This window comes from Manis pentadactyla, chromosome 2 (genome assembly GCF_030020395.1).
Source record: "Manis pentadactyla isolate mManPen7 chromosome 2, mManPen7.hap1, whole genome shotgun sequence".
In the NCBI taxonomy this organism is placed as follows: Eukaryota; Metazoa; Chordata; class Mammalia; order Pholidota; family Manidae; genus Manis; species Manis pentadactyla.
The window spans coordinates 141618039-141757439 of record NC_080020.1 but is presented as its reverse complement, the minus strand read 5'-3'; the positions used below and the strand labels follow the sequence as shown (position 1 = coordinate 141757439).

At 56.6% G+C, this 139401-nt stretch overlaps 3 protein-coding genes across 8 annotated transcripts in view; 2 read left to right on the top strand and 1 right to left on the bottom strand.

The window, feature by feature from the left end:
• AHRR (aryl hydrocarbon receptor repressor) overlaps window positions 1–49958 on the top strand; it is a 59550-nt gene extending 9592 nt beyond the window's left edge. Inside the window, exons 3-11 of one of the 4 annotated variants that reach the window (XM_036920344.2) lie at window positions 3240–3421; window positions 20998–21101; window positions 36563–36652; window positions 40685–40814; window positions 41295–41431; window positions 44735–44934; window positions 47459–47517; window positions 47738–47879; window positions 48765–49958. In XM_036920344.2, the coding sequence (XP_036776239.2) occupies window positions 3240–3421; window positions 20998–21101; window positions 36563–36652; window positions 40685–40814; window positions 41295–41431; window positions 44735–44934; window positions 47459–47517; window positions 47738–47879; window positions 48765–49776 (2056 nt within the window). In that variant the 3' untranslated portion in view covers window positions 49777–49958. The other 3 variants (XM_057496854.1, XM_057496855.1, XM_057496853.1) reach the window with 3 other exon arrangements.
• Window positions 49959–55060: 5102 nt separating this feature from the next.
• On the top strand, window positions 55061–77496 carry EXOC3 (exocyst complex component 3). 2 transcript variants are annotated; one of them, XM_036920323.2, is made up of 13 exons: window positions 55061–55128; window positions 58042–58238; window positions 59798–60017; window positions 66391–67072; window positions 69005–69122; window positions 69882–70007; window positions 70852–70952; window positions 72532–72642; window positions 72729–72879; window positions 74199–74321; window positions 75931–76092; window positions 76528–76655; window positions 77097–77496. In XM_036920323.2, exons 2-13 carry the CDS (start codon window positions 58095–58097, stop codon window positions 77266–77268), a joined length of 2238 nt encoding a protein of 745 aa, XP_036776218.2. In that variant the 5' UTR covers window positions 55061–55128; window positions 58042–58094; the 3' UTR covers window positions 77269–77496. The 2 variants fall into 2 exon arrangements, with proteins under 2 accessions (XP_036776218.2, XP_057352835.1); XM_057496852.1 differs by lacking the exon at window positions 55061–55128 and adding an exon at window positions 56928–57020.
• Window positions 77497–80167: 2671 nt separating this feature from the next.
• SLC9A3 (solute carrier family 9 member A3) lies at window positions 80168–123118 on the bottom strand. Of its 2 annotated transcripts, XM_036920301.2 has the most exons (17): window positions 122758–123118; window positions 97001–97303; window positions 94163–94323; window positions 92408–92486; window positions 91731–91908; window positions 91055–91275; window positions 90158–90360; window positions 89609–89698; window positions 89411–89481; window positions 88360–88489; window positions 86734–86849; window positions 85930–86059; window positions 85637–85813; window positions 85468–85540; window positions 84782–84895; window positions 84279–84522; window positions 80168–83123 (listed from the first exon to the last, which is right to left on the bottom strand). In XM_036920301.2, exons 1-17 carry the CDS (start codon window positions 122963–122965, stop codon window positions 83120–83122), a joined length of 2502 nt encoding a protein of 833 aa, XP_036776196.1. In that variant the 5' UTR covers window positions 122966–123118; the 3' UTR covers window positions 80168–83119. The 2 variants fall into 2 exon arrangements, with proteins under 2 accessions (XP_036776196.1, XP_036776205.1); XM_036920310.2 differs by lacking the exon at window positions 80168–83123 and having other exon boundaries at window positions 83146–84522.
• Between the last annotated feature and the right edge of the window lie 16283 nt (window positions 123119–139401).

The following is a 139401-nucleotide window of genomic DNA, read 5'->3' as shown; positions in this document are numbered from 1 at the left end:
TGAGTACCTTTTCATGTGCTTATTTACCATCTCATATCTTCTCTGGTGAAGTGCCAGTTTAAATAATTTGCCCATCTCATTTGGGGCTGTTAGTCCTCTTGTTAAATCGCCTACTTCTTTATATTTTCTGGACACAAAATCTTGTTGTGAATATGTTTTTCCAATCTGTGGCTTCCCTTTTCTTTGTCCTAATGGGGTCTTTCAAAAGACACTTTCATCTTTTTGATGAAGATCAGTTTATCAATTTTTTACTTTATGTTTTTTTGGTGTGTGTTCTAAAAGCCTTGGGCTACCCCAAGGTCTCAAGGATTTTCACACTATTTTCCTGTAAAGTTTTGCAGTAAGCTGTAGATTTAGATCCATGTCCATTTTGAGTTACTTTCTGGGTGTTGTGTGAGGTAAGGGCTAATGTTCACTTATCTTCCTGGGTGTCCAGGCCATGTGACTCACTGGAGGCCCTTCCCTCCCTATCGAATCGTCTTTGCATCTTGGTCAGCTGGACCGACCAGAACCATGGGGGTCTGTTCCTAGACTCTCTGTCCCATTGGTCTGCATCTCTGTCTTTTCTCGAATACCAAACTGTCTTGAATCTTGTTGCTTTAGGGAAGGGTTGAAATGAACAGGTAAGTCCTCCAACTTTGTTCTTCTGTAATTGGCTGTTTTAGGTCCCTTGCATCTCCTTGTAAATTTTAGAATCACTTGTCAATTTCTGTAAAAAGTCCTGTTGGAATTTCTGTTGAGATTACATCAAGGCATCAATCAGCTTAGGGGAGGCCTGCCACCTTGACAACACTGGGTCTTCAGTCTCTGAACAGGGGTAGCTTTCCATTCTCCAGGTCTTTTAGATTTTGTCCCAGCAGTATTTTGCAGTTTCAGTCCAGATACCATTAGATTTATTCCAAGTATTTTACACCTTTGTAAATGCTGAACAGTACTCTCCCTGCAGTAAAGGTGCGGGTCCCTGTCCCTGATGAGCAAAACTCCTGCACGTGCCCCTGGGCTCCAAGCCTGAGCCCAGCCAGGATTGCTTCCCTCCACATGGCCCCTCCCCACCCTGGGCAGGTGGTGGGCGGTTCCTGCTCCCCTTCAATGTGGGGAGCAGGGAGGGAGGTGTTGGAAGTGCATCTTGGGACAACCAGTGTCCTCAGGAGGGCTGAATGAATGAGCTGTGCTTCCTAAGCAATTCCGACACTCATTTCTTCAGCTGGTGAGTCCCTCCCCCGGCTCCCTGGGAGTGGTTGGATGAAGAGTCAACTCAACAGTAAAAAGCCAAACGGCCCAATTTAAACACTGGGCACAGGACTTAGACAGACATCTCTCCCAAGGGTATATACAGATGTCAACAAGCTTGTAAAAGATGCTCGACATTATTGGTCATTGAGGAAATACAAATCAAACCACAATGAGACATCGCTTCACACCTCTGAGAATGGCCACTCCGTGAGAAAGAGGAAGAGAAGCATAGGTATTGGTGTGAGGCTCGGACCTGCCTGCACTCTGCTGGGAGTGCAGTCTCCCAGAGTCAGGCATAGGCCTGCATCTTGGCCCAGCTGTCCCACGAGGCACATACCCAGGAGAACTACAAACATATGTTCAAGCAAAAACCAGGGCGTGAATGTTGACCTCACTGCTCCTTGCGATACCCATAAAGTGGAAGCAACCCAGAAGGCCACTGCTGGTGGTGGGGGCACATGCAGTAAAGCCATGCAGTGGAGTATTATTTAGCCTTGAAAAAGAATGGCGTCTGACCCAAGCAGCGCCAGACACAAATCTGGAAAGCATGATGTCGGGCGAAGGACGCCTGGCATGGGGTGCCTCACACTGCATGGTCTCACTGACAGGAGAGGAGGCAAATCCATGGGACAAAAGCGAGGGCTCAGGGGCGGGGAACCAGGCCTTACTGGCAGCAGGGTTTTATCTGGGGGATGGGATGTCTTGGGACATGGCAGAGGAGATAGCTGCGCAACGTATGAATGTGCTAGATGCCATGGAACACTGCACCATAATTAGCTTATGTTATGAATTATTTCTCAGTTAAAAAGAAAACTGAGGTGGTGCTGGGGTGGAGCTGCAGCTCCCTTGAGGCTTCTGTGTCCTGTGTCCCCCACAGCACGAAGGAGGGCGGGGCCCTGAGGCTTTGACAAAAGGGTTCTTTAAGGCAGCTTATGGGAACTGACTGGCAGGCACAATCGAAAATGGGGACTTCTGGAGGAAAGAGGCCCAGACCCCTCAGAGCAGCAGGACTCTGCAGCCCACCAGGCACCATGACCCAGGGTGGTCCCGAGTTCCAGGGCCCCATGTCAGCGCCTATCGGAGGCCCCTGCCCAGCCCCTTGCATCTCTCCTGACTCTGGCTGTCGGTTCAGGCTCAGTGCTTCCCATGATGGCATCTAGGAAGGCCGTAAGCGGACCTTCCTGTGAGGAGGACAGCAGGTCAGATGGGAGGTGACGGGCTGGGAGGGCAGATGGGGAGGTGAGAGGGGGTGAGAGTTCAGGTAGGGAAGTGATGGGCTGGAAGGGTAGATGGGGAGGTGACTGGGGCTGGGAGGGCAGATGGGGAGGTGACTGGGGGTGAGAGGGCAGATGGGAGGTGACTGAGGCTGGGAGGGCAGATGGGGAGGTGACTGGGGCTGGGAGGGCAGATGGGGCGGTGACTGGGGGTGAGAATTCAGATGGGGAGGTGACTGGGGGGCAGGTTGGGCCCCAGGGTCAGCTGTCCCCAGGGAGTGTTGGTCAGGGCCACCCTGAGCAGGGCCACCCTGAGGGAGAGCAGGTCTGAGGTGGGGGACACAGGGCCCAGCCTTGCCCTCCAGGCCTTGGAGATGGGTGCCCTTGGTCTTCCACCATCTTGGCCTCAGCCCCTTCCAGCCCCGCTGTGTGGACAGGGAAGTGAAGCCCAGAGAGCCTCTCCAGCTGATGCAGGGCTGGGAGTCATGGGTCCTGAGAAGGTCGTGTGTCCAGACACCAAGGAGGGCCTGAGGGCTGGGCAAACAGGTGGTCAGGGGCCCTTCACCACGGGGGGAAGTGAGCACAGGAGTCCGGCACCTGCTGGACTCAGCAGGCAGGGCGTCCCCATCTGCCTGGTCATCCGTCCCTGGCGAATGGCTGACTGCCTGCACAGCACCCTGAGGCAGCTCCCTTTGAAGCCGACTGCTCCTCCCAGCGTCGCTGGCAGGGACAGTCTCCACAGTGGGGCTGGGACCCTGGTGGGCCCTGAATCTGACTCCTCCATCCCCACAGGAGGCCCCCTGCTGGGGCCGAGAGGACAAACCCTTCCAAGCGGCACCGGGACCGTCTCAATGCCGAGCTGGACCATCTGGCCAGCCTGCTGCCGTTCCCACCTGATGTCATCTCCAAGCTGGACAAGCTTTCAGTCTTGCGTCTCAGCGTCAGCTACTTCAGGGTGAAGAGCTTCTTCCAAGGTAGGACTCGCATCTTTGCCCACCCAGGTCTCACTTGGTTTCACAAGGTGGGCCCATTTGTGCCTCTTGTCCTGGGTAACCGTTTAGAGGGGATTTGGTGAATGCTGATGAATCACAGCTGCTCAGCGGATGGGGCAGGGGCTGGCCCTCCCTCTGCTTGGCTTCACTGGCTCCAGGGCCTGGGGCTTCCTTTCAGGGCCCAGCAGTCCAGGGAACCAGGTGGACCCACCTCATGGGGCAGCAGACAGGCTGAGCTCCAGAGTCCCTGTCCCGCTGTTGGCCAGTGGAACTGCTGGGTGGCCAACCTATTGCTCTGCCTGTCCTGGGGGCACTGTGAGACCTGCCAGGTGCCAGCCCCCTGCACGTGTGTGCTGATGTGTCAAACCCTCCAAATAGCCCTGCTTCCACACCCAGAGCCCCAGGACAGACCTTAGTCTCCATGTGGCTTGGGTTAAGTCTAAACTTCTTCCAAAATCATGAACTTACTATCTGTCTTTGGGGGCAGGTAAGATAATGTCTGAAGTAGTCGGGTATGGGCAATAGGGAATGGTGGGGACTGTGGCAAACTGCAGAACTCATGGTCTGTGGAAGAGGCAGCCAACTTCACATATCCTCGACAAACCTGAACAGAACACCTGGCTGCTGTGAGGATGGATGGTAGCGAGGCTCTGGGACTGTGTGCCCAGATCTGTCCCTGCTCTCACACCCGTGGGAACAGTTTGCCTGGTGTGGCTATAGCTAGGCCTGGGAATCCTATCCAGGTGGGTCAAGTGTGGCTCGGCCACTGCATGTTGCTGGTTGTCCCTAGCCCCCAAGCAGGGGGTGGGGGGCAGCATTTTTGAGGACTTGGCCAGAGCTGCAGGGTGCTCTGCCTGCTGTGTACTCCAGCAGGGCCCCGGCACCCCTCTGAAGGGCCCCATGGAGCAGGAACCCCAAACCCTCTGGTCACCACTGGCTGTTGAGACCCCACTGTGTGTGTGACAGTTCTGCATGGGAATCTCAGTTTCCTCCCTACCTGTTTGATACCCCAGAATCCTGGAGGTCCACACCTGCTCTAGGATGCAAACCCCCTGTTGGTAGTGAGGGCTGGTCCTGCATCGTGCTCTGCCCCATAGTGGAAAGGCTGGCTGCCCCCAAGGGGAGGTGGAGCACACAGGTGGCATGGGGTGGCTGAGCTGGGTCAGTCCTGGGGCCTGGGGCTCGGGGATGCAGGGTCAGCTGGGGGCTCCTCTGGGCCATCCCTGCTCCCCACACCTCCCCTTGCCACCTGCTGGTGTCTGCCCCCCACAGGCCTGTGGCATCTGAGTTTATGGAGCTTGGTGCTTCCCAGCAAACTACATGCTCTTCCTTTGGGTTAAACAGTGGCTCTGATGCCACCCTTTGGAGGGTGGCAGAAAATGGTGGGAGCTGTGGTGGGAGATTCAGTGGAAGTCACCAAGAGGGTCGTGTGGGCCGTGGGCTTCCTGGAGGAGGCGAGGGGGCCAGGTCAGTCTGCAGGCTGCACTGTGCCATCTGTGGCTCAGATCCCATGCGTTCCTGCATGTTGGGTGGGGCCTCCTTGGTGTTCCTCCCACACGTAGTGCTCTGGGGCCCTTCCTAGGGACAGAGGGCCTCCCCAGCTGCATTGGGTTTCATGAGGTCCTTGGGTGCCAGGGCTTGCCACCCTCCCCAGGCCTGCACTGGGACTCTCACCAGCCCCCTCTGCCCTGGATGCAGCCAGTGAGGTCTCCAGAGGAGCAGTTGCCCATGGGTGCACATCTGTATCCGAACCTCTGTAGGAACCTCTGTCTGCTTGCTGGCCCATTCAGAGCTGTGTCTGAATTCTGTCTGACTCTCCTTCACAGTGTCCACAGTGCCTGGCTCGTGCCCTGTCTCTGCCCAGACCTGCATTTCCTTAGATTTCAGGCTGTTGGTTGCCTGGAGACCTCAGATCTCTGACAGCCTCAGATTTTTACAGTTTGCAAACTGCAACCCTATGTTGTCAGGTGGTGCAGGCCCTGACTGACTTCCCCTACAGCATTTTGAGTTATACTTTTTAAGTTTAAAATCAGCAGACACCCGGCAGAGGGGTCTCTGAGTGGCTGGAGGGCATGTAACCAGTCCAGGTCAGCTGTGGGCTCAGCACTGGCCGCTGGGTCCTCAGGGGCTTCAAGGAGCCCAGAGACTTCACCAGTTTTCTGACTTGGGTGGGGGTGCTGCACAGGCCTCTCCCAGCCCCTCCTGGTGTCCCTTCTGGGAGGAGGGTCTGTCTTGGGTGTGAGCTCACCGCCACTGCTGTTGGTGTAAAGGTCCAGGCTCCTTGTCCTGGCCACCCAGGCCATGATGGGGCCAGGCAGGTAGTTCAAATCAGTCAAATTGTGGTTGAAATTATCATTTGGTTGCTTTTGTGTAAGTATCATGACTGTGCATTACATGCACAATTGAAGATGGCCAGGCATCCACGTGCGGCTCCATGCTAACATGCCGAGTAGATGGTGGAGCCAGAGTCACCAGGCAGCCCCAAGTTGGGGCACACAGATCCTGCTTTGGAGAACTTTGAAGAGGCAGAAGGAATTCTGTCTCATCAGAGAAAAGCTACATGACCTTCAAAACAGACAGAACAGAAGTCATGGGGCCCTGACTGTTGGCCTGAGGGCTTTCAGTACGGTGTACGGGGAGGATGGGGTTATGGTGAGAGTTAGGGTCTGGCTCTGATGTGAGGGCGAGGGCGAGATTGAGGTTCAGGGTTATGGTGAGACATGGGTGACATCAATGGTGATGGTGAGGGGTCAGGTCAAGGGGCCAGGGCTAGGGTTAGGGTGAGGTGTTCAGTAAGGTATACGGGGAGGATGGGGTTACAGTGAGAGTTAGGATCCAAGTTTAATGTGAGGGTGAGGGCAAGATTGAGGGCTAGCCCAGGGAGTTCCAGAACAGAGCAACTGCCATTAGACTGCTCAAGCAGGGGCTGCTGGTTCTCAGACCTCCTTCAGACACCCTCACACCCTGGCTCTGATGCCAAAACTCCCCATGCGTAGGACTCTGTCCGCACAAACATGCCTGGAACCCCTCCTATGCCCAGAGCCCATCCCCATGCCCAAGACCCCATCCCCATGCCCCATCCCTATGCCCAAAACCCCATCCCCATGCCTGAGACCCCATCCCCATGCCTGAGACCCCCATCCCCGTGCCCGAGACCCCATCCCCATGCCCCATCCCCGTGCCTGAGACCCCATCCCCGTGCTCAAGATCCTATCCCTGTGCCCAACACCCCATCCCTGTGCCTGAGACCTCATCCCTGTGCCAAACCCCATCCCCATGCCCGAGACCCCATCCCCATGCCCGAGACCTCATCCTCATGCCCAAGACCCCATCCCTGTGCCCAAGAGACCCCATCCCCGTGTCCAAGACCCCATCCCCATGCCTAAGACTCCATCCTCATGCCTGAGACCCCATCCCCGTGCCCGAGACCCCATCCCCATGCCCAAGACCCCATCCCCATGCCCAAGACACCACTGTGCCCAAGACCCCATCCCCGTGCCGAGACCCCATCCTCATGTCCGAGATCCCATCCCCATGCCCGAGACCCCATCTCATGCCTGAGACCCCATCCATGTGCCTGAGACCCCATCCTCATGCCTGAGACCCCATCCCTGTGCCCGAGACCCCATCCCCATGCCCCATCCCCATGCCCGAGACCCCATCCCCGTGCCTGAGACCCCATGCCATGCCCAGGGCTGTTGGTGGTCACTCAGCTCTGGTGGTGTTGAGGTCAGCTTACTGTGTCACTTGGAGCATTATCAGGTTGTCAGGACCAGTGTTCTCTTCTAGGATGTCATTAGGAATTGACAAGTCATACAAATGTGAGGAAAGTGTAGCGTAAGATGCCAGGACAGGTTGAGGGAGTGGTGCCCTGACCAGCCTTGGGAGGCACCTCTTGCACAGCTGTAGGACTGGGCTAATGCACCCCCTGCACAGTGACTCATCTGGAAGCTCAGGCCAGGTCTGGGGCCTCCCCAAGTGGGAGGTCAGCTCACCCTCCTGCACTGGCACACCCCGTGGCCTGGACCTCCTGGCCAGGGGACTGGGGGATGGGCCACTCCCAGACGGCTGTCCACATGTCCACCTGAGTCCTACTTCTTAACCAGAAGCAAGTGACTTTCCCCTTTTATTGCCAATCCCACACCCTCCCCCGAATGCAGGCGAATGCCCCTTGGGTCTGCCTGAGCCTTGATGGCCAACTCCACGCTTGTGCTATGGGCCGGTCTGTCTCCGCAAAGCACATCTGTGTCACGGGAGGTGGTGATGGGCACGTGTGGAGGATGACATAATGAGCTTGACTCCTCCATCACACTTTTTCTACCAAGGATTCTGAAGCTCGTAAATCCCCCCAAGTGTATATTTTAGAGAAAATTGTAAAAACTTTCCCTGAATTCATTTTCACTGCATAGTTAGAAAAAGTTAAGCTATAAAAACTGTATCTTAGTCTGTGCTTCCTGACTCAGAAATGGGCGAGCTAATTTCATCAAAGCTTCCATAAAAAGTCACCTTTAAGAAGGACATGAACTGGAAAGTTTCAACCTCAAAGGGTAATGATGACCTGAAATTTTACTTGTAATGTTTACATTAGTGTGACTTTCATGAATTCTTAAAAGGGAATGGGTTTATTTTATTTTATTTATTCGGTTTTTGCCTAGAGCAAGGGGTTGGAGCGTAAGCTGTACATCCCTCTGCTTATGGGCAACAGTGGGATTTTCCAGGCTTATAAACTGCACAGGGTTGAACTGCAGGTTGATAAAGGGGAGGGGAGGGGGCAGAGGAGATGCATAAAGGCCCCAAGGTCAGGGAGCAGAGCAGGGCACCTCCAGGATGTGTGGTCAGAGAAGCCCCCATGCCCCCACATAAGCCCCGAGGTCTGTTAGGACCACCTCCCCCTGCAGCATGAGCTCGCTGGGCCAGAGCGGTGGAGAGCCACGCAGGGACAAGGGGCCTTGCAGGTGGACGGCGTTCACTGAGAAGCACGCGATGGAGCATCAACCTGGGCAGATGCAGAGGAGCAGCAAGGTGCAGTCAGCGAACAGAGTGGGCGAGGCAGGAGGAAGCAGCTTCTGCTCTGTGAAAATGTGAGCACTATTCACCCGTGATGAGGCTGCCCTGAGGGCTGTGTCTGGGCCCTGACCCTTGGCACCCTGTCTACCCCACATGGCCGTCCCAGAGCCCTGCCTGGTGGGTCCTGGTTCCCTGCTCGCCTGGGCCAGTCAGGTCTCCCCAGCCCACATGGCTGGGCAGGTCCAGGGGCCACACACAAGTGCGTCCCAGGACCTCCATGTGGTTGGCACATCAGGAACACATGCTCCTCAAGACCCTGGAAGGTCCTGTAGCCAGGGTGGACATGTGGACAGCTTTATGCTAAATGGCACCAATTTTCAGCTCTCTCCTAAGAGCAGTATTTCTCTGCATGAGCCTGCAGTGGACTGAATGTGGATGCACTTGGAGATGAGCCTCTAGCGAGGTGACTGAGGCTAAGTGTGAGGCCATACAGTGGGGCCTGATCCCATAGGGTTAGTATCCCTGTCAGAAGAGACAGCAGAGAAACTCTGCCTGCCCTCCCCTCCCTGCAGGCTGAGGAGAAGCCACGTGAGGACAGGGCAGAGGGGAGCATCTACGAGCCAGGACAGGAGCCTCGCAGGCGGCACCTGACCTCAGACATCCAGCCCCAGGAGTAAACCTGTGTTTGAGCTGCCCATGTGTGGTTTTGTCATTGGCATGGCAGGGGCCCAGAAATCACCCTTCTCTGCTGGTGTGGACGCATTTCCAAAGGGAATGGTGGGTCCCTGAGTTTCTCTTCCAGCTCTTCGCCTTCCCGCAACCCTTCCTCTCCACCACTGACCCGGCAGGGAAGACAACTTCCCCTGGGGGGCATTTCCAGCCAAGACACACAAGTTTTGAGCCATTCGGGATAGAGAGCCCCCCTGCTTCTCACCTCAGGGTCCCAAGAAGCCCACTAGTGGGGGAGGGGCACTCTTGATTATTTTATGCACTGGTTTTATTTTTCCTACCATCTCTTAATTACTTCTAAAGACAGGTCTGGCAGAAGCGGGAGCAGGCTTTGCTCGTTAACACATGCACCTGCTCTCTCTGCCTGGTACCTGTGCCACACAGAACAGCAGAGCCAGGAATCAGGGCCAGCATGACCAGCCACCCACAGATCTTTGTGGACCCCGGTAGCCCCAGGGCTTCTCTGGTCCCTTCCAGGTGATTCCCTGCCCTCTGCTCAGGTGGGTTGCCTGGCAGGCTGAGCCTGCTGCCAGTGTGGTCAGTCTAGTGAAATGGTTAAAACTCCTCTATCCTTCAGGTGTGAGCTCCTCCCCACCCTCACCTGAGGTCAGGCTGGCTGCAGTCCCACCCTTCCCATTTGGAGCAGCAGCAGGGAAAAAGGGTGCAGCTGGGAGAAGCCGGCATCACTTTAGGTGGAGCACACGGCCCTGCAGGGACCCAGGGAGTCTTTGGCCAATGCAGGCCATGCACCCTCTCCCTCCAGGCCCCTCTGCCTCCTCCTCAGCCCCAGGTGTCGAGACCTCCAGCCCCTCCTGCTGAGGACTCTTCCATGCTCCTTCCTGGGAGGATGAATCTTCTTAGGCCAGCATTTAGGCACTGTGGTCCCACTTGCTGCCCAGAAATGTGCACCTTGGACCCGCCAGGTTGGTCCCATCCAGGAACTCCAGATGCAGCCTTTGCCTTTTGGACTTCTCAAGTGTCAAGAGGCACTGGCCCCAGGAGGCACATGGCAGGCCCAAGCAGGGGTCCTTCTGAAGCCCCTGTCACTGGATATGCGGTGAGGAGAGAAAGGCCTTTCCTAGTGCAGGTAGGGATGTGGGACTGAGTACAGCCCCTCCAAGGAAACCTTGCTCCTAGCCTTGAGCATCTCACCTCTGACCCCTCCCTAGTCACCTGGGGTCTCATCGTGGGACTTGGGTATAGTTGGTACCTGTTGTTGTGGCACCTCAGCCAGAATTCAGACTGAAAGAGTCACATATTAACAACCTGTTATAACAGAAGAAAACAGGCCGCCATGATCCCCACCCTCCTCTATGCAGTCTAGTGGGGAAGCTGTGCTGCCACACTCAGCCTTTGCCATCTCCAGCAGCACAGCAGACCAGTGACCGGCAGTCCTCCTGCTGATAACAGCCAAAAGTACAAGATAAGATATCTGTGACCTTCAACAATATTGTTGCAAAAAGAGCTTTATTAAAGAAAATTTCAAAGGATGTGCTTCATGCAGAGGGAAGGGAATTCCAGGTGGGAGGTTTGAGGTGCAAGAAGGAGTGAAGAAGGAGATGACAACGTGGGTAAGTCAGAGCAGACACTGATTGTGTAAAACAGTGATGCTGATATTTTGTGAGAACAACAACAAAAAAGTGAAATAAATTCCTAACCATAATAGCATATAAATTCAGAGAGAGAGATCTAAGTTAAAGAGCTCAATGTTTCTCATATTAATTGCCTTTGGAGGTTGGTTAGCTAATTCATAATAGAATGTCAGGATAACCAGTAAAAAGAGAGAAATGGAGTTTATCTATTAAACTAGTGGAGAGAAAAAAGTAGAATGAGAAAATGCAATCAATCAAAAGAAAAAAGACGAGAAAAAAGAAATGTGAAAGGGTGGAGAAGAAAGTAGAAATTACAAATCTGTCATGAATTATAGTAAACATAAATGGACCAAACATGACAAATAAAAGACAAGGATGATGAGAGTGATCACTATGTCTGTTTACAGAGGCACAGAAAGAGTGGAAGTAAAAAGATTTAAAAATGCCGACTGAAAGAAAGCTGTTGAAGCTCTATTAATGTCAAGAAATTGATATGGGGTAAAAACATTATTGGACATTATGACAGTGTCACTACCTAATGATTAAAAATTCATTTCATCAATCACACAATGTGTGTACTTCCAATAACATAACCTCAAAAATACAAAACAAATACTGACAGAACTATAAGTAAAAATACATATTCATCATTAGAGAGAAAGATTTTAAGTAACTGTATTTAATAGGTAAATTAAAAAATCAGTAAAGATTCTAGAAGATTTGAACAATGCAAAAAAGGGGTTTGAGGGCTGAGCGAATGGACATACATAAAACAATGTCCTCTGAAACTAAAGAATTCACATCTTTTCAGGCCTAAATGGAACTTGTAAGTACATTGAAAATATATTGGTCAATAAAGCAAGTTTCAGTAAATTTCAAAAGACAAAGTGATGAAAAATGCATGGTGAGACCTCAATGCAATTAAGCTGGAAATCAATAAAATGAAGGCTAGAAACCCTCAGATTTGGAAATAAACACACTTGCAAATAACTCATAGATTAAAGAAGAAAACATGGTGATTTTGAAAATATTTACAAACCCAAATGCCCACATGCAATATAATACTTTGAAATAAATAACCTTAAGTGTTTATATATAACAAGAAGGGCTGGAAATCAGTGAGCTAAGCATTCCATTTTTTTATAAAGAAAAGCAAAATAAAAAGTCAAAGAAAGGAAATTATAAAGTAGACTGTTGAAATAGAAAAGACACATACAAAAGATTTCCTTTAAAATTTACAAAGATCTGGTGAGATAAGCAAGGAAAAAGGAATAAATAGTTCTGGGAATGTAAAAGGAACACAATTATAGGTGCAGATATTTAAAAGATGATTTGAGGCTGTGAAGAACAGATTTATGCCAATAAATTTGAAAGCATAAATGAACAAATTCCTAGAAATACAGCTTACTAAAATGACTCAAGAAAAAATGGAAAACCTGAGTAGTCATATGAATGTTAAAGAGGTTAAATCAGTAGTTAAAATCTTCCCACAGGGAAAATTTAAGCCCAGATAGTTTTAAAGCAATTTCCACCAAATAGTAAAGGAAAAATAATTCCACTCTGTACTGAATCCTGTGGTGTCGATTGGAATTGGGACTATTGCTGTAAACTCATGGTTTTCAATACATAAAGATGGGTGCAGATGTAAATATGCATGTATAAGTGTATGTGTGTGTTTTCTGTGTCTGCTATGGCTCTGGGAGCAGTGATACCACAGTGGCAGTGAGCACAACATACATTTAGATCTTGGTTTCTAGATACCACTCACTGTTAAAGGAACAAGGGGTTTTTAGCCTCCTTCAAGAGCTGGAGCAGATTAAGTACAAGATAAGCTTAGAACATCTCACTCCAGCTAGCAAGGCGGTGCTCAGAGAGTGTCCCAAGACAGAGCTATCCTGAAGGGCTCCCACTGGCCAGGTCAGGGACAATTCCAACACTACGATGAATAAGGATAGTAATAGATTATAACCCAGTGAATAAAATAGGACTCTGTAAGTCCACACTGATACAAGTAAATGAATGAATAAATAACAAGAGAAAGCTCCTCCTCACAACAGTATGCTAACTAATACAGACAGGAGAGAATATGCTAGACTGCTGACTTGATGGAGGAGGTGAGACATAAAATCACCAGATGTAATAGTACAACTGTAAGTATATATAATAAAACAACCAGTACAGTGATGACTCAGCAAGAAACTTCAGCAGACGTTGAAGCGGTGGAGGTTGGTGATCGCTGTAGTCCTAAACCATCTCCCAACAAAATGTGAATCAGTCACAAAGTGGAGAGACCCTGTGTGTGCCCTAGATGGTCAATGTGACCCACCAGCGGGACAAGTTGACATGCACCATGCGACAGAATGCACGAGAAGAGCACACCGTCCCTTCTGTGACATTCCTATCGAAGGTGGATAACCTTGGTCTAATCATGAGGAAGCTCCCCACAGCCCAGCTGAGGCCAAGGCCATGAGAGTCGGGGAAAGGCAAGGAGCCCTCAGGACAGGGCCATCAGGGACTGCAGTGCAGCTGGGACCCAGGACCAGAACTGGTAAAAGGATGCTAGTGGAAGTCAGTGAAATTTGAGTGGAGTCTCTGGGCAAAGGGTATTTGGGGAGCTCTGTACCATTCTGATAGCTTTCCTGGCAGCTGGACATTGTCTCAAAATAAAACAGAAACAAGCAAACAGAAGGAGGAACAAAAGAAACTGCAGAATGGAGAAACTGCTGAGGGGTGAATCCTGGCTGGCTCCTGGAGGAACAGGTGGGAAGAACAGGTCCTTGGGAGCAGGCGGCCACGTGGCCTGGAGTCCCAGGGAGCATGTGGGTGGGGGTGTTTGTGAGGTAAGTCCCATTCAGACCTTTCAGAGGCACTTGGCATTTGGGGATGTGCAGTCCTTTTGTAAGTGAAATATAAGCTGGCGCCTCCCATCAGCAGTCGAGGGTCTGAGCAGCGAGATGGGGAGCAGGCGAGTGGCTGCCATGGGGTGCATGGGGCTCGAGGCGGGGTCTTACTGTGCCTCGTGGGGCTGCTCCCCAGATAACCTGCTCACCTGCAGCTTGCCCACGGCCAGGCCCTGGCTGGCCCCTCAGCTCCCACAGGGCTCAGGGCCTTCTCCGTATGTCCCCAGGGCAGGCTGGCGGTACAGAGGCTGGGGAGTTGGGCTGCAAGAGCTGGCTCTTGGTGGGGCGGGTGGTGGGTCCTGCCCGCAGGGTGGGTGCTTGTCACCACACTGTACACCTGCTGTTATTAGCTGAATAAATATTTGGCTTTTTTAAAGCACCAGAACAGTTTGTTTTTGTTCTTTTTTTTCTAAACGTCCCTGGAACCCTTGGTTTGTTGTTGGCGTATCTTTCTTCTAATGTGTTGAAACTTAACCCAAATAGTTGGCTTTTCCAGATGTTTCACACCATGAGGAGAACATGGGTCCACAGTGTGTATAAACAATATTCCTTTCTTTTTCTTCCCAGGAGCTATTTTTTGTTGCATCTTGCGTGGTAGCGTGCAGAGTAAAGGAAGGGGTGCATTTCTCTGCAGGACTTGGAGTCCCCCGGACTCCCGGGACAGGTGCCCTCAGCAGTGGTTAGAGAAACGTGGATGTGGCCTCCCCATCATTGCCGGCTCTAAGGAAATGTGTTTTCCATAGTTTTTTTGAGCCATGTCAGAGTGTGGAATCTCTAAAGCTCATATGGTGTGTTTTGGAAAATGTGGAAATTCTTCCTATGGAAGATCAACAACTTGAGGCGATATATATCTTGGATGTGCCCTTATCCTCAAAGCACCGCGTCTGCATGGAGTGAGCAATTTGGAGCTGCTTCTTCCTGGAGGGAGCATGGGGCTTTGAAGGGCAGTTGTGATCCCCCATCCCCACAAACTTGCATGTTGAGGGCATACACCTACGCCAGCACCCAGCTGCCAGGATCCCCCGACTGGCTTGCTGGCTCCCTCCCCCCCATGTGAACATCACATGCATCTTCTCACCCTCCGTTAAAACACTCTTGCAGCGCTGTGCCGAAAGCCACCTGCACAGAGGCATGTTTCTCCCGCCCTTCCCCAGATTGTCCGTGCTTCGCCCACACGACGTTCCCACCCCTCACATCTTGCAGGCTACCCCCACTCTGCCCACCCTCCAGCCTGCGGGCCCCCTGGTGGGATAGGAGGGTCAAGGGATGACATGCAGCATGTGTGTGATTCAGCAGTCATGTACGGCTCTGGCGGGGCACTGCCTGGGCAGGGCTGGTGTGGCCAGGACACAATGCCCCCTGGGTGGCAGGGGGAGGACCAGCCGAGGAGAGGTCCCCACTGGGTATTTACTGGCCTCAGCCCCGCACTCCCCCTCTGGGGTCTCCAGTCCACAGCCTGGGTGAAATGGGGCTTTCAGGAGAGGGGCCCCCGTGAGCCCCCCTTCAGAGACTGCACTGTGTACCGCCATGGAAGAGCACTGGAGCAGCCCTTCATGCGGGCCGGGCGTGACTAACCCCTGGAACCATGGAGGGACCCCAGTTGAGGCCACTTCTTTTCAAAAGCCCCGGGAAATGCTCATCTGTCTGCCTCCTCCCAGCGGTGAGAGACCCACCCTCACTCCCCAGATGGGGCCAGGATGTCCTCATCCTGGGGACCCCGGGCTGATATGCCTCTGTGGGTGCCCCTCCCAGGGCTCCTGCAGACCCACCAGGGCAGCGCTCTGCTCCCACTCCCCTGTTTTCTAGGAGGGCCAAGGGCTCTCCTGGACCCTCACCTTCCAGGCCCCTTCCCAGACACCCGCCCTGACTGGTGGCCTTGTCCCACAAGTGCCGGACTCCCCAGCTTTGTGTGTGAGCACACACGCGTGTGAGCACAAGGCCCGCTGTGCTCAGGCTGCCTGGGGCCTTCCCAGAGACACTTCCTGCTCTTCAGGCTCAGCCTTTGTTTGGCTGCATTTGCACGTTTCCTGACACTACCTGCATGGACTCCCTCCTTCCTGCAGCTGCGAGGCCTGTGCTCGGCCACAGTCTCCTGCAGGGAGGACCCTTGGGTAGTTGCCAAAGCATCTCCTGCCCCTGCCCCGTGCAGAAACTGGGTTTCTGCTGACGACAGCATCGCAAACCTGCTGGCTGCCTGGAGAGCAAAACGAACAGGCCCTCATCCTGGGTGCAGAGATGACCCTCCGAGAGGCAGCAGGCAGGGTCTCCTCTGCAGGTGCGACCCGTATCCCTCGAGAAGCGCTATATAACACTTCCCTCCAGTACGTGTCTGAAGTTTATCGTTTAGGGAAACCTGAGTTCATCTTCCAGTTCTTGAAAACTGAATGGGAGGATGGTTTGAATGTTTGAAACTGTGAGGTCATAGATAGTCCATTAGTTTAAGGTCAAAACTGCAGAGGGGTTTGTAGACACAGTTGGAACAGGATGGGGGCGTGTGTCTCCCCTGATGCCCCCAGCTCCCCACCCCCTTGGCCTCCCAGTCCACCCTGCTTCCCCAGGCCTCCCTACACCCCTGGCCTTACCTGCCCCCTGGCCCTCCCCAGCTCTCCTCATCCTCCCCAGACCCCCAGCTCCCTTGGAACCCCCTGGCCCCTTGGCCCTGTCCCCTGGCTTTCCCTGGCCACCCACCCCCGGTGTCCCTGAACCCAACCCTAGCCCCCTGGTCCTGCACCCCTGGATACCCCAGCCTCCCTGGCTCCCTGGAACAACCCCCAGCCCCCTGGCCCTGCCACCTGGACCACCTTGTCCCCCCCGGCCCCTCTGCACACCCTGTCATGGTTGGCCCACAGGACCCATCAGTCTCAGGGTGGGGGCAGGGGGTGCGTGGGGAGCCAGGCACCCCCGTCTCTCCAGCCCAACCCAGGCCAGTTTCCTAGCTGCACAAAGCTGATGGCTACCTGCAGCACATGCAGCCCCAAGGATAGGAGCAAGCTCCCTGGCCTCTCATGAGGGCTCAAATCCCACTGTGGGGGCTCTGCCCTCACTACCTCATCACCACATCCCATCGCCTTGGGGGGAGGATCTCCAAGTGTGAATTTAGGGGGCACATTCAGCCCAGAGAACTACCTGGTGGTGAGTGTTGGTAGCAATGAGACTCAGCAGTAAGCTGCCCACTGGGCACCTGCTGCCCTGCCTGCATGAAGCACATCAGGTGCGCAGCCCTGTCGGACCTGTCCTGCCTAGGGGCTGAGGCTCCGGGGCTCCTGCTCTGAGCTGTGCGTTCTCCTCTGCTAAGCCTGACTGAGGGGCTCTGGGCTGAAAGTTAGCTTCCTGGCGAGAAGTGGGCCGAATCAGGAGGGCACGCCCTCTCCTGGGGGTCCCTGCGATGCTCCAAGCTCAGTCCTTTCCCTCCACCCCTGACTGCTGGCATAGCGTGGGGAAAGCAGAGCAGAGCTGTGGTCACACCCACCTCCAGAGGGATGCACAGGCGGGTGGAGACGTTGGCTCTGAATGGCCTGTGGCAGGTCGCCTGTCCTGGCTCCCCTGACCTGTCCACTGAGAAGTAGCCTTCACCTGGACCGGGAGCAAAGTGGCTGCCACCCTCCGGGCACCACAGCGCCATCCAGAGGCAGAGACAGGAACCCTTGGCTCCTTCACTCCCCCCACCTCCCACAGGAGATCCCCATTTCCTCCACACAGGCTGGTTAATTCTCAGCCAGTTGGTGGACAGCTTGGATCTGTGTGGCTGAAGGGGTTCAGGTGACTCAGAGTGGAGGAGGGAGCCGAAAGGACAGAGGGGCCCGGCTCCTGCGGGGCTCAGGCTGAGCTGTGAGTCTGTCCCTCCTCCTGCCCTGGGGCCCCAGCTTGGTCAGCCTCAGGTTCATCCTCCAGGCAAGGACAGCTGTGAACGGAGGCCTTGGAGGTAGTCGCCCACCTCTCACCGGCCCAGGGTCCAGGTGGCCCGAGGTGGGGTGGCTGCCTGCACGGTAGGGCCAATGGACTGTGGGCCCTGGTGGGAGCCCATTACCCATGGCTTGACCCCCTCTCTGAGGACAGGGCAGGGCCAGCAGGTGGGACAGAAGCTCCCAGGGGCACAAGGCGCTTGGATGCAGATGGGCCTCCTGTTCCAGGGCTGGTCTGGCAGGGAGCTACCCTCTCCGCAGGCCTTGGTGCCCTTCCCCGCCTGGGACCTCCCTCCTCTCTGCCTCCTCACCAAGCCTGGCCTGGGGGACATACTGACTTTCTCGTACACTTTCATCAGCTTCCCAAACGGACAGGCCCTCACTGCTCCCTGCTAGTCTTTCTCCCTGACCCAGTACCACTGGCACAGGGGGAGGGGACTGGGAGCCATGCCTTGTCCCTTGTCACAGAGGAGGCCGGGCATGCAGACGTGGTACCCTCCAGAGAGTGCCCAGCAGTGGGGCTGTGCTCCAGAGGCCTCCATCCAGAGCAAGCAGCCCTGCCCACAGCCCAGCCTACCCTTCCATCCCCACTCAGGGGCCCAGGCCCCTCGCAGTCAGAGGCTCAGATGAGACCAGAGTCACAGGGAGAAGAGAGAAGGGCAACTCAGGGGGGATGAAATGACAGACCCAGGGTGATGGGCAGAGCTGGGGACGTAGCTGCTCGGAGGAGTGGGATGGTCAGGGGGAGAGGGCTGCATCTAGGGTGTGGCTGCGTCTCTGATGGGGCTGCGTCTCCGGCAGGGCTGCTCCCCAGGGCCCTGTTGCTGTGTCATTACCTTTGCCCACTGGTAAGGGAATCACAGGGACCCCAAGCCTGTGGGCTCTGGCTGGGGCCTTCCAAACACTTTGGAGTTTGCTGCCCTGTTTCAGCATCCCTAGTGCCCCTGAACTTGGGGACCTGGGAAGTGAGGGGGTAGGCACCATCAGATCAGATGGATTTTCTGGGAAGCGGCCCCTCAGTCCTGCAGGACAGTCTCTGAATCGCATTCAGTCTCTTTCTGTCTTGCCACAGGCCTGGGGGTGGGGCGTACTGGCGGCCCTGCTCGCACGCGAGGACCTGGCCAGGGTCCAGGTGGCTGCCACTGCGGTGCTGACAGCCCCATCGCGTGACAGGAGCCCAGGGAGGCCCCGCTGGGCGTGCCCGCCGGGATGTGGCTGCGGAGGAGGGGAAGTGGGGTGGGGGGCGGGGGCGGGAATGCTGGGGAAGCTGGGGAGGGGGAGAATTCTATTAGGTGGGGGTGCCCCTACTTTCCTCCAGGGGGTGTGGGTGGGTTAGCACAGAGGCCCCTGTGCATCTGGCCACATCAGAGTGTGGGGTGGGATCTGGGTGGGCTCTGGGTGGGAGTCAGAGCCCTGCTTTTTCTGGCCCTAGATGCCCCCCAGCCTCACAGCTGTGGGTGTCAGCATCCCCCCCATGGGGTCTGCAGGGCCGAGCAGGAGGTGACGGGCCTCCCCTTCCCCTCAATTAGAGGGTGTATTGGGGAGGCCTGGGAGCAGGACGCTGGGTGGGCTGGGGCAGCCCCTGCAATGGAACTCTTGCTGTAGGGTGGCCTTGCTGGGATGTGGGCCAGGACCCCGGAGCTCCAAGGTGGTGCCCTGTTCCTGCCCCATTACTGCCCCTGGCCTTCATCTAGCCCCAAGGCTCCTGGGCACTTCCCAGGCTCTGTCGGCGCCCGACCTGGGTGGCCCCCAGTCCTGGGGGGAAATGTGGCTTTCTGGGCGGTTGTAGGTCAGGAGCCCCTGGGTAGGCTGGTGAGCCGGCCTGGCCTGGGAAAGCACCCCCAGGCTGCGGGGACAGTGTGCCCGGCCCCTGCTGGACACTCTCAGCCAGTGTTCCTCCCACTTTGTCTTCTCGGCCACTGAGAACACAGGGTGGGGGTGTGACCCTGTGTCAGAGGCTTCCCTCAACCTTCCTGGGCTTCTGCGTCCAGGTTCCCTTGGGGTCCCGGCCCCTCTTGGCATGGCTTCTGCAAGCCGGGGGGTGAACTGCACAGAACCAAAGCCGGTGTCTCACTGGCTGGGGGGCAGGTGAGGGCATGAGCTCGGTTGCTGGTGAGGTTTTGTGGGGGTGGACCCCACGCCTCTGCTGTGACTGCTTGTTTCTTGGGGTACACCTGCTTTCTGGCTGAGGAAACGGTGTGTTCTTTTTATATTTAGTACAATGAATGGGGGTCCGGTGCTCGTGAGCTGTGGGAGAGGAAGGTGGTGGAGAGCCTTCCCAGGGAGTGGGGATCAAAGCCGGCCTGTGGGTGCTTGGGTCTCCAGCATCTCTGCATCGGGAACCGTGGGTGCAGATGAGGGGGACCAGCATGGCCTCTGCCTATGGAAGGGATTGTAGCCCAGCAGTCATCAGCTGGTGAAGGCAAGGGTCAGGGATCTCCATCAGCAGAGGGGCAGGGTGCCATCTGGCAGGAGGAGGGTTGGACCGAATGTCTCAGCCTGGGTTGTAGCAGGACCTGCTGTCGGGGGCCCGGCCTGCGGCCTGTGTTTCTAGCAGGCTCTGTGGGGAGCAGAGGTGCCCGTCCCACAGCAGCCAACCCTGGGCTGAGCATGGCTCAGTGGGGATGTGAAGGCCTTGGGTGGTTTTCCACAGTCGGGAAGTAACAGACCAGGCTCCCGGAGGGAAAGGCTGCTGGTTTTGAAAGAAAACGTGGGAGATTTAGGGCCTAAACCAGAACCAGAGCGAGTGTCCCTTCTGCGGGAGCCACAGGCCAGGGACTGCAGGTACCCCCGGTCACCCAAGCTTGCCTGTGAATCCTGGAAGTGAGGGGGCTGGGCGCCTCCCACGTGCCCTCCATCCAGCTCCAGGCTGGGCCCACTGTGAGCGGGAGTGTGGATGACGCCGGGGTCTGTCTGACCTGCATGTCTGTAGGTCCTGGCTCTCCGCTCCAAAGTGGAGATGGTCCAACTGGGAGGTAGGGACGGAGGTGCCAGTACACTGCTGTCTGCGGGTGCCCGAATGCCAGGAAAGGGTGGTGTGCTCAGCAGGGTGTGCCCGGCCCCTGGTGGGGGCTGGGGCTGAGAGGAGCTGAGGGCAGGCTCCAGCGGGAGGGGAAAGGCACATGGTGGTCAGAGCCACCGAGCTTGGGTCTGAGAGGAGCTTCGAAGTGGGTGGGGCTCGAGGGCTCCATGGAGGGCAGAGAGCAGTCTGGGGAGCAGGGGGCATCCAGCCTGACCTCCCCATCTCCTGAATGTCACTTGGTGCTCCGAGGGGGGCCCTGCCTCAGCTCCCCCTGTGGCCTGGGGTCTGGGCTGCCCACTCAGCATGGGGGTCACTTCAGTGGCGGAGATGGGCAGCGAGGAGGCAGGCAATGGGGATGCAGGCCTCAGCCTAGGCGCCCACCCACCTGCTTGTTCTTCCCTGACAGCCATGTGGGAGAAGAGCCCTCGGCCACCGGCAGCTGGAGCCCCCTCACCAGGAGACAGTCCCCACAGACGGTCCCCCGTGCTGGAAGGAAGGCTGCTGCTGGAGGTGAGCCTCTTCACCCTCTGATCTCACGGTCTTACCCGGGCACCTGTGCAGACCTGCAGGTCTACAGCAGGCTAGAATTCAGGGCTCTGAGCACTAAGGGGTATAGCTCTGGGACCTCGGCAGCACAAGGCTGGGACTCCACGTGCGGTTAAGGGCCTCAGGAACAGGAGGTTGGGGCTGGAGGCTCTGTGTGCGGTCAGTCCGGTTGGGACAGAGAGAACCAGCCAGTGACGTGTCAGCCCCTGCATTTCAAATCTGAAAATTGTTTTTCGTTTTTTTCCCTGGTTTTACTTGTCAACAGAGAACCTAGTAAAAAATTAGGCAGGTTTTGTTATTTTTGTTTTTTCAAATCAGACAGAAAACTGTGTTGAGCTTCCCTGGGTCTGGCAGGCGTGCCCACTGGCCCACTTAACATTACATGTTGGACACTGTGGGCCTAGTCACTTGAGATGGACCAGCCCCCCCACCCCGCTATTCTGGTTGCTCTGCTTTCCTGACACCCACATGCGCCTGTTACAGGTGGGCTGGGGAAGCTGTGGCCAGTTTCTTAAGCAAGTCAGGATGGCGTGGGGGCTGTTTCATACAGCAAGGGGATCACTGTCTCTGCCAGCAGCTGAGAGGCAACCAGAGACCCTGGCCCTGGTTGGCAGCATCTCAGGAGGGGCTGCAGGAGGCAGGTGGGTGTGGGGCCGAGAGGGAAGCCTAGGGAAGCTGCCAGCCCCTGTTTGCCTCCCCACATTCCATCCTTAGCTGACTTGAGGGCCGAAAGGGCAGGGCACCCGACTGCATGTGCTGGATGGAGCCCAGCTCTGCTCTCCTGCTTCCCAGCTTGGGAGTGACCCCATGTCTGCAGCACCTAGGGGGCAGGTGCAGTGAGGGTAACAAGTGGACAGACTGACAGAGAGACGTGAGATGGACTGGTTTCAGAGGTCAGGGAGCTAGAGCTGCTTGCCACCCGGGATTTGGGGGCTAGCACCACATGTAGCTGGGTGGCTGTGTTCCCACGTGACCCCCATGGTCCCATGTGGCCCCATGTGGACTCTGCGACCCTCCAAGACCCCCCATGCTTCTACCTTGCTGAGGGGGTTGGATGTGCTCTCATGAGGATCAGGGAACCTATAATTCATTTCCTTGTTAAAAAGTTAAAACATGAGGAAGTGCAGCCTGCGTTGGCTGGGTCTGCGCTGGATCTCAGTGAGCTGCACAGCTGGAGGGGTCACTCTCAGCTCTGCGGGCAGCAGAGCAGGGAGGTGATAGCACACCACTTTTGGAAACACTGTGTTTTCAGTAGAGGAAATATTCCCATACTTCATTATTTATCACACTTCTTAAATATTGTTGATGTTTCCTTTAAAATCATTCTTTTCTGTCAGTGCTAGTAAACTTGGAGCTGGAAAATGTACCAGTCTGAATTTTATTCCTGGAAAAAGACTATTGGCTTTGCTCTTTTCTAATAAAAAGATGATGAAGAGATGACACAATCTTAATCATAAACTTTTTAAACGGTCCCAAGCTGTGCAGGAAGCTCGTGCACACAGTGCCCAGCCCTGTGAGAGCTCAGGGGACTGTTCCTCACTTCCTCACCTCTGCTGCCTAGGGCCCCCTACACGGCTTCTCTGCTGGGTCCCCAGGGCTGTCCTGTCCCCACGGAGGTCTTTTCTCGGCATTCCTGGAGCTTGCTTCCAGCCCTGGTTGGACTAGGTCTTCCCTAGAGGCCTTGGGCTGTGGACTGACTGAGGCTGAAGCCCAGGGAAGGACCAGTCCTGGCTCCTGGACTGACCCTCTCCCCCGTGGTCTGGGAGGGTGGGGAGGCCAGCCCTGCCTGGCTACCTGCCAAGTTCCCTCTTCGGTGCCAGCATGAAGGCGTTGGGGGCAGGCATGGGGGACAGAGATGCTATGGAGCCACCCTCCTCAGCAGGGATTTCTGGGGAAGAGGCCATGGTCCGAGGGGCCAGAGTATGTTGCCCATTGCTCGGGTTTCCCTGGCCAGGCTGGAAAGGTGTCCATCCAGCTCCATTTTGGAGAATGAGGTGCAGTTCCTGAATTGGGTTAGGTCACAGGGCGAGGGGTTCCCTCTGCAGCATTTCTAGGGTGGCGATGCTCAAGCTTTGGGATCAGGACTCTTCTGAAGTTCAGAAATAATTGCCAACAGAGAAAAATAGGTGAACAGTAATAAGGAAATCCAGCTTTTATTTCCAATCTTCAATTTCTTGAAAATAAACTGGAAAAAAGGAGAAGTTTAAAGCAGAGCATCATAAATTCATAAATATTTAGAGCTGGCGCAGACTTTAGTGTGTCTGTGATCTAATGTCTGCCATTTGAAAATGCAGAAACCAGGATTTGGAGCCATTAGGGGCTCACCCAGGGCCCCCATTGGGGCTGGGACTGGACCCAGCATTGCTGTGTCTGCCTTCAGTGGCTCTGGGATCCAGTGGCCCTCGGCTCCCCCAGGAAGTCTGCGTGGATGGGCAGCTGCCTCCGGGGAGCAGTCGGGGCAGGCACTGCACAGGGTGGGGAGTATGAGGGACAGAGGCTGCGTGGGCAGAGGCCATGGCCAGCAGGATGGGAAGGTCTGGGTACACACGTGGGCTGTGTGGCTGGTGTGGCCTGCTGGCCACCAAATTGGTTTCCTGCAGCTGCCGTAAGAAATTACTGCAAAATGGGGGTTTGGACAACAGACATACCACAATTCTTGAGACGGGGGGCTCCTTCAGGTGGCTCTAGGGGACAGAGTGCTCCATGCCTGGGCATCTGCTGGCATTCTTCTGTGACTGTGTCTCTGGGTCCAAATTTCCCCCTCACAAGTACACCCCTTGAATTGGATTTCAGGCCTGCTAATCCAGGAGACCTCATCTTAATTTAGTTATATCTGCACACATCCCGTTTCCAAGTAAAGTGACCTTCACAGGCTCCAGGTCAGCACGAATTTGGGGGCCACTATTCATCCCAGTAGCCAGTCCTTTTTACAGAGTCCTCAGGTGAGAGCTCAGTTGGGGGCAGAATCTCACACCTCCCCGTCTCTGAGGCCCACGTGCTGTGCTGGGGCTGTTCCGAGCCATGGGGCGCAGGACCATCGACTGGCACAGCGGACGCTCTTCCTGTCTCTGGCTCACAGCCAGGGGTGCTGAGGCTCAGGGGGGCCCAGTGTCACATCCTGGTAAGGGCAGAGCAGCTGGCAGCCCCCTCTGCCTCTCCCTGTGGAGCCCTCCAAACCAGGGGTCCACAGTGGGGCCTGAGCTGAGGGCTCTGCCCCAGGTGGCCCCATGGAGCTCGGCAGTGTGAAGGCTGGTGTCAGAGGCTGGGCCTTGTTCCACTGTCAGCCAAGACAAGGACTTAGCCCAGAGCCCCCTGCCTGCCCTACAGAGCATTTTTGAGCCCTGGTTTCAATCCTCAAAGCCACTGGGGACAGACTGCACTGAGTGGATCGTGTCAGGCTCTAGGGTGCTGTGCCAGAGGCCTCTGGTTCCCACCAACCAGACGGAAACAGGAAGGTGGCAGGAAGCGCTAGGCCGCTGGGGCCAGGCACCTGGAGGAGGCCAGTCTTCACTGCAAACCCGCATCAGGGGGGATTTTCTTGGGACATTCTACATGGAAGGTAAGACAGAGCCCAGTCGGAACCCAAGGGCGACGGACCCCTCGTCTCTGGCCTCCGTAAGGGAAGGCTGGTGGTGTGCAGACCATGCACAGGCCTCCTGGAGTGCCACGCACAGGGCACGCCCCAGGACCGGGGTGCCGGGCAGGTGACCAGGTCTGGTACGACTCTCAGCTCCTCAAGGAAGAGCATCAAGTGAACTGATGGCAACACAGGCGAGGTCCCAGGGGAGCCCAGGTGTGGGGATGCTCACACCGGGGGCGGCTTGCACAGTATGGGCAGGGGTATTGCCATCAGATCAGCAGAAAGAGTGAATGTTAAATGGAAAAAAGCCATGAATTCAAGCACTGCTAGTGATAGGGTCACAATTTCCCATCAAGTCCCTGAAAACTGAAGAGAATTAGCCTCTGAGGCTGTTGGATGGTGGGGGCCTGGCACCTGACACCAACTCTTCTTGAGGAGAAGGAGAGTGAGGCCAAATGATCACAAGGGAGCACCAAGCACCTCTCTGCCTGGACTCGGGTGACCGTCGAGAATGTGCTGTGAGCCCATAGCTGCCAGGCCCTCCTGCAGCAGAAGCTCATGCGCCCTGCCAGCAGCGTGGTGGAAGGCACACACTGGGCTGAGCCCTACCCTTATTTCGGCCCCAGAGCACCGACAACCTGGGAAAGGCCAAGGTGCCAGCATCAGGGCTGCCCACCAGAACTGCTGTGCCGGGTTGGCACCAGGCCACTGGGCGCTGTGGTTCCTGGTGGCTGTCCTGCTCCCACTCTCACAGGAATCAGGACCCTTCAGGAAAGGGGCTCACGGAGCAAAGCAGGGTCCAGGAGGATACAGGTGTGCAAAGGGCAGGAGCTGCCAAGCATCAAGCTGCCAGGCTCCCCAGACAAGCGGTGGCAGAGCTGCATCCAGGGAGGGTGGGCCACACTGCCAGGACACCCAGGGACTCACATAGGAGTTCAGCAGTTAGACACAGGAGAGCAAAGCATGGATGCCCACAGAAGGTGGGATGCTGGAGTCCAAGGGGCCTTTCTAAGAGTGAATGGAAGGTAGATGGGGAGTTCCGGAGAGCCAGCTTTGGCAGACCCCCTGGGACCTGCCGGGTGCAGCCGACTGGGGAGGAAATGGCCATGGAGGCCTAAGGGGTGAGCTCCCTGCCTGGAGGGTCCCACATGGCGAGCACAGGGGTGGGAAAGACCAGGGCTTTCGTCCTCCGACATCCCACACACAGGACATGAGAGCACCCTAGATGCCCGAGAGAAAAAGAGCAGGCTTCATGGAGGCATCGAGTTGGAAGTCCAGGCTTGGCAGCAGGAGACTGGGCGGCCGAGAGGAGGTGCCAGGTGGGGACTGCACCTCCTCCAAACAGGCAGCAGCGAATGTCCCACTTGGGAGGTGCCCCTTCCTCATACAGCGACCAGGAGGTTCCCCACCAGAGCCAGGGTGATGGTGAAGCAGCAGGCGTGGGACAAGCCCAGGCCCACCAGGAGGGCGCGAGGCTCCTGGAGACATGCGGACAGTGCCAGAGAGGAAGTTCTTCCTTCGGGAGATCTGGGGGAAAGTCAGGACCTGGTAACCAAGTCAGGTGTCCCGGCTGTGCAGGCCCACAAGGGTCACACGCCCACCTGGCTGGGCTGAGAAGAGGCTGTGGGAACCCAGACACTGTGGGCTGTGAGCATTCACAACACCTCAGTGGCCAAGGGAGTGGATGCCAGCAGATGCCAGAAAATGTCTGAATCGGGAAACCAAGAGCAGCTGTCACATAAGCTGCTGGGCGCCAGGGAGCACCAGCCAGGGCCAGAGTGACTGGGCGGTGGGAAGGGGGCCACAGGCCCGGCTGGCCGTGGGCTTCCGGCTCTGCAGTCCTTCCCATTTGACCTCAGGTCTTGGCTGAGCCCCCTGCCTGATAGCTTGTGGCTTGTGGCCGCAGGATGGCTCCTGCCCCCCCTTCTGTTCCTGCCTTTCTGTCTGTGTGTGCCTTGGGTGCCCTAGGGGCCCTCCTCCCCTCCCGTTTGGGGGCTAATTTCTGTCACTGTCTACACTTTGCGCTTAGTCTACTTCCTCCCTTCTCTCTGGCCCTAGCAGATGGGACCCCCTCATGCTGGTTCCAAAGCCACACACGCCGCATTTCCCGTGGGGTTGCCTCTCTGTGTTGGCTCGCTCCCTGATTTCTCAGACTTACCAGGTCGAGGATGCCCAGACTGCCTGGCTGGCACACCCGGCCCCTCTGCTCCATTCTCACCAGCTCACGGACTGTGTCTGGAAGTCTGAATCCTGGGCGACACAGACTTTTGTCTTCCTGCTGCTTTACAGACTCGCCGGTAAAATGTGCCCCACCTCCGGTCCCGCCCCTGTCAGGTCCTGCACTGTGGTGAGCACTCCCCACAAAGTGCCTTCCCTGCGGTCTCGGTGTGACTGCTCCCGCATGCTGGAGAATGTCACACATTCGCATTTCGATAATAAGTTGACCAAATAAAGTATTTCAGGTTCAATGTTTTCTCCCTCGATTTTCAAGCACGTCATCCCCTTGCTTGCAGCTGCTGTCGAGAGGCCAGACATCTGTCTGATGCTCCCTCTGTGGTGATGTGCGGCACCCCAGCGCCTTCTGGGAGCTTTTATGATTTTCCTCTATCTTCAGTTTTACATCTCATGGCACTGCCATGTTCCACCTGCCTGGTACTCTGACTTCCTCCCAGGTTTCTGTCCTCAGTCTGGACGTTCTGTTTCCATCAGCGCATCAAACGCTGCCCCTCTCCAGGTGCTTTCTACCCCGGCTGCTGTGGTCCACTTTCGGACCCAGCATGTCCACGGGCCTCCCTCTGTGCTCCGCCTGGCTCTCGCCAGCCTCCAGGAGGGAGCTCCAGCCCATCCACCAGCCGCGGCTTCCAGCACCCGCTCCTTTGTTGCTTTTTCATGCTCAGCACTTCCACTTGTATCATTCTTGCTCTCCCTTCACTTTGCTGCTGCCTTTTCTTACCCCCCTGAAAGTGTTCACCAAGTCCAGGCCTGTCTCAGTCTGGGCCCCTCGTGGCGTCTCCAGGCTCCTGTGCGCTCTGCCCCCAGCAGGTGTCACACCCCAGTGCCTCTGATGCGCCTGTGCCGGGACAGCAGGGGCAGCCCTGGTCGGTCAAAGGGTCAAGCAGCGGCTGGGCTGGGTGGGTCTTCTCCTTAGTCGGGGGTTCCCCTTGGGAAAGGCCACCTTGGGTAGGAGCCATGGCCTGGGGGTGGCACCAGGAGCAGAGGAGTGGGACCCGGGGTGGCTGCTCAGTGTACAGACTTCTCTCTCCCGCTGGCCCTGCAGCCTGCCCTGCCCTGCTGGCCCACCCGGCAGAGGCTGTCCCCAGGCACCTGGGGGAGGGGCAGCAGAACAGAGCAAGGATCCCTCCCACCCACCTGGCTGCTCCCTGTGCAGCCCCATCTCCACTCCCCCAGCCCCCCTGGACCCCCTGTTAACCCATGGGTGCTGACAGAAGAAGTTCTGTGTCCGCACTAAGTGGAGGCGGAGGCGGAAGCAGCCCGAGGGGCTGCACACTCCGTTGGTTGTGCTCATCGCTGAGCCCCCAGCTGCAGCAGAACCTTCAAGGGATGGGCTTCACCAACCACAGGCCCTGGATGGGTGACCCACACAGGGCGCCATCCGCCCGCTCCGGTTCCACCTGTCCTGGGCCAGTGGGAGCCCTTGGGGCCACATATCACTCAGCAGACCGCCATCAACCCATGGTTTCTGGCAGAGCCGGCACAGTGCCTGGGAAATTCCCTGGAGCCTGTGTGTGTCTCCCTTCGGTGAACTGGAGCTGGGGCCACAGAGGCTCTCACCTGCAGGCCAGCAACTCTTCCAGAGAAAGACCTGGAAGCTCACTGCCCCCTGGCTGCGGCCTCACGTGGAGCTGGGAGGCTCCTCTGATGACCCCCGCTGAGACACTCACTGGGCACACAGCCAGGCTTAGGAGGCCACCGGTCCTCCAGGGAACTCCCGACTGGATCTCGGGGGCTTTCCAGTGCAGAAGGGGGGGCACCAAGGAATCAGCCCAGGAGGGCAGCGCTGACCCTGCAGGGCTGGGAGGGGCCAAGAGGTGGGGGAGACCGGTCCCAGCCTACCGAGGGGACTCAGACTCAGACAGAGGGGTCCTGAGCCCTGGGATTGAGCCTGGCCCCCAGGCTGGGACAAGTGTGGGACTGCCCTCCAGCGGCCTCTGCTGGCCTTGGAGCCCTCTGGTGGGCAATAAGGTGAACAGCAGGCTGTTGGGAGGGGGGCCTCTGACCCTACTTTTGAAGGATGGGGTGGGGGGCCTTGGGCAGGCACCTGGGTGAGGCAGACGCGTTTCTGAGTGTCCTTGGCGGGAAACCCCAGGCTCCCCACTCTCCTGCGCAAGAGCCTGTCTGGGAGCTCCAGCAGGGGCTGTGGTGCACTCGGCCAGGGTCCTCTGGTCTTTCTGCTCAGACAAATCACATTCTGTTGCTGTCGGCTGTAACTTCCAGGCCTCCGGCTCTGAATGCACTTTCCTTTCCACAGACAGGTGGGTGGGCAGCTACAGAGGCTTCAGGGGCTGTGAGAGGACACAGGCGGCCGGCTTGCCCCCAGGACAGCCTCCCCCTGACCCCTTCCCCCTCCCCTGCCTCTTCGCCAGCCTGATGATGCACACAGGACACCCCAGCCTGCCCTGAGGGCCAGCCACCGCCACCGGCTCTTGAAGCTTCTGAGCGTCCACACAAGCCCCTGACTGTCCACTGCTGAGAGCCCGAGGCCTGACCCTCACTGTCCTGGCACCTCCACACCCCATGTCTGTGACACTGGGAGGTCACACACTTGGAAGAGAAGACCTGGGAACCCAGGCAGTGGATTAACAGGGCAGGGGTGGGGCTTGCACAGGAGGCCTGGTCCCCTAGTCCGGCCTTCCCTCCATCTGCATGGTCCTGCCAGTCAGCCAACTGCATCTTTTGAGAACCATTTTCAAGGGCTGTAGCCATTTCGTGGCAGAAATTCAAGGCTGAGTTTACTGTTTGTGGGATCTATAAACAGCCAGTCACTCTGCTCCCTGAGCAGGAACGCCGCCTCGCACGCACACGGGCCCCATGAAGAGGCTCAGCGAGTGATCTGGCTCCAGCAAGGCCGGGCCAGCTGCCCCAGCACCGCCAGTGCCCGCTGGCTCGCGTGACTAGCAGTCTCGGCCTCCTGCTGTTGCTCCATAACCATGGCAACAGCTCCCAGGGGAGTCCACTGCTCCCAACATCCCAGTCTTCCAGGGAGGAGCGGGGAGAGGGGCTGTTTAGGATTGTTCCCTTTCCCTCTTGTTTTTCCTCTGCCATGACCTTGACAGAATGGTCTTTGAAGTACTTACTGGCTATTTTTTTGGCCATGAGGCTGGGAGAAATCAGGATATGCCAAGAGTCTGCTGGAGGAAGTTTCAGCTTGCTTAAGCCTTTTGCCTTTGTGCTCACCCAGAGCTGCAGGTGGCGACAGTGTCTGGTGGGGCAGAACTTCGCCTGCCTCCCTCTTGTCTCCTGGAATGGCAGGTGCACGTTTCGTGACTTTCAGTCATTGAATGGAGATGTGATTTTTTTCCCCTTAAAAAACTACAGTCTTAAGCTTGGGGCCAAATCCTTTTTTCCACTTGGAAAAGTGATCTCATTTTCCATGTACCATGTTAAAAAACACAAAACTCTTGTAAGATTAAAAAGAGACAGGGAGAGAAAATAAACAAGCATTTGAGATGCATATTTGAGAGATGGTCCCACATGTGTAAAAGTATTTGGCCTAATGATCCTGGACCAGTTGTCTATCTGATATTGAATCCATATGACTCGGCAAACAGCATTTTATGGTCTTTTAAAAAATTTCTGCCTTGTGAGTTAAAATTAGGGTTGTTTTTGATTGTGACTAACCTTGTAAAATCTTTTTTAAGAAGGCATTTTACATACTCAAGCCTTGAACCTTTCTTTGGTCTTCGAGCTATTATTAGCAGGGCACCATCAATATGCAGCCACTGCAAACTGGAAAAAGCTGGGTGGCTGGCGGCGCAGCTTGGGTGCTCCCTCGACTCCGGTGGCTCTGGGACAAAGCTGCCCTGCCCACAATGGCCGCACACCTTCAGCTGCCACAGGAGGAGGCTGGGCCCTTGCGGTCACCACTGCCTGGCACCACACCGGGAGCTGGCCTCTGACCGCCCACGGATCACCATAGGTCTCACGTTTTAGTGATTGTCTGCCCGACTTGTTTCTAACCCCTCAGGATCCCAGCACCCACCTCCGGGGCGGGGCTGCAGGGAACCCCCTCCAGGGATGCTGCTGCCAGCTCCTGATCAGGCGTGAGCGCCTGGGGTGCCTGGCCACCCACTGTCACTGAGCCCTGTCACTGTCACCGCATGGGAAGCAGTGGCACCAGGCATGTTCTCTCTGCCATGCCTGAAGCCCACCTGTCTGCCAGCACCAGCCCCAGAGCCTCAGCCACACCCAGACCCTGCCCAGCGTGACTGGGAGGGAGGGGTACAAGCCCTGGCTCAGATCAAACCCGGGGAGCTTCCGGCCGTCCAGGCAAAGCTCTTGGTGGCCAGCTCAGGGAGCTCAAGGCTGGCTGCCTCTGCTTTTGAAAAAGGCCTGCCTCTCTGCAGGCTGCAGCCTGTCCAGAAGTGCTTCTGCATCTTCCATACCAGGCAGGGCAGCGGGAAGAGCCGAGCGCTGGGACCATCACTCTTTCTCAGACACCCTCCTGAAGGCGTGCTTACCGTCTGACCGAACGTGGGCTTGGGGCTGTGGCCGCTGCTCGTGGCAACCAAAGGTGGGCTTATCAGGCCACAGAGACTGGATGGTAGGCTGGGGTGCAGGGGCATTTAGTGGTGCAGAGCTTCAGTTTGGGAGGATGGAAAGTCCTGGAGATGGTGGTGAGGAGGCTGCAAACATGTAAATTTGCTTCATGCTCTGAACTGTGCACCTAACGGTGGTTAAGATAGTGAGTTTTATGTTATCTGTATTTTAACACACCTGAAATAATTTTTTTAGGTTTTAAAAAAACAGTTACAAAAAAAAGTCTTTGTTCGGTCATTATCTGAGGAGCGCAGAGCCCTGGGCCTCAGCATGTTGCAGCCTCACCCCGGTGCTCAGACAGGCTTGTTAGAAGGCATCCAGGCAGGTGGAAGTGGGTGAGGAGTTCTCACACTTCTGGGCGAACCTGGAGGGGCACCAGAGGAGGTGAGAGAGCGTCCAGACTGGGCACCCATGGAGGATGCGACCCACCTGCTCAGGGGAGCCCCCACACCTCCATGTCTGGCAGCCGTTTCCATTCTGTGGCTCTTCGTTAGGGGCAGATTCGGTCCCTTGTTAAGATATATAAACAAATGAAGCCCGCATGTTTCGTGGGTGCCCTGCCCCCATGAAACGCTGCATGTCTGAGAAGAGAGGCAAGTGGGGATTTAGGCACATTTACAAACTCAAATTGCTGAAGAAGAGGAGATCCAGGCAGGTACTGGGTGTTCGGCTTACAGCTCCGAGATCTGAGGGGTGGGACACACGCCCCCGGGGCTGCAGAGGAACTGCAGTGGCAGTGAGGTCTGTCAGGCTCCGGGGGACGTTCTGGTGGATGCACACATTGTGCGGGGGCTGTTTCCTGTTCTTCAGAAGGACCCTGGGGCATGGGCGCAGGGCCAGACCACTGTGAGCAGCAGCCGCAGCTGGGGAGCTGCGTGGGGCTTGCATTTCTGCTCAGAAAACAGCACCATGTTAAGTCCCATTGTGCAGTCCCCATGCTCACATGTTGGAAAAGTTATCTGAAACTTTGAAATAAGGCAGAAGGCTGATGGCACATCCTTTCCAAGCCGTGTGGGAGGAAGGCCACTCAAGGATCGTTCGGGGAACTTAGGTTTTGCCTCTGGTGCTGTAGTCTTACCTGACGCCCGTAAGCCCCCAGCCGCTCACTCGCTCGCCTTGCAGATGGGCCTTAACACAACCCTGATTCCCTCTTGCACAAGGTTTTTGACAAGTGTTTATTCTGTTTCTGTGAATGCTGTGACTTCTTCTTCTGAGTCTTCTTTGCGTGGCCAAGACTGTGGCTTTGCAGCAGAATGTGGCGGGGCCGCTGCACCTATCCCCCTGAGGAGCTTCCCTCCGGAGCACTGCGCTGTGACGCCGCTGGGAAGAGCACCCAACCCCTGACTTGAAGTGGCGCCTCCACAGCTCCCGTGCCCCCGATACCCAACAACAGATAAGCGCACATGCTGGGAACAAAAGTGACGTTCTGCCTTGAAACAAATAAGGCAGAAGATCTACGACAAATTAACTGAGAAAAGAAAGAGTGGGGAGCACAAGAGAGGCTGTGAGCTGCCCAGGAGACAGTTTCGTCCAGGCCCCTGCGACAGAAGCCCCAGCACAGCAGGGGGCAGGCAGGCCAGCTCCTGCAGGTCTTGACGCAGGAGTGCCTGCTCTCCCACTGCCGGGCAAGCCTACCGTCCTGTGCAGGGGCCGAGGGGAGCTGCCTGGCGGCCCCCAAGTGAAAAAGGGTCTTCCAGAGCCCAGCCCTGCCCCGCACCCAGACTGCAGCATTTGTGTGGGGGGTGGCATTACTCTGAAAGTGAGTTCATCCTTGGGGGACTGTGGAAGAATGCGACGGGTATCTGATCCACTTGCTTTTACAGACAAACTTTCAGAAACCTTTGAGGAGCAGAAAACACCTGTTCAGCTAATATCATGAAGCCAGGAACTCCTGTGCTGCGTCAAAGCCTGGCAGAGCCGGCACGAGGGAGAAGTGTGTCCGGACCACCCTAAATAGAGCTGTGGCTAGTTGTCTCCTCCTGTGTCATGAAATAGTGGGCCGCAGTGGCCACGAGAAGTCCTGGGATGGGGCGGCATGCCAGGCCAGGAAATATCTGCCAATGTTCTGACTTAATATACTGAAGGAGGAAAGCTCACCCCGGACAGTTATCCAGCCCCGGTTAGACAGACAGACGACAAAACACTGTAGAAATAAAATCTCAGCAGAGCACTGTGCATTGAAAAGCCCGTCTTTGTCCCAGTGGTTTGAGAGGATCCCCTTTTTCCCCCACAGATCTTAGCATATGATGAAAAGCTCAATGAATTTTGCCGTGTGTGCACTCATGTAACCACCTCCCAGATCAAGATGTCAAACATTCCCACTAATTTTTCCCCTTCGCCTATTTTCCCCACCCACCGCCCTCTCCCCTAGTCAACCACCAGTCTGTTCTCTGTGTTTATGAGTCTATTTCTGGGTTTTTTTGCTTGTTCGTTTGTTTTGTTTTTAGATTCCACATATAAGTGAAATCATATGGTGTTTGGTTTTTTTTGTACCAAATTTCCATTTGTACTTGGACCTGTTTCTGGATTCCTACTCAGGTCCACTGACTTACTTGTCTGTCCATGCCCGGTACCCAAGGATTGTACTAGTGGAAGCCTAACAGTGCATTTGAATACTTGAATAGACACCCCTCCCCCCATTCCCAGCTGCTGCCCATGGCCCTGGAGAGGGAGACAGTAGGCATCCCTTGCCTGGCCTCCTGATCTTACTGGAAACACCTAGGTTTCCCCACTGAGAAAGCTGTTGCCTTAAAATAAGACAGATGGACACACCCACACACATGCACATACACATGTTATCATGTTAAGAAACTGTCCACAATTCCTATTTTCTTGAGCATTTTTATTAGGAACAAGTTTTGAATTTTGTTGAAATCTTTTCACCATCATGTAGATAATCATATAGAGTTAGTTTGCATGTTTTAAAGAATAGAGTTAGTTTTCTCCTTAGATCTGTAAATGTGGTGCATTATATTAATGAACTTCCTGATACCAAGTCAGCCTTGCACTCCCGCAGTAAACCCACTTGCTCACGATGTATTATTTTCCTCATGTGAAATGGGAGTCTGGATGCAAACATTTTATTGAGCATGTCTGATTCATAAAGGACTAGTTTTATTACACTTGCCTTATCAGACTTCAGTGTAACTGTCAGACTTCTGAAACTAATCAGAAAACTTCCTTCAATCTCCCACTCTGGGGAAGTTTATGGGGCATTGATGTCTGATCTTTAAAGATTTGGCAGAATTGTGTTTTAAAACCGTCCAGCTCTGGTGCACTTCAGTGGAGGGGTTCCTCAATGATTCTCTGTTCCCTCTGGGGAAATCGCTCTTTTAAGGTTTCTATTTCTGGTAACTTGTATTTTTCCAGAAGATATATACTTACCTATGTCTTCAAATTTACTTGTATTGGGTTTTTTCTCCTACCTTCATTTAATTAGCCCCCTCTGCATCCCTAGGGAGCCCCTCTCTGATGTTTGTCACAAGCCACTTGTGTGACCTGCTCTTGGATTTTGCATTCATAGATGCACAGTGATATACTTTGGGCCTGATTTCCTTCACTTAACACAATGCTTCTTGAGATTCAGCTTTTGCATGACCAGTAGTGTGTCCCTTTGCTCATGTGTTAGGGCTCCATGTACAATTATTCTGCAATGCGCATTCTCCAGTTGCAGACATTTGGGTTATTTTCAGCTTTTGACTGTTACAAGGCCACTCTCATTCCTGTGTCTTTGTGAACTTGCCCATTTCACGCGGGTAAACACTCAGAGCGGGACTGCCGGTTGTGGGCTGGATGGATGTTGCTCTGCGGATGCCCCTTACTCACACCAGCATTAGTGCTGCCAGTTCTTCCCACTGTAGCCATCCTAGTGTGTGCAAAATGCCATTTTAATGTGGTTTTAATTTGCATTTCCCCAATGTCTAATGATGCTGGACACATTTTCATATCCAGGGCATTCTTATATGTCCTTTTGTAAAGTATCTGTTCAAGCCTTTTGCATGTTTTAAAGAATAGAGTTAGTTGCTCATCTTTTTATTTCATTTTTGGAAAAACTTTTGTCAACAAAGCCCTTATTGAATAATAATCTCATTTTCCCCCATTTTAACTAATTAGTGGCAGGTAAAACTGAATAGCAAGATTTGGTATTATCACATGATAACCAGTATTACTATATTAAATTGTGGATACAGTTAAAAGCAAGGGAATATATTTATTCATTCATTAAAAAAAAAAACCCTGGATACACTACCAACCATTAAATCAATTGGTATGGAAGTAAAATCAACCCCTTTTCCCTTAACATCTGCCCAAAATGTGCCTAGACTGGGCAATAAGAGAAGAGAGGTGAACCAGACTTTTGAGAAAGTCATTATCCTCATCTTAAAAAAGTGGCTCCAGAAAATGAAAGAAGGGAAGAAGTCCATTTCATCTCTGATGATCAGGGGCCTTGACACTGAGATGAGGAGAAAAGCTGTAGGCCGGCTTCTCCTTTGGTGCGGAGACTCACTATTAAGGGAAGTGGGTCTGCTCCATGAACAAGTGAGAGATTCAGGTTAGATAAAGTTTACCCCATACGTGCAAGAACGAGTCACCATATGGACCTGCCAGGGTACCGCACCACGTGAATACAGACATTTTACGTGGTTGTTTCAGTAGATGTAGAAGAAGCACTTGATGGAGTTGCACATCTTTTCATGATAATGACTCTTAGGAAACCCACGACAAGGCGCAGGAGGTTGTGATGGGGACGGGCACATGGGTGGGCAGCAGCTCCTTCCCTGGCCCGCACTCTGGCAGTGTCATGGCGCCATGTGACTTTTTACGCTCCCTAAAACAAACTCCTTGATCCTCAGGAAAAGAGGAGCCCAAGTCTCAAGCTGCTGAACCATGACCCAGTTCCCAAGTCATCTGCCAACCTGGAACCTATTGCAAAATGGTCATAAATGAATTAAAAGTGGGTGTTTGCAGAGGTTATGAACACGGACCACAGAGTTGGAAGAGCTGGTTGAAAACTCAAGCACAAGCAGTGTTTCGTCTGAGCCCCAACCTCATTTTCTGTTTCTTCCAGTCCCTCGATGGCTTTGCACTGGTCGTGAGTGCGGAAGGAATGATATTTTATGCATCAGCCACGATTGTGGACTATTTGGGCTTCCACCAGGTAAGCGGCTGTATGATATGCTGCCCGGTAGGTTCTGCCACCTTGTAAATCTTACTGTCTTGAGGGCTTAGACATCTTAAAATGAAGCTGCTTTGCCTGCCGAGGATTCCCGCATCCCTGCTTTGTCTAGGGCTGTGGGCCATGGCAAGAGGTGACCGTGTCCAGGGCTTCCCAGGTCTCGTGGGCAGAGACTTGTGCTGACAGTGGCATGGTGCCTGTCACTCTCCTTGCCAGCAACATCTGTGGCATAAACCCCAGATATGTGGTGCACTCAGGATATAGTGAGGTCTGGAAATGCCCTTACTGCCACACAGACGATTCAGTCGATGCCTTGCCCAGGCCAGCCCAGTTTGTACAATTCCAGATATTGGGCAGAGACCAGGGGTTGAGACCCCCTCAAACTCTGGGATCTTAGATGGGTAGCTTCTCCAAGAAAACATGCAATAAAAGTCCCACCAAGGCCCAGGAAACACAAAGGAAACTTCTCTGGCCTCTGGATGAAAAAGGAGCCCCTTGTGAGAAATCCAAACCCAGGCATGCCCCCCCTGAGCAGGCCCCGAACACGGAATCAAACTGGCTGTAGGCAAAGTAGGTGGCTGCAGACCAGGAGAGTTCAGTGGGACCCCAGGCCGCCCTGCCAAAGCACCCCATAAAAACATCCTCTTTGAAGAGGGCTCCCACACAGAATCATGGACACACAAGGAAGCCACAGGCTGTGGCAGAGGTGACCCCCTCCACGAAGAGCCTAGGACCACAAGCAGGTGGGTTTGAGAAAGGACAAAACAGAGCTTTGGGAAAAGAAGGGCACATCTGCTAGTGTTCCATCCAGAGGTAAAACTGGAGGCAAAAAAACTTATATATGGTAAGTATATTATATGTAGTGTAAAGTACATAATATACAATACATAATATGAGGAATTAGTGTAAACATAGTTATAAAGAATTATTAACTAGTAACACAGTGAGCAATAAAAGGGTGCAGACACAACTCACGGGGGGCAGCAAAGCACAGCCAGGCATCCCAGCAATGACCACATTTTGGAGTCCACCCTGTCCCAGGCCAGGGCTAGGCCGCAGGAAACTGCCCACTGGGGTGCTGGCGACTCAGGGGAAGATGGCCTGTGTGGCCCTCAGACACCAGCATGTGGTGAGGGATAATGTGCAGAGGGCACTCCATGGGTTGGGCCATCCTGGCAGGTAGGAGGTAGTTCTTCCTCCTCCCGGTGGCCAGCACAGCTGTGAGAGCACATGGTTGTAGACCAGCCTCTGGACTGGCATCCCCACTGCCGGGGTGCTGCCCAGGGGCTTCTCCCCTTGGCCACTCCTATGGGCAAGTGCCTCCACGGTTGTGTGCAGGCACTCTCCTGAATGCGAGCTGTGAGGTCTTGTGATGGGACAAGCCACTGGTCCCTAAGAGCCGCTCCAGGCCCTCCTCCCTCTGTCCTCTGCCTCGGTGCTGGGGCGCCTCTTCATGCAACTTGTTGCCCCATTTGCACGGAAGGGATGGGTGGGCAAGCTGGGACAGGGAGTTCCCTCCGGGAAGCACTCACACCGCACAGGGTGAGGGTGTGGACATGACAGGTTCTGGCCCCCAAGTGGTGGAACCCCCCGACTGCCTCCCCTTGACTGTGCGTGCAGGGTCTGAATCTAGAAAAACACAGTTTGATCTGCCTTTGCAGTGGCAGAATTTCCTTTAGTTCCAGTCACCATCTCCTGAGTTGCCCTCTGGATTCTCCAGACATGCCCAGAGCTGCCTGCCTTTTGTCGTCATTCGGAGATTTTACCACAGGGCTTGGCTTCAGCGATAAATGCAAGTGTCCTGCAAACAGCTTCAATTCCACACATAAACTTGCTGACTGGATCTTTGGTTTTCTTGGAGCTTAGTTATTTTCCACCAAACATTAGAGGTAAAAATAGTTTTGCCTTTTATTATAACGAGATTGTTTCCAAATACCATTCAATCAGGCATTGCCTCTAGTTTATGCAAAATATTTTGAGATAATATTAGAACAGCTTTGTGCTCTTTTGAGCTTCTTGTCCAAAGTGCTCCACAAACCATCAGGAACCAGTTGTTTCCTATCAGAGACTGAGTACATCATTTCAGCCTCGTCACCTTCAGCACACTTTGCAATTAGAAATAAGTTCTAGAGTATATTGCAATGACTGTTGACTTGATTCAGGAAGCCGTCCACTCTTTCAAAGGTCAGTGCTGGGGAAGTGCCCCTGTGACCTGGGGTGGACGGTCCAAGCTGTTGGAACCCACGGGCATGGGCAGCAGATATGTGCAGACTCTGTAGGCAGCAGTGCAGACACCAGGACGGGCAGCCAGAACCAACAGGCTTCTAGCACTGTGAGTGAAGGCTGAGCCGCAGTGAAGGCTGGCCTCAGAAGCAGCGTGTTTGCCTTGCTCCACCCAAGTGACTCCCGTATTGCTGTCTCCCCACCCTATGTGCCCCCACTCATTTCTCCTGACCTCGCTTTGTCGGGGTAAGTCTCCAGGGGCTTAGGACCAGTGGTCAGTGTGCCACACTGACTGTTACAATATGGAACCGTGCTTCCATCTAAAGGCCTTGTGCTGGAACATCCTTATTACTCTCTGCTCCAAGTTCGCTGTCTGACAGGCCGAGCCGCAGACTCACTCCTGGCACATGAACTGCACCTTCCCCTGAATTAGCTGAGGTGTGTGGAGATTCACAGGACATGCAAGGAGCTGCCAGCGGCTCAGTGCCTCCCAGGACCTACACAGCGTGGGGCCACCTACCAACACTCCCGAGAGTTCACTGTCTGCTGTGGGGATCACGATGACCTGGGGCTCGGGGTCAGCACAATTGGTCCTTAATCAGCAGAGGGAGACATGCCCTCTGGCCACAGCAGGAGAGAGACGCAGGTTCCCAGTAACGAGGCCATCAAGCGCTGTGCAGTTTTCCATGTCAAGACATTATTTAAAGAAATTAAAGAAGATACAGGTAAATGGTGGTGGGGGTGTCATCATTGTGAATTGGAGGAATCAATACTATTGTTACAAAGGTGTTGGATAAAGTTACAGAGTTAACGGCATTCCCATGAAAGCTTAAGCGGCTTTTCTGGGCAGAAATCGACATGCTAACTGGAAATGCGGGGCGCTAAGCATATCCAAGCCGGTCTGGAGAGGAGGACAGAATGGGGGTCATCCGGGATCTAGGGTCCCAGAGACGAGGATTCCTATAGAATCAGTAGTGAAAGTGGTGTGAGATCTGTGCAAGCGCAGGCAAACAGACCCATAGGCACACACCACAAGCACACACATCCAAGACCAATAAATACTCAATTTATGTCCAATTGTATCCGCTCATGACAAATCAAAGCCACGGTCAGAACCACCGCACACCCACACCGTGGCTCAAATGGAAAAGGCGGAGACGCAGGCAGCTGCCGGGACGCGCATCGGCCGGGCCTCTGAACACGCCGGCCTCACTGGATATCCGCGCGGTGTTGCCTCCCGAGCCGAGCCTTGCCACCCCGTGGCCCAGCGATCCCGCTCCATGTGTGTGCCACGGAGGTGCCCTCAGCTCATTGGGGAGATGCCAGGGCGCCAGCCGGGGCCTGGCACGGATGGAGCGGCAAACACCGTGCCGCCGTGTGTCACGGCAGGGAGCCGGCAGACAGAGGCGCACACAGCGCTCACGGATGTGTGGAACCGGCCCCGGGGGCCTGGCCGCCCAGGTGGAGACAGGCTCCCGACCCGCAGTGGGCGTCCTGCCTCCTGCGGTGGAGTTAACAGCGGGTTCACGACAGGCGCTGTTCAGCGAGCGCCGCCCCTGGTCACGGGTTGGCTGGGAAGGCGCCCCTGGGAGGGCAGCACACTTGGGATCATGCAGCCCCTGGGGCTCGGGCTGGAGGGCGGGCCTGGGGCGCCCCTTCCGCCTTGAGCCGGTCTCTGCCCGTCAGCCCCACGTTCCCGCCTGGAGCCTCCGACCCCGGACGACGCTGATGACCGTGACCTGCACCGCGTCTTCCTGTGGAAACCCGCTGACCGCCTCTCGCCCCTTGCAGACGGACGTCCTGCACCAGAACATCTACGACTACATCCACGTGGACGACCGCCAGGACTTCCGTCGGCAGCTCCACTGGGCCATGGACCCTCCGCACGCGGCGCTCGGGCGGCCCCTGCGCTCAGAGGCAGGTGGGTCTGCCGCCGCCGGGGAAGGCAGCACGCTCCGCGGAGATGCGCCGGCCCTGATCCCCCTCCGCCTGCACCCTGAACGCGGTGCCCCGCGCCCCCTCCCCAGAGGAACCCGCCGCGGTCCCCGCGCCCGCGAGTCGGCGGCTGCCCCGTGCTCGGCCAGGGTGCCAGGTCCTCGGCGGGAAGCCTTGAGCTGGCGGCTCAGCGCAGCCGGGCCCTCGGGGCAGCCTTCCGGGAAGGCCCTGGGGCCACATTCGGTTTATTAGTGTCCGCCGACCTCGGACCGCAGGGGCGGCGCGGTTCCCTCTCACGCGGGGGGCGGAGCCCCGCCCGGGAAGCCCCAGGCGCCCCACGCGCCACGGCCCCGAGTCCCGCGCGCGGCCGGTGGCGCGGATTCCAGGGCGGAGGGCGGGCGGCGGGGGGGCCTGCGCTCATCTCGGTCTCTCCCGCCCGGCCGCGCGGTGCCGACGCCTCGGGCAGCGGAGGACGCCGCGCTGGGGAGGCTCCTCCGGGCCCAGGAGGGCGGCGCGGGATCGCCCGCCGAGTACTCGGCCTTCCTGACGCGCTGCTTCGTCTGCCGCGTGCGCTGCTTGCTGGACAGCACCTCGGGCTTCCTGGTGAGTGCGGGGGGAGGGGGGGCGCTGGGGAGCTGCTGGGGGCTGCGGAGAGGGCGCTGGGGGGCTGGGGGGTTGCAGAGTGGGGGGTCGGGGGTCTGCAGGGCGGGGGGAAAGCAGGAGGCGCTGAGGGAGCTGCAGGGTGCGAGGGGATGGGGGGAAGCTTCCCGGCAGGTTTCAGATTAGTAGCCGGTCCTATTTGTGTCTAGCTCTTCCACCACCAAAACTCCTTTGAAAAGCTCTCCCAGTGCCTACACCCAGCAGTGAGCTTGGGGCACCGAAGCCCAGAGGCCTCCTGCCTGGTCCTGGCTTCCCCACTTCTCTTGCAAATAGATGCTGGGGTTTCCACTCCCCATGCTTGACCAGCTCCTCCAGGAAAAGATAGATGGAAGAAGGAGATAATCTCCTGGGAGCTGAAAGGCATGCACCTCAGGCCTCCACACAGACCCAGAGCCTCACCTGCTGCCCCCGCCCCAGCCCATCCTGCGACTCTCCCAAGAGCCCCCGGCTAGTCCTTGAGGCAACAGTACAACACCAGGACCTCTGACCCTGGGGCCCCTGGGCCTGTTGCTGCTGGGCAGGCCACCAGGGAGCTTCTCCCACTCCCAGGACCTCTGCACACCGGTCCCCAGCCCCACTGGGGGTCAGTGTCCCCCACCTTGACTTTGGGATCCTGTGGGGGTCATCCTGGAGTTTAGTTTTAGGCCAGAGTTGGCGACTTCCCTCAGGGCTCCCAGAGGGGAGTGGGTGTTAGGTAGATGTCTCCTGATGGCTCTGAAGAGAGGGCCCTTCAAAAGCCCCTACAGACCAGGGTGAGCCCAGGATCGGCCCAGCCACCCCTGCAGGTCTCAGTGTCCTGCTCCTGGAGGGCCCCACCACATTTCGTGGTGCACGAGGGCCTTTCCAGGCCACAGGCCTGAGGGGCTCCATGGCTCCTCCAGCCACCCCAAGCCCCAGCCCACTTTCGGGAGATGCACACCCAGATGGCTCCTAGAGTCGTCCGTGGGTCCTGCTGAGGAGCAAAGCCCCTTAGAACATGTGGCCAGCATCCCCTTGCCAGGTGTGGGCAGAGGGCTGTAGTTTCTACTGCCTTTCCTGTTGGTTAGTTTTGGTTTTGTATGAACTTTTTAAAAATGTAAACGTTGCTTGTACATAGTACAAATCCAGTCACTTCACAAGAGCAGAGAATGAAGACCAGAATGAACACCCTTTGCGGGTCCCCAGCCCCCTTCCCGGAGGTCACCGCTCCGACCCCATGTACCTCCTGAAGGGGCCCCCAGCCTCCTGCTCTCCACTGACCTGTGTGAGGGAGCTGAGCTTGGGGGCCCTCCCCAGGACTCAGGGTCGTCCCCCATTTCTGTGTGTGCTCTGGGCCCTGAGCTTCACCTGCTGACCCCTCTCCAAACCCGGGTCCCCACTGGGGATGCTCGGCCTCCAGAGGACCTGTCACCTGCCTCAGGCCCCCAAAACTGCCGAGCTGCTTTCTTGCAGAGTGGGGGCAGCTTACCGAGTGGCTCCAGGCTGCCCCACAGCCTTTAAGGCAGTAGTCTGGCTTCACCCATCAACAGTGAAGTGGTAGCTTCACGCTCCCTGAATTCATTCCCCTGATCCCAAGGGACAGTGCCGAGGGTCCCTGGTGGCTGACAGTGAGGACCCAAGCCCAGCTCGGCCCCACAGCAGAGGCTCCTCCTGTGTGTCTGTTTCTGCAGGATTTTCACCTGACCTGGACCCTTCCTAAGGAAAGCACATGGGTCCTGGATCTTCTGCTACCACACATACCACTAACTGCTCACCTTTCCTTAGGCAATTATTGACCATAAATAATTTTATTTTGATAACACTTTGATCTACATTTGGTGGAAACTATGATAGTTACTATTTATTGGCTGATAATGTTTTTCATTTTTTTCAATTGGGCAACCAATTCCTAGTAAGTTAGAATCTCTTATTTCCAGAAGAACTAAAATTGGAGGGATCTTACTTCAGTCAAGCAGAGGTTGAAATGTAGGTTGAATTGAAGCTATAAAACAAAGCAGCAAATAAGCAAGTAGTTTGTAAGTGGGTGATTACACGTCACGGTTGAATTCAGCGCTGCAGCCCTGGAAAGGCCCAGGCCCCCCAGCACAGGAGCTGAGTGCAGGCCCCATGTGACCTGCAGGCTCTTTCCAGCCCCACCGTGACTGCAGAGAGCCACCCTTTCCCCGGGTCTGGGCAGCACTGTGTTACTGCCCAGGAGAGCCCATGGGTAGAATATCAGGAATCTGGAGAGCTGGTTGACATTAGGCTGGTAGACTGAGATCAGCTACAATGGAAATAGCAAAGACATTGGCTAACACTACAAACCAGGGCTTTTGTCTGGAGAGCTGGATGTTAACATCCCAGCACAGCAGTACTTTGAATCTTCCACATCAATGAGACTGGCATCAGCGAGTGCTTTACAAGTGTTTGCTCACAAAATAAACCCATATACAAACAGGGAGACAGAGAGGTGAATGGGTGAGTGGTTGGAAGGAGGGATGGATGGAAGGATGGGAGGGTGATGGGTGGTTGGAGGAATGGAAGGTGGGAGGATGGACGGATGGATGGTGGATGATGGATGGGTAGGTGTTGAATGACGGATGAAGGAATGGAAGGATGGAGGATGGGAAGGTGATGGATGGGGAGGTGATGGATGATGGAAGGACAGATGTTGGAAAGACAGGAACAGAGTGGGGCCACATTGTTCTTCCATCAAGGGAAGGAGGACCCTCAAAAGTGTTTGGTAACTAAGTCAATTATAGATTAGCTGTTGCATTATAGTGAGATCTTTTATGTTTTATCACAAACCCCTAGATATTTGTTGTTTTTAACTCACACTATAAAGTCTAGATAAACAAAATCCAATTGTCACTAAGTTTATCATCATGAATAAAGGACTAATAATTTGGAAATGGAGGGTTACAGCTAGAACGGTCCTTGGGGACTTTTGCTCCAGCAAATCCTACTCAGGGATTAACTGGTGGCTCATGGGTCAGCCCAACTCAGTGCACCTTCCCTGCCAGCGTGGGGAGGTCGGCTCACACATCCACACGCCCCAGAATGCATGCACAGGAGCATGCTTGTCAGGGCGTTCAAGAGAATCCAGGAAACCTGAGTCATTCCGAAGGCCCCCGAGATTCTGAGCATGTAGGGACTGCTCGCTCACATCTCCTTAGTGACTGAATAGATGGTTCTCCAAGTTTCCATCCCAAGAATGTGTTCTGAGCCCTTGATGGTGCCCTCATTCATTCTGCAAATAGGTCTTTGTTTCTGTCTCTGAATTGCCAGGCGATGCAGTTTCAAGGAAAACTGAAATTCCTGTTTGGACAGAAAAGGAAAGCTCCCTCAGGGACTGCTCTGCCCCCTCGGCTCTCGCTGTTCTGCACCGCGGCACCTGCCCTCCTTCCCTCCACTGCCGAGACGAAAGTGAAGAGCACATTCTTGAAGCTGAAGCACGGGGCGGACATCTCAGCCCTGACGGATGCAAGGTAAGAGTCAGGGTTGAGACAAGTGCTTTGGAATTGGTATTTTCTGTCTGTTTTCTTCATTTCCAGCAAGCAATAAAATGAGAGCTTTTTTATTTTAAAGCTAGTACAGTGTGTAGGAAACCACTCTTAGAAAAATGATGCACTTTCAAACTAATGTTTGTGACCTGTGACAGGCTGCATGCTGCCTTCATCACCGAGTCCCTGAACCCAGATGCAGCTCAGGAGAGGCACCCAAGCCTGTGTTTGCCATGGGGTGGAAGGTCAGGGCCAGCAGCCTCCTCTACTTCTCTGGGCCACGCCCCCTTCATACACAGTGGTGCCCAAATGCCAGAGGTGATGTCCAGGAGGTAGGGATATGGTACCACTGCCTTTCAGGAACAAAAAAATCAGCCTTTCAGGAGCAAAAAACACATTATATGAATTTTTGTAGGCAGCTCACATCTGTAATTTCTTGGAATGGGTTAGGTGCAGGATGTCAAAAGGTCCCTGCGTACCCAGTCTATTTCTCTGTCCCTTGTGATGGTCCCCACAGTGGGGTCGAGTGGAGCTAGCAGCTGCAGAGGAGCCCCCCCGGCCCTGCCCCAGCTCACCCCTTAAGTGCTGCATCAGCTGAGAGCTGCTGGGCTTGGAATAGCCACTCGAGTTGGGCTGAGTGCTGGGTCGACCAAGCATGGACCCAGCTGCCAGGCCCCTGGCACTGGCCGGGAGAGCCGCTCTGCACTGGCTTCGTGTGGGGCCAGCAATCTGGTGCTGGGACTCCTGGGCTCGCGGCCTGCCCAAGACAGCCTCAGGAAGACCCTGGCCCCACACCCGGCTCCCACTTACACTGAGAGCCGGCAGCTGCCCTTTTAGGAGGTGGGCATGCAGCCCACTCCCAGGAATCCCTGTTCACCCATCCACAACCCTGGGAGGGGGTGAGCCCCACGGCTTCCTTGCAAGCCCCCGGGCTCCTGTATGTCCCCACTGGGGTGTGAGTGTTCACTCCTGGTCAGCACCCAGAATTCATCTTTGGCTTCCTGGGGCAACTGTCTGGCCAGGTGGGAAGCTGAAGTTGCATGGGGAGGGTCATTCTGCTCCCTGTTCCTTGGGGTCACCTCTCATTTTTGCAACTCGGATGTGGTTGGCCTCAGGTCTGCAACTGGAGCCTCTGCCTCCGTGGCAGAAGCTGGTCAGGGTGCATGGATGGAGGGTGGCTGAGCTGCCCCTCTGGGCACCCCGACACGTGCCAGCGTGCTGAAACTGCAGCTTTCAGAGTGTATTAAATATGCATACTTCCTTAATTTTAGAGATACACAATGTCATGAGGGAGGGAAAACAGAATCCACGGAAAACTGTGAAGTGAGTGGCAAAGCAGAACCTTGCGAGTGAGCCAGGTGCAGAGGCCACTGCCAGGCTGCCATGTGCATGGGGCCCAGGGCGGAGGCCTGACACTTGTGTTCTGTGCATTGCTCTGCTTTCATTTACTGTCTCAGAGGTTTCTATTTTTAAGGCTTGCTTATCTTGACTGAAGCGCACAAGGAGCTTTCTCTTTACCACGTGTGTCTCCAGTACTAAAAACAAGAAGGGAAATCCTACCTCCCCACTTCCCTTAGAGGTCAGGGTGCAGGCTGGGCTCCCAAGCCCCCCGGGGCACAACACAGGGAGGTGCAAGCTGCACACGTGCTGTGAGCTCTGTGGGCAGCAGGTGTGGATGGCAGAGCGGGCACCTCCGTGGACCAGATGCCTAGACTGACCTCAGAGGCATGTGAGGATTTGTACATTAAGCTTCACATAAGGCCACTGAGATCAGTCCATATGCTGTACGAACACTTACCTCGGGATTGCAGAGCTGGGGCAGCGCAGAGAAGGGTGATTCCAACCTGTCTTAGGAAAGGCGCTCCCTGGGGTCCTCACAGCTCTGAATTCCCACCTGCCCCGACCTGAATGCCTGCCTAGCTTTCAGCCCCAGCACCACAGCCGCCTCCCTCTGGGCTCAAAAACCCGTCTGGGGTCTGTCCACGTCAGAGCTCTGGTGAGGCCCCGCACTCACGGACTGTCTTCCTGGGCCCTGCGTGGCCTTCCCGCAGGAATGCGCTTGAAATCCTCCCGCTGCTGCAGCCTGTTTCTACTTGGATCAGTGCTTGGGCTCTGAGTCACTCCTGGGAGGTGCAGAAGGCAAAAATGTGAGCTGCCCACCTGCACCATCCCAGCTGAGCAGGACCTGCCTCCTGTCTCTCCTCTGGTCCCTGCTCCGCCCTCTCCTCTCTTCCCCGCCTCCCTCTCCTTTCATCCAGAAAAAGCAAAGGCACTGGGAGTCATCCTGTGTGGACTAGGTCTACTTTCTGGAGCAAATTTGTCAGCCCTTCATTGACTTGAAAAGTGACGTGCATTGAAATTGCCAGCAAGCCTGAGGAAAGACTACACTGGGTCACACTTCAAAGGTGTGAGTGGCCCTGTCTGCCCCCTCAGGCGTGACAGTGGCCCTGCCAGGCTGTGTCTGCCTCAGCACACATGTGACCTCCTGTTTGTTATCTGTTCTTTGCAGAGCAAAAGCCCAAAGTCAGTGTGAGCCAGAATCACACGTGAAGCCCAACCACTCAGCAGGTACTTTAACATTTACCTTCTCAACTCCTAAGTGGGTAAAACTCATGTATCGCTCAGCAGGCTCTCCCTGTCCCTGGTCCCTGGTTCCACACATGTGCTATTCTGGAGGGCCTTGGTGTCTGGGCCCAGAGCCCAGGTCGTCGCCTCCCTGTTTGGGATACCGTGGGTCTGGGTGCTCAGGTCCCCAGTGATGGCTCTACCCTCCCCTAAATCCCCGCAGGAAGAAACAGTGCAGAAAACGGCCTGTCGGTGTTCAGGGCACAGACGGATGGTGACCGCTGGGCCCAGCTTCCTGCCAGAGCCACGTGCCCTTGCCTCAGGGGTGGCCCCGACAGTGTCCTGGACCCCAGGGTGGCCTCAGGGTAAGTGGTGCCCTGCCCAGCTGGGCGCCTCACTAACTCACAGCTGGGCTTGAGGAAGGAAGAGCTGGTGGCTGGCCTGGCAGCCTCAGGCAGGAGAGCCAGGCCTTGCTGCTGCAGAACCATGCAGATCCACACACATGCCCAACACGCTTCTCCCTGGGGAAGCGGTCATTACACTGCTGGGGCCCGGAGGGCAGTAGGGACTTCCGCCGGGACTGCCAGGTTCCACAGTCCCCTGCTCACACCACCCCTCACCACCTCACTGTAGCCAGGACACTGGGTGTCTGCCCAACCTCTCCCTTTACTGAGAAACTGTCTGCACCTCTCCTCCACAGCCCACTTACAGATGCCCCTGCCTGCTGTCCCACCCCAGCTCTACCCAGGGTCTCCTCTTGGAGGACTGGTCTGGCTGCCTGGCCTCAGGGCACCAGCCCCCGTCCCTGCATGTGCCAGCCCTGGTGCCGTGCAGTGCCGGGAGGGCTTTGGTGGCACTGCCAGGGACTGTATCTGTCTGCTCCACTTTCTGAGGGGCCCTTTGCACCAGACCCCCACCCCTTCCAGTGTCTGTAGCAGTGGGTTTGTGTGACCCTGGTCCTGTGGTGTGTACCCCAGCGACATCTGGAGGAGTCAGTGGGCGGCACACACTGCTTCCTGCACCTACCCCGTCCCTGGACCCTCAGAGCCTCACCTGGCCATCCAGGAGACCGTGGGAGGGTCAAGACAGAAGAGAAGGTGCTGGGCTGGCACCACAGGGTGCCAGGGGGTAAAAGCCTTAGTGTACCATGGGCTGGCCCGTGGCAGCCCGGCAGCTTAGTCAGTACCGCTTTAACTTGGTGCCTCTGCAGACCCCTCCGTGCTCTGGTGACAGCCATCTCCCCTCTGCAGGGGCGGGGCAGGAGAGGGCCGCGGGAGGGCGCCCGGAGGCTCCAGCACAGCGAGGTGGCGCAGGGAGGGTCACGCCTATGATCGCCACTTGGAGGCAGCAGGACCAGCTCAGCAGCTGCACTGGATGACTGGGGCGCTAGGGCAGGAGGGTGGCACCAGGCTGAAGCTGGAGCCCAGCATGGGGGGTCCATTCCCTGGGCAAGCAGGCGCCCAGGGCATCGTCCACACTGACAGCTTCACTGCTTCAGGTAGCCCACTTGTCTCTCACCCATCAAACCGTCTCCCCAGTGCCTACACTGGCCGGCTGGGCAGAACCCTGCGGGACGGAGGCCAAGCTCAGGGGCTGCCTCCCGCCAGCTTCCCCCTGCCCCAGAGGAGCCTGGAGAACGGGCTCCCTCCTCCTCGAGGACAGCGGCTTGCGGTGGGGGGCTACTGTACCCAGGACACCAAGTTTGGAGGCGAACTGGTGCCCCCCGGAAGTCTGTGCAGCCCCACTCTGTCGCTTGATGTGCCTATCAAGATGGAGAGTGACTCTGGATCTGATGATGCAGCAGACAGCTACTCTGTGTCCCCAAGCCAGGTGTGGCTGGGGGCCACTGATGTGGTCAAGAGACAGCTGGTTACTTTCCCTACCAGGATGCACCTCAAAACAGAGCTGGGCCACAGACACCAACTCTGTGCCCCGCACCTGGGGCACAGTGTGCTGGGGGCAAACCCCAGACCTGGCTGCAATCTGGCTCTGTTCCACCCCACACGCTGTGCCTGCCTGGAGCACGTGCACTGTGTTCCTGAGCCAGAGCCGCCCCCCAACTTCTGTGCACAGGGCCACCAGCCCCCAACTCTGGGCCGCAACTGCAGAGCCCCTGGGACCCTGCCTGTCATCAAGCGGGAGCCCCTGGACTCACCCCCATGGGCCACTCACAGCCAGGGTAGGGTGTCCGGGACATTCCCCAAAAGTGCCTTGGCGACACTGATGCTGCCTAAAGCTCCCGAGGGCACATTCCTGCTGTAAAGCAGAGCTTCTCCCAGAACTGACTCCTGCCCACGCTGATTTGCCCCTTGGCCAGGGGTGGTGTGGCATCAGAGCTTCTCCTGGTGGCCCCCTCAGAGCTACAGGAGTTCAGTCCTTGGTTGTGTGGGCAGGTATGCAATGTTGAATTCCGCACTTCATAAAACACCACAGAAATTCTTAAATGCAAAGTGCTCTTAGGTCGGTTCGAATATCACCATGTTTCCCTTGGAGGAATCAGAACTTCTCAGAAAGCAGCCACAGTTAGACCTGTTGGCTTGGTGGGCATACACACTCTGAGGCATCTGCAACAGTCCCAGCAGCTGGCAGGCCACTCCCCAGTCCCCCAGGGCTGTGCAGAGCAGCGACCCAGGTGGAAATTCGGGACATAACGTGCTGAGCCACAGTGAGCACGCTCCCACTCATGGACAGCATCTGGGCAGTTCCAGGCACCGTGGCGGCTGCAGGCGCTCCGTGACCCCCCAGAGTGGACACCGACAGGACGATGCCCCTGCCAGCCACCTCTGCGGCTTCCAGTAGGCACCTGAGGATGGTCGGTGCTCATCTGTCTGTCGGCCCATGTCTCCAGGAGCTGACGGAGTCTGGGTTTGCAAGTGTAGAGAAAAGAAATAGCAAGTTGAGTTGCCTGTGGAGGCCGTTCTGCAAACTGTCTAGTTTTTCAAATGAGGATTCCAGTCATCATCCCAGGAAGAATTATTAGGACAAGACAAGTAAAAATTTTTTTAAGGTAGTACATTTTGATCATAGGAAATTTGGATACAAAAGCATAAAGCAGAACATGAAGGTCACCCACAGCCCCAGCCAGAGATGGTCACCTCTCACATGGGATAGACACCAGGGTATAGAAATCCCCACCAAGCAGAAGGTGCAGCAGGAGGGCCTCCAGGTCAGGGTCCCTCCGCAGTTGCCCACCTGTGCTGGGGTGGACAGACACTCCTCCTCAGGGACAGGGGCATCTGTCTTTGAAGTCACCTCCATTGGAAGTGTCCAGAGATGGCAGGAGCCCCTGGGCAATGACTGGCTGCTCCACCATCTGGTACGTTCTGCTCCTCAGCTCGGGTCCCTCCATCATCTGTGGCTTGGGGTGTGTGTCCTCAGCTAATGATGAGGCCAGTTGGAACGTGCCTGTTCACCTCATCACAGCTCAGCACTCGCTGGAAGGACTGGGTCTTCTGGACACAGGACTTAGGCACAGCCCAGGGTGCCCATGCTCCTCGGTTGCCTCTCATGGGAGGGTGTCCCCTTAGGGTATGGCAGTGGCTGAAGGTCTCCTCCCAGTAATGTCAGAGGGTCACCTGCCAGAGCCCAGGGTCGGAGCAGTCAGTCCATGGCTTCCTGGGACCTCCCTCACAGGGCCCACCCAGCAGCTTCTCCATCTCTGCTCAGCCTGCTGGGCCTTGCAGAAGGTGACATCATCAGGACTGTCCTGTCCTCACCACCACTGCCAGTCTCCCCTCCCTTGTTATGAGGCAGCACAACCCCCAACCACCTGCTCCCATGGGCCCCCAGGACTGTGTCCCCTCCCCACCCAGTTCTGTGCCAAGCACAGCACACCTCTGCTTTCTGTGCACCTATGGACTCAACCCCTAAGATGTGAAGTGTATTTCGGAATCCCTGTCCTTCCTGTGCAAACCACACGCCCAGCCCTCATCATGGAAAGCCCCTACACCATTTTTCACATGCAGTAACCCCCAGGGTCAGAGGGGACACTAGGTTCTGTCCTCACTTCATGCACCTGAGAGCCATGCACCTGACCCAGCTGGGAGCATGTATCGTGTAACCGGGAAAACAAGGGATGGAAGAGACGCCCCTCGGTGACATCACTGCATGTGTGCACACTGTAGCAAATCCCCACATGACCAGAGCTACAGGCTGATGCCACATGGGGAGCCTCTCCGAACACATGGCTGTTCCTGCCACAGGGCCCTGGTGTCCAGGCATTCATCCACTCTCCCAGATGGCACAACCAAACTGGCCGCAGACGGCGGGCTTATTGATGTGGAATTCGGCGCCCAGGCATGGGCTCACAGGCTTGTGCACACTTGTGCCCAGGCCCTTCCTCTGTGGGTGGGCGCGACCCCCAGAGTCAGCACCGCTGCTGTCCGACAGCCATGCCCTCCTAAGAAGTGTGGGGACGGTGGTGGGATGTAGGGGGTGCAGAGGGGCCATTTCTGCTTCAAGATGTCATCAGTGCTAATTACAGGCTCATGTTGGCTGGAAGCTTTTGCCTATATAGCTGAACAAGTATTAAAGTCAAATATAATGTGGGAGGGAGATGGATGGAAGGAAGCAGATAAACACATTATATTTTACATTTTTATAGTTTCTACTGGAAAAAAAAGTTTTCAGTATCTAGACTGACTTGTTGAATTTTTAAAAGTGGATACACTATAATGAAACCTTTTATATTGTTTCCTCAGTGCCTTTAAAGAGCTTTCAAATATACTTCTGATACTCTTGTATTATTGATGTAAAATAAATCACGTTTACCATAAAAACATCTGCTTGATTTTCCAAATGAAGTCACTTTATTTCATGTTGTAAGGAGGCACTTCCTGGATAGAGTGCAGCTGCAAACGTAAGAAACCACCTGCCGCTGCTGCCAGAGGTTGCCAAGGAGGCAGACTGACTGCCTGAGGCCCCGCTCATCCTGAGGGCTGAGGCCTCCCAGGTGCCGTCAGGACACCCGGGCCCCACGTGCCTGCAGAAGGCAGACGCCTGGTGTGTGTGTGTGTGTGTGTGTGTGTGTGTGTGTGTGTGTGTGTGTGTGTGTGTGTGTGTGTGTGTGTGTGTGTGTGTGTGTGTGTGTGTGTGTGTGTGTGTGTGTGCCCTCCCATGTGTGTGTGTGTGTGTGCGCGTGAGCCCTCCCGTGTGTGTGTGTGTGTGGGGCAGACGCCTGGTGTGTGTGTGTGTGTGTGTGTGTGTGTGTGTGTGTGTGTGTGTGTGTGTGTGTGTGTGTGTGTGTGTGTGTGTGTGTGTGCCCTCCCATGTGTGTGTGTGTGTGTGCGCGTGAGCCCTCCCGTGTGTGTGTGTGTGTGGGGCAGACGCCTGGTGTGTGTGTGTGTGTGTGTGTGTGTGTGTGTGTGCCCTCCCATGTGTGTGTGTGTGTGCGCGTGAGCCCTCCCGTGTGTGTGTGTGTGTGTGCGCGCGAGCCCTCCCGTGTGTGTGTGTGTGTGTGTGAGCCCTCCCGTGTGTGTGTGTGTGTGCGCGCGAGCCCTCCCGTGTGTGTGTGTGTGAGCCCTCCCGTGTGTGCGCGCGCGAGCCCTCCCGTGTGTGTGTGTGTGTGTGTGTGTGCGCGCGCGCGTGCGAGCCCTCCCAAGTCCAGGGAGTAGTAATTTTGTTTTCTTTGGCCAAAAAGCACCCAGAAATGGAGAAGCCTCAGCACAGTGCATGGACCTGCCCCTGCCTACAGCAGGTCTAACCTTGGCCAGGCCTCCTCTATGTGCCCTGCTGGTCACTACTCCAGTTCCTGTTCTAAGACTCCTGTGTCCTTCCCAGGGGAGGCCAGGCTTCCTGCCCCCCACTCCAGCTGCTCCCTGTCTCTTGTGGCCACCTGCCAGCTTGTGGTCCCCACAGCTTCCCTGTGTCCTCCAAACTCTACACTTGTCTGTGCTGAGACCTTCTGGTGGACTGAACATCCCCACTGCAGTGGGGCTCCAGCACCACTCACCCCGCTCCTGCTGCTGGACAGGAGTGAGTCTGGACTCCTCTACACATGCAGCAGCTGCCCACCCCTGGGCCGGTGCAGGCCTGAGGAAATGGCCAGCATGCTGGTAGTGCTCACAAATTCGCTAGGTGCTGCCTCCAGGCCTGTTTCAGGCTGCAGTGACTATAGCAACCAGGTGGCATTCGGCAGCAGACAGTGTCTCACAGTAGTTCTGGAGGCTGCAAGTCCCCTGTCAGGGAGCCAGCAGGGACCTCTATGGGGTCACCTCCTTATGGACACTGATCCCATTGTCATGGCCTAGTCCTCTCCTAAAGGCCCACCTGACACCACCAGGGTTGGGTTCAACATACGAAGTTTGGGGACACACATCCCAGCACCCACGGGACCTCAGGCCCCCAGCCTCAGTGGTGAAATTGGATGATAGGACCCCGGATTTGGTGTCAGATGAGGGGCCTGGCAGTTGGTTTGCATGTATCTCCAGTCCTTCCTCAGCAGTAGTCGAGCCCCCTGCTGAATACAGGCCCTGTGACAGCACTGGGACTGGGACACAGTAGGGAGGAGGGGTGACACCCCTGGTCCATGGGGTGGGGTGCAGACAAGCATCCAGGGAAGTCCTGCAGGTCAGGGAAGAGACAGGCACAGCACAAGCGGACTGGGGTCCAAGGCTGTGTGGGGAGGTGGCCTGTGGAGCCAAGACCTGGAGCCCTGCTGCAGGTGCAGGAACAGCAGTGTGTGGGGTGGAAGAGAAGGGCTGGGGAGGAGGGGACAGGGTCCCGTAGGCACTGCAGGTCACAGGAGGGTCTGAGGGGACAGAGGGGCCCCCCAGCCTCACCCTTTCTGGCTAATTTGCCAGCCTCTATACTCTGAGGGCAGTGCTCCATCAGTAACAGATTTTCTGTCTGTGGCTTGCTTTTTCATTTAAAGATTTTTCAAAAAATAATGCAAGAGTGAAAAGCTTAGCATGGCAAACTCTTTGTGTCTGATGAATTTAGCATCTCAAAAAAATAACTGACGGTGCTTCTTAAACAGCCCGTTTGGTGTAGTTCTGCCCAGGTTTTCCCCCACCGGCCAAGTCGTATGCAAACCGCTTGCACGCCGATGCACTCTGTTCACATGTTCTGCTTTTGTCATTCTTTCGGGGACTGAGTTCATTTTTGACTCGAGCGTCAGCCGACAGCGCACTAAGGGGCTGCCACGTAACGCGGTGGGCGTTGGTCAGCTAGGTGTGGCGCAGCCCACCTTGCTCGTGTTCGCTTAACATCTGCCACCTGCCAATCACTGGTCTGGGGAGCGCTGGGGCCCCGCGAAGGGAAAAGGCCCCGCCGCATCTGGGTAAGAGGTACACCCAGGTGCGCGCAGCGCGTCCGCAGAGACGCGGGTGAAGGCACAGCGCGAGGTCGGGGAGGCTCCGGAGAGGACACCGGAGTAGGGCAGGCACTTGGTGCCTGCGGGGGGGTCCCTGACGGAAAACTGTGGGAAGGGCGGGAGAAAGTGCGCTGGGGGCGGCAGGACGCCCCGCACCCCAGTAGCCACCGGCCGGAGGGTGCGCAGGCGGGCAGGGAGTGGGCTGGGCATTCCCGCGCGCTAGGCCACGCCCTTCCTGTCTCGCCGCCGGAAGCGGAAGTGCCCTGTCCTCCCATTTCCGGTCGGTCGCAGCGCGGCGGACGGTGAGTGGACTGCGGGCCGGCGGGGGCTCCAGCCCCGACCGCCGAGCGCACCGGGTGGACGGGCGGTGGGGACTTCGAGGTCGCTGCACCGCGAACCCGGTGAACCCACGCACGCGGGGACCGCGGGCGCCACGGGAGCGCTGAGGGGCTTCCCTGGGGTGGGGTTTTCGGCCGGTTGCCTCCGCATCTGGCATTTTTCTGTCCGGTGCGGATTGCTGCGTTGGTGCACATAAAAAAAAAACCGAGAACGGAAGCGCGTGTTTGCAGAATGTGTCCCTGTGAAAGACAAGTGAGAAGGCGTGTTCCAGAGACACAGTTTAACCAGAGCCCTTAGTGAAAATCCTCTATGGATTTGAGTGTTTTCTGAAAGCAGGTGGGAGTGGGAATAAAGAATTTGGGGGAAGGGTGGATCTTTTTTTTTTTTTTGAGAGGGCATCTCTCATATTTATTGATCAAATGGTTGTTAACAATAAAATTCTGTATAGGGGACTCAATGCACAATCATTAATCCACCCCAAGCCTAATTCTCATCAGTCTCCGATCTTCTGAAGCATAACGAACAAGTTCTTACATGGTGAACAAATTCTTACATAGTGAATAAGTTCTTACATGGTGAACAGTACAAGGGCAGTCATCACAGAAACTTTAGGTTTTGATCACGCATTATGAACTATAAACAATCAGGTCAAATATAAATATTCGTTTGATTTTTATACTTGATTTATATGTGAATCCCACATTTCTCCCTTATTATTATTATTATTATTATTTTAAATAAAATGCTGAAGTGGTAGGTAGATGCAAGATAAAGGTAGGAAACATAGTTTAGTGCTGTAAGAGAGCAAATGTAGATGATCAGGTGTGTGCCTACAGGCTAAGTATTAATCCAAGCTAGACAAGGGCAACAAAAACATCCACGGATGCAGAAGATTTCTCTCAAAACGGGGGGGTGAGGTTCTAAGCCTCACCTCTGTTGATCCCCAATTTCTCACCTGATGGCCCCCCTGCGACTGTGCCTGTCTTAGGTTGTTCCTCCCTTGAGGAATCTTACCCGTCTCTGGCTAACCAGTCATCTTCCGGGGCCATACAGGGAAATGTAAAGTTGGTAAGTGAGAGAGAAGCAATATTGTTTGAAAAGGTTAGCTTTTTACTTCTTTGCAGATTTATGCCCTGTGGCTTTTATGCCCAGCATTTGTCTTGAGGTATCTTTACCACTTGAAAGAATTATGATACTCGGTAAATTCGAGATGAGGCACGAATTCTATTTAAGGGTTGTAATTAGGAAGGAAGAAGAAAAGCTATAGAAGTAGCAGACAGAAGAAAACATGGGAAGATTGATTATTTCTTTGACATATCTTCTTGTAGAGTAACTTAAGCATGTATAGGTTTTAAACTACTAATTAAATTGCGCACACACATTAACATAATAGGAATACAGTTACATAACCAAAGCAGACCTACAATTACCAGCCATCTCCAGTGAAACCAAGAAAACCAATTAGGCACCCTAGGCATTTGTGAAAACTTATCTATGATATGATGGATATTATTGTCTAACTGAATTTGAATAGTTTGAGAAAAATCAGACAAATTAAAACAACACATTCCTGGGAACTGTGCACATCCCATATGTTCTTTTAACAGTAGATAGTCTGTAGTCGCAAGATTTTGGAGCGCTGCAACTTGCACTTCTAATTCTTGGTTGAGTTCCAACAGTATAGATCCAGTCAAATTTGTTGTTTTACTGTATGCACAGGCCAGCTTAGATATCTCCTTCTTCATTCCAATGGCAATTCTAGGAGCCGGTGGGATGAATGCAGCTACAACTGCAACAGCGCCAGGATCTTTGTTGAAGTTTTTTGATGATCATCTTCTGGAATGACTCTTCCAGAGTATGTTGATGTTGGAATTTCTTCTTCATATCGTATCTTAGTTCATTTTCTGGGTAGCCAAATTAGGCTTTGATCCTCTGTATAAACACAAACAGACCCTTTGCCCACACTTTGATATGCCCTTTATACCATTGTGAAGAACTTATTGGAGGTCACCACACAGGAACTGCTGCTTTTTTTTTTTTTTTTTTTTTTTAAGAGAAAGGAATATTATCAGAAAAATGTACTTCCATAGCTGATCATCTGACAGAAGGGTGGATCTTTTTTATCTTTGAGAAGTTGCATACAGAAAAAATGAGTAGAGGTGGGAGTGAAACATATGAGGTCAAGGGGACAAAGGCGTGTGAAATGCTCTCATTTGCCAGACAGTCACCAAATACCCCTTTTAGCCCCTCTCCCCCTGGGCTATTGGGAGAGCTAGGGCTGAAGGCAGGTTTGTTTGCTGTCTGAGCACCTGTGCACTGTACCTGTGCTTTCTGCCCTGTCACCTTTATTTGTGGGAGCTGTGAACTAATAGGAAATAGAGTTTTGGATACTGCAGGCACTGGTCTTTTTCAAGGGGCTCAGGACATGTGCTGGGCCTGCAGCTCTGGTGGTGAGGTATGTACTGTCCCTGTGCTGCTGTGTCCTCTTTGAGGCCTCCTGGCACAGCTGCCCCACGGTGGGCCCGGTGGGTGATGTGAGGGCTCAGGAAATGAGAAACTGCCCCTGTTTGGGACAGAAGGGCCTTGGGCTGACACGTGATGTGAGCTTTCTGGGGCCCACAGAGACGCCACCACTGCCCTCCTCCTGCCTGTAGCCTGTAAATGCCCCTGCCCCACACGTTTGCAAAGCTCTCCCATATTTGAGTTCTGAGGGTTTGCATTTTTTACAGAGGGATTTGTAATCCTAGTTCACTGATTAATGACCTCAAATGAACTCCTTTTAGCTCCTTTGTGAGCAACTGACTTTGATGGGGGCGAGTTTTGTCCTTGAGGTTCCTACCTACCTGATGCATCTTCCCTCCCACCTCCTCCCCAAGCACCAGCACACCTCTAGCATGACAGATGCAGAACCCCTGCCTGCTTTCTGACCATGAAGGAGACGGACCGGGAGGCTGTTGCGACAGCAGTCCAGAGGGTTGCTGGGATGCTTCAACGGCCAGACCAGCTGGACAAGGTGGAGCAATATCGCAGAAGAGAGGCCCGGAAAAAGGCCTCTGTGGAGGCCAGGTTGAAGGTACGAGATCAGGGAGGCCAGGACACCTGTTTTCACTCCCAGGCAGGACAGAGCATGTATCTCGAGTTCCAGGTTCCCGCTTACTGTAATTTTACCAAATTAGAAATTAGACTTCGTGATGATCTGTATAGAGGTATAACATGACCTTTATTTAGCACATTCTTTCCAACAATTTATTACCAATCAATGAGATTTACAAAGCAGATTGCAGAATATTGCAAACACTGAAGGAACCACCTTTTTAAGCATTGGGGAGTAGCCTTTTAACTTTACAAACAGCTACTCTTCTTTATTAAAACCTCTTCTGTGGAATGCCACCAGAGAGCATTTCGTTTAGGTTATTCCAGCATGTGCCGGACTGGGTGCCAGGCATTCTGCTGGCCCTGGGTAGGAAGAAAGAGGACACACTTACTACGAGTGTGTGACAGTGAGACAAAAAAAGGAAATAGTTCACTCTTAAGGATTTGAGGATTCAGATTGGCTTTCAGCGTAATTCATTTGAAGAAGGAGGGTTTAGTAAAACACACATCTAGCATAGTTATGTAGTAGTACTAACACCATCAGTAGTTATGAAAAGGTTGCGACCATGGCTTGCTGTGGTTGACAGGCAGCAGTGCAGTCCTGGAGATTTGAGAGGATGCCTTTGGGGAAGTGAACCCTCAGGCTGATGTGACGCTGAGGGCACTTATCACTTGGCGACACTGTTAGCACCCAGGAAATGGCAGACTGGATGAGGCAGGGTGGAGGTCATTCATTTGTGCAGAGAAGCACCCAGAGACCTGATGGGCTAATGCTACATTTTTCATCAGAATTTCAATGTTTTAGAAGCTTGTGGGATTAGCAGTTTCATTAGTGACTTAGAAACCTTGTGTGATCTGCTGCAGTCGTCATTGGTTACTTGTAAATACATCTTAAGGCTCCTGGGTGAAAGGTGCCCCTGGCTTCAGTGGGGCTGCCTGGCCTTGCCCTTCCCTTCCCCATCCACCTCTGCTCCTCTCCATGCCCTCTCCACCTGCCGCACAGCTTGCCAGAGCACATTCCAGTGGGCGTGCAGCGAGTCTGCCTCTCAGAGGGACCAGTTCTGTGCAGTGGGCTTGCCATCCTAGTGCTGTGTCTGGTTCTTCCTGCGTGGCAGGATCCCCCCAAAGCTGATGAGCCAGTCCTGACAGTGTTCTGCACTTTGATAAGGCCTGCAAGGAAGCCAAGGGACGCTGTAAGATGGTACGTGCTGTCTTTCTCAGTACTGCTGAAGCGGCAGCCACGGTGCTGAGGTGTGCCCACAGTGGTGTCTGGTGTCTTCAGGCTGAGAGGCTGGCTGAGGAGTGTTGGGAGGTTTTCACAGCGATGCTTTAAAAAGCATTGTTGATCTGTTTTGAGGCAGCAATGGAATGAAAAGCAAGAGTTGCTTGTAGATAAGCTAACTCCTTGTTGAATTATATTCTCTCCCCTCTGGGTGTTGACTTCTCCCTGATACTGAAATGTCTCTTTCCTGCACGTGAGCCTGGGGCAATCTGCTCTTGGCGTCCCTCGCTCTGCTCACCTGCCAGTGTCGCCCCTAGGCCGCAATCCAGTCGCAGTTGGACGGGGTGCGCACTGGCCTGAGCCAGCTCCATAACGCCCTGAACGACGTCAAGGACATCCGGCGGTCTCTGGGCGATGTCAGCAAAGACTGGAGGCAGAGCATCAACACCATCGAGAGCCTCAAGGACGTGAAGGATGCCGTCGTGCGGCACAGCCAGCTCGCTGCAGCTGTGGAGAACCTCAAGAACATCTTCTCAGGTAGCCAGGTGGATGGCTGGGGATGCGGTGCGCTGCTGAGCTTGTCCACAGGATGCATGTGTCGTGCTCTGTGGGTGGGGCTTCCGCTTGGCATGTTCTGCCGGCTGGCCTCGGTGGGCAGTGGTTAGGATTCCTGCCCACGTAGCTGCTTACCTGGACTGTGGATGGCAGTGATGAGTTGAGCAAGTGAAGGCTGGTAGACCGCCAGCAACTCTTTGTCAGAACCAGGATAGAGCCACTGAAAGAGCTGCATGCAGTCTGGCTGTCAGAGGAGCAGACCAGCTGGGACTCTGCAGGAGGAGAAGACGCCACATGTGTGGAAGGGGTCTGGACTGTGATCTGGCAGAGAAGCCGCTTCCCCATGGGAGGGGTGCCTAAGGAGAGCAGCATTCCCAGGAGGAGGAGAATGGGCGTGGCCTGGGTGGGAGGCTCACCCCGGAGTCTGTTGTGTTCGGAGCAGGGCCTGGTGGTTTGGGGCCTGAGAGCATGGCCGTGGCTCTCCTGGAGCCACATCCCAGCACCTGGCTCCTGGGAGGAAGTGTTGGGGAGCATGCCAGTGCCACCCAGCAGGGCTCCTGTGGTGTGCAGCGTGGCCTCCCCACCTGCTGTGATGGCAGCTCCTCTGCCCCCAAAGCCTGCACCTCTCCTGTCCCCTCGCCTCTGGCGGGGTCACCAACAACCCAGTGTGAGGCCTCGGGACGGTCTGACCCCACCCCTCCCTGTGTGCCGGGTCTGGTCTCGGAGTTCTCTGTCCTTTCCCAGACTTTGCTCGGCCCCTGCACACTGCCTGGTGTGGTTCTTCCACCCACATACACTGTGAGGCCTCAGCTCCATGGCCTTGCTCCTGCCACATGGAGTCGTGGTGACCTATGTGCTGTTCATCTTTGTTCCCCTGGATTCTTGCCACTCACCCCTGCGTCTAATGGCAGCGTTGTAATGTGGCCTGCTGCTCTGCCGTGTCATCTTCCCGGGCCTGACACTCAGGGCCATGACCCAGGTTCCTTCTCACGCCCCTGATGAGTGACACGCACCCCACTACAGGTGCTCGGGAAGCAGCTCCTCTTGGTGATGGGTGGCTGCCTGGAATTGGGGCACAGTCCCCATGCCCAGATATCCTTTCTGACATTCAGCCCCACCTTCTTGTTTATTTTCTCACCTTCTAATTTCCTGTTGATTGGCTGCATTTCCTTCCAGGATGATAAAGCTAATGCTAAATGACCAGAAAGTTGCTGGAAGCATTCATCCACAGAAGTTGAAAATAATTTTCATCCCCTGATGAAAATCAAGGGTACAATATATACGAATTATCTGTAGGAGAAGGATTTCCTGGGGACACAGTGTGCTTATTGGGTCCCTCCAGGCCCTTGTCATTTGTAACTCAGGAGTCCTTTCCCCACCTTTTTTATTTTAAAATACACATACAGTAGAAGTTCCCCTCCTTATCACTTTTAAGTGCGCTGGTCTGGGGTCTGAAGCACTTTGGCACCGCCGTGTAGCCATCACCACTGTCTGTTTGCAGGATTCTTCTCTTGCTGGACAGACTTCATGTCAGTTACATTTCAGTGAGCTGGGAAGAGCCGCAGGAGCTCTGTGCCCACTCGGGGATCCCGCCCCACTGGTCAGGGGTCTGTCAGTGTCCTGTTGGTTGGGTGTTCAGTCTCGGTGTGCCCGGCATCTCCAGGGGCTCGCTGCGTCTAGGTCGTCTCCAGTTTGTTGGCGTGTGATGGTCACAGTGCCTTTAGCGGTCTTTTTATTTCTGTAGAATGGGTAGAAATGTCCCCACTTGCATTTCTGATTTTAGAATTTGAGTCCTCCTCTTTTTTTCTTACTCCGTCTAGCTTAGATTGGTCGGTTACCCATCTTTTGAAGGAGCCACCTTTTGGTTTTGTGGTTTTGTGGTTTTCCCTTGTGATTTCTTACTTGACCCATTAAGAGCATGTTAATTTCCACAATTTTCAGGTTTCCAGTTTTCTTTGTTACTGATTTCTAACTGTCGATTGTGGTCAGAGAGGATATTTTGTATATCTTTCACAATCCATTGAGATTTAATCTGTGGCCTCACCTATGGTCTGTCCTGGAGAATGTCCCGTGGGCCCTGAGAAGAGCGGGTGTGCTGTCTGGGTGGCGTGCCCTCGTGTGCCTCAGACCTGGTGGGGTGGTGGTGTCCAAGTCCTCTGTTTCCCTGCTCGCCGCCTCTGCTTGTTCTGTCCATGCTAGTGGCCTATAGAAGTCTCCAGCTGTTGATTACAGAACCATCTGTATTTCCAGTTCTTGTCAGTTTTTGCTTTGTTTGTTTTGATGGTCTGTCATTGGGTCCACAAATGTTTATGGCTGTATCTTCTTGCTGGACTGAACCTTTTATTAATACACAATTTCTTTTTTGTCTCTTGTAACCGTTTTTGATCTCTAGTCTGTTTTATCTGGTACTAGGGTAGCCAGCCTGCTCTACTATAGTCACTATTTGCATGAGTATCTTTCCCAGCCTGTCACTTTCAGCCTGTCTGTGTCTTTGGATCTCAAGCGAGTCTATTAGACAGTGTAGGGTTGGATCATGTGTTTTAATCCATTCTGTTGATCTGTTTTTGATTGGAGAGTTTAACCCACTTACATTTTAGGTAATTACCTATAAGGAGGGACTTAATTCTGTCATTTTCCCATTTGATTTCTCTGTTCCTTCCAGCTTTTTGTCTCTCATTTCCTGCATTACTGACTTTTGTGTTTGGTTGATGTTCGGTAGTAGAATGAGCTCCCTTTCTCATTTCCTTTTGTGTCTATTCTGTAGCTATTTCCTTTGCTTTCTGTAGAGGTTACATTTAACGTCTTATAGTTAGAACACTCTAATTTGTATTTATACCAGCTTAACTTCAATAACATACAGAAACTCTGCCCTATTCAACTCTGTCTCCACCCCTTATTGATGCCCCAAATCACATACACTGTATGTCCCAAAACATAGACTGTGTTTATGCATTAGTCTCTTAAATGACATAGAAAGCAAACTGTGGAATTATAAGCCAAACTTACAGTAATAGTAGCTCTGTTCTAAGAATAAAAAGCTCTGTTTTTGTCTCTAAAGGTATCAATCTTTTAAAATATGTAGAACAAAAAGTAAAGTTAAAAAGCAAAGTTACAATAATACCTCTCTTTGCAGATGCCTGAGCATTCATCTTTATTTCTCCCGTCAGCTTCCTGTTGCCATCCAGTGTCCTTCCACCTCACCTGCAGGACCCCCTTGAGTGCGTCTTGCAGGGCAGGGCTAGTGGTAACCAACTTCCTTGGCTTCTGTTTATCTGAGAATGGCTTAATTTCTAATTCACTTTCAATTTTAAGGACAGTTTTGCTGGATGCAGCATTTGGGGTGGCAGTTTTCTTCTTTTAGCACTTGGAGTATGCCAGCCCACACCTTTTGTCCTCCAGAGTTCCTGCTGAGAGCTCTGCAGACGCCCCCGCTGAGGACTCCTTGGATGTGGCAGTCGGCTTCTCCCTCGCCACTTTTGGCATTCTCTCTCTTTGCCTTGGCTTTCAGCAGTTGGACTGAAATGTCTTGGTGTGGGTCTTCTTTGAATTTTTCCTGCTTGTAGTTTGTTGATGTTTTGGATGTGTATCTTCATGTGTTTCATTAAATTTATTAAGTTTTTGACCATTAGTCAAGTAATTTCTCTGTCCCTGTTTCTCTTTTCTTCTCCCGGGCCTCCCACGAGGAGCATGCTAGGCGCCTTGGTGGTGCTGCAGGCTCCATTAGTCCTTCTTCTTCCTGCTCCTCATTGATAATTTCCACTGTCCTGTCTTCAGGTTTGCTGATTCTGTCTTATGACTGCTCAAGTCTGCCTTTGAAACCCTGAAGTAAATTTTTCATTTCAATTATTGTAGTTTTTATTTTTAGTTCCAGGATTTTTGGGGGGAGAGGGGTCTTTTAGCTTTTCTATCTCTTCATTAACATTTCCATTCATCTGTCATTTTCGGGACTTTCTCCAAGTCTTCTTTCAGCTCTTTGAGCATCTTTAAGACTTGTTTTAACGTCTTTGCCTAGTAGGTCTGCCAGCCAAGTCTTTAACAGGGTTGGGTCTGTTAATTTTTTTCCTTTGAATCTCCATACTTTCCTATATCTTGGCATGCCTTATGATTTTTGGTTGAACACTGGACACTTGAATCTAATAACATGGTAATTCAGGAAATCAGATTTTTCTATTCCCCAGAGTGTGCTAATTTTTGTTTATTGTTTTTGTTTTTTGGATTGTTATACACTGTTTGTGTGCTGAGGATCAGGCTGAGGTGTAAACTTAATGTCTTCTCAGGTCTTCTCTGAGCCTGTCTGCACCTTATGCTGAGCATGGGAAAGTGGTCACTTCCTTCCTTTTTTTTTTTAGTATCATTAATATACAATTACATGAGCAACATTGTAGTTACTAGATTCCCCCCATTATCAAGTCCCCACCACTTACCCCATTGCAGTCACTGTCTATCAACATAGTAAGATGCTATAGAATCACTACTTGTCTTTTCTTTGCTATACTTCCTTCCCCATGTCCCCCCCCACATTATGTGCGCTAATAGTAATGCCCCCTTTTTTCCCTTATCCCTTCCTTCCCACCCATCCTCCCCAGTCCCTTTCCCTTTGGTAACTGTTAGTCCATTCTTGGGTTCTGTGATTCTGCTGCTGTTTTGTTCCTTCCATTTTTGCTTTGTTCTTATACTCCACAGATGAGTGAAATCATTTGGTACTTGTCTTTCTCTGCCTGGCTTATTTCACTGAGCATAATACCCTCTAGCTCCATCCATGTTGTTGCAAATGGTAGGATTTGTTTTCTTCTTATGTTTGAATAATATTCCATTATGTATATGTACCACATCTTCTTTATCCATTCATCTACTGATGGACACTTAGGTTGTTTCCATTTCTTGGCTATTGTAAATAGTGCTGCGATAAACAGAGGGTGCATATGTCTTTTTCAGACTGGGCTCCTGCATACTTAGGGTAAATTCCTAGGAGTGGAATTCCTGAGTCAAATGGCATTTCTATTTTTAGTTTTTTGAGGAACTTCCATACTGCTTTCCACAATGGTTGAACTAATTTACATTCCCACCAGCAGTGTAGGAGGGTTCCGCTTTCTCCACAACCGTGCCAACATTTGTCTTTTGGATGGTGGCCATCCTAACTGGTGTGAGGTGATAACTCATTGTGGTTTTAATTTGCGTTTCTCTGATGATTAGCAATGTGGAACATCTTCTCATGTGCCTGTTGGCCATCTGAATTTCTTCTTTGGAGAAGTGTTTGTTCAGCTCCTGTGCCCATTTTTTAATTGGATTATTTGCTTTTTATTTGTTGAGGTGCATGAGCTCTTTTTTAATATTTTGAATGTCAACCCCTTATCGGATATGTTGTTTATGAATATATTCTCCCATACTGTAGGACATCTTTTTGTTCTACTGATGGTGTCCTTGGCTGTACAGAAGCTTTTTAGTTTGATATAATCCCACTTGTTCATTTTTGCTTTTGTTTCCCTAGCCTGGGGAGATATGTTCATGAAGAAGTTGTTCATGTTTATATTCAAAAGATTTTTGCCTATGTTTTCTTGTAAGGGTTTTATGGTTTCATGACTTACATTCAGGTCTTTGATCCATTTCGAATTTACTTGTGTGTATGGGGTTAGACAATGATCCAGTTTCATTCTCTTGCATGTAGCTGTCCAGTTTTGCTAACAGCAGCTGTTGAAGAGGCTGTCCTTTCCCCATTGTATGTCTATGGGTCCTTTATCATATATTAATTGACCATATATGCTTGGGTTAATATCTGGGCTCTCTAGTCTGTTCCACTGGTCTGTGGGTCTATTCTTGTGCCAAAAGTGGTCACTTTCTTAAGTCCCCTATATATGAGGTTGTTTTTAAATGTCCTAATTTCTTAACATCTGGCTCACAAAAGGGAGAAAGAGAAAAATTAAGGCCCTTTAAATCACCTGGAAGTCCCTTCAGCTGGAGGGAGAAGGACTTCCAATGAATTGGGGGTCAGCAGCATTGTCACCTGCCTCTGTGTCTGCACCTCTGCAACCATAAGCTGCCATCAGAAACCGGAGTGCAGGCTCCAGGCTTCAGAGGACGGGGTCTTGCTCGTCTCAGCTCCCACAGGTTGTGTGCGAGCTGCTATAGGAACATGGGGCGGGGGTGGGGACTGGGGCTGGGGGCAGGTAGCTGCTATTGAAACCAGCCAGAATTGACCAGAATTCCCCTGGAAGCCACAGCCTTCATTCAGCACCAGTGCCTGGGAGTTTCTGGATAGGCTGTGTGCGGGTAGCTGTCCGGGGCTGGCTCCGGAGGCATCCTGCCTGCCTGCCATCCTCCCAGGATCCTGCACGGCCCTCTGTCTGGTTTTTTACAGTGCCTGAGATCGTGAGGGAGACCGAGGACCTCATAGAGCAGGGGGCGCTTTTGCAGGCACACCGCAAGCTAATGGACCTGGAGTGCTCCCGGGATGGGCTAATGCACGAGCAGTACCGCCTGGACAGTGGGAATGCACGCGACATGGCCCTCATCCATGGCTACTTTGGGAGCACGCAGGGGCTCTCTGATGAGCTGGCCAAGCAACTGTGGGTGGTGCTGCAGAGGTCGCTGGTCACTGTCCGCCGCAACCCCACCTTGCTGGTCTCGGTTGTCAGGATCATCGAAAGGGAAGAAAAAATTGATAGGCGCATACTTGACCGAAAAAAGCAAACTGGCTTTGTTCCTCCGGGGAGGCCCAAGAATTGGAAGGAGAAAATGTTTGCCATCTTGGACAGAACCGTGACCACCAGGATCGAGGGCACGCAGGCGGATACCAGGGAGTCCGACAAGATGTGGCTCGTCCGCCACCTGGAAATCATAAGGAAGTATGTCCTGGATGACCTCATCGTTGCCAAAAACCTCATGGTTCAGTGTTTTCCTCTGCATTACAATATCTTCAGAAGCCTCCTGAGCATGTACCACCAGGCCCTGAGCACACGGATGCAGGAGCTCGCGTCAGAGGACCTGGAAGCAAATGAGATTGTGAGCCTGTTGACGTGGGTCCTGAACACCTACACAAGGTAACCCCAGCTTTACGTCTGCAGAAAGTGCATAAAAACATGCCAACAAGACAGTTTCTAAACAGCTAGAGTGGTTTTGCTCCTGGTGTGTGCTTGACCCCCACAGGTATCGTTCCCTGGCCAACAGAAGTCCCCCTTTGGGTCGTGTGAGGGTCTTCGGCTGTGTGGATGCTCCGTGTTTGGGTGGTGCCCCTGCCCTTGATGGCCAGTGCAGTGACGGGCTTTTCTGTGACACTGAGTGCTTGCTCTGCACTCACATCCTCCATGGGTGACCCCTGGACAAGTGGTCTCACACCCCTGGACAGGGGAGGCCCAGCCCCATGATGCCCCATGACCTGCATCGTCCTGTGGCTGGTGGGAGACGCCAGCTCTCCTCCCAGCTTCTGACGACCCTGGATGTGGGCTCCTCTCACCAGCACCCCAGAAAAATCACTTCTGCCTTGTGTCTTTCCCCTTGAGTTTGGTCCCTTCCTGGAGGGGGTGTGGGCTGCTTTGTGCGTGTGTGAGTCTGAGGTAGAGTTTGAAAGTCGGGGCAGTGGTGGGGTGTTTGAGTTCTCTGAGATCAGCCAGCTCTGAGGACCTCGTGGTCTGTGAGTAGAGGATAGCATTAATACCACACTGGGGTTTTTGTTTGAGCCTATCTTGTCGCTAGTGTGTAGGAATCAATCAGCCCTCTTGTTTTAGCAGTAAGGTCTTGGGATTTTTTTGTGTCTTTGGCCACTACAGTGGTAGAGAATGTGTAAGGACATGGAGAGAAAGGAAGCATCTCCCACCCGCAGATGGTCGTGGCCACCATGGCCGTGTGGGCCAGGCCTGGCCTCAGTGCCTCCTGGCGCTGCCCTCACCCGACCTGTGGTCTGCAGGGCCTTGTCCACTCTCCCCATTTCCCCGTGTGGGCCTCAACTCCCTTGTGTCGTTCACATGAGGAGGGCTTCTGCAGTGGCCCTCTCTCCTTGTGAATGAGGCTCAGGAGTGGCGACTGGGCTCACAGGCCGTCTGGGAGGCAGGACTGGGATCTAGGCACGGGACCTTCACCAGCCCTCCTGCCACCAGGCCGAGGTGCATGTCCATGGGGGGGCAGTCTGTGCCTGCATCTAGTTTCCGGCACACTGTGAGCGTTTCCCCCTTGGGCATTCTGTGGCCTCACCCTGGGCATCCCTGCATGGTGGATGTCCTCATGGGAAAAGGCGAACTGCTTCTGTGATGGAAACATTCTGTGCTGATTACGGCTCTGGGGGTGAGAATAACCTCGTCTTCTAGTATTTGCAGGATCATGTTAAGCGTTTTTCACTCAGGAAGACCTTGGGCTTCTCACAGACACTAGACTAGCGTTAATGTCCCGTGTCATCACTCTAAACATACATGTAGGGAACTGGCAGAAGTCATACGAATTTTTTGAGCATTCAAACCCTGGACTTTTAAGAACCTAACCACATACATAGGCATTAGCTGTATTTTATGAAAACTTTTTCTGAAGCAGTCCACGTCCCTGCCTTTGGCCCAGTAGGCAGCCAGGGACACTTCCTCACTAATGCACCTCCTTACAAGCCTCATGTCGCCCTCCTGCGGGAATTAGCAACATTAACCTCAGCAGTTCATATTTCTGAATTACAGTACTTGCTTATTATTGCACATCTACTGGAGCGTGTGTTCAGCATCTGCTGTCTGCCAGGCACTGGCCTTCCCCAGAACGACAGAGCCCATCCTCACCAGGCTTCTCTCCCAAGTGCAGTCTCCAGCTCCCATCGTGCGGGCACAGCACACTGAGGCTGGGGGGTGTGGTGCCCTCGGTGGCCGCCTGGCACCGCCCAAGGCCCGGCCCACCCCTGGCTTCTGGCTGGGCATCTGTGTGTCAGAAAAAACAGTAACACTTACTGAGGATTCTCTTCTTCCCTCACAGCTAACCTTTCTCACTCCTGGTTTTCACTGTAGTGCAGAGATGATGGGGAACACGGAGCTGGCCCCAGAAGTGGACGTCAGCACCCTGGAGCCTTTGCTTGCTCCAAACGTGGTCTCTGAGCTGCTTGACACGTACATGTACACTCTTACTGTGAGTAGAGCAGCCTGCGGTCCCCAAAGGATGTCTGGTACCATGGCCGCATGGGCTGAGATCAGCAGGCAGGAGGCAGGGGGGCCTTGTCTTGGCGTTGGCTTCCTAAGGATTCACGGGCTCTGGAACTGGGTCCTCAAATGTGTGTTTGCCAGTTAGATCAACGGGGTGGTCCCTCCTCTGGCCCTGGGTCTGGAGACTGCCTGGGACTTTTGTCCCACAGAGGAGTAAGCCTGTCCTCGTTCTAGTGGGTGTGGGAGACCCAGGACGTCCCGCTGACGTGTGGTGGTGCCTGCCAGCCATGAGGCTGAGCCCTGGACTGTTAGGGTGGCAGATAGGGGAGATGCCCATGTAGTCTCCAGAAGATGCGGTCAGGGCCTGCTTCCGGGGGCAGGGTGGGCCCAAGCGTGACAGCACTGTGGCTGAGAGGCAAGGCCCGCACCTAGAAGCAGAAAGGGGCTTTGTGCCCCCCAGGTGATGATGGGATGCCTTGTGCACCGTGCACAGGCCTGGCAGAGGTGGGGGCCTCATGCTCCCCGACTCCTGTCTGGCTCGGCCTCTCCTCCAGCATCAGTCATCTGAGATGTCAGCTGGGTAGAGGCCGGCCTGCTGTGCAGGTGGCCCGTGGATGGCCTGTCTGTTGTCCCCCTGCTGTGGTGCAGGGACTCCGGGTTCTGTGCCTTTCTGGTACTGCAGCTGTACCCCAAGGAGAAAACCCTGTTCTTCCCTTTCTTTCCCTGTGATGCTGGACTTGCCTAGTCAAACATCATCGCCTGGCTGAGGAAAGCGCTAGAAACAGACAGAAGGGACTGGGTAAAGGAGAGCGAGCCTGAGGCCGACCAGGATGGGTACTACCAGACCACGCTCCCCGCCATCGTCTTCCAGGTACTGCCTGTGCTCTTGAGGCCCAGCCCCGGGTTTCGAGTGGAGCCTGTGGGGTTACGCATGGGTCACATGCTTGCTGAAGCCAGAGCCTCGCCTCCCGAGGGCTGCCTGGGCCTCCTGCTCTGGATTCTATCTCGAGCCTGATTGTACATCATTGCCTGTGATGTGTGAGTTGGAGTTTGCTTGTTTGGTGTTTCCTGATATTGTGAATAGCCAGGATTTGTCACCACCCTCAGCCCCCTGGTGTCGTCCGGGCGGTTGTCTTGCTCTCTTTCTCTTCTGGCCCCTGCGCTTTCCTTGAGCAGCACTGCTGATGGTGGAGGCTGAACCCCACCCACATGTTGCTGGGGGACTCTGTCTGCTGGCATTCCTCTCTGGGTGTCACCAACAGGTAGCCACGGCGGTCCCTACCCTTCCCTATAGTTTGGAAACTTTGACATCCTCACAGGCTGCTTGTGACTAGGACCTGGGGTGAGCTGTGCCTGTGGCATTTGCCGTGTCCTCCCAGTTCTTAAGAAATCCACAGCAGAGCCCAGACCAGCCCTTGGGGCCCATGTGACACCAACCACTCCGGCACCCTGGGCCTGTCTCCCTTTCAGCTCAGGGAGTGTGTTCCTGTCCCCCTTAGTGGGGACCAGCCCATTTGCAGGCAGTTAGGAAATGATCCACTTGGTTTTTTACCCAGTGAGAAAGGTGCTTATTTATTTATCTAACTGTTGTTTTTCAAGTGGTTTCATTTTTATCTGAATGTGGACTGTCCTATCAGCAGATGGGGCTTTTATATGAATGGAAATCTGCACTCTTGTGAGTTTATGTCAGAATTCATAAGTTCTCCAATTTCTAGATGTTTGAGCAGAATCTTCAGGTTGCTGCTCAGATCAGTGAAGATTTAAAGACAAAGGTGCTGGTCTTGTGTCTTCAGCAAATGAATTCTTTCCTGAGTAGGTAAGTATTCTCACCACTGTGCTAATTTAGAAAGCATATGTTTCCAAAAACTAAAATCAAGAATAAGTTGATCCTCATATGCTCAATATTAACACAGAATTTAAGCCTGGATATCTGACACCTTCTTTTATTAGAAACACAAGCCTTTTCTTACTACCTTCTTTTGGAGTGGGTGATGCTGTCCCCAGACCTCAGACCCACAGGTTTTGCTGAGTTTCCTAGGCTGGGGAAGACACCATGTGGCTTATGCCTAAAGATTTTCAAACCTACGCAGAAGGAGGAAGAATGGCATAAAAAGCTGTTCACCATCGCCCTTAGGGCTGCCCCCCTACACTGCCCCCTCCGTCCCCTCCCCTCTCCCCACCCCACCCTTTTCCCTGCCTCCCCTCCCCTTTCTCCCCCTCTTCCCCCCACCCTACCTGCACCTCTCTCTCTCCCCTCCCCTCTCCCTCTCCCTCTCCCTCTCTCACTCTCTCATCCAAAGTTCTCTAACCCAAGTGCCAAACAGTGTTGTGTTTCAGCCCCTACATTCTCCACCCATACTGCAGGGCCATCAACCACATAAAATGTGGGTAGGACGGTCATTCCATAGAGTCACCTGACACTGAGCTTGTGCTTGGGTTTTCCCGTGGCCTCAGACACGTCTTTCTGTCCTTACCACTCAGAAGGCACGTCATGTGCTCTTTGGGTTGCTGGGAAGCCCTGGCTGGTGATCTTCCGTCCTGTCCGTCGATGCCCACCCTGGTCCTTGGGCTGCTGCCCATGAGCCACCAGTTGGCTCCGAAGGCTTGTGGGAGCCTCAGTGTGCTTATTGTTGTGCGGGAACCTGCATGGAACCCCCATGACCTGTGTCCTGCTCAGGTGGCTCGGCTTCGAACAGCCAGCCCCTTCCTGAGGGTCTCCCTCGGCCACCCTTTGGGGCTTCAGCCTGGGTCAGTCATTTCTTGAGTCTTTGCACCAGTGTCAGCCATTTGATTATCTGAACTACACTTCGGATAGAAAGGTGGAATAAATGCTTAATTACTTCCCTTTAATCACCAGTTTTCCAATTTGCTTCTTTCTTAAGGTATATTAAAAATATATACAGCACATCGCACTGCTTTTCTTCTCCTGGATATGTCTGAGAATATCCGTGATAAATTCAACAGTTCAATAGTGTTTTGTCTTCTTGGCCTCTAAAGAGTCTAATTTATTTTGTTTGATTTCTTCAGGGAAAGCTTCAGAAAGGGACATATAATGTAACATTTGATAGTGTTTCTAAGATTGTTGTGTTTCTAGATGAATTGTTTCTCAGATATAATACCTTCCCAACTATTCACAAATGTTGCAGAATACTGTATAGTCAGAATACTGAATGGTATCTCAAAGCCTGATATGAAATTAAGTTTTTATAATCAAATTAGAACGATCAGCTTCTTGGCTCTCCTGGTAGTATAGATCATCCAGAACTGTTTTATTTTAAATGCCCCTCCAGTCGCACAGCAGTGATGGGGACCCATGGGGTGTGACATCACTGTTGTGTTGGAGACGCCTCCAGGCTTCCCTCCCGTGACCTGCCTGTGGGGCTGTGTGCTTGCAGGTACAGAGATGAGGTCCAGTCATACAAAGAAGAGCATCTGAGGAACCGTCAGCACCCGCACTACTACGTCCAATACCTGGTCGCCGTCATCAACAACTCCCAGACCTTCAAGTGAGGGGCTGCAGCCACCCCATGCTTGGGAGGAGGACAGGCCTGGGGCGCTCAGCCCCACATTGAGCAGCAGTGTCTCCTTGCAGAGAATCCATAGTCAGCTTAAAAAGGAAGTATTTGAAAAATGAAGCAGAGGAAAGCACATCTCTGAGCCAGCCCAGCGTGGACGGGATCCTAGACGCCATTGCCAAGGAGGGCTGCGGCAGTCTGCTGGAGGAGGTCTTTCTGGACTTGGAGGTGGGTGCTAGTGCTTCCTGCCCCCTTTTCTGGGCTGAGACGTGGTGTTTCTCATCTGCCCTCTTGGTGCCCCACGGTGAGTGTCCTATGGATGGTGCACTTGAGCTAAGTGGCCCCCAGGTTTGTTCCCATCAGGCTGGTACCTCTGCTTTTCTGAGGTATGTGCTTTGTATGGCACAGGCCTGGGCTGGGGTCTTTCTGACACTCAGCCAGTAAATTGGAAAGAGACATAACTCAGTGGGTCCCAAGTTAGAAATAAGTGTTTAGAGAGAGACTTGAGTGTGAGAAGTAGTGAACTCTTGATACTAAAACTAAATCGAGAATGTGTGCATGCATGCACATGTGTCTCATAGATCAGTCTCAATTTTGAAGAAAAATACAAGCAAAGTCATTAACATTGCATCTAGCATCATATCAAAGGCATACACATTGTGAATAGTAAGGTTTGTTTCAGAAATACACGTGACTGCACTGTGGAGATGTAGGCAGAAACCAGAATGTACATAAAGCAAGCTGTGATGTCTCTGCTCCTGGGAGAGAGCTCCAATGGTGGGTGGGGTGACGGTTTAGAAAACAAAAGAAATGTTTGCACTTGGAATCAGCATATGAAAAAGACAATGTGCTAGAAAAGCCAGCGACAGGCAAGACTGACCATTTCACAGAGGGGTTGCAAGTGTCCTGACTGGGAAGCAAATGCTAATCCTGCCGTTCTTCATAGAATTGCAAATTAAAACTGGGTAGATTTGTTGCCTAGAATGGCAGTGGTCAAGAACTGATGCGGGCCTGAGAAGAGTTGTTCCCTGAATTATGTGTAAAACTGGGACTCGGTACAGTTTCTGGAGGCAGTTTGTAAACAAGGTTATCCAGGTTAGGTTTTAGTTTGCATACTTTTTGACTGAGCAGCCCCTCTTCTAGGAATTTAACTTCCAGAAATATACATTCACTGCAGCATTCTTTATAACTATAAAACTTGCCAAGTTTTCAATGTCCATCAGGATTGGGTAAGTTCCAGAGTATCTGCATAATAAACATTTAATAGTCATTAACAGTACAGCATGTGCTTGCAGACACCTGCCCGTGTGAGGTTGCGACCTCACGGGAGGTGTGTGGTGTAAGCATAATCTGTTAATGTGGTTTGCGGATAGCATTGCACTAGTTTAACGTGGTTTGTGGGTAGCATTGCACTAGTTTTCCCAGGAGCAGGTGTGGAAGTAACCGTTGCTCAGGCCTCACGAGTTTGGCTCTGCAACACTTCCCTCCTGGTGCAGTGACTTGGGGACACTGTCCAGGTGATGTTTTCTGTGCTCTACACTTCTCAGCAACATCTCAGTGAGCTGATGACCAAGAAGTGGCTGTCGGGGTCGAGTGCTGTGGACATCATCTGTGTCACCGTGGAGGACTATTTCAACGATTTTGCCAAGATTAAAAAGCCATATAAAAAGGTAGGGATGTGGGGCACAGTGGCGTGTCAGTGTCCAAGTGGAAGTGCACATGTGGCTTGGTCAACGTAGAGCAGGCGGGAGACACCAGGCCTGAAGACAGAGGAGGGCGTGGGCTTCTGCGTGGAGACCGAGGCTGTTTGTCCAGGACCCCTAGGCCCGGAACCCCACACATGGCAGGGACCTCCTCAGCAGCACCAGGGCCCCTCGAGGGCAGGCCGCTGGCCTCTCCACCTGGCAGAGGACCAAAGGGTGCTAGCTGCGTGACGCAGAACCCGTGAGAGCCCAGAGCCCCATGGCAGGTAGGGGAGCAGAGCCATGTGCAGAGCACATGCCGGTCTGATTCTTCTCCAGGTCTTACCAGGGGTGGGGGACCTCTTCCCCCACTATTCTCAGAACGTTGTGTTGTTTTTGCTGCTGTTACCATCAAAAGTGTTACCATTTTAAAGTGAGGCGTTCTACATGTTTGTTTCCGGTTTGTGAAATGTAGTGGTTCTGCTAAGTCGCTCTCAGGTCCAGACGCGTGGTGAAGCCGTCTTTGTTCCCAGGGTTTGCTGTCTCTGAGCGCGGACGTGTTTCCCTGCTGGCCCTACGGCTTCTCCCCGCTCGCCGTGGCTCCCTGCCTCATGGCCAGTGTAACTGCTCTGCTGTTAGAAGTGATGCTTGCCAGGACCCACATGTTCTAAACCCGCCCCTCCCAGCCGCTGGGAGCCGCGCCATGTGGGGCCGCCCTGCTCACTCCGAATTTCTGCTTGCACAGCGTTTGGCTTCACCTTTTTTGTCTGTAAACATCACTGTGCTGATGAGCCTGAGTGTGTCTGTGGAGCCCGCAGGCCAAGTGCTCTGTGCCCGGGGAGATCACTCTCAGTCTCTAAGGCTGGCCCTTTGCTGTGTGCACCTGCTGGACGCCTGTGGGGTACCCCCAACCTTGGCGCAGGGAGTGGAGCCTCCCACAGGTAGATGGGACCCAGCTTCTGTTGGTCTCAGGGCCCAGATGCCGCACACCCCTCACCTGTTTCATGTGCACCTCTGCAGGGTGTCTGGTGCCTGTTTCCCACTGGTGGGGGGGCTCACGCTAGTGGGAGCCTAGGTCTCCCATGTGTCCCCTTTACTGGGAAGAACCCATGTGTGGATTTGGGGTTCCTTGGAAGCACCCCTGGCTCCAGTGCCAGAGCCTAGTTCTGGGCACATCTGCCCTGCAGAGCACACACTCTGCCCTCGGGCACCATGCTGAGGTGCGTGTGGCAGGGATCCCAGAATGGCTTGGAATGGGTGCTGTGCTGCCCCTGTTGTGCATTTGTGTCCCCAGAGCGGCGGCGAGGCTGCAGGCAGGTGCTATTGGTGCTCACCTGCTGGCTTTCCAGATAGGAGCTCCAGCATGCATGCGTGTCAGCACCTGTGGGCGCCACCCACAGGCCGCTGGCCAGCCGCCCGCAGGCGTGCTAACCTTCCCTTTCACTGTTTACTTTGATGGAATGGTGAATGTGGTAGGGTTTTCAAAACAAGGTCAGGCAGACCAGGGCGCCTCTTAAGCTTAGCGCTCACTCTGGGCTCCTGCCGTGGAGCAGTGGGAAGTGCCCGGGTTCACCCAAAGCCCACGTTTGCCCCACAGAAGATGATAGCCGAGGCACACCGGCGGGTGGTGGTGGAGTACCTGCGGGCCGTCATGCAGAAGCGCATCTCCTTCCGGAGCCCGGAGGAGCGCAAGGAGGGTGCGGAGAGGATGGTCCGCGAGGCTGAGCAGCTGCACTTCCTGTTCCGGAAGCTGGCCTCCGTGAGTGCGCTGTCCCGGCAGCTGCCCCCGCTCTCCCCGGGGCTCCGCCGCTGAGAGGCATCAGTGGTGTCAGAACCAAGTAACAGCTGGTTCGTTTTTCTGGAAACAGGACCTGCCCGCAGATGTGTCTGAGCCTGGGGTGGGGCACATGTGTGGAGGGCTGTAGCTTCTAGACTCTGGGGGCGGCACAGCAGCCTTGCTCTGAGATGGCGCTTGAGGCTCACCCTTCCTGAGCGGCTGCTGTGCTGTCCCGAGATGCTGGGCTGCCGAGGCAGTAGGTGCCCCCAGCCTTCCGTCCCCTGCCTCCTTCAAAGGAGCCCAGCCCCCATGGCAGAGCAAGGCTTGTTTGCTGGAAGGGGGAGCCACTCGGGGCGTCAGCCAGGGGTCTTGACGGAGACACCGGTGCCTCTGACGAGCGTGGTCACCGCCCTCCAGGGTTTTGGGGAGGACACAGACGCGCACTGTGACAGCATCATCGCCATCGCAGAGGTGATTAAGCTCACAGACCCCTCCCTGCTCTACCTGGAAGTCTCGACTCTGGTCAGCAAGTACCCAGACATCAGGTAAGACAACGTGTCTTCCCATTCCAGCCGGAATAACAAGAGGGGAGCAGCGAGGTCGTTCGTTGCTAGGGTCCCTGCCATAGGCGTGGGTCTGGTGGGCAGCAGCGGTCCGGGCACCTGGGAGGACCGGCCCTGCAGACAGCAGCCACGGGCAGGGCATCAGGAGCCTGCTGTGCTCCCTGCAGCCTAGGCTTTAGGCCGGCATCTGCCGTGCAAGCCCCTTGTGCCCCTCGGCTGGTTCACCCCAGGTGCTTTTGTGAGCCTGTCCCCTCCTGCCTCCTCTGCCCAGCACCTGCTCTGAGCTGGCTTTGGGGAACCTGTGCATGGGCAGGGAGCATGCTTCTGCCCGCCAGCCTGGGCCTCTGTCATCTGGAGCGTGCTGGGCGTGGGGCAAGCACTGTGGGTGCCCGACGTGCCCCTGACGTGGGACCCCACCCACAGGGATGATCACATTGGCGCCCTGCTGGCCATGCGAGGGGACGCCAGCCGGGACATGAAGCAGACCATCATTGAGACACTGGAGCAGGGCCCGGCGCAGCCCAGCCCCGGCTACGTGCCCATCTTCAAGGAGATCGTGGTCCCCAGCCTGAATGTGGCCAAGCTGCTCAAGTAGGCATGTCGAGGCCGCGCTCCCGCCCACCCTCAGCCCTGCGTGTCCGCTTCCTTGGCACCAAGCGCACGCTGCCTGAGGAACATGCCCTGAGGCCATACATCCCCAGCGGCCTGTGTGGGCGCCTGCGCGGCCTGTCCTCACGCTGCCCTGGGCCGCTCATTCCGCTGCACACCTGTCACGCTCTGCTACTTAATAAAGAGCCTGAACTCCTGCCAGGAAGCAAAAACATGCAGTTGTGCGGGTTTTCTTACTAGTGAATGTCTTGCGCTGCTTTCCAGTTGCCAGACCTGCCCTCGGGGTCACCCTCTGCCTCAGCGTGGAGCCCCTTAGGCACAGGTCCCTGGACTTGCGCCTCAGCTCTCACCTCCTGGGTCACAGCTCGTCCTCCCACCCGGTGCCGGGCAGTCAGCAAGTGGATGAGCCGAGTGCGTCAGGTCTGGTACAGCGAGCGAGGATGCGGCGGTGACGTGCACCTGGGCCACCGCTAACCTGGCTCCGGAGCCCTTTCTGTTGCCACCATCTCTCTGCAGCACCTGCCTCAGCAGTGGCCTCAGGTTGCACCTTAGGGTTTAATTTTACACCCAGTTAACTACCAAAAAACACCCAAAATAAACATCCTGACCCTTCCTCATGCCACATCTCAGTGGACGGCCGGCTCTCGTGTAACCATGTGACACTGGGACAGGAAGTTGAAGGGCTCTGCTGGCAGGTCCCGCCACCCTTGCTTCCGGGCCCTGGGACTGGCTGGCCCCTTCGCCGCGGGCCGCGAGCCTCCCTGGGGACGTGCCGTGCAGTGTGCTCTCTGCCTGCTGCTGCAGGACATCCTGGGTATCATGTCAGGCTGCGGCCACAGGTGTCAGGTCTGTGTGACATGGGTTTTCCTCTCGAGGCATGTTTGAGACAGCAGTTGGTGCTGCACTGTCATTTCACCCTCATGAGACATGAAAAACTGACTAGGGGACTTGCTCTTGGGTCTGAACCTAAATGGAATTTGGGGGTGTAGGAGCCAGACACAGCTCTGGTGTTACCTGCGCAGGACAGGTGTGGTCCTCCTGAAGGGGTGTGGCTGCTCTGCTATTCCCTGTGTGCACGTTCGTTCTGACAGGCCCCAGACGCTGCTCAAGTGCTCAGTGCTTTTATTGATAGTCATTAATTACTTAGTGCCTCTTATAATAAAAAATGTTTATTTTTCCACTGGCTGAGAGAATTTTTACTCCAGGTTACTTCTGGAAAAAATACCAAGGTGAGCATTCAGTGACAGGCCGGGTGTCACGCATCTGCTGGTGTTTGACGTCACATTGCAAACCATGGGGACATGTGACTTTGGAGCAGGACATTGGCCGGGATGGGCTGGGCAGTGGGGGCCACGGCAGAGGGCCATCTCCCAGAGGGTGTGCATGCTGACACCCAGGGGAGGGTCATGTTCAGGCAGGCCGCTTAGTGAGAGACCAGTGCATGGGACCCCAGGGCCCGTCGGCAATGGGCCTAACAGGACAGGGAGCCTGCAGCCCCTCCCAGGAGCAGGTTCATCTGCTTGGGCCACCACAGACTCCCTGAGTCTGAGACTCATTCTGCATGAAATCACTTTGCCATTCAGTTGGAAGAACACAAGCTAGGAAACTTCCTTGGCTCGGTGTTATTCAGTGGGTTTCCAGGGAGTGGGAAGAAGGGGCTCCTGACTGTTAACCAGTGGGTACGTGGCTCCTGCCAGCCCAGCTGTCACCTGCGTGCTGTCCCTGTGTCTAAGGCACAGTCCAGGTGGCTCTAACGAGCACACCCCAAAACGCGAAGCCTGAGCACGGGGCTGGCTTCCTTTGCTGTGGGGGTTGGTCCGGGTTGGGGCTTCCAGCCGCCCTGCCTGCCCATCTTGTGGGGCACAGCTCAGCTAGGAATGCCAGGGAGGACAGCCTGGGAGGTCCTCCCCTCCTGGGAGCAGACCCAAGGCACAGTGTGAGGGGAAGCCAGGGAAGTGGCCCCCTGGAGTAGCTGAGCTGGGGGCCCTGATCCCGCATGACTGTCCTCTCGAGGCCCAGGTGAAGGCATGTGGGGGGTGCTTTTCCCAGCCTCAGAGTGCTAGGACTGCAAAGTCAAAGGACTCATGGGGCTCACAGGGAGTGAGGCCCTACCCACACCTTGATTTCAGACAGGCTCCCCGGTTGGGGGCTTCCTTGTGGCAGCCCCAGGGATGAGCACACTCCTTGGGAACTCTGCCCCCTTTGAAATGGCTGTTTGCTGGTTAGACCTCTGAGGATACCTGTGGACTCGACTTTCACTTGCTATTTTCTTTTTATGATACTTAAAATTTTAGCTGTTGAGGGGTATGTTTCTGTGATGCTGAGACCTCAAGGGTGACTGTTGGGCCTGCGTGTAGGGCCGGCCCTTGTGGCTTTGCCTGCTGGGAGCTTCACTGGAATCCACCTGCGGGGCAGGGGGGTTGGTGATGACAACAGGATGCCCCGTGACATTTAGGGGCAGGTACACTGGTCCCCTCCCTTGGGTCCACCCACATTTCTGCCCCTGCCACCACACTTGACCCCACCAAGGCCCTTGCCCACCCAGGCTCTGGACCCCACTGTCCCTGTCCACCTCCTTACAGTCCCTGGCCCACCCCCTCCCCATCTGGCCGGGTGGGCACTGCTCCTGCCCTTCCCAGGGCTGCCGACTGTGTGCAGCTATGCATGTGAGTGGTGGCTGGCTGCCCATCTCTGCTGGGGAAGCCTGGGTTCCCAGGGCCCAGGCTGTGCCTGCAGCCATGTGTCCAATGATCTTGGATACCCAGAAGGGGCTTCCTGATACACACACATGTCAACCACTTTAGTGCCAGCACAATGCCTGCAGGGATGCCTTAAATTCTCCTCAATACGATTTCTCATTTAGAAACAAAATGCTCACTCAGAAATGCCTTGGAACATTTTTAATAGGCTTGATCAAGCAGTCACGGCAGGTTCTGTGATGGGATCCTGCCCAGGACACATCCATGTGGCGCTTTAAGGCACATTGTTTTGTGATTAGGGGCAACACAAGTTTGACTAAAATTACATTCACAAAATCAACAATGTCCATGACTTGTAACTTAAAATACATTTCAATTCCAATGAAATTCTTCCTTAAATATCTTTTTGCAATAGATCAATAGCGCACAGTGTGTGAGCACTGTAACAAAACTATTTTCAAAAAAACAAGTGAGAAATAGCTAGTTATATACTTTATAGTACACAAAGTGGGCCAACGTTCAGTATTAAATAAATAGGATTCTTTCCTAATAAAAAAATTTTACAACAGTTTTCCTAAGGAAATACATTCATAAGACTATGTACATTCTAGTTTACGATGACGAGAACAGCTAAGATTCTCAGTTATGAAATGCGTCCACAGTACTGGGGTTCATAACACTGACTCTGGAGGGCCGAAATGGGGGGATCTGTGCATCGGGCTTCCTGCCTGCCTTCAGTTCCACGCGGCTGTGCTTGCCCTGTGCAATCCAATGCAGAAGATCTGCCTTCCCACCGCAGAACACATGGGGCCATCAAGGTGGCCAGAGGCATTTGTCATGCTGATTCACCACCTGGCCATTCAGTAGCTCTGGTGTGGACTGGGGTGTCTGGGAACTGTCCCTGAGCCGCTTTCCCAGACTGACTCAGGCTCCGGCTCTGCAGCTGGGGTCAAACTGGCCTCGCAGCCCAGGTGAATGTTAAGGCAGCTGAAGGTACTGGCCCAGTGGAGCCACGCCTGCAGGGAGCCCTCCTACAGATGTGCTGGGTGGCTGGGTGCCTGGCTAGCCTGGGTGCAGTGGGGTCACCAATGGGTTTGGGTGTGCAGGGAATGGCTAGATTGTGCTCTGAGTTGGTTAAAATTCACAGCATGTGGAGAATGGCTACGCAAAGCCAAACATCACCTGTTTATCTGTGGTGGCGGAGCTCATGACTCGAGTAATGAGCAGGTCCTCACCTGGACTCACGTGCATTGTGAAAACAGACTGCTAGTAATCCTGGGCTCTGACAGCTGGGAGGACTTGGCCATCAGCACAGTGTGGCTGGTCCTTTCCTGAGCAGGGCTGAGTCTAGCTTCTTCAGAGAAGCTCCTAGGGCATCTGGAAGCCCACTGCTCCTTATCCTTTACCACCTGTGTGTGAAGGAGAGGGCAGATGGGGGCCGACCGTGCAGCTCCGTCCCTGACTCACTGTGCAGCTGCCTTGCCCCACTCCCCACTGCACCCCCCAGGACAGCTGGACTGTGGTCACCCTCCAGAGGAGAGGAGGTGCTCTGCCCAAGGCTGCACCCCTGAAACCTCAGCGGGGTGGGAGGGAGTCTATCCTACAAGGTCCTCTGGGCAGGCCTAGGGGTCCTACAAGCCTCTGAACCTCCTGCCAGTCCCTGGACTCCCCACGAGACAGCAACTCCTCCCCTGCTGTCGTTGAGGGGCCAGAGCAGCCATGGGGCCCAGGTCCCTAGGGATGGGCTGTGACTCTAAAGATTGCTTGCTAAGCGAGGGTCCCCACTCGAGCTGTGCAGTTGCACCCACATGGGCGGTGCACCCTCTAAGCCAGCCTGGCCATCCACCAGTGTTGAGGGGACAGCTCAGGCTGGAGGGCAGGTGTGTGGGGATGGGGCGATGCCTGGTGCCCAGAGGCCATTACACCAACACCTGGGTGCATGCAAGACAACTGCTGGGCTCTGGGAGGATGAACAGATGGAAGATGTTTCTGCAAGTGTACCTACAATCCATAGACTGACAGGTAGCTCAAAGACCTGGCAAGTGGCTATCAAGGTATCATGGGGGGCTCAGATACCCACAACCCCAAACCCAAGGCCTGGGAATTGCTCCCGGACTCAGGGCTCCCACCCTCGCTGGGGTAAGCCCAGGGGAGCTTTGAAAGAGGCAGCCAGGGCCTGGAATCTTGAATGGGTATCACGTCGGGAAAATCTTATTTTGTGCATGCCTCAGTTTCCCTGGCAGTGATGATAACATGGACACAACGTGGCAAGAACTCAAACACGAAGCCTAGCCTCTGGGGCCCAGGACCCTTCTTATCCCTAAGTAGGGGCACAATGGACAGAGTCGCACACAAGTGCTGGCTCAGTTCGCAACCAGGCAGGTGGACAGAAGGACCCGCACAGGGGCACCTGCCCAGGCCCCGCCCCCCGGAAGCTGGAAGGGGCTGGGGAGATCCAGCTGCCGGCCTTCAGGTCCTCTCTGCAGGCGGCCCCACTGACTTCCAAGGTTCATGCCTGCCGGCAGGACTGATCCCTGGGGCCCACTCTAAACCAGAGTCCAGCTCGCTGGCCGCTCCAGCACCTAGAGGCTGGACGGCTGAGCGCCCAGGGCTACTCCAGGAGCCAGACGGGAGGGCCCTGAGGCGGAGCCGTGGACGAGGACCCCCCCGGTGGGCGGGGCCGTGGGGAGCGGATCCCCCGGGTGGGGGAACGTGGAGGAAGAACCCCCTGGGGGCGGGCCCGTGGGGGACGAGCCCCGGGAGGTAGGGGCCGTGGCGGGCCCGGCCCGCGCCTGTCACAGCGGCGTCTCCTCCTGCTCCAGAGAGTGCGGCGGCGTGTGGCACGACGGCTGCAGGGACGCCAGCTTGAGCAGCGCTGGGCGGCGGCGCGCGCGGGGCCTCTGAAAGGAGCGCCGGCTGTGCACGCGGCGCGCCGCCGCAGACCGCGCGTGCGAGCCCGGCAGCCCACGGCGCTCCGGCCCCGCCCCCGGCTCGCGGTCGGGCGGCACGGGGGGCGCGGCCGGGGCCGGGCTCGGGGCGCGCACGCGCAGGGTCCGCTCAGGCGGCCGGGCCCTCTCAGCTGCGGGCGGGGCTCCCCGCGGGGACGAGCGTCGGGTCAGCGGCACGTCGGAGCCCGTGTCACCTGTGGGAGAGGCGGCGTGAGCGCGGAGACCGCCGGGGGTCGGGCGGGGAAGAAGGCTAGTGCGGCTTGGTGACCCGGGGGCGGGGTCCTGGGGGCCTGGGGGCCCCGGGGCCGGCCCCCAACATACCCAGCCTGAATCCCGTCCCCACTACTTGCAAGGCTCTGGCAGTTCCAGGCCATGCCCTGGTTGTGCCCCCTCCCGCCCCGGTACACAGTGACAGGGTCAGCCGAGGACCCGACTCTGCAGCCCTACCATCAGGTGCCCCTTCCACGAGAGGGAGCCCAGCACCATGCCCGCCCTGCCGTAAGGACCCAGGCAAGAGGGAGGGGAAAGTATGAGGTTCAGACACAGAAGCCAGAAAAGGCAGAGGGGCAGCAGAAGCACAGGCAGGGGGTCCTGCGCTCGGCATTGTCATCTGCCCCCAGCTCACTGCAACTGTCACTTTTCATCCCCACGAGGGGACGTCCCAAGAGGAAGCCAAGGGAAAGGCTGGTTTCCTGCTTCCTCCCAAGTGCCCACCGAATGCCCAAAGGGAATGTGAAATGATCCCACACCCTGCCCAGGGGATGGGGGGCCTAAGAACCCTTCCTTGCAGAAGACAAAGTGGCCGCACCTTCCGGGGACCCAGCTGGAGCACCCCTGCTGGGGAAGTACCTTCCCTCCCCTCCTCTCCTGAACCAGAAGCCCCCATGGGCCGGGGCAGGGCTGGCTGGTGGGCAGGCCAGCTGTCGGCCTGCTATCCTCTCCATGAGGCTCGAAGGTGCGGCAGATTTGGACCTGGATCCTGCTGCCCTGTAGGCTTTCCCAGGGCCAGGGCCTTAGCGGGAAGACATGTCCCTCCCCATGCAGCCCTGTCCGCTCCCTGCTCAGCCTTCATCCCGGGCTGATCGCCAGACTGAATGCTCATCTCAGGTAAGCGGTGATCAGCCAAGAACCCAAGAGCACATCTCCTAAAATCAAACATCTCTCAGCTGGAGAAGCAGAGACACAGACGCTCTCCTAAGGAATGTGCGCTGGAGAAAGAGGCCAGGGGGACAGGTTCAGAAGGAGGAGTAGCTGCGCGAGGTGTGCAGAGGGTCCAGGGCATGAGGCAGGCCTGCAGAGGAGCTAAGGAGAGAGCAGGTGTTAAACGGTGGAGTGGGGGTGCTGGTTACATGTGTGTGGACTCAGGCAGGGCCTTCGGGGGCCCCTCCTCAGTGCTGTCGGCCAGCAGAAAGGAGTCCACGGACTTGCTGCTGAGGCGGAAGGGTGCCAGGCGGTGGAAGTGTCCTGGAGAGCAGGGGATCTGCACACGGGCCCTCTGGGAGGGCACCACCGTCTCCCCAGGAGACAGCCAGGGCGGCACCCTGGTGAGGATGCTCAGGTCTTCATCCGGGGAGAACACGGGGTTGTCAATTCCTAGGAGAGAGGCAGCGGCTGATCAGCATCCTGGGTCCCCCCTCCAAGGTGGCAGAGAGGGAGGGTGCTGCCTGGGGGCCAGACACCAGCCTGTCCTGCAGCCGCCACCTGCCGGGTCACCTGGAAGATCAGGGTCACATGCCTTTGGGGGTCAGGCCTTGCTCCACACGGCACAGGTAACAGCTCCCTTCTCCTGCAGTAGAGGCCCCTGTTGGCCACCTGCAGCCTGTGGGCCAGCCGGGGACTGCCCCACCCTCACCTGAGGGGGAGTCTGTGGCTGCGTCCTGCGTGACGTGCGCCAGGAACTCGATCCCCCCGCTCATCTCCTCAGCGTCATGGTCCGGGGCCGCGTCGGTGTCAGAAAGTTCCATATCTGGTGTCAAAAGGCAGGAGCAGCGTGAGGGAAACGGTCTGGGGGCCGGACAGGCCTAGTCCGACACTGCTGACCAGCACCTTGACCAGTGTGCACCCTGAGGGCTGTCATTGCTGCCACCCCACCCCAGCCGCGCCTGGGCACTCAGTGGGAGGCAGTTCCCAGACTGTCATGCAGGCAGGGATGGGGCGGGGGCGGGGGCGGCGGCGCCTGCTCCCCAGCTGCACCTGGCCTTTTTGAGGAGGGGGGCATGCTGGACAAGAGGCTGGAGCCACAGGGCCAGAAGGGCAAGGGCCTGAGGAGGGGCCCTGCTTGGAGGGGTACTTGTGGCTCAAACACAGGTGGGGATGAGGGACAAGGGGACGAGGAGCCCTCCTCAAGGGCACCGCCTTCCAGAGGCTGCGGCCCTGCAGTCCCAGCCCCCACCAAGGTGGGACAGGCCGGGCAACAGCCTGCAGAGGGTCCTGGGAGCCAGGGGAAGGGTCTCCCTGGAAGGACAGCCCTCTGCACCTGCCCCATCACAGGTCCCCAGCCCCTTCCGGCCAGCATCTCTGCCACGGCCCTGGCAGTACCTTTCTCCTTAATGGTGAAACTGTGTACTGAGCTCTCCATTGGCAGTTTTCCATTGGGAATGCTGCTATTCCTCTGGGAAGTGAAGGAGGCCACTTAACACCCGGGCAGCATGGGGTCCCCACTGCCCAACCGCACCTGCGGCCCAGGCCGCCCCAAAGGCCGCGCTACCCGCTTCTGCGCACGCTCCCTCTTATACAGCTTGGCGGCCTTCTTGTTCTGGTTGATGCCCAGCTTGGTGGACTTGAAAGACTCCAGGCGCTTCCGCATGGTCCGGTGGAAGATCTCCTTGTCCTGCTTCTCATCCTCGGTGGGTGTCAGCTCGTGCCGGCTGTACAGGTGCTTGTACTGGGGGAGCCGAGAGCCACAGCTGCAGGCACCTGCGTGGCTGGGCACTGGGGGATCCCCAAGCCCAGCACTCCCGGCCCAGCCCGCCTCCTCTCAGCCAGAGACTGGGTGCCCACCTCCTGCCTGGGCTTGTACAGGTACTGCTGCAGCGTGTGGTGCGTCACCATGTCCTCCGTGTCGCGGATGCTCCTCCTCCGCTGCTCCAGGGACTGCATGTCCAGGCACACGGCACTGACGTTCTCCCGCCTGCACAGGGACCCACTGAGCGGGCAGCGCCCTCCCGCCCCACACCCCATGCCCCGCGGGCTTGTCCTGGGCTCCTCCCATGGGGGTGTAGTCAGACTGGCCCCCGCAAGGCCTACCTGCCTCCTACTCAGGGTCCCCACTCCCCAGGGCCGCCCCTTTCCCCCCAAGGCCTGGCGTGAGCCTCGCCTCCCAGCAGCTGTCCGCTGGCTGACAAACCCAGGGCAGCCCCCACTGGCCACGGGCCCACCACACAGCAGAGTCAGGGGTCGCGCAGGCCAGGGCCAGGACACAGCGTGGCCTCTGGTCCCACACCTGTTTCCCTGACTTGTTGTCCAGCCCGGCCTCCCTGCATGTTGCCTGTGTCAGTGAGAACTTGAGCATGCTGACTGGCTAAGGAAGGGATTTGTCTGGGCAGGTCGCCGCCCATTTCCACACCCCTCCCTGCACACCGCCATTCCCAAGCCCAGGCCTGCAGCCTCTGCTCCCCTATTCACAATCAGTTGCCCCTAGATGCCCAGTGGCTGGCGTCTGTCCAGAGGGAACCATGTCAGAGGGTCTGGGGAAGCGCTGGTCAAGGAAGAACCCTGCCCTCAGCAGCCTCCAGGGCCGTGGTCAGAAGCAGCCAGGCGGGGCTGGCCTCCTGAAGGGAGCAGTGGGGACTTGTGCACACGTACAGGAAGTAGGAAACAGAGGCCTCCACGGTTGAAGGGCGTGGTGTGCTGAAGTCCACATTGACCATGTTGTCGGTGCTTGGGGAGCGAATGAAGGCCAGGGACCCCCGGCGCTCTCCCTGTGGTGGGAGAGACGACCCGTGTCAGCAGGCAGAGGGCCCTCAGCCGCGGTGGGAGCGGGAGCCGGGGGGCCACAGGGTGCTGTTCACCCGATTCAGCAGCCCCCAGCCGCTGCTGAGCAGAGGTTCCAGAGGCCACACCCAGGGCTTGCCTGAGCCAGGCAGTCAGCAGGCTGTTACGTCCAGGAGGAAAGTCAAGACAGCTGTGTGTGCAAACACAGTACCTCCCTGGGCACCTGGGCGAGTGTCAGAGAGGCACTGCGACCCCAGAGAGCTCCCAGCCCACTCCATGGCTGGGCATGCAGGCGTGTGGCAGGGGCCATTACAGGGCACAGGGGTGACCCCTTGGGGAGGGTGGCAGGGTCAAGACTTCACTTGTGAGGGTCCTGTATGCACTGAGGACACTCCATGGGGGGGCAGCTGGGAGAGGGGAGGCTGAAGCCCTGTTGGAGGCTGTATCACCCACATCAGGGGATGGGGACCATGGGGGCACCCAGGGAGGGAGTGCTGGGCCAGCAGAGTGGGTAATGGCCAGTGAACACTGCCTCATGGCACCCCCAGAGACCCTTGCCCTCCCACCACCTCTGAGCCATGAAGGCGGCTCGTTGACAGCAGGGGCTCGTGCACTGGACCGACTGTGCCCGGTCAGGGGTGCAGACGACAGTCCCTCCACTCTGACCATGGCCACACAGGCAGCCTCAGCCCTGCCAGAGCAGGTGGAGCAACTGTGGGGCGGCTGGCTCAGCGGACGGCTTAGGGGCCTTCCGCCTCATCTCCTCTGCCAGGAAGCACATCTCCCCGTTGGAGCGACCCCAACAGTGTGGGTCATATTGGGGCTGGATGCACCCCAGGAGAACCATTTGCCCTTGGACAGACAGCATTCTGCTCCAAGCCCTGTGTGAGGCCCAAGGGGTTTGCTGAGACACCCCATCCCTCTACATGGAGTGCAGATGCCATCTGGCTCAGGAGGGGTCAAGAGGAATGCAGAGACCCTTAGTTTCAGACGTTCAGGAAAGGTGGAGTCCTAGCTGGGCTTGTCCCCACGCTTTGTGGCTCCCTGTGGTCGGGCTGCCTGGGCAGAGCCCGCCTGGCAGCTGCCAAGTGACCTTGCCACCCTGGGGGCCACCTGGATGGGCAGTTGTCATCTCAGGTCACATTTAGGGGCGTGTGTGCAGCATGGACATGTGAGCACATGCATGTGGGTGTCTATGGCCCCTCGATCACCTGCCTGGCCTCAGACCCCAGACCCACCAGCAGCATATCATGTTCTGAGAGGCATGGGAGAGGGTTCTGTTTTCCGTGAGCGGCGCAGCTGTGACATGGCCTCCTCTCAGCATGTAAAAAGACCCAGGAGCCTCACATGAACGTGGGGGTGGCTCAGCAACCCCCCAACACACACAGCAGCCTCGGCTGCAGGTGGATCCCTAGACCCCACGTCTGTCCACATGCCATGTCTGTGGCTCACTGTAGCCCCTGACACCAACAGAGAGAACATGGAACGCTCTGGCACCTCAGCCACATAGCTGATGGCATCCTTCAAGTTGAGCTCGTGGAAAACATTCAGAATCCGGTCTCGTGACTTCTGGGCTGACCTTCTCATGAGGATTTTGCTGAGGAATTTCCTATCAAAATTGGACCACCTGGGGGTCAAAGCAACATGGGGTCAGCACTCAGGCAGGCAGTGAACAGGCTAGGCCTGGCTACACCTGGGGACGGGGCTGGGCTCCCACTCCATCCCCCAGACTGAAGATGGACAAGGTCTCCCGGGAGCCAGGCCAGGCATAGCAGACTCTCTCCCTCTTATTTTTATTTACCAAAATGATGACAAGGTGAGTTTTAAAATAAAAAATAAACCTCCACCATGCCAATTCCACCATCCTGTACTTGGTTCCTACCTCCCCGACCTGGGCAGTTGTCATCAGAATGGACATGAAATTGGGGCTTGTTCTCTCATTTAATGTGATACGGCAAACAGCTTCCCCCGTGACCATCCAACCCTCCAGTTGTGTGGGCTGAGGCCTGGTGGGGCCATGGGGCTCTGGCTGCAGTGAGGGGGCACCTCTACCTACATGAGGGACGGGCCAGGGAGGAGACCCCTGAGCTCACACACAGAATCAGGCTGGCCAGGAGGTTGAGTCCAGCACAGAACATTGACCAGTTACTCAGGCAGAAGAGGAGGTGGCCAGGCCAGACGTGAGGAGCGTCTAGATGAAACCCAGTGAGCTGGACTCAGGGCCGGGGATGCCCAGGGGAGAAGGGGCTCCAGGGGGCAAGAGGGGCCTCAAGGGCGGAGTAGGCTGCAAGGGGAGAGGGCTACAGTGGGGGAGGAAGGGGCTGCAGTGGAGAGGGGGACACACTTTGGGGGTGGCCTTCTCAGCCCTCAGAGCAGCACTGCCCCATCATCAGGCCTCTGTGAGCTTAGCTTATGGGTCACGTCATGGTCTGTCTGACCCTGGGAGAATCCCACAGTCCTTGGTTAGAGGAGGACAGGGAGCTGACAGCCGGGACAGACGTGTGTCTGAGTTCCCCACTCAGGCCGTCCTGGCGCTGGGCCCACTTACTTGTCTCTGAGGTAATTGTGTCCAATTTGCCCAGATATGTCCTCGATGGCCGAGAGGATGTGGTCGAAAGCCTGTGGGGGACAGCCGAGTGGGGATGGGTTAATGTCACCTGGCCTTCGCCACCCCCTTCCCCAGCCCAGCCCTCCTCTCCACCCCCCCCGGCCCTCCCCTACAGACAGGCCCCCCAGCACCCCCTACCCTGCTGTGCAGCTTCTCGTTGAGCTTCGGCTCCCGGTGTTCACTCCTCTTCACCTTCAGCCACTGCACCAGGGGCTTGATGGTCAGGCCCTGGGAGGGGGGATGTGCTGACCCCGAGGGCTGGGGCAGGCCCGCCCCACACCCCACTCTGGCCCGCGAGCTCTGAGTGAACCAGACAGGTGCGCCTGGCTGCCCTCCCCCAGGGACGGCTTCTGTGCTGGACTCCAGCCAGAGGGCACCGCTGGGCATGTGCACACCCTGAGGGCCCAGCCCAGCTCCGCAGATTCGCCAAAAGCAGGCAAAGGGGTGCCTTCCCAGCCGTCTGTCCGTGAGACGTTCCCTGGGGTCTTGTTGAGCAGCCATGCTGAACAAGGACAATTTTAGGCCTAAGTGTGCTGCATCCCCTGTGGGGCCCCATGAAACCTACATAACGGCTCCTAGTTACTAAAATTGTAAAACTCAATTAGGGCCTGGAGCCTGGGAAAGCTTGGCGTGGAGCGCTGTGACGGCAGCAGGCCAGGCCGGTGGAGAGTGGGGCCCACACGCTACCTGGAAGATGACGGTGAAGAAGACCACGATGATGGTGGTGCTGACAAACAGGTTCTTCTCCTTGACCTTCTCCTCGTCCAAGAGGACCACCAGGGCGAAGGCCACAGCCCCGCGCAGGCCACCGTAGGACATAACCACCTGGTCTATGATCTCCAGCTGCACCATCCGGTACCGGTTCAGAACCCAGGTCTGCAGGACAACACCTGCGGGCGCAGGGCACGCTCAGCTCTGATGGCCGCCTGCCGCCTCCTACGCACCTTCTAGGGGGCATTGGACCACGGCCCTCCCCGCCCTTCCTGGCAGCAGTGTCTGGGAATCCCCCAGGCCGGAGACAGCAACAGGTTACACCCCAAGCACAGAATCACAGAAACTCCATCCTGCAGCCACACTCATCCACAGCTCCTGCCTCCCATAGACACACTGCACCCTCTCTCGGCCAGTCAGAGCTGCCCCTGTGGGCACCCCGGGCATCCCAGTCTGGCCAGCGGCTCAGCAAACTCTCAGGCTTCCACGTGGCCATTGTACCTCAGACAGCTGCAGGGCCAATCACCACCGCCTGCCTGAGCGTCTGCCCCCACCCCCAGCAGCAGGCCACTGGGAAACCAAATGGGTTCCCTGGGGTCCAAAACCTTCCAACTGACCCCAGCTGTCCTACCTCAAGCTCAGGGCAAAGAGGCCATGAGGAGGCCTGATTTCCCTGAGGGTGGCAAGCTGCTGGGCTGGGTCCCCAGGGGCTCCCGGGCCTGCCATTCTCTGGGCAGGGGGCTCCCTGCAAGGTGCTGCTGCCTCTGCCACACCCTGCTTCCCATGGCCACCCCGTAGCCAGTTCCCATTGTCTGCGCCATCCCTGCCATCGGCCCACCCCACAGTCCCCACGGTCCTGCTTGGCACCCTCACCGATGGCCCGGTACACAGAGATGAAGACCAGGGTCAGGAGCACGAAGGCCGTGTTCCACTTCCAGATGAGGGGGTCCACGGCCGAGATGCCCAGGAACATGAAGATGATGGTCTCGGCCCCGCTGGCCAGCATCTTCATGGTGTAGCGCACGGTGGTGGCCGACTGCTCAGAGATGTTGGCCTTCACGTACTTCTGGCAGCAGATCCCGCAGAAGGTGATGCTGGGGGTGGGCACACCGTGAGGCGGGGGGGGGGGCCTCTGAGTCCCGGGCAGACCCCCATCCCTTAGCCAGCCCTTCCCTGAGCTGGGGCGCCTGCTGGGTCTCTGTGCCGTGAGCTGGCACATGCCTGTCCTCACAGCCACCGAGCCCCGAGCACAGCAGCTGCATCACTTGGCGGCTCTGGGGGGCCAGAGGCAGATTCCAGGCCTGGGTCGGCGGCCTCCCCCTCACGGCACTCGAGAGGGGCTGCCCAGGGCAGGCGCTGCAGCTCTGCTCATTCTGTGGAAACGCCTACCCCTTACTGAAAACCCAAATAGATCAAATTCTTCACCCCCACAGTGAACTTCCAGCCCCGTGGGGAAGCAGGCCAGGCGGAGGGCAAAAGCTGAGGATGGCTGCAGGGGAGCCGGGCTCTGTGTGGGGCGGCTGGGGTTCGCGCTCTGGGGGGCACTCACGCCAGGATGGCCGACAGGGACAGCATCTCAGAGGTGAGGTAGGACAGGTAGGAGAGGACAAAGACAAAGCCGGGCTCGATGATGCGCACGTGCTTGGTGTAGCGGGTCACCAGTGAGAGCAGGAAGGCGAAGATGACACCCACCAGCGTGCCCCCCAGGCTCACCACGAAGAAGGACACTGTGGGCAGGGACGCTGGCCTGAGCCCCTGAATGGCCCCTTGTGGCTGGGCCCCCGCAGTTGCCTGGTGACCCCCACAAAGGCGCCTGAAGCTCAGCAAACAAGAGGCTGATTCTCCTCTTGCACCAGCCCCGATGTGGAAGTGGGGGCAGGGGTGGTCCTGCCACGGGCGCCAGGCCCCCAGGGACAGCCGAGGTCTCTGTCCCCGCCCAGAGGAGTTCCCAGCCCTCCTGGGGCACCAGGACCACACCCTCCGACCAGACATCCTGTGGGTCTAACGGGGAAATGACCCTCACCGGCTGGGGACCTTGGGACCCAGGACAGGAGGGCCGATCATGGAGACCCTTAGGGGGAGAGACCTTTTCCTACATGGCTGCAGGTCTCAGGGCAGGCTGGCTGCCAAGGCTCCACTCAACAATGATGCTGCCCAGCAGTGGTCCACCTGCTATGGGGAAGTTCCACCCGCACTGCCCCACGCACAGCCCCGCCGGCCACACACCTATGCCTTTCACGCAGTCCACACCAGTCACCTTGTCACCGCCCAGTGTCACAAAAGATTCAAACACATTGTACAGCACCTGGGGAGACAGAGGCAAACAAGCCATCAGGTCAGCCCTGGGTCAGCGCTGACCCCTCCCGACCTTGAGTCCAGGCTTTGTGCACTCAGTGCTGGAGTAAGGAGCCCACAGCAGCCATCAGGACACCAAAAACCCCTGGGAGGAGAACCATCTCAGGGTAAAAGTGGTTGACAGGAGGAAGGCCAGAAACTGCTAGCAGGGTTTCTATGAGAGGAAAAGGACTGCAAGTTCTGGAAAGACCTGGAAACTTCTGGAGCAAACCTGGCCCTTGCCTACCTGCAGCAACCAAGGCGGCCACAGAGCCAGCCCACTGTGTTCAGTTCTCAATTTCAAAGTTCCACTGTCAGTGGCCTTGCTGTTCTGTTCACCCATGTGGCTCCCACCCCTGCATCTCCATGCTGATGTGTAACCCTTATCCCGCCAGAACTTCGAGATAAAAAGCCCAGAAACCTCATGCTGGGCCACAGTTGTGGAGACGCTGTTTTCCAAGCCCAAGCTCTCTTAAAGGGCTGGGGTTCCACGCAGAGGAGCCCAAGGGGCTGCCCAGGGTGGGCCTGTCTGTGCCCCTAGTCTGCACCCCCTGGCCTGTTCCCGGAAACAGAGGGCCCCCAGGGCTGGGTGTGAAGCCATCCTCCAAAGGAGGTGCACGGGTCATGGGGACTGTGGCACAGGCCATGAACGTCATTACAGCTCAGCTGGCTTCCCTGTGGCAACGTGGGTGGGAAGGGAGATGTGAGCAAGAACCCGTGGGCTTCGCAGAAGTGGATACAAAGGCCACAATACAGGACAGCTGCAGCCTGGAAGGAGCTACCTGCCATGTTTCCGATTTAGTCTCCAATTAATTCTCAATTTCCCCCAAGAATATCTTATCTGCCACATAGGAAATCTGGTGCAATACAACCTTAGGGTTTTTCGCTCTCTAAACCCTGAAGGAACATGAGAAAAGGAATTTGTTAAAGAGGCCATGGGTCCCGCAAGAGCCCAGGAGCTTCATGTCTCACTGTCTGCAAATCCGTGGGGCAAGGCGGTGGACGGCGGGGCTGCGCACAGGCCAGGTGCACAGACACCCCCTTGGCTGGCCTGTAGGGAGGTCTGCATGCCCCCACCATGCCTAGAGATTTACCTCCATGGATGCAGTGGCCTGATTTGGGGGTTGGCGTCAAACATTTCGTGTCATCTGTCGAGACAGCACCCTCAGTTTCATGAATGTCCCACTTGCTCTGTGTAGAGCTGGTGTGGCCTCTCGTCCTGGGGGCAGTCCTGCAGCCCCTGCCCCCGGGCCCTGCCAGCTTCTGGGACACCACCTCTGACGGGTCACCGCCACGAACAGACCAGCTCCAGCTCTCTGTCCTTTAATCTGGGGAGACTGCTCCTTTACTGGTTCTCTTAGGGCAATCATTACTGAGGCTGCAGTTGTGCACCTAAAGCTAAGGCCCCCGCTCTGCGCAACCGTGGGCTCAGCAGTGCGACCAGTGCGGTTGCATGAGGAACAGCTGACGACATCTAGTTGAACAAGCCAGGACTGCAGGACAGCCACGAGTGGCCAACGGTAGGGGCCAGGCCTCCAGCGTCGGAGGGACAAGTCCGTGACAGGGTCACCTGGGCCCGGTGGGCATTTTTCACACGACCTTCCCATCCCCAGTGGTGCTGAGACACTGGGCAGGCCCCAGACTCACCACTGTGACAGCATCGTTCAGCAGCGACTCCCCGAAGACTATGATGAACAGGACCTCGTTGACATGGACCTCCTCAAACACAGCCAGGACGGCCACCGGGTCCACAGCGGCAATCAGGCTGCCGAACAGCAGGAAGTCCAGCAGCCCGACCTTCAGGTCGCCTGCGAGACAAGCAGAGCTGTGGTGGGATGGCCTTGGGGACCGGCGGCCTGGGGGGCCAGGCCAGCCTCCACACATCCTTTGTGGGCACTGTTGCAGGCGGCAGGCCTGGGGACTGATGGGCTGGGAGCCCCCGGGTGAGGACCCTGGTTCTCCTCCATCTGGGGCTGGCTCATGGGGACCTGGGTCAGGCTGCCTGCCCTTCACACTGGTTCCCCCCCCAGCAGGGAGTCCCGGCCTGTCTGCAGGGGACTGAGCCCCCCGGCTCTCTTCTTTGTCCCCCTAGGCCTGTCTTCTCCTGGCTGGCCCACTAGAGAGCCCGCTGCAGGTGGATGAGGGGCCCGGCGGCCTGGGCATGTACAGCATAGAATCAGACACAGATGGGGCAACCTGGGTGCACAAGACGGTGCAAATGCTGGGAAGTAATGGGGTAGGGCAGGTGGCTGCCCTGAAGCCATCTCAACCCAGACAGGGGCAACCAGGCTCTGCCTGATGGGAGGGGAGGGGACAGGCCTGCCTCCTTGGGCCCAGTGGCCCTGCCCAGTGGGTCTCAGCCCCTGAGGGGAGGTGTCACTGGATATGCACCTTCACCCTCCGAAATCCTTCCAGATTTATCTGAGGTTCCAGATCCCATAGGCGATGTGCAGATCCCGTTTCCCACCGATGGTCTCCCAGGGACACCTGGCCAGCCTGGTGTCACACCTGCTCTCAGCTGGGCTTGGTGGGGGAGGACCTTGCTCAGGGGCTTGGGGGCCTGTCTTGCCTTGAGGGAGAGGCCCACCAAGGGAGGGGGAGGCAGGCCTGGATGCAGCTCCCACAGAAGCCCCGCTCCCCCTCAGGGCTCGCCGCGTGGGCAGGATCCCTGGGAGAAGCTTCCCTGCGGGGGAATGTGCCCCCGAGGGAGTTTCCTGTGAGCCTCACGCCCGCAGCCTGGCGCCAGGGCCCTGAGTGGTCAAAGAGACAGTTTCCAATGAGTGCGAAATGCCCCTGCCATTTTAAACCCATGGGAATCATAGGTTTTGCTCTTCCATCCTAATGCTGCTTGCTGCTTATTGGTGAAGCAGATGGGAGCTCACACTCCTTCCTGGACCTAGACACCATGGTCCCAGATACACAGTCACCTTGGACATTAACCTTTGCAAGCCTCCTGCATGTCGGCCTCTCACACCTGAGGACCCTGCAGACCCAGTGGTACATTCCAGGAGACAGCTACTCTGAGCAGGGGATGGCCCAGGGCCAGGAGCAGTCTGCCCTCCCCCCTGGCAGGAGAGTCCACCAACAGCCGGAACTGGAGGTGGGCTCATGGCCGCCAGGACCCTCTGCACCTCAGACAACACCCTCAGCCTCCCCCACCTGAGGGGGCTTCTCCAGCCCTGGAGCTTCTGTAGGGCCTGTCCCCGGGGGGCTCGCCTCGGAGGGGTGCACCTGGCCTTGACTTCACCTCAGCTGCTGGCCTGCACAGACCAGTCCCTGGCCGCCTCAGCTCCCAGCTCCAGGTGTCTGGAGCCAGGACAGACCCAGTGCCCCCTGGGAGCAGCTCTGCTCTGTGACAGCTGATGTCTGGCCCTGACCAGCTGAGTCCTGGGGGCTGCAGCCCCTCAAGGGGCAGGAGTCCTTGTTCTGAAATCTGAGACTTTCCCCTAGAGTTACCTTAGGCATATCCCAACTACTAAAGGCATCTCCAGTGAATGTAATCCTGAATCCTGCAGCTTACACATGTGTAAGGCTGCCAGGCCGCCGTCAGTGGGCTTCTCTGGGTGGTGCCTGGTGGCGCTGGATGGCAGCAGGGCCTCAAGGCATCAGCCATGCTCCCCAGGGGGAAAGGTCAAAGGTGACATGTGCCAGGCAGAGTGGCTATGCCCAGTGGGGACTTTGGCCCCTCTTTCTCAATGTGCCTCCTTCATCTTTAAGATTTCAAGGCCCTGATCCACATAGTGAGGGCTGTGGAAGGCTCCTCCTCCAGTCAGATGGAAAATGGCCCATCCGGCCATCCCTGTGAGGCTGGCTCCTCGGGGCGAGTGTCTGGGGCTGAGGCTGAGCGTGGAAAGGTGTCCCCTCCCTGGTCATGCCCGATGGTGGAGTTAAAGCCACAGCCCCAGAAGGCAGCACACAGCTCCTCCTAAGGCCCCAGGCAAGCTCCTGGCCCCAGCACCCAGTTTCCCAGGTAGATAATAGCTGGTCCCAGGTGGGTGGGGTGCCCTGGGAGATACGCCAGGAGGAAATAAGTAACCCAAACTTGGGAAATACTGGCGAGGGAGGCACTGCAGACTCACATGCTGGGGAAGAGGCCCCACGGCTTCTCCTCATGGGTTTGAGTACAATGCTCTGCTCAGGTGCATGTCTGCCTGGCTCCACGACCTGGCCCCTGCCAGAGGGGCCTTCTTTCCCTGGGGGTTTGGTGGCAAGGGACAGAAGCCAACCCCACCTCCCCGGCAGGCCAGCCAGGACCTCATTCCCAAGCAGGACACCTGCCTCTGACTGGGGACGCCTGGCTACTGGTGAACTAAACCTTATTCCAAACATTCCAGGAGGGTTCAGCAGGCCACTCTATTTAACCCGTTTGGGTCCATAGTCTGCATCCTGGGCTTCCTTAAGTGGAGCTGCCGGGAGCCTGCCCCTCCGGGCCAACCTCCATGGTGCCCGCCCAGGGAGGCCCAGGGGATGGTGGCGCCCACTCACCCATCAGGCCGCTGAGGAAGATGCCGTAGAGGGACAAGCCGGTGGTGGCTGCATTCCACACGGTACCGATGACGGCGTATAGCAAGATGGTTCCCAGGTTGCCGAAGAAGAGCCGGTTGGGCATGAAGTAGCCGGCGTCCAGCACAATGGGCGGCAGCAGGTAGAAGAAGAACACGGTGGGTGTGAGGGTGAAGGAGGCGCTGTGGTTGGCTGCCCAGACGACGCCGCCCAGGAGCAGGCCCAGCACGATGAGCAGAGCGCTCTCGGGGACCACGCTGGTGACCTTGTGGGACAGGTGGAAGCCTGCAGGGGACCGAGGGGTCAGTAGGCTGTTGACCTGGAGCGGCCAGGCGCAGAACTTCAGGGCAGGGAGAAGGGTGTCAGGGACCCGACACCACGCCCAGCAAGGCTCTGGTGGCAGTGGCCCAGCCAGGTGGCCCCATCTGCATGGACATGGTGGTGGAGGCCCTGGGCCCCCCAAAGCTGGCAGGCTATGGGTGCTGAGGCTGAGGCTCCCCGCTCCCTGGGCAAGACTGGGCTCTGCCAGCAAGCAGGTGGCCTGCCTGCTGGGCTTCCCTGTTCACAAGTGGGAGGGAGCTGCCAGCCACCGCCTTGGGGGGGTTCCCCTGGCAGCCCTGAGGGCATGGAGGCCAGCCCCCACTGGATCAGATGGGCCAGGAAGCCAGGCCCACGTGGATGCCTGCTGGCCACACAGACCACTGCCCCCTCGACCTGGCCCAGAGACACCCCCCTCAGAGGTCTCCTCACCTCCAGCCGAGGAGCGGCCCCTCCCTTTCCTCGGCAGCCCCCCAAGCTGGTGAGGTGGGGGTTGGGGGCGGACAGGCCCCCATGGTGGGTCAGGCTGGAGGACGATGGGCCGCACTGCGAGGGCAGAGCGCAGGGCCCCAAGCCCCATGTGGCCCATGCTGTTCCTCACCCCTCCAGTAGCCAAGGCACAGCACCACCCCACCTCATTCTGCCTGGCCATGCCCGCTCCCTGCCTGCAGCCCAGATGCGCTCTGATCTCCCTCTGCCCGGCTCTCCTGGGCTCATGATAGTACCCCAGGAACAGAGCCTAATAAACGAGGGTCCCCAGGGCTCCCCGACAGGCACTGGCTCCTCTGCGCACACTGGGACTTGCGGATGCAGGAGGCCCCAGCAGTCCCCCCACTGACGGCCGCCTCGGCCCCCTGGCCCACCAAGCTTGGAGGACCTAGGCATAGAGGCCCTACCCCTGAGCCAGGGCCCCGTCTCCGCCCCACAGACCTAGTGGGACCCCTTCTCCCTTGTTCTAGTTTAAGACTCAGGAAAAAGGGTCCCAATGCCTTCCAAGCCTGATTGCAAAGTTGGCAGTGTTGACAGGAGGCAGGATGCCTGAAGCCTGAACCAGTTTGGGATGATCACCTTTCCGACCTCAGAGTCCTGCTCACTAAGGGGTCTGAAGTCACAGGAGGCCCCCTGCTGAGGTGCCCAGGCCCCACGCACACCCTGCCTCCAGGCAGGGCAGGAGTGCAGGGGGGTGCCCAGTACACAGCGGTTGGGGCTGACCTGCAACCCTTCCTTGGGGGGCAGGAGGGTGGGCCGACGCCTGCCTCCCTGCTGGGCCTGCGGGCCTGGGGGTGCTGCATGCTGGCTCTCGAGGGGCCCTGAAGGAGGCCCCACGTCGTGGTTGTTCTTTGCCCAGGGACTGTTCTCTCCAAGTTTGGTTGAGAAGCCGCAGGATAGCCTCCCTGACCAGGTCACCTGCACAGGGCCCGCTCTGAGCCTGGCGTGGCATCAGCATGCAGGGCAGAGGCAGAAGGGGTGGATGCTTCTGGGATCTGAGGGCCCACCGGCCCCCACCCCTGGCTGCTGGCTGCACATCTTGCATTCCCATCACGGTTCCGATTTTCTCGGAAAGTTATCACGTTAGGTGGAGTGTCATCTCTGCTCCCTGAGTGGGGCCTCCAGGAGGCTGATGGATGGAGGCCCACCTGGTGGGGAGGCGTGACTGGGGATCATCTAGCCACCCCGGGGCTCACGTGACAAATGGCACTAGAGGGTGGCTGCCAGCCGGAATGAGGGAGGCTGTCTCTGAACATGGGCCCGTCCCCTGGGAGTCCCCAGGGCTCATCAGCAGGAAAGCACCTGGAGGGCTTGCCCCGCTGAGGTTTACAGGCTCATGTCCCCCTGGGGTGCACCCCAAGCTTGGAGGGGCTGTGTTGGGAGAAGAAGGGGCAAGCGTGCAACACCCCCAGCCCACTCTGCACACACACACGGCAGCACCTGAGAGCCCCCAGATCTGGGGAGTTAGGGCTGGCAGCCTGCAAGGGCAGAGAAAGATGCACGTCTGGATGTGATGTGGGGCCCCCATGCTGAGGAAGGGGACCTGCAGGCCATGCCCCCCAGCTCACGGCCCAGCAGCAGAGCACAGCACAGCCCCAGAGCCCTGCAGGCCCCGGGCCAGCCCAGGAATCTGCAACCAGCCAGCCCTGAAGGCCCCTCAGGAGCCAGACTGCAGGGCCCTCCTGGGGGTCCCTGCAGCCCACCTAAGTGATGTCACAGAAGGCCTGCGGCACATGACCCTGCCCCTGCCGCTCCCCACGGCACTGCCCTTGGGGTAGTGGCTGACCCCCCACATCTCTGTCCTGGGGGTCATCAGCAAGGGTGCCCTTTTCTCTGGGGTGGATGCAGTGTCCTCTCCTGCCCCTGGGAATTCCCAGCCAGCCCTAAGCAAGCTGTGCAGGGCCACCCCTCCCAGGGGCTCCACTCCCTATGCTGTTTCCTACAACTTGTGCGTTTTCTGCCTTTCTTGGAGTCCCACCCAGGGTCCCTCTGTGATGCCTGTTCTGGTCATGTGATGGCGCTTGCCCAGGAAAGCTCACAGACATGGGGTGCACGCTGCCTGGGGGTCTCTTGGGAGACAGAACCACTGACCAAAGGCAGTGTATCCTCTGAGGTGAGCACCGCAGGTCACAGGGCCCAGGTCAGGCTCCAGAGCCCTGTGTGGCCTCCGAACTCCAGAAGGGCCCCTGCTGAGGGCTGGCCCAGTGCTGGCTGGGGCCAGATGCTCAGTACTTCCTACAGTCCCTCCCCAAATTAGCACTTTGCCACAGCCCCCATCATTGTGAATTCAGCTTTGATGGCCGTGGGGCTAGCGGGCCAAAGGGGCCCGGGAACAGGCTTATCTCTGAAAAGAGCAGCAACTCTGCACTCAGGGACCCCAACTGCGCAGACGCGTGCCTAGCTCTCTGCGCAATCCTCTATGGCAGCTGGTTCCTAGGCAATCTTACTAATTTAGAACACGGTGGATGAGGCAGTCGCTGACTTCAGACCACATGCTCTTGCTCACAGCAAGGCCTGAAAATCCACAGAAAAAAAATTTCAACTTGTCACTAAGAAGGAAACATGTGCGTGTGTGCGTGTAGCTCAGCACAGATTCCCAGGCTCTGCCCATCACAAGTACCTCTGTGAAGGGTGGGAGCGTGTGCACTTGGAAGCCGAGGAATGGCACACCTGCCCCTGGGGCACACCTGGCCCCCATCCGAGGCACGGGAGCAACTGCATCTCCTGGAAGAGCCCGTCCAGCTTCCTCCCGGCTGAGTGAAGCTTGGGCATCTTTTCCTACCCCTTCTGTGAACTGTCTTCCACCGCAGGTGCCCTTCTCCACCAGGTTATCAAGCCCTTACTTCTCGACATGTAGCTCCTCACAAGTATTTCCCATTCTTTATGTGGTTTTGCTACGTGCAAACACCTATTTATCACATTTATCGGTTGTTTGTTTTGTGGCTTCTGAGATTTGTGTTTTGTTAAAGAAGCCATTCCTAATTCTTTTCTACTAAACGTTAACACTCAGTTTAATTTACTTGAATTTCACTGAATTCATAATGAAGAAAACATTTTTAAATAGTCGTGAAACTGAAGGGCCTGACCACTCCCAGAGAGAGTCCCCCCACAAGGGGTCTGCTCCCGAAGTCCCTTGGGTCTGGGCATCTTGGCCACCGTCCAAGCGCCCCCCTGCTGGGCTGTGGCACCTTACCCTTGGGCAGCACCTGTCCATCTCTTCTCTCTGCCATCTCGCTGCACGGATGTCTGCAGGGACCCACAGTGCGTGTTCCAGCCTCAGGCTCGCTAGCCTCGGGTGCCACACAGGCTGCGGCCCGTGGCCCGGAGTGGGGCCTGGAGGGAGGAGACCACACCAGCCTGCCCTCGCGCACTTGCATCACCGCACAGGGCTCTGCTTCCTCAGCTGTTTCGGGTCTGGTTGTGGGAAGGCCGTTTCGTTCCCGAGCATGCCCTGCAGCCAGGGCCCATCTCCACACCCCCTCCTTTCCCTGACAAGGGATCCTTGCAGCCTGGCCCTCCTCCATTTCCACTCCCCTGCGCCCCATAGCGCCCACTGCCCACCGACCCCAGCTTGGCTGTTTTTCTCCGAGTGTGCATCAGCAGCTGAGATCCGCTGTGGCCCACACGGTGCCCAGGGGGTGCCAGGCTCACAGTTCCCAGGCAGCACACAGCATCCCATGGGCTTTCCCCCCATGACGGGGCACCTGGTGCAGGCATGCCCAGGCCCACCCACGCATGCGGGGAGTCATGCTCACTTGGAGGTGGCGCTCTCCCCACCCACCCCGGCCCATGGCTCTCCCCACGTCGGCCGCCTCCTGCTCATCTGGCACTGCCCTCCTCTGAATCCTGGAACCCTCACAGGCCTTTCTGTCCTGCCAGCAGTGGGCTCTGGACAAGCCCACGCACTTTCCAGCTCCTTCCTCAGGCCTGACATTTGTGTTGGCCTCTCACCCACCTCCTCAGCCCTGGAACCCTCCTCTGTCCCTGCCTCACTGTCCCTGCTCCAGCTTGTTTCCCTGGGCTGTATGCCAACTCCCTTCTGCGAGGAAAAGCTCATGGAACTTTTCTGTTTCTTGGGCAACATTTTGTCCCAGGTGGGGTCCAGCCTGTTTCCCAGGGTCTGGTGTGGCCACCAGGTGTTTTCTTCTCTCACGTCCACCTAATGGGGCTGCCTTGTCCACACTCCAAGGTGGGGGCTTCAGTATGGGGCACCACCTGCTGTGGGCCCAGTGGGCCACGTATCTTCTCCAGACCCAGTTTGGGCTTGGGTGCTGCTGTCCGTCCCCTGCAGTTGCCGTGCTCCCAGCAGGCGGCAGGGGCCTCCTGGGCCCTCGTTCCATGCCTCCACCTGCAGTGGGAGAGCAATGCAGCCCCAGCCCCTGTGCCCGTCCCGTGGCCTGGTCCACCTGGACAAACAGCCTCTAAGGATGGGGCTGGGGGTGCGAGGAGGCAGCCACCTGAGTTCTCAGTCTTTGCCCCGAGCTCAGGGGTCCAGATGATTGGGATTCTTCTTGAGCGACTCTGGCCAGCGCAGGACAGGCAGGCCCAAGGGCAGCCCTGTGCCCCCCGAGATGGCAGTCCGCATCGGAATGAGTTCAATGAGCTGAAGACTCGGTGGACTTTAATGGCAGTTTGCTGGTGGTTCACCAATTAAGTGCATAATGGGCGTTTAGGTCAATCCAGCCCCTGCCCCAAGAACCCTACTGCAGCCACCTCCTGCTGCAGCTGGTGGCGGGCCCGCTGGCCAGAACCGGGTGTGGCCCAGGCAGGGGCTGCCACCCCCTGTCCTGCTGCAGCCCCATCATCAGGATGGGGTGGTAATGGGCACATGCCAAAGTCACCCTGAAAGTCACCACGTCCTGGAGCGGGAGGGGGCAAGACCAGCGCCTTCCTCCTGCTAGTGCGTCGTCTGTGGCCTGCAGCCGCATCCCAGGGGTCAGGGAAGACCCCTTGCCTGCTACCTCTGCAGCAGCCTCCCTAACAGTGGGTCCCCACCACCCAGGCGGCCTGGCTTCTGGGGAGGCACCCAGCCTGGCAGGAGGGTGGGTGGGGGTCTGCAGGCTTCCTGCCTGCTCCTCACCACTGAGCGCCAGAAAACTCAGCACCTCAGTCCACACAGTGTGGGGAGATCTTTCTCTCCCAGCCTTTGTTTCCTTTGCCCCCAAAGATATATGGTCCACAAAGAGGGTCTGAGCTCCCCCTCAGGACCCAGCCTCTGGGGCCACCACATCTGGCCTGTCTCAGAGGCTGGGCCACAGACATGGAGGGCAGCCCGGGGTCCTGCAGCCACATGCAGCAGGGGGGCCACGACCTTGGGAAGTGAGGCGACCTTCTGCATCAAAGTTCCACGCATTTCCCAGGAAAAGCCCAACCCTTTAGGTTGGAAGGGCAGAGGGTGTCGCAGCACAGAGGAAAGCACACATCAGAACTGGCTGTTGCTTGTGTGTCTTGCATGGAAGGGCAGTGAGCCAGAGCATCGTGAGCTGGGCTCTGCCGGCTGCGGCTTACCCATGTAAACTCCAAGTCAGCAAATATTTGAGGTCCTGCTGCAGGGGACATGCAGCACAGACTCCCAGGACAGAGAGTGGCAAGGATAGTAGGAGACAGTGTGGGGTCTGTGCAGAGGACAAGAGTGGGGGGGGCACCAAGAATGCAGAGGCCACAGAGGTGCCAGCTGAGGCCAGGTCCGGAGCCCCTGCTGTGGGGACATTGATGAAGTGGCTTCCAGACCCACAGTTAACTCACTCCCAAGGTCTGGAGGGTCACAGCCAATTAAGCACAAATGGCGCAGCCACAGGATGGTAACGACTGGGGAACACACGCTTTTAGTTCTAATTACAAACCCTCTGACTGGTGTTGAAGGTCAGGAGGCGCTGGCCAGCCAGCCGGCCATTTCTGGAGTGGGTCCCAGACCAAGCGGTGCCGGGGCCTCAGGAGGGCCATCACTGATGTGCGTCACGCCCCCTCAGAACACAGCCGGGACCTGGGGCCCAGGGTCAAGCTCTGCATGGCCACCGCCTCCAGAGACCTCTCAATGAGATTCAGCTGAGTCCATGCAAATGGCCAGCACAGTAAATCCTCTGGTTTTACTTTAACGCAGAGGAGCTGGGTAAATGAAACCCTGCCTGACAGGCAGCCAGACCTTCAGCCACAGCCTTTCCAGAGAATGGGAGGGGACGGCACTCGGGACCCGCACTGCATAGTAGGACCAGCTGGGCAGGTGTCAGCCAGAAATGTCACATGCTCAGGAACACACACACGCTTACAGGCACAGATGCACAGGCACACACACACGCACGCACACACAGATACACAGACACAGGCTTATAGAAACAGACACAAAGATACATACACACAGATGGGCACAGACACTCGGACGTATATGTGTGTGGGTTCCCAGCACTGACTCTCCAGCATTCTCTACAGACAGGGCATTTATAGGGTCCCCAGGCACTCTTCTGGGACAGGGTCCAGTTCTGGCTTCCCCTCTCCACCTGTCCGTGAGGAGAGGGGGAGACCCTCTCTCCCTCTGACCTGGGCGAACTTGCCACCACATGGTGACTAGTAGTAAATGTGTCAGTTGCCCAGCCCAGGACTTGAGGTAAAGATATTTATAGTATCCACAAATATTATCTAAATGACCCCACACCTCCTGCTTGCAAGACTGTTCCAGATGAGAGCTTGGAGGTCACTGTCAGGCGGAGCGAGGCTGCTGAGCAGGTGGCGCTCACCTGTCTGGAGGCACCTCCTGGTCCTACACCACACGTGGAAGGCTTCAAGGGTCATGTAGCCCTTCTGCTCACAAACTACAGAATATTTTGGACATTATATGTTTACAAAACTCTGTCAATTTTTAAATCAAAAAATGGAAATGATTAGCAGCCTCCCAGGGAAGTCATGGATTTTCCAATTCTGAGCCATCATGGACAGCAAACATGAGGGCCAAGGAAGGCTGGGCTGCAGGGTGTCCTGGCCATCTTCATGCACAAGGAGCACTTGATTTAAAATAAAACCCTCCTCCTATATGCAGGATGTGCACCCTGGATGCCTGTCCTCAGAGCAGGCAGCAGCCACACCGGTGTTACTGATGATGTCATACATAACTACATACATTAATAGTAATAAGTGTAGCTGCTGCCAAGTGAGCCCAGGTGAACACCTGGGCTGGCAGCAGGTCCACGGGGGCCGGAGCAAGCACCCCAAGCCTGCACCGGCGCCCCACCATGCCGCTGCTCCCCAGTCTCTCCCTCTGGGTCATTCTGCCCCCAAAGTGCTCCATGTACAAAGGAGTTCAGGTTTTAGACTTTGATTTCTTCTGATCTCAGAATGGCTCTGACTTAAAAATCTGAGAGAAGGATTTGTGACAATCACGACTTACAGCTGGGTGTCAGCAGGAATGCTCCTGTTGTACCAACTGTCCCCCAGGTAACAACTATAAACTCTGGGAAAAAAACGAAAGACAACAACTTAAGACACTGTAGGGAGATCAAAAGGAGGATGAAGGGTCTCTAGGCTTTGAGGGGGAGAGCGGCACGGGCCACCTCCCTGTCTGCATGGCTTTTCTTGGGGGTCAGGTGCAGGCCATGGCCATGCAGAGCAGCTGAAACTCAAACAGAAGCCTGTAGTCTTGCTGGACTGAAAAATCAGAGCCCAGAGATGAGGTGGTCACCTCAGCTGAGAAATGGGAGGGCAGTGCCCAATTCTGTGTATGGACTCTCCCCAAACCGCTGGCCGATCCTCAAGGAACATGCAATGGAGGCAGGTGCCGAGCTACCAGCAGACGATAATGGTCCAGAGGTTTCAGCTGCTGTCCCCACAGGATTCCATGCTCTCCGAGGAACATGACAGGATGGAGTTCCTACCATGTATCAGTCCCAGTGTCCTGGGGACGATCCAGAACTGGCAGGCATATGAAGCAGCAGGAAAATGGGATTCATGAATCAGAGATCTCAAGATGACCCAGATGTCAGAATTAGCACACAAGGATTTAAAAACAGCTATTATAGCTGTGCTCAGGGATGTGAAGGGAAATCACTTGTAATGAATTAATAAATAATAAATCTCAGCAGCCAAATAGGACAGAGAGGGCAATTTTTTTTTCTAAAAGAGACAGAGAGTTAAGTTGTCTAGCCTTGTGGCCTGTAGTCTATTTTGCAGCTGAGTACCGAGCTCCACCACTCCAGCCTGAGAAGAGCCACAACGGGGGGCCAGCCTGTGGGTGGTAGGCTGCTGACCCCTGAAACAGAAGACATCTAGAAGAACCAAATGGAAATTCTAGAATCGAAGAATTCAATATCTGAACTAAAAAATGCAATGGGTAGGCCTAACAGCAGACACAGATGATGGGAGATACAGTGAACTTCATGACAGTTCAGTAGAAACGCTCTCACCTGGAAGACAAAGAATGATAAGAAAGTGAGCAGAGCCTCCGTGGCCAGTGTGGTGATGGTGAAAGGTCCAGTACATGTGCAACCAGAGTCCCAGAAGGCGGGGACAGAGGATGGGATAGAAAAAAATCTGAAGAAATAAGGGCCGAAAATGTCCCCAGCTTGGTGAAAGATAAGCACGTATGGATGTGAAGCTCTTCAGACTGGGTGATTTCTATGGCTCTGTTCCCGTGGCTGGAAAGGGCGGGCGGAAGCTGAGCACCCAGGGCAGGTGAGTGTGGGTGGGGCCCATTCCTAAAGGCCACAGGGCAGAGGCGAAGTTGGGGGAAAGCTGAGGGTGGGCGGGCTGCCCGGCCAGCCCTGAGCGGAGCCCCACGCATCTCACTGACGGCGCCCAGTCAGTGGGGGCAGCACACAGGGCCCAGTGGTGGCGTGGCTGCGGGAGGGCCCCAAGACCCTGACCAACAAACTATCGAGCTCGGCCGTGACAGGCACACCAGCAAGGACACGATGGCAGGGGAAGTGAGGGCACACACAGACGCAGGACCTCGGCCATGCCCGCGGCACAGACCGGCTCCATCACTCTGCTGGTGACAAGGAAGCCAAAGCCCAGCAGCTCTCGGAATGAGACAAACCAGAGAAGGCATTCTCTTCAAAGTTTCAAGTTCCAAGACCACAAAAAGCTAATTATATCACTGGAAGCCATGCGACAGGGGAGAAAAATCTCAAGCTCAGTTGGGGCCGGTGATCGGCTGGAGTCTGGAGATTGCTGGTAATGATCCAATTCATTGTAAAATCCACTAAGGCCAAGATACAAACACATTTCACCTTGGGGTGGGGCTGGGAGGATGTGGGGCCCTCAGAAAGGCTACCAGGACTTGGCCAACATTCCCTGTAGGGGAGCACATTCAGATCCCATTGACCTGTACACCTTTGTGTGAAAAATTCCAGCAGGCCTTTTCCTCTAAGGACATCTTTCATGCAGATAAAACGTGTGGGCAAGGTCCCTAGGCATCGTAAACCAAGCCTGCGCCTGCTCCGTGGCTGCCCTGTCACCACGGTCACCACCGTCAGAGCGCTCCTGCACCGTCCCCTGAAGCACCGCCTGGACACAGAGCCACAGGAAGTGAGGCAGACGACTGATGTTTGGTGTCAAGGCAGCACTGCCAGGAGACAAAGGCTCCCAGTGGGATGACAGTCAGACAACTGCCACCGGGAGGCCCCTGTGCGGGCACTGGGCCTCCCGGAAAGCTGCACTGTGGCAAGTAAACCATTTCTGGGGCAAATGGCACAGAAAGTCCTCACATGGCATTTGCACCTCCTGGGCCCCACCGCTTACCCCAAATGCAAGACAGTCAGGGGCAAAGGGCATGCCCTGTGGAGCAGCCTGGCTGGGCGCCACTGCCCCTCTGGGAAGGGACAGGAGTCCTGGTTTCCCCACAGTTGAAGGCGTCTGCTGAGGTCCTGTCTTGCCACTTCCTAGCAAGTTACCATGGTAAGAAGATCGTACAGAGCTTCCTGGGCTGCTGCACAGACACGGTCTGGTCCCAGCAAGGCAGACACCGTAGCTTCCCACCCAATGACAGCAAAGGGGGTCAGGGGTCATTTATTTTCTCTAATTGAGTTTTTGGGCCAGGCCAATAGGAAAGAGGGGTCTCCCTGCCCTCCACAGTCCACCTGCTCCCTGGGAAGCTGGGACGTCCTCCTCCCACATTCCCGGACCAGATCTGCTGAGGGTGGGAGGTGGGCATGGAAGCCTCAACCACCAGCCCACAGGTGACAGAAGATGCTCTACCCTCGACAAGAGAGTCACTCAGAGATTTAAAGGCTTCTTGTTGGCAGTCTGAGAACATGCGAGAGCAGCAGGTTAATTCAAGAGCTGGAAGATGAAGTTCTCGCTCAGAACAGAGCAGAAAGATGGAGATGTGAGAGGCAGGAGAGGAGATTCACGGGCAGAGGCTGGCCCAGCGGCCGGCAGTCAGGGGCATGTGGAAGCAGTGAGGAGGGACATGGGGGCACCCAGACCCTCCGCGACAAAGGGCTTGTGCTTTTGAGACTCAGTGCCATGCATGGAGTCAGCCGCCCCCCGAGGCACATCATTACCAAAGACAGGAGTCGGGGGCCCCACACAGGGTACCAGCAAGGGGGATGCTGTGGAGGCTCGGCGCCACTGGAGGGGCCACGGTGGTGCCTCACTGCCACGCTGCCCTCCTGCACCCCAGCAGAGACCCAGTCGGGGTCCCTTCAGGTGGTCAGCAGCTGCTCTCCATGTTTGGGCACAGCCATCCCCAAAAGGAAGAGGGTGAAAAGCCGCATTTGGTGGATGAGGCCCCAGAACAGTAGGGCTCCCTGACAGAAGGCATGCGATGTAAGGGGCACCCAAGGAGGGGAGAGGGTGATGGGAAGTGCGGAGCCCAGGGGGACTTTACATCTCATGAAGAAAATGAGAGAACACCTGGGTGCTTGAGCACATTGCAGAGTGTGGCAGCCTGCTGGGAATTTTAGGGAAGATTATTTAAATACATAGAAAACTGTGCCAACAGCAACTAATCATTAACTTCAGGTAAAACAAAAGGTGGCACAGGAAATGGACAGGGAATCACACGGCTACAGAGATGGTTCATCTAGTCACAATAATGTATAGCAGTGGACTTTTGGTAGGAAACACCAGAACTTGGAAAGCAAGCATGTGGGGGCAGGTTCCAATGCTGCCGCCCCGGCCAGAGCCCCACATCTGATGAGCTCACATCCCAGTGACTTCCTGCCTTGCCCTCCCACATGTACGGTCCTGGACAAGACAGCCTAAACTGCCCAACATACATCAGCAAAGCCAACATGCCAACCTTGCAGGACAGGGAGGGGCAAGGGCAAGACTCTGTCTCAGAGAGCAAGATTGTCTGTGTAGAAAATCCCAAAGAATCAACTAAAATCCCCTGAACTAATAAGTGATGACAGCAAGCCTGCAGGATATGCAGTCAATTGTTTTCCTATATACCAGTTGTGAGCAATGGAACTTGAAATTTTAAGTACAATACCATTTACATTAGCACCCAAAAACCCACCTAGGTATAAACCTAACAAAATATGTACCCATCTTATATGAGGAAACTTCTAAACTTGGTTGAAAGAAATCAAAGGTCTAAATAAATGGAGAGCTATTCAATGTTCATGGATAGGAAGGCTCCATACAGCCAAGATGTCAGTTCCTCCCAACTTGATCCATGGGTACAGTGCAATCCCAATTTTAAAAAATTCCAGCAAGTTAAGTGGATATTGACAACCTGCTCTAAATCTCCTGTGGAGAGGCAAATGACACAGACACAGAGCCGCCTTGGTAACACTGATGGAGAACTACTTTGCAGGATGCACACCCCACCTTCAGGACTCACTATAAAGCCACAGGAATCAACTGAGACGGCATGGTGCTGGGGAGAGAGTGGACAAATAGATCGATGGAACAGAACAGGGAGCCCAGAAACCCACAGCAGAGACCCACATACAGTCACAGACCTTTGGCGAGGGAGCAAAGATGGGGCACACAGGGGCCTCAACACACCGTGCTGGAACACCTGGACATCCACGTGCAAAGGGCTGAGCCTGGACACAGACCTCGCACCCTCACAACATTCACTCAAAAGGGTCACAGACCTAAGCAGGAAATGCAAAACTATGAAACTCCTAGAAGCACAGGAGAAAACCTAGCTGACCTGGATGGTCCTGCCTTTTAAGGTACAACACCGAAGGCATGATCCACGGGAGAAAGAATTGATAAGCAGGGCTGCGTTGAAATAAAAAACACCTTGGCTCTGAAAAAGACAATGTCCAGAGAGTGAGGGGTCAAGCCACAGACTGGGGGAAAGTATTTACAGAAGACCTGCCTGATAAAGAACCGCTATGCAGAATATAGAGAGAATGCCTAAAATTCAATGATAAGAAAACAAGCCAATTTAAAAACGGGCCAAAGACCTTAACAGAGTCTTCACCAAAGATGTACAGATGGCAAACAAGCACATGAAAAATGCTTCACCTCATATGCCATCAGGAAATGCAAACTACAACAATCAGATCCCACTACACACCTGCTAGAATGGCCAAAATCCAGAACACCGACACCACTGAGCGTGGGAGAGGATGTCGGGCAACAGGACCTCTCTTAACTTCTGGCAGGAATGCAGATGGTGCAGCCACTCGGGGAGACAGTTACGTTTCTTACAAAACTGAACATATTCTTACCATACAGTCCAGCAGTCGCGCTCCTTAGTGTTTGCCCAAAGGAGCTGAAAGTGAACATCCACACAAAAGGGTGCCCACAGATATTTGCAGTGGCTTTATTCATAACTGACAGAACTCGGAAGCAGCCAAAGTGCCCTTCGGTGGGTGAATGGATAATAAGCTGGTCCATCCAGACAGTGGGACGTTATTCATTCAGAGCTAAGAAGAAATGACCATCAAGCCATGGAAAGCCACGGAGGAGCCCTGGATGCATCTTACTCAGTGGGAGAAGCCAGTCTGAGAAGGCTGAATACCGGGTGATTCTGACTCTGACATTCTGGAAGGGGCAGAACTGTGAGACAGTAAGATCAGTGGGGGGCGGGCAGGGGTGGGGAGGCGAGCAGGTGGGGTCCGGAGGATTCCCAGGGCAGTGCCCAGGCTGTGTGTGGTGCTGCGGTGCTGGGCACATGTCATCACACATTGGTCCAAAGCAACACCACACACCACTGAGACTGAGCCTTAATGTAAACTATGCACCTCAGTTAATAAAGTATCAATATTGATCCATCAGTTGTAACAAATGTAACACACCAATGCAAGATGTGAAGGACTGGGAACTTGTGCAGGGGAGGGGGTGTTTTGGGGACTATGTACTATCTGCTCAATTATTCTGTACAATACAATTTTACTAAAAATATTAAGTCTACTAATTTTTTTTTGAGGCACCTCTTGTTGGGCTGTGGGGGTGTGGGGGCGGGGTTTTGTGCTGTGATGTGCCCTTAGCAGGCCCAGCCAGGTGCAGAGGTGATGGCATTTTAAGGACAAGAAAGTGGGAGGTAGGCAGGCCGGGAAACACACCTGCTGTTCATCCAGAGAGAACCAGATGCAAACAGCCTGCAATTTCATGCCCCCTCGTTAACTCTCTCTTGTGATTCTCCTGTGCTGGCACTGCTGTGCGCTTTCATCAGAACTTGAACAAAAGCCCCACTTTCGCTGAAAAGGGCATTGTCGCTGCCCCCAGGGAGGCGTTCCACTGACCAGGACAGTGAAGTTTGGGATCCTGGATCCAGGACAGCACAGTGTGGGGGTGCTGGGGGCCCAGGTGGGAGGGCCAAGGAAGCCAGAGGTCAAGAGAGGGCACGAGCCAGCATGCAGGTGTGTGTGCATGCCTGCCTGGGTGTGCACCAGTGTGTCAGTGAGTGTGAATGTGAGCAAGTGCAAGCGGGTGCGGGTGTGTGAGTGAGTAGAGGAGGGGGCCGCAGCCGCCCAGCCGCACACCCAGTGCGGTGTCTCGGCCACACGGTCTCCTCCCGGCTGAGGCTGGAGGCATACTTGTTTCGGGTCACTGGTCCTTCAGGGTTTTGGGTCTGGCACACCTGCCATGGTGGAGAGCTGCAAGCTCTGTGTGGCATGATCTGGGGACAGAGAGCTGCCCTGGGAGACAGGCTAGTCTGAGCACAGTGGCCTCACTCCCCTCCCTGGACTCAGGGGTCAGAAGCCTTACACACTGCACATCCCCCTGCTTTGACAGTCTCCCCGAAAACTGCCTGACACGTGGCTCCCAGGACAGGGAGCCGGATGACGACATGAGAGCACACGCCCTCCACGGGCTGTCTGAGCGGCTCTGCGGGGCAGGCAGCCAGCGCTGGGCCGGGCCTCTGGAGAAGCACAGGCTCTCCCCACCCCCCAGGTGGAACGCTGGACGCCATCCCCCTGGAGCACACCGTGAAGCAGAAGGACCTTGTTCCCGGGAAGGCAGGCAATTTGCCGTTTAACTTTAACTTCCCACAGTTAAGCATTGGGGCCCAGCCCATGGGTTTAGGCTGAGAACAGCTAAACGTGCCCATGGGCCTGTATGGGCAGCAGGGCTGGAATACAACGCCCTCCCTAATTCAAGGGCTGCCTGCCCTCAGCATCTCTGTCACCACAGGCCCGAGGGAGGGTCAGGTCCTCCAGGGCAGCTGGATCCACTCCTGGGAGCCCACAGCTGTGCCACATCAGGCCTGAGATCAGCTTGGCAGTTCAGGATTGTGGGCCAGCACCTGGCCTGTGAAGGCACTCCACTTTCTGGCACTAGGTTACTTTCCCGATCACATGCAACTCATCGACACTAAAACAAATACTGCGATCATGAGAAAGCTAGGATTATAAACAGAAAGCCCACTGGGTAGGGGCCTAGGGAGGGGGAGGTACAAAGACAAATCCCCTTGGTCTGCACCCCCTGCTCCAGCTAACAGATGCCAGGGCCAGGAGGGTGGGAAAGAGGATCCCAGAGCATAGCCTGGGGGCGGCTTCTTGACACTGAGCTGGTGGTCAGAGAATGGAGTGGCCTCTCTGTCCGGTGAAAAGAGCATGTCTTTGTCCCCATGCATTAGCCAGGTGTGCCCACCCTGTACCTGCCGACACCTCTGTGGGGGCCCTGGGTCAGCTGGATGGGGGCTGGGCCAGGACATGCTCCTCTAAGGCGTTGGGGCCCTGAAACGCAGGGCACAGCACAAGGCTCATGCCGGCCCAGGGCTGAGGGTGCCTTGGCTGTCAGAATGTTCTCAGCATTACTGAGTTAATGAGTGAAGGATTTTGACAACAGAGGCTGTACGCTCAACACCAGAGAACTTCTCAGAAATGTGGAACTGCTTCCTTTACCAGTTTATACCCAGAAAGGTAGGCTGTCTTGGGGGACACACATGGACATGTGTGCTTACACCTGCCGCACATGGTGACCCACACCCTGAGCCCTGTTCATATACTCACTACATGTTTAAGCGGCAGTCAGATGTCCCCCTACATCCCAGCCACGCTGACCTGGAGATGCCCAGCATGGGCGGGCACTCTTACGCCGAGGACAAAAGGGAAGGAGCAGCTATGGCTTGAGGGCCTCCTGCACACCCTCGGGTCCACCCTTCATCAGCCTGGCCAAATCCGAGGAACACCCTTGCTAGCTGGGGACTCAGTGGGCCAAAGCGACACCTGCCAGGGTAAGGTCACAAAATCATTCCCGCCCCAGGACAGGTGAGGACAGCAAACGCAGGTAACAGGTGCGAGTGGGGAGCAGAGCTGCGCCCCCTCCCCACCAGACATAGAAGGACACTGGGACCTGCCCTGGTGGGTGCTGTGCGGCCCTGGCTGGCTCCCCACCATCCTCCTCAGATGCAGGTGTCTGTAGCTGTTGTGCAGCTGTCTTGGCATTTTTGTTTTTATTCAACTATTGTGGGCTGATCCCTCACCACAGCTGGAGCCATGCGGAGAGACCACCACATTCACAGAATGCCCACCAGGCCCTGGGAAGGACCTTAGGGCCATCTGTGCACCTGCCTGAGTCCCCCCTCACGGCCACACCTCAGGGGAGGTGGATGCTGGCCATGTGCCTGCCCGGCGGGGGGGTGCCCAAGGAGTTGGAGGGGTCAGCAGTTTGCCCACAGCCAAGGCCACCATGTGTCCTCTGAGATGCAGCGAGAGACCAGGAGCCAGGGTGTGGGAGACCCCGCAGGGTCCTCAGCTCCTCAAAGGCACAGCAGAATCCATATATGTCTGGCGGGGTGGTGCCTGCCCTGGGACCACGACCACCCTGCCCTCCTGTTTCCACTCTGGAGACGCAGAGTTTGGGTCCTGGCCCTAGCCTCACGCCAGATGCTCTGACTCAACATGCCAGGGGCAGCCCTGGCGCTGAACTGGACAGAGCCTGCAGGTCCCGCCAGGCTTCTCCCCTGCTACCCAGAGGCTGCAGCTAGAGATGCCCTAGCGACCCAGCCTCACTGAGTCCACGGGGGCAGCCCCCACCAGCTGGTGGTCATGTTCCCAAGCTGCCAGGAACAGGCAGCCCCAACTTTCCCATTCTGCCTTTGCAAGAAGCCTCCTCCTAGCTGAGAACTCAAAACTGGTCGGACTTTGGCTTGATGGCTTGGCAGGTGGTGAATGCATCGGAAGTTTCCTGATCTTCCCAGCAAGGGAAGGAACAGAACCTGGCCTTCTCCCAGAAGCCCTACACCAGCACTACCTGAGCACCATGCTGGCCTGGAAGGACCCCGGGCTGTTTCTGCCCCCAGAAGCTGGGACCCCTGGGGTGTTCACAGGACCCCCTTCTGGAGGTCACACTTGGCTGGCCTGACAGGGTTGCTTCTGTACCTGAAACAGAGCCTTCAGTGGGTGGGGACATGTGAGACAACTTGGCTCCACACCCCCCACCCTGCTACATCTGCACCTTTCAGCCAGCCACAGCCCCCACCCTCCAGCCCAGACCCCAAAACCTCTGAGCCCGACCGGGCCCTCTGGCTGGCACATCCTGCCACCTCCCTCCAGCCCACCCTGCTCTGCCCAGCCCCTCCCTTCCTCTGTGGCCCATCTCAGCTGCCCCTCAGATGGGAAGCCTACTCCCTGGCCACAATCTGAGTGGAGCCTGGACTGTGACCCTCGGTGTCCAGCAAACCACAAGGTTCTCAGTCCTTCTAGAACCACTGAATGAACACCTGTGCTATAGATGTGGATTCAGGACACAGCGAGCTGCAAGGCGAGGCCAGTGTGGGCGCGTCCAGGACAGACCCCAAGCCCAGGAGGGCGCCTCGTGTGACCTGCAGAGGCCAGCGCAGTGCTCAGAGGTTGGCATGTGCAGACACCCCCCTACAGGCAGGGCAGGCCTGGCAGAGCGGGGTGGCACCGAGGACCCCCCACCAGGGGCCCTCCCCCCAGACCCAGTCCTGTGCGCTCCTGAGATGCTGGAGGCACAGAGGCCAAAACAGGGCAGCCTGGACAGGGCCCTTTAGCACTCACAGGCCTGTTTCTTGGGCCTTTCCCCTTTGGGTGACCTTGACCTCTGATCAGATCTAGAGCACATATGGGTTGGTTTTCTGATATGTTTATATCCCTTGTTGGACTGACCCCTTTATCATTGTGTAATGTCCTTCTTGGTTTTCCGACATGTTTATGGTAAGGATTTTACAAAGTCAAAGGGACTGTGCCAACATGACAGACGCCCCTGGGCAGGCTCAGCTCATGGGTGACAGGGCCGAGCCGCCCTCCTGCCTCCCTGGAGCTTGACCCCTCGGTGGGGCAGGCACGCATGCGCTCATAAGCCCGTGAGCCCACTGTCCCTCTCTGGCCCCTCCTCCTCACCCCCCACCCCCACTGGCTTCCCTAGTTCCTCAAACACACGCCTGCCTCAGGGCCTCTGCACTCGCTGTTCCAACCCTGAAAATGCTTTTCCCCGTGCCCGCAGGGCTCGCACCTCTCTGCCTCACTGTTCGCCTTTCTCATTGCCCAAGTGCTATTCATAGGACACAATTCCGCCTGTCTGTCCTTCAAGGGCATGGGACACCTGGGGAGGCTGGGTCTACTTTTCTGGACCTACAGGAATGACTGGCACACAGTGGCACTAGTGTTTGTTATGTGACTATTAAACTGGGGAGGGCTCTGCCAGGGCCCAGAGCTGTGGCTGCTGGGCTACGTTAACAATGTAAATCAGACCATTCAAGCTCAGAAAAGCTGTGGATGATCTGAGGGTTGACCTGCCTGGGATGAGTTCCAGGCTCTGTCCCAGGAAGGCCAGAGAGCCAGGACATACAGGCCTGGTGCTGGCTGGGCAGATCTGCTTGCCTGGTTCCAGGGACAGAAGAAGGCACGGGGCAGCAGACTTCAGCATGTGGTGGGGTGCGCTTCAGGCTTCTCAGGGACCCATGGCCCAGTGGGCTCTGCGTGGGGTGGTGGGCTCCCCACCCTGAACCCCAGGCAGGTGCTGGGCTGACATGGGCATTAAGAGTCAACGCCTGGCCCCAAGGGTGTGTCAGAGGCGGGCTGCTCACAGGAGGCCGTGTAGCAGTTTGGGGAAAGAATGTGGCCATGGAGCTGCTGGTGCTGAGGGGGCATCCTCAGGAGCAGAGTGGGCTGCAGGCGCTGAGCTTGCTCAGCAGGGGATGCTGGTGGGCAGGTCTCAGCTTCCCCTGGAACCTCAGGGGCCCACTGCTGCAGTGGGTGTGGGCTGCCGTGCTCCTCCTGACACTTCTGCTGCCCCTCGGCCCTGCCCCAGCCCCCTCTTCCCTGTCACCAAGGGCCAGCGGGCCCCCAGCGCACACACCCTGGAGATGTCCAGTGGGCTCTGCAGGCAGGGCTGGTGTGGGGAGGGGCAGATAGAGAAGGTATGAAGAGGAGATAGAGGAGGGGCAGGAGATAACAGAGAGGCTGGAGGTGGCTGGGGGCAAAGGTGCAGCATGGGGCGGGGGCCCGCCCACCTGGGGCTGCTCAGACACTCTCAGTGCCTTCAGAGTGTCTCCCTGTACAGGCCAGAGACCCCAGCTGTGCCCACAGGCCAGGCAGGACACCACCCACTCTGGCCTCCAGGTCAGACATGGCTGGGGACCCTGCTCAGACTGTGTGTCCACGACCTAGTGCCCAAGACCTGGCCCCTGAGCCCTAAGCCCTGAGAGTGGCATGCTACAGGGCTCGGCCACACACTCTCCAGGTCGCAGGGCAGAGCCAGGCGAGCCCCTTACCTGAGACACTCTGAGCACATGCAAGGCGGGCCGTGCCGCAGAGGCTGGAGACAGCCAGTGCTGACCCTGCTGACCCCGACCCCACCCCTCTGTGGTACAGCCCAGGTAAAACTGGATGCCGAAAGGGACTCTGACCCTCAGGAGACAGTGCAGGGATGGGAACCCTAACTTCAAATGCACCCCAGACCTCAGCTCCACAGCACACATGGCCAGGGGTCCAGCAGGTGGGCAGGAAAACCCACCTCCACCCCTCTGGGGCAGATAGGAACCCACAGCCCCTCCTAGGGAGCCCTGGCAAGGGCAGGAGGTGGGCCTGACACCCTGGAGTGCTCTGTGCCCGAGACCCGGACCCATGCAGGCTGACCTGGTCCAGACTCCGCAGGGGGCTCAGGGTCTGGGGAGCAACGTGGTGCTGCTCCTGGACCCCTGTTCGGGAAGTTGGCCCAAGTGGAAGTCCCCTGGGGAGTCCCTTCTAAAGCAGGCAGGACTGGACGCTATCAGCGATTCCCAACCTTTGCCCCTCTTCTCAGGATATGGCGATGCCTGGGGATTGTTTTACAGCCTGTGGCTAATTCCCCTGGGGACAGTTCCTGAAAAGTGAGACTTTATACCTTCAGCATGGAGCCCTCTTTCCTGTAGACACTTTTGGGAGATTCCTTAATTCTGGACCTGGGATGATGGGTCCTGACTCCAGACCCATCTGACTGCACCTGACCTGCAGGCCCCCTGACTTGTCTGTTGCTGGGAAGATGGGGTCCCATGGGGACTCTTCCTGCTCACCCTGCCTTCTAGGCCACCCTCATTCCCTAGACCCCCTCACCTATTCCTGCCAGGGAAGTAAGGGAGATTCGGTGGGACTAGGTGGAGATGCCCAGAAGCCTACAGGAGAATGGGACAGGGGCAGGAAGTGTGCCAGGGCCTCCTGGTCTCAGGACCTGTGCACATGAAATAAAAACCACAAGCTTCTGGTTTCAGCCACAGGAGGTAAACACCATCCCAAGGCTTCCTCAGCCTGGGGACACAGCTCAGGCAGACACCCAGTGCCCGACAGCTGTGCCTTGGAGGAGTCCACACATTAGGCCTAGATTGGCCACACAGCCAGTGGCCCAGGCTCCCCGAGGGCCCTGGGTGAGACACCAGGTACGGGCCGAGCGCCCGGGGAGATCCCAGCCCCCGGGGGTGGCAGCGGGGCACTGCACTGCAATCCTGCTGCCCAGACGCACAGCGGCTCAGAGGGGCCTGGAGGTTGCAGAGTCCAGATGGCTAAGGCACACACCCAGAGAGGGGTGTGCTCCCACGGTGGGCCAGCTGGGGGCTAACTCTGTGGAGGGCAGAAGGTGCCCAGATCACAGTGTCAGGCTTGTTGGTCAGGAAAGACCCCGGCAGGGGCCAATTCCTCCACAGTCAGTGGGTGGACAGAAAGGCTGCCCACTGCGGGGGAGGGCGGTGCCTGCAAAGCCCCCAGGGACAATGAGGGAGGGGCCTGGAGGTCCCAGGGACGTTCTGCAGCGGGACAGGCAGCAGGGCAGGTGGGATGAAGAGACCACCCACCTTCCACTCCAGCCTCCATCCTTGGAATCCAGGCAGGCCCATCAGCCATGGATGCCCCTGGGGCCTTTCTGTGGGGATTGGGGGCAGCCTCTCCCTCCTTGCAAGTGGGGTGTGATTGGGAAGCTGCCCTCTTTTCTGCAGAGGGTATGAGAACAGCAAAGATCTGGCCCTGCAATGAAACTCAGCTTGCCGCCTCAGGACTCCAGCTCAGAAAGGGGTGTTACCACTTCCCAGAGGCATCTAAAGTTGGGGTGCCCTTTCTCACCCCCTCAGCACCCCAAGCTCCACTTCTAGCATGTGTCCCCACACTGGGCATCTCACTGGGTCACCCCTGCCAGGCACCATCGCCACCTCCAGTCCATTCTGTCTGGGTGGCTCAGCTCCTCACCAGCACGGTCTCCCCCAGCACTGACCCCTCACTGACCTGGCTGGGTGACCCCTCACCCTGGGGCCTGCTGGGATGTCAGCTGGACACCAGACCCATCCCTTGAAGGGTCCTTCTGCTAATGCTTGGAAACAAATGGACCAGGCTGACCTGGAACTACCCCCAGCCCAGCTCCATCCTCTGCCCTATGGCCAGGGCAATGGTCTGAGGACATGGATCCGTCCAGTCCCACCATCCATGCCCTTTGGGAGATCAAAGTCCTCCAGTGACTGGGCTGGGCTAGGCTGGGCTGGGCTGGCCTCCCTCAGGCCTCCTACTCTCCCATCTCCCCCCTCCTACAGGAACGCCCTTCCTGGCCACTCTGACACCTCCAGGGCTCTGTCTCCAGAAGCTGCCTGGACCCGTTCCCAAGCAAGGCCCTTCAGAGCCTCACAATCAGGTGCTGGACCCAAGCTTCAGCCCCCAGGGGAGGCCCAAGAAGAGACAACAGGATGAAGGAGAGAAAGCCCAGCCCAGCCCAAGGCCCAGAGTGACCTGAGTGGACACTGCAGGCTCAGGACCCCGCAGGAAGTAATACCTCCACCCACTGCAGGAGGGTCCTCAGCCCCTCAGCCCTGCAGGCTCCACCCTGCCCTGTGCTGTGGAAGGGCTGCCAAAACTGGCAGGGGAACCCCAAACACATGCAAATGGGGGGCCCGTAGCAAGTCCTTCACTGAGCCCCAGATACAGGGCCTGGTGGGGTCTGGGGGCTCAGCAGTTGCACTGCTCCTCGCCTGTTCAAAGATGTGTGGCTGCCTTGTTAATGGCTGCGACCTGCCCCCTGGCCTTTCCCAAGCTGCAGACATGAGAAGCTGTCACGGAGCATTCATGCCAGGCATTGCCTTGTTTCAGGGTCCCCTGCATCTTACTGCTGCAACGAGGTTCCAAAGGCTGGAAGACATCTGACCTCTTTAGCACAAACAGGTATGTGAGTTGAACATACAGAGCCAGGTGTAAGACACTCCACAGATGTCTGGAGATGCACAGTGATACAGCTCCTCTCCCCGTCCTGTGACTTGAGGTGAAAGGGTCCAGACTACCCACTACCATTCTGGAGATGAAAGGGGCCAAAGAACTTCAGAGCAGCGAGGCCTGGACTGTGGGGCCGGGGGAGGCACATGGGGAGCCCATCTCCCTCATTCGTGCACAAACTGGACACGTTGCCATGCAGCCACCAGGCCTGCCTGGGTGGGGCAAAGGCTGAGAGCTCAGTGGGGCTCCAGGGACAGGGTGCCGGGGTTGGGGCCTGGGAGGCCACCAAGGGTGCAGGTCCATGGTCAGCACCTGACTACAAGCGCCGAGTCCTGGGGGGAGCCTTACGGCAGGGGGCTGGGTGAGCAGGGGCCCCGTTTGCAGGCAGGGAGGTGGGTTGGGCAGTGGGGAACCAAGTCAGATCTCTGCTTTCACTGCAGGGAGGACAGGGGTTCTGGGGAGCAGGGGTGGGCTCTGGGGCCAGGGCATGCACCATGGGGGTGGGGCCTGGGCTATGGGGCAGGACCTGCACCCTGCTCAGTGGACTCAGTGGGTCTGGTCTGGTCTGGATGATCGTGACCACTGGGACGAGGTGACTGGTTTCATGTGACTCGGCTCTGGGGGCTGACTATGAGCAAGTGGGTCTGGCTTGCATGCTGAGGTGGGTTTTGGTTCTGGGTCCTAGAGGCCCAAGAGGATCGGGGGCTGAGGGGTAGCCTGTCAAATGGGAGAGAGAAAGCCCAGCCCAGTCCAAGGCCCAGGGAGATGTCCTTTCAGAGGCACCTGGTGGGCAGCCATACTTTTGGGGAACACTGGACTGGAGGTGGGGCCCCAGCACCATGTGGATATAAGCTCAGGGCCCCCCAGGAAGGTGCTGGGCTTGGGGCAGTACCAGGAGAACAGTCAGGGGAAGGCCCAGGGCCCGGCTGAGGATCAGGTCCCAAGGTGAACAGGGAAGGCAGCCAAGGGCGCTGGGAGCAGGGACAGGGTGAGCGGGCGGCCTCTGGAGTGAGGGCACAGAGGTCACTCGAGGCCCCTGTGAGCCACCAGGAGGGCCATGGAGTCTCTCTGTGGTGCCAACTGTCCATGGGCAAGACCCGATGCCAGCATGGCACGAGCCTCCCCATACAGTGTAGGCAGGGCCAAAGGCTGGCCCAGGGCTGGAGGGCACTCCAGGGGAGGCCATCTGGCAGCCATGTCTGTGGGGCCCCCACCCCAGAGCCTCCCCACTAGGTGGGGCAGCACCCCCCCGCACAGCAACGCTGGTGTGGGCATGTGGCCCTGCGACGGCAGCCTTTTTAAATGATTGTGCTGGCAGGCAATCACGTTCTGGGCCTGCCCTGCCCACGAGATGGGGCTGGCTGGAGTGGGTGGCCGCCCCACCCTGGGGAAGGCCCTCTCGGGGTGAGCCCGACCACTTGGGAGACCTCCCAGGGTGAGTAACAAGCTCGGGTCAGTACCACCCTTCCAGCGGCTTCCCCGCCCAGGCTGCCAGGCCAGCAGGTGCCCTGGTGGCTGTCCCTGGGCTTCAGGCACTAGGCTCCACACCGATGTGCCAGGACTGGCTGCTCCCGCTGCATGTGCACACCCGCTTTGCACCCGCCCCAGGACGGAATGGCGGGGTCTTCCCATAGACACAGCATCATACTAATGGTGGCTTCACAGAAGAGAAGGTGGCAGCAGAGAAGACCCCTCTTCTGCCCCAGAAAGAGGTCACTCAGAAGGGAGAGCCCCAGGCTGCTGCCTAGCAAATGACCACAGAAAGTGGCCAGTGGGCCCACGCTGGCGATGCCCTGCACAGACAGCCTGCAAGGCCCCATGTCTACGTGCCCATTTCACTCCCACCTCTCGAGCCCCCACCCCAAAACCTCCGTGGGGGCAGAGTGAGCCTGCAAAGGAGGGCCAAGCAGCTAAACAGACACCCAGCAGAGGAGAGAGGAGGGGGCTGGGTGACCGAGAGAGCTTTTAAGAGACAGAAGCAGAAAAGGATCTAAAGGAGGTCCCCGCATCAGCCGGACACACAGCAGGCAGTGTCCAAGAAACTACAGGCCCCCTGCAAGTCCTCTGACCCTCTCTCCCAAAGCCTGACCTCCCCCAGAGGGCCCTCTCCTCTGCACCTCGCACCTCCCCATTCGAAAACCACGGGAAACTGCCCACCCGCTGTTTGGGGGAAGGAGGAGGGTGTCCTCAGACCCCACCTAGTAAGTCACACGTGCCCGTGGGTCCCCACCACCTTCAGGAAGGCCGCGCTGGTGATGACCAACGCGCTGAAACTTTGGTCCTCTTGTCCTCTTGAGCTCTTAAGAAAGCTGACCTTCCCGTCACCTTCCCCGGGAGCCACCTGCAGCCCCCACTCCAGCGGCTCACTGGAGCGAGTTATGAGGAGAGAAATCCGACAGACCAGGGTTTTTATAAGAGCCGTCATTGGAAAAGTCGCTCCTATAAATAGGACTTTACTGGGTTTGATCTTGAGCTGCCCCGTTTTCTGGCTGCTCTGGGAACAAAATATCACTGGGGTGCTTGACGGCAGGACAAGGCCTCTTAGCGCATTAAGCAGCGCGGACAAGCCCGACAGAAAACCCGGCTGCGGCAGCCCCAAGGCGCCTGCGGCCCAGATGGGGCACCGCGGGGCGAAGCACGGAGACCCGCCGAGGCCGCGCCCGCCCTGCCACTCCGGGCCCGGCCGGGCTCGCGCGCCCCAGAGCCGCGCCCTGCCCGAGCCCAGGGCCTGACTCCCGGGGCTGGCCGCCGCGCTCCGACCCCCGGCCGCGGGGAAGGCGCGCGCCAGCAGAGGCCGGAGGAAGGCGCGCGCGGGCTCCCAGCCCTGCCCCCGGGGCGCAGGCGGGATCCGCAGGCCCCGCGCCGAGGGGAGCGGGCGCGAGGGTACGTCGCGGCGGGGCCGCTCACCTATCTTGGCCAGGCTGGCCACGAGGATCCACAGCGCGATGATGTACGGGTCCTGGACGTGCTGCCACTTGAAGGTGACCACCTGGAAGCCCTGGCTCTCGCCGTGCGCCTCCTCCTCGAAGCCCCGCGCCCGCGGCAGGACGCCGAGCGCCAGCAGCAACGCCAGCCGCAGCCCCCAGCCGGAGCCCGGGGCCCCACGCCCCGACATCGCCGCCGCCGCTCAGCGCCCCGTCCGGACGCTCATGGCGCGGGCTCCTGTGCGCTCGGCGGGGCCGCTGGACGTCCCGGGCGGACGCGACTCGCTCGGGCGGCGCGGAACCGAGCGCGGTGCGGCTGCGGGCTGCTGTCCGGGCCCCAGCCCGCCGGGGTGGCCTTTAATCGGGCGGCCCCGGGGCGGGGCTTCCCGCCCCCGCCGCGCGCACGCGGGCACGGACACCGTGGCCCGCTCTCGGCACGCCCACCGCGGCCGACCCGCAGCCGGCCTCTCCTCCTCGCCCACTGCGCGCGGTGGCCTTACCCCTGACCCCCACCCCGCGCGCTCCCCTCCTGCTCTCTGCTGGGTCCGCGGGGGCCCGGCGACGGGGAGCGGGCCGGGCCACCGTCTCCCTCAGGGGTGAGCACCGCGCGGGGTTGGGGCTGAGGGCCAGGTGGCGAGCCAGGCCCGGGGGTCCTGCGGGCGGGCTACCCGGCGGGGGGCTCCCGGTGCTCAGGCGGCCCTCGGTGGCTGCGCTCAGCTCCCGAGTTGCCTGAGGCAGCAGTGGGCACACGGGCCCAAAACCTCCTTACCCATAAGGGCCGGGCCTGGGGCTGTGCGGACCCCACAAAGGCCACAGGTGTTGGGGCAGCAGGCCTGGAGCCGTCTTCAGCGGGAAGCTGCACTTCCTATCAGGGTGGAACAACTTGTCAGAAACTGGGGACTCCTCCTCCCCAACCTCGGGTAGAGCAGGACGCACACCTCCTCCACCCCCACACCCTCCACCCCCACACCGGTGCGCACTCCGTGCGGGGCGCCCTGCTCCTCCTGTGAGGGAAGCTCTGCCCCGGACCTCGGAGCCCAGTTGCGCCCACTCAGACCTCCCGTGTAGGGGCCGGAATGCCCTTTCTGCTCCCGGCTCGGTCTCAGATCGGCATCCAGGCAGGACCTCCGCTTTGCAAGCCCTCCCACCCAGCCTGCGTGCGGATGGGTGGCTCACAGTGCATCTCACATTCAGTGGCCCCCCTCGAGTCTTCCCCAAGCCCTGCCTGCAGCCGCAGCACCAGTCAGCTTCCTTCCAGCAAGCGAGCCTGCCCGGAGCCCCTGGACGCACGCCTGGCTTCTGCGGCCCTGCTGTTTCCCGTATCTCAGCACACCTGTCCACTCCACCTTCAGAATGCAAAGGAAATGCCATGGCTCCCCAGCACCTCCAGCCACCACCTGGCTGCTGCCAAGGCCCATCAGAGGTCCCAGTCCTCTTAGGACACAGGCCTCTCCCTGACCTCCTCCAGGCCTCCCTCCTGGGCACCTCCACTTGGGTACCCATCATTTCCCTGGTGTCAGCTTCTTTTTATCCCGTAGCTGACCTCTCAGCTCACAGCCACGACAGCTGAGCGTGCCCTGCACCTTGAGTCACTCCATGCCTTCTAAAATGCTATCCCCTCAGTTTGTCTGGATCGACTGCCCTTGCTATGGGAATCTGTGTCCAGGAGTGAGCGTCCGCAAAGCCCATGAGGCCCGTGGTGCAGAGGAGTGGGTGGGCAGTTGGGCGGATGGGTGCGTCTTCTGGTACTTGAGCGTCTGTTGGGGTCCCGGGAGGCCTGAGCAGGACAGTGCTGAGCTGGGCCACTTCATTCCTTAGTTCTGACCCCAGTTCCTTGCTGACAGGCCAGCAGTAGGGTAGTGGGGAAACAGAGAGGGTTCAAATCATGCTCAACTGGGTGACAGCTGGGTGGCTGAGCACTTACTGGCCAGTGAAGCAGGGTGACCATGTGGAATGGTGCTGCAGAAGGCTTCAGGCTTCACTGGGTGGCCATTGAGGACTTCCCAGCTGTAAGGGCCTCTGTGGTAGCCCAGGGGTCCATGGTAGGGGGAGGAAGACCAGCCTCCAGGGTCACTGTGAGCACCTGAGGTGCGCGGGCTAAGCACAGGGTCTGGCACCCAGCATCCAGCACCCAGTAATAGCAGTGTGTGACTGGCTGCCAGGGCTGTGGTGGGCCGTGGAGGCTGTAGAGTCACTCCCAGCTCAACTGTGTCCCAGTGTCTGGCCCCAGCTCCACTGTCAGCCTCACATCCCTGAGACTGAGCCGGCTAGACAAGATCGGAGTTGCCTCCTGCCCAGACACTACTTGGTGTTTTTCTCGTGGTTCCCAGGTGAAGCCTTCAGGAAGAGCGTCCTCCTTGAAGATGCTGCCCGTGCATCCCCAGCAAGGCCACGTCCCACCAGCACAGGGTGTGCTGTGGTGCTCAGTGTCCACGGGGTGTGCTGCGGTGCCCAGTGGCCCTCCAGTCATACCACCCTCAGGGGCTTTTATCTGAGAGCCTGTCCTAAGCCCATGACAACTCCTGGGAGGGCTGCTGCTGAGACCCAGGAAGCAATTCAAGGGCAGAAGAGCAGAGCATCATGTGTGGGCTTGTAGGTCGGAATGATCGCTGCACCTGTCCTTGGCCCTGGATTGGATGGCAAGCTGGAAGGGGTGGCCACAGGAGGCCCAAGGACGAGAGGAAGATGCCCAGTGGAGAGTGGAAAGGCCACGGGCCCTGGAAATGGCATGGGTGTGTGTATGTTGTGACCACGCAGGACACATTGCTCTGGGGAGAGCGTGGCTGAGGGCAGGATTTGCAGCTGTTTGTAGGATGAAAAAATCTGTGGTCCAGGCTGTTGGGAGGCTCTGGGTCAGTGGTACTGCTCAGGCCCGAGTCTGAGAATGGAGCTGCAGCAGAGGTCTGAGCCTCACTTTCCTACAAGCAGAACTCAGGGCAGTGGAGCGTCACAGATGGAAGGCGAGCACATGATGTCTTCAGAGAAGTCAGTTGCAAAACACTGGGCCGAAAGAGCTTCCACGTGCTGAGCCTGCAGTGAGCCCCTGGGCCTCAAAACTGCGAGACACAAGTGAGAATCCTCACACCAGTTGTCAGGGGGACTTCCGGTTCTGGATCTCATGTGGTCTGTGAAAAATGTCTTCTGAATAAAGAGGCAAAAGGTTTAGGGTCTGTTTCTGCTTTTGCCAACAGTACACCAGAGATGGAAGCTGAGTTTTCAGTGTAACTTTAAGGCTGCACAAGGCATCCACCACACCTACATCCCCATTTATTTTTAAACTCTAGTGGTCCCACCCTAACTCTTCCTAAAGGTGGGAAGGAACCTGGTTTCTCATATTCCCAGCCAGTGTAACCCCGGTATGCCCTTGGTCCATTTACTGAGCACCTACTTGGCACCAGGCATGGCCTACACAGGCCAGAGCCCCAGGGGCTGACCAAAATGCCTGTGTGGCATATTCACCCTTAGGTGATTGCTGGAATAAACTGCATTGCCTACAAAGTGTGAGCACTAGTCCTTTGCCACTTGAGCTGGGCCTGCAGGTAGGGGGAGGGGGGGGCCTCTGGGAAACTGCAGCTGGAGCCACTCCAAGCAGCAGCCCTGTGTTTCTGCCTTGGTCCGCGATGTCCCCAGGACATGCTGACCTCACCCTGCAGATGACAGCTGCCTACAGATTCCAGCCCTGGTAAGAATCACCCCAACATGGCAGGGGTGGCCAGGCCAGGATCCTGGGGGTGGCCTGGGTCACAGACTACTGCGTGGTGCATAGAGTGAGGGTCCAGGTCTGGGGCACTGTGGGCCAGGGCAACGGGCTGGAGCAAGGCACCACCTCAGAGTGTCAGACCCCTGCCGTCCACCTGCACGTAGCTGAGACTTTGGGGTACCTGCCCAGGACCCTAACCTCTGCTCAACCCTGAACTCTGCCACATCCAGGGACCCCCAAACCCACCCAACCTCGACTCTCATCCAGATTTCTGACCCCTACTAGGACACCCCTAATCCCCACCTCCACCCAGAGCACCCCATGCCCTATGAAACCCCATCTGCACCCCACTGCACACCCCACCTGCTTGACCAGGTAGGGGCTGTGCCTGTCCTACCCACCCTTGGGGATCTCCCCTGACAGTGACCCCCAGACTCCACTGAGCTCTACAGCAGCACCTCCCACCCCCACTACTGACGTCACACCAACCCCCACAGAGGGAACCCCTCTCTGGTATACAGCCTAGGCCCAAAGCCCCTGTCAGCTGGGCCAGTGACCCCAACTCCTATGCTGAGGCCCCAGAAAGACCCCCAGGGGACAGAGTGACCAGACCAACAAGTGTGCCCCCATTCAGGAGCAGAATGGGGGCCCAACATGGGGTGCCATGGCCCTGCACGAGAACAAGGGGACCGTGTGGGCGAAGCTGCCCCGGGCCCAGCCAGTGTGTTCAGGGCAGCCAGCCAGGGTCCATGGAGGCAGGTCAGCTTGGCGAGACTGGTCACTCGGGACAAGACTCGAGAAGGACACTCCCAGCAGCTTAGGGAGAACAGATGCGTCGGGGCCCCCCTCCCTGAGCTCAGCTCCAGGAGTCTGCTTGAGGTCAGGGACTCGCAAGCACACACTGCCCGTGGCCCAGCCTTTACAGGAGCCAGAAGGGAGGAAGGGAAGGCGTAGAGCCACTCCCAGCATGGGGGCCTGCGCCACGGGCAGCCCCAAAGGACTTACAATTATTAGAATCAAGAGAGTGAGGCTGTGAGGCTGCCGGCTTCAAACCCGCACACAGACTGTTTAGAGAAGGAAAGTCAATTTAAAAATACTACTTACACATCATCAAAAGTACCAAATACCTAGGGGGAAAATCTAACAAAGATTGTGTGAGACACACATGGGAGAAACCCCCAGCACACCACCAGCAAAGCCATCTGGGCCTGGGCTTTTCTAGGGGGAACTATTTTAAATTATACATTTAATTTCTTTAATAAATTCGTGACTATTCAGACATGGTTTCTTTTTGTGTCCATTTTGGTAAATTGTAGCTTCAAGGAATTTGCTCATTTCATTTAAGATTTTGTGTTTATGAATGCAAAGTTCATAATACCCTTTTTATGTCTCAGACTCAGCTGTGATGTTTCCTTTTTTCTTCCTCCTTTTGGTAATTTTTGTTTTCTCTCTTGTTAGTGATCAATATTGCTAGTGTTTTACCAACTTTATCAGTCTTTTTCCCAGAATCAGGTTTTGGTCTTGATTTCCATGCTGCATTTCTGTCCTGTTTCACAGGCACCTCATACTCTCTGTGCTTGTATTTTAATGCCCTTTTTCCAGCTGCTTAAACTGGAAGCTTAAGTCACTGATTTTCAGTATTCCTCTTTTTTTATTACATGATTTTTACCAGAAGCTGTCAAGTTCCCTCTGGTAACTACTTTTGTGCATTCCAGTGGTTTTACTATATTGGATTTTCCTTATTTGGTTCAAAATATTTTCTGGTTTCTCTTGTGATTTCTTCTTCATCACAGGTCATGTACACATGTTGCTTGAGTGGCAATGGCTTAATTTCCAACACTTGGAAGCTTTTCTGCTGTCTTTCTGTAACTCTGAGCTCTGACACAACCCACTGCAGCCAGAGAAATGCGCTGTGTTATTTCAGTCCTTTTACCTCTTTACGAGACCTGATCTGTGGGTCAGAAGCTGGGCTGGTTTGGAAAGCAGCCGTGTGCCCTTGGTGAGAATGTGTGCGCTGCCGTCCTCAGGTGGAGGGCTCTGTGTTTGTCCATTTGGTCAAGCTTGTTAATTGTGTTGTTTAAATCTTTTATATTCTTACTAATTTCAGTAACTGAGAGATGCAAAAATCTTTGTGATGGTGACTGTCATTTTCCGTCTCTGGGCTTTGTTTGCAAGGCCGTGAGCTGTGCTAACAGGATCGCTGCACCTTCGGGCAGAGATGGCTGCTTATCGTCCCGGAATGTCCTTGTTCATCCCATCAGTCCACTCTGATATTCATATAACCACGCCGGTTTTCCTGTGGTTAACACATGCAAGGTGTGTCATTTCCCAACTGTTTGCCTTCAGTCTGTATCTATATTTAAAGTACATTTTCAGTTTTCTTGTCAACTCTGAGGAAGTTTATCTCTGTGCAGCTCTTCCAGACTAGGAACATCATCTTAGTGTTCGGACCTGAATGTTGTGCCTGGGCCTCTTGCTCTCACACATGCAGCAGGTGAGTGTGTCACTGCTCACAGTGCCAGGGATGCACCCGCTCACAAGCTCACAGCAAACCAAGCATGCTCTGCACCTGACTCACGGGCATTTCCCTGCCCTCTGTGCCTGTTAATCTTCCCATGCACCCCTCTCGTGGGCACTGCCCTTCAACAAAGATTTGCTCGGACCATTAGGGTCTGTGCAGCACAGACACGCGCTCAGACTGCTTGGTCAGTGTGGAGGATGCAGACACGCGCACGTGGATGTCAGCAACAGCACAGATGAGTTGTGAGCCTGGAGGCACAGAGGGCAGATCTGGGAGGCAATGGTCACAGTGCAGACCTCACCTTGGCGCCCCGATCCAGGCTGGCTCACCCCTCTGCCCCGCTGTGTTCCGAGCCATTGTTCACACAGAATGCAGCTGTCTTGGTGTCCCTGGGGCTTCTCATACTTGAGTGACCATCCAGGTCTCCTCCTCAGCTTCCTCCAGGCCCAGAGGACCCTGGGCTCTGAGGTGTGTCCTGGCATGTGCCCTGCTTTCCCGGGCTGAGCCACAGATCTGCCTCATCTGTGGATTTTCCTGCTTCCAGACTTGCTCTCGGTCCCCACCCCCATCTTGCCAAGCCCACCTTCTGGAAGAGCTCATTCACCCTCACAGACAATGCTGCTTGTCCCCAAGATCGTGTGCTGGCTGAGGGCCTCAGACCTGGGCCCCGGGTACCACTGTGGCTGTCCACGAGGCCTCTGCCCTCTGGCTGTGTCGGTATTGCCGCGGAGGGCAGGGGCGCACCAAGAGGCACCTGATGACCTGATGCCCACCCTCACTCATGACAGACGGCCCCAGAGAGCTCACGTGGTCCCCACTCCTCCACTCCCCATGGCTTCTGTTTGAACCAGAAGGGCCAGAAGCCCCCAGGTATTTCTGACCAGAAGCCCAATGTGGGACTCAGAAGTGCTGGTGCCCGTGGGCCCAGGCCCCCACCCACCTTGGGTGAGTGCTTGTTTATATTAATAAGCCTCAGTTTTCCCCGTGGTGGGGGCACAGGTGTGAGCGGGCTCTGAGTTGGACCACAGGCCTCCAGCACACCCATGCTGTGCACCTGGCAGGCCCTGTCCCCAGAGCTGGGGATGACTCAGGGCCAGCCTGCCAGCCTGTTCACTGCTCCTCAGGCCTCCCAGATGGGGAGTGACATGCAGCTGGCCTGCTGGCTGGGGAACCTGGGACCCCTCACTGAGCCTGCTGGAGGTGAGCCAGGTCCCCTTGGGCCTGAAAAATACCACCCTCCCAGTGCGGCCAGCCCAGAGCCCCACCTCACCGGGTGATCGATAGTATCAGGCCAGGCCCAGAGCAAACAGGCAGCCCTGAAAGGCCAGTGACAATAGCTGGACAGGGTAGAGCGGGGCGCCTGGGCTTTGTCTCTGGGCTGATATGCTGTGTGCTAGAGGATTTAGCAGGCTCTGGGGGCCTCTGACAGGTGCCGCCCCGGTAGCACAATGGGAATTGTGCTCTTGTAGAGACTGCCCCTTACCGGCTGAGCCCAGGGCCCCGGGAGCTTCTGGGATGAGCCCTCATCCACGGAGGATGGGGTAGTTTTGTTAACAAGTTGACCCCTGATAGCATTTCTTCTGAAGGAATCCTGAGTGGTTTCTCCAAAGAACGGCAGTTTTGTCAATGGGGATCACTTTAGAACTCCTGCTAACGTGCTATGAAAATTGACCATTAACATTTTCAGGCATTGGACCTTTTAGTCACACTGTCCAGTGTAAGTGAAAGGTAAAGTCTGGCTGGCAGTCTCCACATCCACAGAGAATTTGAGACCTCCAAGTGAGCGATGGATTCGGGCACCCCCACAGGTGCTGTGCAGACCTAGTGGGGATGGAGATGGAGGGAAGCAGTGGGACCCTGCCTGCGGTGGGGTGGGGTCACAGCCTGCCCATGCTAGAGAACCTGGGAGTGGTGGGCACCTGCGGTCACAGGGACGGGCTGGCCTGGGGGCATGGCTGGACCCCGGGGCCTCTGCCCGCAGCTCAGCAGGGCTGCAGAGGAGCACAGAGAGCAGGGGCATGGCCTGTGGACCCCACATGGTCCCTGTTCACCTCCATCTGTCTTGCTTCCTTTGTGGACTGCCAGGAACCGTGATGGCAAAGTCTGAACCTGGTCACCCAGCAGTGCAGCCGGGGCAGCAGACCCCGTCCTCCCCGAGGGAGGTGTTAGCCACAGCTCTCTCCAGGTGCCTGTCACTGTCACCAGTGGGACTTCCCCATTTAGGAAGCATGCCGTGAATGCCATATGACCCCCACTTTGGGGTCCTTTTGCAGGGCACTCACACCAGCCCAGGGCAGGGCCCCCAGGGACATCTGGGTGGGGGGACTGAGGCCACAACCAGTGTCTGAGTCCTGAAGCCACCCCAGGAGCATGTGGTCCCCTCCCCCACTGCTTCACTGAGCCTTAGAGCAGCGGGTCAAGGCCTTCCAGCCGGGAGACCCCAGGCCTGTGGTCAGGGCAGTCTGTCCCTAGCCTCTGTCAAGGACTCTGACCACCGCTGGTGTTGCCTAAACCCAAAGAGTGGGAGCAGAAGCGTGGGAGCTAGGCCCCCCATGTGGACAAGGGTGAGTTCCCCCATCGGGGCTCACCTGACAATGGAAAGTTTTTGTGGAGAGGAATGTCTGCCATGTGTGGGCTGGGACAGTGAATTCCTAGGTAGAGGCCGTGCAGGGAGCAGAACACTCATTTGCACAAATTAGCCTTTCAGATGGGAATGTCGCTCATGCAAGACCTGGCTGGCACAGAAGGGCTTGGGGGGTGGGGGCACTCAGTGTCCGAGGGCACAGAGTCAAGGTCTGGCATCCGAGGCCCAGCCCCCGCTTCCCCCACACAGCCTCTTCCCTGAAAGGTGCTGGGCACAAAGCCTCCGTCCTTCATCAGAAGGGCCCTGGAAGCAAAGGCCTCACATCCACCTTTGTAGATGGTCAGGGGCTGGCCTTGTGCACCCGCAGTCCCCTGGCCTGACTCTGCTGGTGCTTCCAGGAAAGCAGGAGTGACTCTACAGTGCTCTCAATGAGAGCACCAAAGACCTGCTGTCCCACCGGACCCTCCGTCGGTCCTCACTGTCCTGCAGGCTTCATCAGTGGCCAGGCAGGAGGTAGGCCCTGGCCCAGGACCCACACAGTCCCACCCAGTCCCTCCTCTGCTAGCGCCTGGGTCTGGGAGGCCTGAGATGCTGTGGGAGGGAGGCTGGCACGGACAGAGGCCCTCTGGGAGGAGGCCAGCAGGAAGACGGTCCTTAGTTGTCTGGACACCAACATTGAGGCCCCCACACACCCCTTGCCTCTGCCCTGCCCTTGCCTCTTGGGGTCTGTGTTAGATTTCAGGGATGCAGGGGCCAGGATGGGAATCAGCCAGACCCCCAGCTTCTCAGTGGGTCGGCCTCTGCCCTCGGAGCATGTCTACCACAAGACCATGCTGAATTAGGGCTGCTGGGCAGCAGGGCCACACAGGCAGCCATGGGGGGCCCAGCTGGGTGCTGTGCGCAGACCCCTGTTGTGCCCCTGGAGGCCCTGAGTTGGGTATGGCATGCCGACCCTCACTGTCCTGCCAGGGACTGTGCCGCACAGCAGTGCCTTGGCTGGGCCAGCTTGTCCCCAGGGCGGCAGGCCTGGGTCTCCGACCTGCAGTGGGGCACCATCAAGGCCAGGCTCGCCACGACACAGGTGCCTGGCTGAGAGGCCATGGAGCATGCCTGGGCACATGTCCTCTCTGTTCCTCAGCTTCCTGTCTGTACAGTGAGGGTGAGAACAGGACTGAGGGGGGCTGACCTGAGAGCCTGCACCTCCCTTTTCTAGAAAGGGAAGCAGAGGCACGGAGAGCCGGAGGTGTTTCCCTAAGACTACATTGCCGATGCAGACTGTCCCCTGAGCTATCCCTATAGCCTCTCACTGGCTTCCTGGTCCCAGGTGTGTGGGGATCCCACTGTCCTGGGTTCTTCGGGGGCCCTGTAGGCAGAAGCCAATACCAGCTCCGTGGGCCCTCACCTGCTGAGGTCCAGTTCGAGGGGGTGCAGGTGACTCTGGGCCCACCATCCCAGTGAGCCGCCCGGAGGACCACTTGGCCTCCTCTCCGCAGACAGGGTGGCGGGTGGTAGCCCAGGGACCCTTCTGAGTTCACCTGCCCCCAGCCTCCATGCCTTTCCTGGTGGAGAGGCCACCTCCATCCTGATCTGTCCACTGAGCCCCATGCTTACCCCCACCTGAGGCCTCGTGGTACATAACCCGCAGCCTGGACCCAAGCACCCACCCAGGGCTGGGCAGCAAGGCCACTGTGGGTACAGGCTGTCCTGGGCCAGCCCTAGCAGGACCGAGGTCAATTGGGCTGTAAAGGAGATGCAGCCGTGTCGGGCATAAACCAGGACTTCTCTCCAGAACCAGGAGTGTCTGGGTTTACTGAGTGAGTTCTGAGGACGAGTGGGAGCTAGCCCTGTCTGAGTCACTGCTCAGTGTCCCAGGAGAGGGTGTGGAAAGGCCAGAGGTGTGGGGCTCACCCTGCCTTGTTCCTGGGAAGCCCCCAGGCCAGGCCAGGCAGAGCAGAGGCCACCACAGCTGTCTTCGGAAATTTGTGCTGGAGCACAATACGTAAATTTCAGTTTTTCTTCCCAGTTCAAATGTGCCTCCTTGACTGCTTCAGCCAAGCCCCAGGTGGACGCTGGTGTCCTGAATCTGAGATACCGACAAAGCCATGCTGCTGGGAGGTGCTAGTTGCAAGTTCAGGTTTCAGAAGTAGTATTTTCAAAAATCTCTCCTGCTTCTGCCGTCTTCGTTTGTGAAAACAAGGGTGTCTTCCTTGGACACAGACATGAGTCCTGCATTACAAGCCACGCATCGTCAGGCCCCTGGCCGGCTCTCCTCGGCAGGGCCTCCCTGACCACTGTCGCAGATGCGACCAGCCTGGTCAGGTGAGATGTGCTCACCACTCCCCTCACGTGGAAAGGCCCACAAGCCTCATGTCGGTGATTCTGTGACTCTGACACATCAAATACGTAAAGCTCTGCCCAGGCGGGCACCAGCTCGCAGGCAGACTATCGATGCAGGGCTTCATCAGAGCCGGGCCAAGGCTTTGGGGTTGCCCTCCTTTACCTAACACAGACATCGGCATTTATGGAAACGCACCAAGGGAGACTTCACCTCCCTCTGAAACGTGTGTGCATCCACAATACGGCACAGATCTGGCTGGCATGGGAGCTCCAACTTAGGATGTGCTTGTCTGCCAATGAATACGCCATTGTTTTGCCTCTGAACTTCCCTATTTTGAGATCAGGTATTATATATACAGAAAAATAACAACAGGTCCGGCCACTTACCCCACGTACGTCCCCACCCCACGTTTCATTTGATACCCATGGGAACCCTATGCAGAAGGCCTGCCTATCACCCACTGCGCAGGCCTCCTGATCCCATTGTAAAGCAAGGGGGGCTGAAGGCAGTGCTTCACGGAGATCACGTGGCCACAGAGCTGGCGTGGAGCCCTGCCTGACTGTGTTGCCTTGGGGGAGTTGCCTCGCCTCTCTGTGTCCGAATTCCTCATCTGTCAGACAGGGAGATGGCAACAGCCCGCTGCCTGAGGGGCCACCCAAGGGCCCAGCGTCTGGGCCAGTGGAAGCAGGTGTGGGGACTGGCCATCCCGTGCAGAAGGGGCTTTCTGAGCACAAAGGCCACCTGTCACCCAGGCGTGGGACAGCACAGGGCTTCACCTGGCTGAATAATCCCCACTGCATGCTGAGCTGGTCGGGGGCTGGGGTGTGGTTGGTTTAAGGACAATGATAGTGAGAACAGTAAACTGGTTCAGTTTGCCCAGATGGCCCCGGGTACCTGCTAGTGGGTGGCAGGCCCCCAACCGTGGCCATTGGCCCTTCCCTGGCACCTACAGGCCTCACCGTGAGGCCCACCCCCTCTTTGCACAGCACAAGGGCATCCCAACTTCCCTCCAAAGCCTGGAGTCCCTGATAGGAGGAGAAAGAGGGCTGCGAAGGGTGGCTTGGGGCAGCAGCAGTGTGTGGGGGCTGATGTGGGGACCCGAGTAAGTCCTTGACCAGCAGCTGGAACCTGTCACATGGCAGATCTCAGGAGACACACTGAGAAAAGTTCATCCTTATCTCTGCCCCGTGTCTGCAGAGGACGTCGCCTGCAGATGCCCCAGGACTCCTGTGGACAGAGCCGCCCGGAGCTCGTCCCGTCCAGGTGTGCACAGGCGTTTGGGGACATGGCCTCAGCTGACTGCTCCATACCAGGCTGGCCAAGTGACTATTTAAATATTTGCTGATGATCCCAGTCGTTTTTTTATTAATGCCACAAATGGCCCAGAGGTGCGGCCTGATGTCAGCACCATGGCAGCCATGGTTCAGGTTGGCCAGAGGCTGCCCAGGCTCTGGTAGCTTCTCTCTGGGGCTGTTTCTCCAGGTTTTCCTGGATCCCAGCTTCCGCAGAGCACAGGTCTGTCTGTGCTAAGTTTTTGGAGGTGGGGAGGCCAGGCCTGGAGCTGGTACCAGGCATGCACATGCTCCTCCCATGCCTCTTGTCTTCCAAGCCAGCACTGTCCAGGTACCCGAGTGCTGGAGACAAAGGTAGGGCAGGGTGGGGACTGACTCACTAACCACATTTGTATGGAGAGCTGTCCTTGACACCAGGACCAGATGTCTGAAACAAAGCTGTATGTGCATGCGTACATGCGCCCTGAGAGGGGACAGTGACCTCTGCACCTGCAACTCAGAGCAGGCCCTTGGCCAGTGCTGGCCCGTGGAATAGTCTGCAGGGACTGTCCTCTGACATGTGTGTGCTGAGCAGGACCTTCTGTCTGCCCGTGGGACAGCATCTGAGAGGGGCCTTGCCTGAGGGTTGTGGGGGCCCTGCCTTCTCCTAGAGGGAGGATGCCACAGAGGACTCTTGGCTTGGGCACAGAATCCCTCACTGTGTGGCCAGTGGCCAGAGGAGGGCAGGTCAGGAGAGGGGCCCTGGTAGTTCTTTTCCTGAGATGCATTCTTCTGCTCCCGGAAAAGGCTGTCACCCCACCCACCACACCCTTGCCCCACCCTGGCAGACTCATGTGTGGAACGGCGGTCTCGGCACTTAGTCACCATCCCCGGGCCCCACTGGCAGCCAGGCCCATAAACAGGCAGTATGCTGACATCTCCCGGACTTGGGCCAGGCTGGGAGGTGAGCCCAGTTTACGACGCACCATATTCTTGCCTTAACCCCAGTGCCCATGCTCTGCCAGCCCCCCACCGCCGCCTTGACCTGCCGAGGGAACTGCTTGTACCCCAGGATGGATGACCTTACCGTCACACTCCCTGACCTTGCTTCGCGGGACTGCTGCCTGTGAGCCAAGAGGGAAAACACGCGGATATGGGAGGCCTGGGTGCCCGGGTGACCTGTGAGGACATGTCCCTTGTCAAGGCCACAGCCAGAAGAGATGTCTGTGTGGAAGAGGAAGACAAAGCAACCTGAACTTCCAAGAAGACACGCATCACCCCAAAGCCCCCCACCGGGCACATGCAGGCACGGCGCGGGGGCGCCCGTGGTGGATCGTGTGGGGGCAGCAGAGGGGCAGGCTCTGTGCCTGCCCGGGACCTTGGCGCTCGCCACAAGAAAGGCCCTTATCGGGAGCTTTCCCTTCCTTCTCATTAAGACCTTATCAAGAGCAGCGACGGTGCCAGCGAGATACCCAGGGGTGCAGAATTACACATTAACTCGTGCTAATTAATGTTTACTCAGTGGTTGACAGCACAGGGCGCCTTGGACCACCATCAGCAGCCACAGGACAGCCAGGCTGGCCGCACCACCCCTCAGCTGCCCATCTGCTCAGGGAGCTGGCCCGGACACCTCCTGGCCTCCCCTCTGAAAGCAGCGGGAGTGACTGGGTCCCCCCCTTCTGAGCCCCTCCACAGTCTCAGCCCCAAAGGCCCATCTCCCTTCCAGTGTGGGGGGAAAAGCCACCTGCCATTTCTGAGCCCCTCCACCTCAGCCCACTACAAAACAGTCTCCAACCCGCGTCCCTCCCCTTCACACAGGAGCCTGGGGAGCCACACTGACTTCCACACCCTCCACTTCCCCTTGACCTGCCACTCTTGAATCCACTTGGCCAGGCTATCCCTCCCTGCCCTCCCTGCTATTCTGGAGCTGGCCCAGTGCTGCCATGACATCCCCATGATGGTGACAGCCATATGTCCACAGCTGTGGTGAGCGCAGCCCCCCAGGCATCTCCTTCTGCCAAGGCCCACCTCAGGTTCTGAGGGGTGGCCGCCAGCCTGCCGCAGGGAGAGTCCCTGGGCAGATGGAGGTGCCCGGTTGGCGGAGGGTGTCCGTGGGAGCAGGCGTTGGGGAGCCCCAGCCCAGGGTCTGCCCTGAGGCCTCCCAGGAGGTCGGGCCAGCAGAGGCACCCAGCAGTGCCCCCTTAACCAGAAGCTATGTGTGCAGAATGGCCTGGGGGTGCTGGCGGACCTGCTGGCTAGGCTGGGTGCCCAGGGGGGATGATCAGTGGGCTGTAGGTGTTGGGGACCTGGCCAACGGGGGGACGGGAGCTGGGGGTGAGATGGGAATAGTGGGGGCTGGAGGACGGTCAGGCTGCAGTGTCCCAGCCTGAGAATCAGCTTGTCAGTGAGACCCCAGGTTCTGGGCAGGGAGAAGGGCACCCCTTCTTGAGGGCTGGTGCGTGCAGAGCACAGACCCTCAGACTGCCCAGGTGCGGGTGCCCCCGGCACCCTCATACCTGTGCGCCCCCAGTCCCCCGGCTCTCAGGTGTCGGCTCCCTGTTCCCCCTAATCCCCCTCCCACGGGCTGCAGGGAAGGTGGGGCCTGAGGGTGGGGCCTAGGGGCCTGGGGAGGGTGCTGGGCCCGCCCTGTCCCCACCCACAGGTTGTCTCGCGGGGCAGCACCACCCAGCATTGGGTGGCAGTCCCAGAGTGCAGGATCAGGAAGCCAGCCCACCCCCCACTTGGGGGCCAGAGTTAGCTGGCTGAGACTGGCCCCACCACCCCAGGCAGAGAAGGCCTGAGAGCCCAGGGCCTTCTGCACCTCCTGGCAGCTCAGCAGGTCCTGGCTGAAGGCCCCTCCCGCTCATGGCCCAGGGCTCTGGGTCTGGACCCTGCCTGAGTTTTGATCTGTGCTAGGGTTGCTGTGCTGGGCACCACGGATCTGGGTCATCTCCGTGGGGAGAACAATAGGCATTCTAGCAAGGAAGTCAGAAAGCTGGTGGCCTTGCAGGTCTGCGGGCAGAGCAGGCGTCTGCTGATGCCAGTTCCTGGGCTGGCCTTCGAGTCTTGCACACCTAGGCTGAGCCTTGGTGGTAGACTTGGCACCCAGGCCCCCTCCTGCTGTGGACACTGGCTCCCAGACCCTGTCCTCCTGTGGACTCATCCGGTGGCCTCGCATGGGAAATGAGCCTGGGGTCGGGGGATTCAACAGTATTTTGACTTCATAACAAAATCGGCATTGATTCCCTGAGAAATCCCTGCTAATCACTGATTACTCAGGGAAATATTCAGGTGGATTTGCTTTTCCTGGGGTGTGCACCCTGAAGGGGGGTGCAGGGTGCCCCACAGAGGCTGATCGGGGAGACAGCAGCCTGGGGGTGGGTGCATGTGAAAATCAGCAAAGGGAACCTACTGACATGCAGGGGCTCCGGCCCACTCTCTCTGTCCACCAGGCAGCTTTGGCCGCAGGAGGGAAGGAACCTATTCCCCTAGCAATGAGAGGCAGTCATAGCTCCTGACACAGGACTCCCAGGTCCTCCAGTGGGCTTTCTGCTTGGAATGGCCCAGCCCCCTTCTCAACCCTCCAGTCTCTGCATTTGCCTGCGGTTCTGGTGCAGCTGCTTGTCCTGAATTGCAAGTCTCTGCTGTTCTGAATAAACCCAGAAAAATAACTGACAGTTTTACTTTTAAGCTTAACATCATTAACATCAGCCAGAGCGCAATGTATTTATGGATATTGACAACCTGCTCTAAATCTCCTGTGGAGAGGCAGATGACAGAGACACAGAGCCACCGCGGTAACACTGACAGAGAACTACGTTGCATGATGCACACCCCGCCTTCAGGACTCACTATAAAGCCACAGGAATCAGCTGAGATGGTGTGGTGCTGAGGAGAGAGAGGACAAATAGATTGATGGAACAGAACAGGGAGCCCAGAAACCCACAGCAGAGACCCACATACAGTCACAGACCTTTGGCGAGGGAGCAAAGATGGGGCACACAGGGGCCTCAACACACCGTGCTGGAACACCTGGACATCCATGTGCAAAGGGCTGAGCCTGGACACAGACCTCGCACCCTCACAACATTCACTCAAAAGGGTCACAGACCTAAGCGGGAGATGCAAAACTATGAAGCTCCTAGAAGCACAGGAGAAAACCTAGCTGACCTGGATGGCCCTGCCTTTTAAGGTACAACACCAAAGGCATGAT

Excerpts from the sequence above, each read along its gene's own strand:
- SLC9A3 (XM_036920301.2), bottom strand. The coding sequence starts at position 122,965 with ATGTCGGGGCGTGGGGCCCCGGGCTCCGGCTGGGGGCTGCGGCTGGCG. Across the intron at positions 92,487-94,162 it reads TGAACGATGCTGTCACAGTG|GTGCTGTACAATGTGTTTGA; the intron begins GTGAGTCTGGGG and ends CTGTCTCCCCAG. Across the intron at positions 85,541-85,636 it reads GGGAGCGTGCGCAGAAGCGG|AGGAATAGCAGCATTCCCAA; the intron begins GTAGCGCGGCCT and ends TTCACTTCCCAG.
- EXOC3 (XM_036920323.2), top strand. The coding sequence starts at position 58,095 with ATGAAGGAGACGGACCGGGAGGCTGTTGCGACAGCAGTCCAGAGGGTT. Across the intron at positions 69,123-69,881 it reads CGTACATGTACACTCTTACT|TCAAACATCATCGCCTGGCT; the intron begins GTGAGTAGAGCA and ends GGACTTGCCTAG. Across the intron at positions 74,322-75,930 it reads TTAAAAAGCCATATAAAAAG|AAGATGATAGCCGAGGCACA; the intron begins GTAGGGATGTGG and ends TTTGCCCCACAG.